The sequence below is a fragment of the Armigeres subalbatus genome, chromosome 2, assembly GCF_024139115.2.
Source record: "Armigeres subalbatus isolate Guangzhou_Male chromosome 2, GZ_Asu_2, whole genome shotgun sequence".
NCBI classification, from domain to species: Eukaryota; Metazoa; Arthropoda; class Insecta; order Diptera; family Culicidae; genus Armigeres; species Armigeres subalbatus.
In genome coordinates this window covers 56,099,932-56,244,110 of record NC_085140.1, presented here as the reverse complement: position 1 = coordinate 56,244,110, position 144,179 = coordinate 56,099,932, and the positions used below count along the sequence as shown (strand labels likewise).

Here is a 144,179-nt window from a genome sequence, read left to right as displayed (position 1 = left end):
AACGATGTACAACTTGGGTACACAACAGGAATGTTCAGCACAACCACACTGCTGGACAAAGAAAGCTGGAATAGGATACTTAACAGCAAAAATGGAAGATCAGCTCCTGGTGAAGACAACCTGACGTACGAGATGCTTCGGTATTTACGACCCGAGGTAACAGCAAGCATTATAGAGGATTTAAACAACATGTGGCAGCGAGGTTGCTTGAATGATAACCTGAAAACCATCAAAGTCGTCGCAATCCCCAAGCCAGGGCGTGACCAAAATACACCGTCTGGGAAAAGGCCGATTTCATTAGTCCCAACGCTTACTAAAGTAGCCAACACAGCTGTTTTGGAGCGACTTAAAGAAATACTTGACAACGCAAATGCACTTCCGGAAAACTCGTTTGGATTCAGAAAGGATTGTCAACCAACACCTGCATTTCCTTCGTAACGAACTGGATCAAAGAAAGTAAACGAAGCAACATGGTAACGGCACTGATTTGCATAGATCTCTCTAACGCGTTCAATGCGGTTCGCACAGACAGGTTAGAGGAGATCCTATCCAGAGTAGAGTGTACCACACGACATTCTTATGTGGATCTCAAGTTTCTTAAGGAATAGAACCATCTTTCTACAAACTCGTAACAAGAAGATCAGTAGGACCATCAGCAATGGGCTTTCGCAAGGTGATGTGTTGTCCCCACACTCTTCAACGTTTATACTCTAGAACTGCACAAAATCGAGAAGGATGGAGTCGTACTTGTACAATACGCAGACGATTTTGGCATTTTGGTCAAGGCGAAGACGTTGGACAAGCTAAAAGATACTGCACAGGGATATCTGAACGAGTTCTCCGAAAAAGCAGCCCACCTGAATCTGGAAATAAACGCTGCCAAAACCAAAGCCATACTTTTCCAAAATAATGACAAGGAATTAAACATTGGTATTAATGGGACGAAAATTGAAACGGTGAAAACCATCGCTACTTGGGAATCACGATTGACCGCTACCTAAGTTTTGGAGTACATATTAGAGAGGTTCGAGAAAAAAGTTCAACACAGGCTCAATATGGTGAAAATCTTGAGCGGTACTAAAAAGCGGAGCACACCCGGAAACACTAGGACGAATATACGTAGCATTGTGCAGAAGCGTTTTAGAATACGGTTGCTCGGTGTACAACAATGCGAAACCCACAAATCGGCGCATAATATCAGTCATCAACAACCAATGTTTACGAAAAATTGTAGGAGCAACTAAATCCACACCGCTTAATGCGCTATCAGCGTTAAGTGGACAGGAGCCGTTGGAGTTCAGACAGGAGTACATTGGCATTCAGGAGGTCGCTCGACACTTCTCAAGAAATGATGTGATCGCGAAACAGTTAAAAAATACAACGCTGCCCGACGACCATGACAAATGGGACGCATTTACCTACCAAGAAAGGCTGTACTGGATAAACAAGGAACTCTTTGGATCTATCAGCCCGCTAACGACAGCGACAGATGACATTGACGAAGTGGTAATCGAACCGCACTTGGAGAACTTGCTGTCAGCAAAAAAAGACAACGACACGAGGAAGCTTAAACAAATGGCACTATTTGTAATGAACGGTCGCAATAAAGGAAGAGGGAGAATCTTTACAGACGCCTCGAAAGAAGGATCAGTCTGTGGAATAGGTGTTTTTGTAGAAAATACGATGAAAAGAATGAGCTACAAACTTGCAAAGGAAACAAGCGTTACATCTGCGGAAATAATTGCCATTCAGATGGCAACACACATAATAGAGCAGGATCAGCTTCGAAATTATGTAATATATACGGACTCCCGATCAGCTTGCCTCATGCTAGCAAATGCCAAGGACTCAAAGGCAGACGAAGGAATTTTGATCGAAATTTTGGTCAAGTGTCAACGATGGAATATCGCCATACAGTGGATTCCTAGCCATGTGTCGATTAGCGGAAACGAAACTGCAGATGTGCTCGCCAAAGCCGGCGTCACTTCAGTGAACGTCATAAACCACACAATTCAACTTAAAGATGCCTACTTAAACGCAAAAGCTCACTCGAAAGACGAACGAACCAATGGTATGCAGCATATTCGGAGGAAAAAGGGACGAAATTCTTTGCGGCGCAACCTGAGTTCTACAAGGCCGCTTGGTACGAAAAAGGCGAGATGGAAGGCAGTAACGTGAAACTGATTAACCGTCTGATGACAAGCCACGATTATTCGAAATATTGGTTACATCGCATGAAAATATCTGATGATGCAGAGTGTGAACTATGTGGAGAACCGGAAACGTCGGAACATTTGATACTTCATTGCCCCCGTTTCGGCAGAATAAGAATGCAGTTTTCGTTCGATAATAAATACAACAACCTCATCGAATTGTTTAAGACCGGCAAAAGTGACCTTTTTAAGGAAGTAGCAGATTTTGTCAGAAAGGCTAAATTGGACCTCTAAACTCCCAAACTGGCTTATAAAAGAGAATCGTCCAAGCAGACGTTAAAAAACACGGAGGGCATATAGTCTTAGTCACTCGCCCTGTACTAGAGCTGTCAACACGAGATTGCGGCTCACACGAGAAAGAAGAAGAAGAATATTTAATTACTGTAGTTTTGCTAGTTTTCATCGCCTCAATTTTCCAGGAATGTCATAGTTACTATAACTTTATCGAATTCAATAATTACAAATTAACTAACAAAATTAGTTTAGTAAAATTGCTACAATAGATCATGTTGTACTTTGGGTGCTGCTTTGACAGCTTGCTAACGTTTCTCACTTTCTTCTCTATAATTCTTTGTTCCATGATCGACCATTTTTCCATCACTAAAATCACCTCCTGTCAACAAAATTTGAACAATTTATGAAACCTTTTGTTCCACCACTGAACACACAAACCATCATCCAACTTTTTCCAACCCTTGCGTGTGAATCTCTAGAGGTTGCGTGTCATACGGTAAGTTCTTCCACAGCAGGATTCATGGTTTGACTTCTTGTTTGCCTTTCCTCTAAGGGAATATTTCATTCGATGAGATAGATGTTGCTTTATTGATATTAGAATGCTTAACTACTAGAATCAACGTGTAAGAAATAACAGAACACTCCGCCTTCGAATTAAGGACGAATAAAACATGATCTACTGCACATTTACAGTTCTATATGAGGTCGTCAAAGGTATACGAATTTTAAACACGAGCTACACGTATAAGCAATTCTTATTATTTAGGGGAAAAGACGGCTTTGGCAGGTTTTGTTCTATTATTGTCAGGGGGGGTTTGTCGACCAAATTTTATGAAATTTGGCCACAATGTTCTTTGAAATGCAAAGATTGTTTAGGCCAAATCTGTGCATAATCAGTCATAAAAAAAACCCAAACAATAATAGAACAAAACCTGCCAAAGCCGTCATTCGCCCTAGTATACACCTGAAAAATTCCTATTCTCTGGAGCTGGATATATAAAGAATTCAAAAACAATTTTAAAGCCTTACAGATAGTTTATTCTGTTCAATCAAATAAACAAAGCTATGAGAAATAATACTGAAGACCTCTCAAGCAGCATCACTTCGAATTGAAGTATTCCTTTGCGACGGATTGTCCCGCAACTTCCTATTTCCGAGTGGTAGCAACAAACTGTAGTCCTCGATTTCTAGTCACTAGCGAGCATGTTGGTTGATAGCTGATAAAGTACGGATAGACAACTCAATACTATAGAAATATAGTTCTAGAACTTTCATCCTACAAATTTTCGTTTGCAGTGAGCATGATCCTGAGTGATTTCTTCACTAAGGCCCGAATATGAACTAAAACCTTTCATTTGACAATTTCTTTGCAGGACGTAATCTATCACAACGAAGCGTATACCAACAGTAGTAGTGGCGACGGTAGTCCCGAAACCGAACAACCCGGTGGAAGCTCTCAACAGCAGCAACATCAGGATTCGCCTCAGAAATCGTGTAAGAATACTACCCCGTTGTCTCCGCAGCGAGGTCAATCGTTCATAGCAGCTGTGATCAGTGCGATCAAGAATGCAACTAGCAAGTCGACAACGCTGAAATCAAATGCGTCCGTTACTGTTTCTCGCGACAAAAGGGATATTTGCGGTCACGGTAAGTTCTGTAATGTATGAATGAATCGACTTTCATTATTCACTCGTATTTCCGCACCACCAGAATCCGATTCGACGGAGATGCTCGATTCTGAAACCGAACCCTGTTTGATGATGGACAATGTACTGGAGGACGTCACGATGCCCGATTCCCACTCGCACAACATGATGTCGTCTTCGACGCGTATTTCCCAGATCGAGATGCCATCTTCGCTGGAAAGCGGGGCCAACATGATGATCTCCCACGACGAATCGTTGGACAATCTGTCGCAGGCGATCGCCAACCGGCAGCAAATCGAGCTGCAGTCCAGTATTATAGCCAGTGGGCGGTCGCCACGGTTCCGGCGTTCGTGCAGCGGATCGGAGCAGCGAGCCGACCACACCACAGCTAGTCATAGCTCGTCGCTGGAGGATGATGAGAACAGCTGCTGTGCGGAGGGGGTCTCAATGGGCGAGATGCCATCGATCTGCGAGTACTGCAACGCCCAATCGCTGGTCGACCAGGTGATCGATGTGGACAATCTGATAACCAAGCTGCTGAAGGTGCTGCGAATCGTGCAGATGGATAACGATCACTGCATTCAGGAGCTGGTGTGCCACAAGTAAGTGGAACTTGTTGTCGCTTTGTTTGGCCATGACAGGAATATAATGGTGTGTCTTTCAGGAACAAGCTGGCGTTAACTAACGAAGAGATTCAGGATCGCGTGAAAGAGTACGAAGAGCTTAACGAGCAACTGCAAGACAATCTCAAAGATGCCTCGCAACAGTTAGTGGCACGTGGAAACGAGCTAGTCAAGAGCAAAGCTGAACTACAATCCCATCGGATGGAGATTGATGTAAGTAGTAAATTATCATTAGTTTTGGGTTCTATACTATTTTCCATAAAATTATATCCCAGAATGCAATTCCCCAGAATGGCTCAGAAACTTATTCCTCAGAACATAAGCCCCTAAGAAAATAGTCTATTAAATTCATTTCATTTACTTTTTCTTATGAAATATATAGCCCCAGAACATGGGTATTGTATATAATAACGTATGGGGAAGCCCACTTTGCATAAGGCAGTTTGGCATAATATCATTTGTCTTAATGAGTTGGGGCCATTTGGGTTGGTGTCAGGCGATTTGGGCGAATGTCGTTTGGCCGAACGGTTAGACAAATCTATATAATAAAAATGAGTTGAGATTGCCTTCCTGACGATTTAACTCATGAACAGGTTGACCGATTTGCAAGATTTTTACCCTAATCGATTCGTTCTGAGATTCGCAAGGTTTGTATATACAAAAAGTTGGTGAATTTAACGGGAAATGTAAAAATCATCTGAATACAATTTTGGGTCAGCTGTTGAGAAAAGCAAAACAATCACACGGAAATTGATCTAGAGTGCGGTGCTGTATGTGACATTTGCAACATAAACACCCGGGCAAAGCTGGGTATTTACGCTAGTAGTTAAAAAAAATTACCTTAGATAACAAATAATGAAGGGATGAGAAGTGAGTAGTGATAATTGCGAAGTGTAAAGTGAGAAGTTAGGAATAAGACTTCACATAAGAAATGAGAAGCGAAAAGTCGGTAGTGATTACTGAGGAAAGAGAAGTAAAAAGCTATATATGAGAGGTGGGTTGTGAAAATTTAAAAGAGAATAGTGAAAAGTGAGAGGCGAGAATTGAGAAGTAAGAAATGCGAAATGTGAGTGAGAAGTGAGAACTAAGAACAAAAAACTAAAATTTTAGAACTGAAAGCAAAGAACTGAGCACCCAGAGCTCAGAACTTAGAACTGAAATCTGAAAACTAGGAACTGAGAACTTAATACTCTACAACCCCAGAGTTGTTAAATTCTCATTCAATGCTGACTTGTTGCAATTTTTAATTTTAAAGTCTATTTTTTATGGTTCGTGTGAGAAGTTGAATAAATATTTTAAAGTGTATCATTCACCACTATAGCCTTCTATTGAATAAGGTTAGTTTTGGCAAAAAAAATTCAAATATTTCACTTTTCAAAGCTATTATACGAGCGAATACACGGAGGAACAGAAAATTACTCAAATATAAATAATCCTTTAAAAAGTGTAGAATTTTGAAAATTAACTTTAAACCATATTTAAACATCCATTGAAGCTTATATTATTGATCGACATTAAAAATTTATCGATATCTGAATATATTGAAAATAAAAAAGCGGTCTTGGGCGTTAGAGGGTTAAAACTGAAAACTGAGAACTGAGAATTGAGAACTGAAATAAGGGGACTCTAACAAAAGGCGGAAACGCGGAAGGCGGAATCACAAAAGGCAGACGTTCTTATACTTGTAACAAAAGGCGCAATATATCATAAGGCGTAATTACAAAAGGCGGAATTTCAAAAGGCAGAATTCAGTAATGTCTTTGTTTTACACAGGCGCCTGCTTGAGGTAAAGGAGGACATATTTTATTCTTTGAAGGCTCGCATTTGCCGGTCTAAGTTGAAGGAGGATATGATTCCTTCTTTAAAAGCACGCCGCTCCATATATTTGTCTACTTTCTATCGGGGTACGCCGTTTGGCTTACAATAATTTGGCATAATTGATTATAAATAATATATAATCAGAAAAATTACAATTCTTTCAGAATAGTTATTATTGGCATTTATATAAATTATAATTACAATATGGGAAGATCCATTAATTACGTTACGCTTAAAACGATTATTTTCAACCCCCCTCTCCCCGTTGTCACTTTTTTGAATGAAACATCTGAAAATTTTGTATGGATCGTCACACTACGCTCAACCCCCTCTCCCTTTAAGCGTTAGGGAGCGTCCACAAATTACGTAACGCTTAGAGGGGGAAGGGGGGTTGAGCGAAGTGTGACGGCACATACAAAATTTTCAGATGGATACAAAATGTGTGACATAGGGGGAGGGGGGTTGAAAATGCCAAATTTTTGTGTTACGTAATTAATGGATCTTCCCTTACGTAATTTATGAATGCTTCCTATGTTTTTTTCCTTTATCTGCACATAGGCTGTTCTTTCAGTTTAGATGGCTACACTTTAGTAATTGATATTCGTATCAACGATTTAGGTTGTTCTTTCCCATTTCCCAGATGTGGGCTTACTTTTAAAGCACGCGTTTGCTCGGTACGATGCGAAAGGGGATGGGAGACTATTCTTTCTTTCAAATTGCGCAATAGCTCGCAATAATGTAATAGTGTTGATGATGCCTTCTTTTTAAGCACGGAGCAATGCAAAAGGGGAGATCATTCCTTCTTTTAAATTACGCGATTGCTCAAAATAATGCAACAGAGTTGATGATGCCTCATTTTATACTACGTTTATGCCTTCTTTTAACGCACACATTTGCTCGGTGCAATGCAGAAAGGAAGAAGCTCATTCCCTTTTAAATATACGCGATTGCTCTGTATAATGGAAAAGAGTTGATGATGCCTTCTTTGAAAGCATGCATCTTGCCTTCTTCATTGTAAATATCAAGAAGTCTATAATCTTGACCGGGGACGACAGTTCGGTGTTTTAAAAAAGCACTAACACTAAGTTTAACAGAAACTACGTTTATTCACTAATTAAAACGCGAACAGAAGTAATCACGGTCGTCGATAAAGAAAAACTGAACGAGCATGCCGGGGTTGATGGCAGTATTTATTATATTGATATGCTGATGCGGCACATTGATGCACCTCGTCGATGATTGGCTGATGGGTCGATCGTCCGATATGCAGAAATGATGACTGCTGTCCTTTATTGCTGATCTGGCTCTAACAGGAGGTCAGTCATAGCGTAATTCACCGGGGGTGAAAAGTGGCGTCCTCGGCGCTTTGCGTGGTTTCCTCAGAATTTGTTGATTTCTTGTGGTTGATTTTCCTCGATGTCCTTTTATGGATGGTTCTTAAATGAAGGAAGATTAGGTATAACGTGAAGGTTAATAGGATAAACGTCATGGAGGTTCCTCCTAGTAGGCTCCATCTCCAGATGTGGTCGGTTTGGTGCTGAAGAAGTACTTGATCCAATTTGTTTCTATTCAGAAGTGTAACTTTTTCTATCTTTGCAACGTCATGTTGTTTAAATGTTTCGCTGGTAATCCTTATATTGTGAAGCGCTCCTTGGATGGTTTCGCTTTCGCTAATTTGTTCCTTTGATGTAAAGTTGTGACCTTTGAACGAAATAGTGCAGTTGGAAAACGATATTACAAAGTTTCCTGTTAGGTGTCTGTTGATTGGTCCACAGTCAGATTGTAGTTCATCACTTTTCGCATTTGTAATGAGTAGTTTGTTGGGGTTTATTAGCTTAAATGTGTTCTTTTCATTGATTTCCATGATGCATTGTGATTCTGTTCCCATAATCAATGGGTAAATGCATGAATCTTCAAACTCTTTGATGTAGCTGTGCAGCTGAACGTAGTCTTCAGGTTTAGATGTTGTAAAAAGTTGTTTCAATTGCTTGATTAAAAATTGAGGGTAGGTTTTGATAACAGTGTTGTTTTGGCTCAATGGGTAGATTCGAATAATTGTGGATTCCTCTTTCTCTAACTCTGGAACATGTAGAATGTAGAGTAAGGTGTTTTCGCTAGTCGCCATTTTGGTGTAACAAAATTTAATGCTTCTTCTGGTATGTCTAACTGGACTCCTTGGTTGCTTAAGATGTTTTTGATAAGAAAAATTTCCTTGCTGGATAACATCTTGCTATTTGCGACGTGCATCTTAGAAAAAGTATAGCTTCTTGAATACTTATCAGGATTTTGTTGAGTGTGTCTATTTTCAGGATGGTGGTGACAATGTCGAGCTCATCGAGGATTATTTTGTTAATTTGTTGTTTTCAATAATTTGGTTGATAGTGGTCGTTAATTCTGAGATTCTTTTGCCGATTTGATGGTTAACTTTGACTTGATGGTTATTCTCGTTGGTTAGTTGGTGAAGACTTTTTGTCGATGATTCTAAGATCTTGGGCGTCAGGACTGCCCGCTATCCATTTCCAGGTGGTGCCTATGATGTCCCACCGTTTAGTTCGTTTATTGCGATGACGGTTTAATTTGTAAGAAGTTGGAATATAAATCTCGTATTTTGTATTTGCTAATTTCGATAAGAGCATTGTTATTCATTCGTTTATGGTATACTAAATTAGTAAGCTGGTTAATAGTGAACTCTATCTCTGTTAGATTAATCGGATGTAGTATGCGAATATTTCCAGTTTGAATACGACAAGGGGTCCTTTTCTGCATCAGTAGTAGATCTTTATGAAGGTTCCTAATGGTTAGTTCATGGCATGAGATTTCCAAAAGTAGAAAGATGGTTCCAAAATAACGGAAAAGCATCTGTAATCAGAATTTAAAAAGGTATAGTTCATTACAATTTTTTCAATCTTTTGATTTTGTTTTTGTGACGCTTAATGTTTCGATTGTTCTTGAATGTCTTCTCTCTTACTTCATTCGCGTTCGTTTTAGTTGCCCTGGCTTGTGTTTTTGTGCGTATATTAGGGATGACAAAAACTTCTTTCCCTTCTTCTATAACGGGGGGATCTTCTTTCTTTGAATTTTGTGTAAGAGTTTGTTTTTGCGCTTTTTCCATATTAAGCCTAGCTTTGAGAAAAAGTTCTTGAGCATCTCGAACTATTACTTCCGGATCTACAATATTATTTTGGTTGAATATAATTTCATTCGGTGTATACTGTGTGGAAGAGTGTACAGAGTCGTTGTATAATGCAACTGATAATTGAATGATTGATTTTGTGCCCATTGTTCTAAATTTGTGTTTATTTGTATTAAAGATTTCTATAATTGTAGAATGTGTGCGTTCAATTTGACCATTAGATTCAGAGGAAGCGGCATATCGGATTTGTGTTCCTAATTGAGCGAGAAAGTCTCTTAATTGGATTGACTGGAATGTGGTTTCATGATCAGTAACAATTTCCTTTAGGGATTCCTTGAGTAGTGAAGTATTTTGCTAGCGCTTTTTGCACGTGTACTAAATTTTTAGATTTCAGAAAAATCATTTGAAGGTGTTTGGAAAATGAGTCGATAAGTGATAGAAAACTGCATTTGTCAATTATGAATATATCCATATGAACTCTTTCCTTCGGTTTGTCAGTAATTGGCCTAGGCGATATTTTAATATTAAACGGTTTTCTTTCATATTTATGGGTGTTACAAATTTCGCAAGAATTTACATATTTTCTGATTTTCGCGTAAATATTTGGGAAAAAGTATGCTCTTCTGATTTTTGCTTCCGTTTCTGCGATGCCGCGGTGCGCTCTATTGTGTTCGTTTATTATAATCTGATTCTGTCTATTCTCATTTTGAACGTCCTCAACCATAACTGTTGTAAACACAAAGTGACCATTTTGACTGAAATTTTCTTTGAATGATTCTTGAATTATTTGTATAAGGTTTTCCGGCGCCATAAGGGCTGTCTGTTTACCGTTATGGAAAGTTTTCAGGAAGTGTGTAACTTCTGCTTTTGGGAAATTATGGTTATGTGGAAATGTTGGAAGAGAGATTCTTGAATAATAGTGTCGAGACGAGAGGTTTTGAATATTAGTTGATTTCGGTAATAGTTCAAGGGTCTATCGGAAAAGTGGATGAAATAATCAGCCGAGTCTTCAGCGGAGTGAATTGTTTGGGAGTCAAATGATTGGGGTGGATTGCTAGCAGTGGATTCTGCTTCATCTTCCTCATCTTCGGAACCTGAAAAATAGGGATTCATATTATTATCCGCTTCATTTGTGTTTGTTTCAATCGGCATCCTGCTTAGTGCGTCCGCCACATTTGATTTTCCTTCTCTGTATTTGACGTCATAATCGCAGTTTTCTAAGTCTAGATGCCAGCGAAAAATCTTGTTATTCTTATCGGAAGTTTTAATAAATGTTAACGGTTCATGATCTGTAATGAGTGTAAATTTTTGCCCATGCAGGTATGGTTTGAATTTATTGAGTGCCCACACTATTGCTAAAGCTTCTTTTTCGTTAGTTGCATATCGAGATTCCGTTTCAGACAAAGTACGAGAAGCAAATGCAATTGGCCTTTCGATACCTTCTTGCATTTGTGACAAAACGGCCCCTAAGGCATAGCCAGATGCATCCGTTGTTAAAATAAAAGGTAACTCAAATTGTGGGTATGCTAGTATTTGGTCTGTAGAAATGATCTTCTTAAGAGTGTTGAATGCATTTATGTATGTAATATCTTTGACATCTACTGTTGAATCTTTTTTTAGATACTTAGATATTGGTCGAGTAATTTTAGAAAAATCTTGGATGAAGCGTCTGTAATATCCAACCAACCCTAGAAATTGTTTTATTTCTTTTTGATTTTTCGGCATCGGCCATTGGATAATCTTTTCAATCTTATCGGGGTTAGGTTTTACCCCTTCGCTAGTGACAATGTGACCCAAAAATTCAGTTTCTCTTTTTAAGAACTCGCACTTGTCGAGTTGTATTTTCAAATTAAATTCGGATAAGCGTTTCAAAACTAGATTGAGGTTTTCTAAGTGATTTTCCAAATTGTATCCGACAATGATTATATCATCTAAATACACGTAACATTTTCTCCCCACATAGTCTCCCAGAATATCGTTCATTGTTCTTTGAAATGTCGCAGGGGCATTTTTTAAACCGAAGGGCATTCTGGTGAATTCAAAATGTCCTTTGTCTGTTGAAAAGGCGGTTTTTTCAACATGCTTCGGGTCCATAGCTATCTGGTGAAATCCAGATTTCAGATCTATGGTCGTAAAATAGACTGATTTTCCTAGGGAGTCAAGGATTTCCTCGATTTGGGGCATAGGATACCGGTCGTCCACAGTTTGTTCGTTAAGCTTCCTATAATCGATTACTACTCGGACCTTCCTTTTGCCTGATGCGTCTAATTTTTTTGGAACTACCCATATCGGTGAGGAATATGGGCTTTTCGATGGTCTAATGATACCATTGCCAAGCATCTCTTGGATTTGTTCCTCTATGTCTTTTTGAAGTGGTGGGGGTAACGATAATTTTTAGTATAAATGGGCGAGTCGTTCGTTGTTAAAATTTTATGCTTTGTTGCTGAAGTACAGGTTAATTTTTCCCCGTTTTCTGAATTACTTCTTGATTTTTACAAAGCAGACGGATCAATTCAGATTTTTACAATTTTGATAATTGCTTCGTTATGATTAGAGACTCTAAGTCGTACTCGGGTGTTTTCTGTGGATTTTTCATAGGGCATGTAGAAATTGTTTTAAAGTTGTTCATCGTTAGGGAGATTGTTGGCAAATTTTGAGAACTCTTTTAAGTTGGTAAAAATATTGATATTGGATTTTTTTTTGTGGCGTTGTACAATCCAGGTTGAATATAGGTGTGTTTTCCTTATTTTTAGAGAGAGGGAGCAAGTCATTCACCATTATTTAATACTTTGATTGTAACAATATGACCCTGGTAGACGTTCAATGGGTAGAATTTTGAAAATGAAAACTGTTTGTTGTCAAGCGTGATCTATTTGTGTTCTTAGTTTTCCTAAAGACTCCGACCCTAATAGTCAATCAAATAAGAATGAATGTTGAGCACGTAAAATGTAAGAGGTTTGCACAATCGATCAACATTTTGATTCGTTGTTTCGTTTTCGGGTGCCATAATTTCAAGTATGGTAGGAAATTCAGGTTGTTATGTTGTGTCTTGCAATTATTTGAAAATTTAGATCGAGTTCTTCAGATGATTCTTCTTGTTCTTGTTCGTCAGCCGACTCTTCTTCAATTGGTTCTGTTTCATGATTGTTAATCACACGCCTATTTAATGTTAATTTTGACTTAACCGAATTTGTTTCCATTGGTTCATCCTGTTGGTTTGGTTTTTGGAAGGTGTATGATGTTTCCTTATTTTTGTTGTTCTGATTTTGGTTTGTGTTTCCGTGAGTTGAAAATTTTTGTTCAAAATTTCTGTTTCTAATTTTCTTTTCATTTCTGTCCTTATTTAGGTTTTCTGCTGATATTTCCTTAGATCTGAATTTACAGAGAAACGCATATGCGTCCTCCATGTCTTTTGGTCTCGCCGCTTGTGCGTAACCAAAGTACGGTTCTGATAGTCCTGAAATGAACGCTGCTAATCCATCTTCTTCTATAAAGTCATTTATGGTATCCCAATGTTCCCTATATTTTTGTTTTGCCAAAGTTTTAATGTTTTGAACAATTTCTTTCGATTTTGGTAATATCGAAAAATTGTCATACCTTCTGTCATCTTACAGTGCCATAATTGGCTTTTATAAGTAGACAGTTCTTGGCGGTCGCCAAGGGCGTTGGTGAGGATTTCCTTGATATCCTCAAAACTGTCAGGGTTTCCTGCCAAGCAGAGGATATCCTTAGCCTTTCCGATAATTTTGTTTGACACCGCTGGAAAGAATTATCTTGAATTGAATGGTAAAAACATGTGGCTGAAGGGCGCTTAAGATTTCCTCAGTGCTAGATAACCAAGAACTTAATTGTTTTCTATTTCCATTGAACGTTGGGATCATTTTGATCGGATCCGGGATTTTTAAAATGTGATCAACGTTAAAGTGCTGTTGCTGTTGAATCGTTGGCTACCTGAATTACTAGCAGTTTGAGAATTTAGCTGAGTTTGCATCTGAGTGAAGAATGTATCGTGTTCGTTTTGTTTAGTGGCTAGACTTTCCATCATTTTCATGAGTGATTCTAATTTACAACTAAATTCCTCCATATTCGTACTTTCTCCCAAAGAGAGGTCTTCCAGTAAAGGCGGGTTTTCTACGGGAATGTGTGCTAGATCTCCTGATTCTATGGAGTCTAGACTTTCTTCTGAGTCAGAAGAAATACACTCGTTTGACTTTGTCAAAAGATAACGAGCTCTTTTCAGACTATTTTTCACTTTTTGCCCTTTTGGCATTACATGCGTTTCCGTTGGGAAGAGCAACTAATTTAGAATTTGGTTAGGTAAGCAGACACGTTCTCTTAGAACTCGTGATGCTTCTGGAATGTGCTTCTCTTAGAACTGTACTTTCCAGTTGAAGTGGAATTTCTCTTGGAACGATTCCTACTCCGAATGGTTAGCAATTTATACTTTGCAGTTTGTATGCGCCTTCTCTTAGAACGGGCACAATACGTATCGTAAAAGTAAACTTGCCCACCGAGCGGCAATGCTTTAACTCGTATTTCGATTTAAGAATAGAGGAGAAAAAAGACACTTACCTTGCAATCGTGTGCGGGGTTCTTGGGTGCTTATTCTTTTAGTCGTCGTATAAAGTGTACGGCGGAGGCTCAACTCTGGGTATCCTCTCAGGTTACGTCAGATGCTTACACTTGTCGGTGAATCGCGGCCTCACTCTGGTTGGATTTATCAATCCTAACCTTTGCACTGTTATTCACACTTAGTCCTTACTAAACGCACTAAAACCGCACGGCTGCGCCAATCTTGACCGGGGACGACAGTTCGGTGTTTTAAAAAGCACTAACACTAAGTTTAACAGAAACTACGTTTATTCACTAATTAAAACGCGAACAGAAGTAATCACGGTCGTCGATAAAGAAAACTGAACGAGCATGCCGGGGTTGATGGCAGTATTTATTATATTGATATGCTGATGCGGCACATTGATGCACCTCGTCGATGATTGGCTGATGGGTCGATCGTCCGATATGCAGAAATGATGACTGCTGTCCTTTATTGCTGATCTGGCTCTAACAGGAGGTCAGTCATAGCGTAATTCACTTGAAGTCCAGTTTTAAGTTGCGTAAAGAATACGATTATTGAAACAAGATCATTTTCATTGCGTTATGCCAAACGAACATTACGGCTTAATATCTAATGACTTTATGCCAAACGGAGTAGCCCCTATCTATTGAAATCTCATATCACAACTAAAACAATAACAGTCTCTTAGCTTAGTATCTATTAAGCACATCCAGAGTTAAGTGTACGATTTCCATATTTCGGAAAGGTGAGAAAATTTGCAACCTAAAAACAGACCGTATAGAGATTCGCATGGTATGCTTCGTACAAAGCCATATGCCTTATCGCTGAGCTACGGAAGGTCTCCATACTAAACAGCAAGAAAACATGCATCAACCGATCAACGACCAAAGTATATTTTTTTTATAGCGAAAGGAGAATCACACCATTTGATCTATTGGTTCAAAATGTCCGCATAAGTTTAAACAGCCTAATCTAATGCAATTCTGCCTTTCATGATTATGCCTTTTGTGATTCCGCCTTTCGTCTTTCTGCCTTTTGTATCGTTCCGCCTTTCGTTCATTCTGCCTTTCGCATTCCGCCTTATGTGCTTTCCGCCTTTCGTAGGACACCCGAAATAAGCGATAAATGAGTATTGGGAAAAGAAAAATTAATCCTTATTCCTTCTATCTTTACGTTCTTTATTCCTTCGTTCCTTTTATCCATTTCTTCTTCTTCATGTTCCTTCTTCTTTATTCCATCCTAGACCGAACCGAGGATCAAATTCATCATCTCCGGATTGGCAATCCTACGCCTTTTCTCGCAAGGCTACTGGACCCCTCTTTATTCCTTCGTTCCTTTTAATTCTTCCTTCTTCTTGCTTTTGTCTTCTTTCTTCTTTTTTCGTCTTCCTTCTTTCTTTTTTCGTCTTCCTTTTTCTTTCTTTCCTTTTGTAATTTTTCCTTCTTCCTTTTTGCCTTTCTCGTATACTAAGTATGTGTAAAGGCTATATGATCATTCCAAAACCAAACTTTTGATGAGCCTTTGTGCCTTTGAGACCCATAGTGTTATGTACCAATCGACTCAGCTCAACGAATTGAGGTGATGTCTGTTTGTCTGTATGAATGTATGTGTGTGTGTATGTGTGTATGTGTATAAAATTTTGTAGACACACTTTTTGGAACTTAGCATTGGCCGAATCACTCGCAACGAGTTCCATTCGACTGAGAATCCTGTCCCATTGTTTGCCACTGGCGGAGACAGAGGTGGGGCACCACGCGATGCAATCACACCATTGTTCTCGAAGGCTATTGTTCTTACGCTTAGTGGTGCCCCACCAAAAAACAATAGTTGGCTCCGCCAGTGTTGTTTGCTATTGAAATTCGGCCAGATTGGACTATGAGATCAGAAGTTATGGAAAAAATACTCTTTTCTATGCGCAAAACACGCTAAAAACCCTCACTTATATTTTTTAGTTTTTTTTTTGCACGAGAAAGGCACCAACACTGCTAGGTGGATTAATCAGGGTTTTTATTATTCTTTCTTTTCTCTTCCCCTTCTTTTTTCCTCCTGTTTCCTGTTTCTTAGTGCTTTCTTCTCCCTTCTTCTTGTTTCTTGTTCCTTGATCCTTCTTCCTTCCTATTTATTTTTTCATTCTTTCTCCTTTTGTTCCGTTCTTCCTTCTTCCATATTTCTTCTTCCTACTTCGTTCTTCCTTTTTCCTTCTTCTTTCTTCCATCTTTCTTTTTCTTTTTTCCTCCTTCCTTTTTCCTTCTTTCGCGCCCTACTTTCTTTTTCTTTCTTCATACTTTCTTCTTTCTTCCTTCTCCATTCTTATGTCTGCATTCTTCCTTATTCCTTCATCCTTCTTCATGCTTTTTTCTTCTTCCTCCTTTTTTATCTCTTTCTCCTTCTTTCTCCTTCTTCCTCCTTTTTTCCTCTTCTTTTCTTTATTTTTCCTTCTTTATACCTTTTTCCTTATTTTTTCTTCTTTCTTCCTCCTTCCCCTTTTCTCCTTTCTTCTGGCTTCTTTCAACTTCTGTCTTCTTGCTTCCTTCTTCTCCTTTCTTCATTTTTACATCTTCCTTCTTATTCCTTTCTCTTCATCCTTTCTCCTTTTTTCTTCATACTCGCTTCTCACTTATCAGTTCTCACCTATCACATCTCACTTCTCACCAATCACTTCACACTACTTATTTCTCCTTACTCATTTTTTCCTTTACTTCCCACTTCACACATTATGTGCTACTTACTTCGAACATTCCATTTCTAAAATCTTACTACCCACTTCTCACTTCTGTTTATCACCGCTCACTAATCATTTCTCACTTTTCAGTAAGGTAGTTATTTATCGCTTGACAACAATCTAAAAACAGTTAAAATGGCTCTATCAAAAATGTTGTTCAGATTTGTCCCACTTACCCCATGTATGTTAAAACACAAGGGCAAGTGAAAATGGCAGATTTTGGCTTTAATTTAAACTTTTAAATCGTTTTCGATGCCACACAATTATTAAGTCGCTTAAAATATTCACTTTCCACAGCAATGATAAATTTTGAAACGGCTATATTGTTTGAAATCCATTGAATTAAAATAAAAGTAATAGCTTTTCCCGATGATTTAAAGTCATGATCGGACGAACGAAATTTTCGAACGAATGCAGTTCGTCCGCATATGATCGGCTCTCTAATGCGGTGGTCAGCGCGTCGATAACTTTCGGAAAGTTCCGCAGAATCATTGACACCTGCATATATTCAAACAACCTTTCTCCTGAATTTTACAAACGGAAATACAATTCCTCCATACCGTAAATAAATTTCTCCATATTCTGGTTTTCCCGTTTTGCAAATCTCTTTCAGCAACGAGACTTTTTCCTGTAAGAGTCGCCTTGTGATGATGCGTCTTCATCGCATTCCTTGTGGTTTTTGCTGTCGTCGTTGCCATGATGAGACTGTGTTGACCGTGTGAAAGATACCTTCGGTCCAATCGGTAGTGACTGGATCAGGAGATGTACCAGGGGACAATTACTTCCACGTGCCCTCTTGCATTATCAGCATTTGAAATTTAAACACCCACGATTGATAGTTCCGATTCTTCAATCGGACGACGCTAACCTTCGAGAAGTCCGTTTGGTTTTCGCCTCCGCGCAATGGCTTCCAGAAAACATACTTCGCCGCTCTCAAAAACAAAAAAAAACGAATTGCGCCGCGCAGTTGAAAACTTTCTTGCTTATCGATGCAACAGCGAGCAGTCTTATCGAGCTTATCGATGCAACAGTCGAGCGAATCTGGTTGAAGCAACTTAATTGTGACTGAATCTGATCTTATATAAATAACTGTGATCTGTGTGTTACATGTGTGCTGCTCGGGCGGTCTTAATTCTAGGTCCATAACTTGTTGAGTGGGTAATTTGAGGAAACTATAATAAGAAGCTTCATAATTGTCGGTTTAGGGTTCCCAGGTCTGATTCCACAGGATGCTGCAATGGCTGTTGGCTTTCACGAATATACCAGTTTCTTTGTTGAATATTATTATTATTATTATTTTTTACTATTCTTTTCTTCGACATTGGCACTAAGTGACCAGCCTACTGAAGTATGTATTGAATACGTTTCACGTTTCATATTTTCTTCTTTGTATACTTACAGCTCATGAATTCATGATTTATGCATCTGCGCATAAAAAAAAAGCTATTTTCTAGTTTTTCTCCGGGTCTGCCTTTGTCTTTACACGTAGCCATGTACTATGTCTTGGTAGAGTTAATGGATGAGTGTATCCTTGCCGTCTCCTTCTTCAGTGGACAAAACTATCTAACGTCACAAACGGTTTATACTTGCGAGGGCTACGTTGCACGTATCAGTTTCGCTGAAATCCATGTTTGGAGATTATCTGCAACTGCTCATTTATTTTCAGTGAATCTTGCGTTGTTTTGAAATTAATAAAATTTAGTTTACAAGTTGTACTCCCAGAATTTGTCAAAGATCATCCGCAGGCTAAACATATGTTTATAGATCAATATTGATCGGTCGTTGATCGGCCATCATGAAAACCTGCTGGGTATTCGCCGTGGGGGGGCTTCCTTAGCCGGCCGGTAAGATGCGCGGCTACAAAGCAAGACCATGCTGAAGGTGTCTGGGTTCGATTCCCGGTCCTGTCTAGGAAATTTTCGGGTTGGAACATAAAAGTATCATCGTGTTACCCTCATGATATACGAATGCAAAAATGGTAACATTGCTTAGAAACCTCGCAGTTCATAAATGTGGACGTGCTTAATGAATAGCTGTCCGGCAATGTCCCAGTGGGAAGAAGAAGAATTCGCCGAAGAAGGACTCCTCTAGCGGTCTAAGTCGGTTAAACAGAAAATGCAACAGGATTTTGTACGCCGAGTTTAGAAGTGTGGTTTATGCTACTCCGGCGGTCCGTATTCGGCTGGTCACTAGTATCGTAACACATTGTTGGATGGGAAGGTGCGTAGGCTCATCCTGATGGTCGTGCTGGAAAAGAGGGAGTTCCACGGCATGCTGTACCTAGATGAAACCGTTGTTGAGGCGAATGTTGCCTTGCGGTGGCTTGCTTAATGGGTGGATGTTGTGCTACTGAACACCCTCGTTTACGTCGTTCAACAAATCCTTCTTTCACCTGGCTGCTATCATAATCTTGTCTTATAAGGTTCGCGGGACCAAATAGATATCTGCTTTTTTTCCTGTATAAATAAGTTTTTTTTAATACCAAACTAAACTGATTTTATCAACACTTCCCGGGTAGAAAAAAATAGCAAAAGAATAACAAGTTTTACCATTAATATATGAATAACAGAATAGCAAAATCTGATGTTAGTTTGTTTGATATAGTTGCTAAAATAACTAAAATAATAGCAAAAATTGTTCGAGCGAATAGCTAAAAAATAACTCATTTTGCTATTATAAGAGCAAACCAATAGCAAAATATTCATAGAAAGGAAAATCTCAAAAACAGATATTATTGATATGTTGAAAATGCAAATGATAAATGAATAACAAACTTTGTTATGATTGCAAAATGTGTTCTTCATTTGTTGTTCTGTTCTTCCATACAATAACATAATAATAACAAATTTTACTATTATAACAAAATTTACTGTTAGGATGCTATTTTATGTTATTCATGAATAACATAGGAATAACAAAATCTGATATCACAGCAAAATTTGTTATTATTATGTTATTTGTTTGTTATTCACCTCTACCCGGGTTACCTACTTGTACAATTATATTTCGTGTTCCAGAAACTCAACGAGGATATCTGTCAGCTGAGCACCTTGTGCAGTAACAGCCAGAATAGCAATACGATCTCATCTGGCGGTTTGTTGATCAACCGCGAGGACATCATCAGCGCTCTCAAGCTGTGGAACAACGCTGAAACGATTCCAGAATCGGACCTAATACAGCACGTTGTACAGGCGTGCAACGAGGTTTGTGCTACTTACCTTGTTGTTAGTTGATATAGTTTTAATTTAAACAAAATGGATGTCTCCTTGAAACAGATTCCTAAGCTGAAAGCTCACCTACGAGAAAAGGAACAGCAGGTTACCTCGCTGATGAACGGTGGTGGTGCCAATTTGATGATGACGACCAGCTGGCACCAGGCGCTAACGGAGGCCAAACGTCAGTACGATGCGATCGATCGAGCGTTAGAAGTAAGTCCGATATTTTATAAAGCTGTAGAGAAGTTGCTAGTGCACAAGATGTTACAATGCGTTCCTACAATTAGGTGCTTTGCCTATTACTTTCCTAATGTTTTCCCGTACAGTATTTGTTCGAAATTTTTCCCCAAAGGGTAACTTGTTTATTATTCAGATATTTAATATAACATTGTGTACGTTTAGGGATTTAAAGTGGAACATACTCAGAGAAGACGTACTGTAATTTGGCAACTTATTTTATTACCTACACTGATATTTATTGTAACTGACATTGTTGATTGGCTGTGGGTGCTTATTTGTATAATGCAAAGATCCTAATTTTATATGAATTGTTTTTGTTTTGTTGAGAGATTATTTATTTTGTTGGTTATAAAGATGAAAAATAAACAGATATTAATATATTCTAATACCCCAAAGTATTCTTTCCTGCATGACTGCACGCGCTACCTTGAAGGAAAAAGCACAAAACTAAGAAAGCGACTTCTTGAGAAGGGGTCTCGGGTACAGGGAACTACTTGAATCTAATTTATCACCTCGTTTGGCGAGGCATTGTTTAATGTACCACTTTGTGATCAACCGTTTTGTGACATTCTAGTTTTTTCTTATTTAGTTTTGCGCCATACTTCAATTAAAATTTCTTTTTTATTAATTACTAGCTGTATGTACCCGGCCTTGCTCGGAGTTGCCAGTTTAATTCGCAGTTTTTTCACCATCGGAATTGGAATAGGTCAAAAGGATAATTGTGTTTTCTTATTGATATTTCATCATTTGATTAAAAAGAAGGTAGATTACATTTGAAAACATTGACTGATTTTGAAAATGGGATCAAACCCAAAATCGCTTTATTCCGGGCAAACGTCTATTTCTAAAGAAGGAAAAACATACACCGATGCCTTATTCCGGAAAAACGTCTATTTTAAAGAAATGATCACATTTACCGTCCAGAAGGAAACACTTTAATCATTGCTTTTCTCTGGGCAAACCATGATTTCGATGAAGTGTTGAGTTGATCGATCCCTGTCATCTTCGCCTTCTTAAGAAAAAGAATGTTTGTTCCAAATTTGGTTGAAATCGGGCAAGGGTACAGAAGTTATGCTGGAACATTGGATCATTGCATACCTTGCTTTTATTTATTAATCTTGAATCATTATCATATAATTATCATACCTTTTAAAATTTGGAATAAAGGTTACTCGATTATGGATCACTATGCAATTTGATCATTCATAATCATCAATCATTAATCATATCGATCGTTAATCATTAACCATACACATAGTGTGTCAACATTTAATCACGATCGGTAATCGTTAATCATAATCCAACGGTTTTTTTCATTATTCATAATCGTTAATTATTGTCAAAATGAATTTAATCATTAATCATTATCAGTCATCATTTTCAAAAATTATAATTCATTAATCATAATCTTTAATCATAGAGTTGAATGATTTAATCATTTAATCTGCTTAGAATTGGTCCTGGGGGTCAGGAGTTACACTGAATTGCCCGTTTTCTAAAGACAACCGCTTGCCCTTTACCCTCCCTCTTCTCTCAAAGGCCATTTCACCCCTTTGTTATCTTCTCCTAGGGATAGAAAATGTGTGTACCAAATTTGGTTGAAATCGGTACAGGGTTCAGAAGTTACACTAAATTGCCCGTTTTCTGAACAATACCCCTCCTTCAGACCCCTACCCCCTTATCCAAATTTCCTCCCGTACGATCGGCTCCTCATAGTGAATATGTGTACAAAATTTGATTGAAATCGGTCCTGGGGGTTGGGAGTTACACTGAGTTGCTCGTTTTCCAAAGACAACACCTCCCCCTATACCCTCCCCTTTTTTTCCAATGACCATCCCATCCCCTTGTTATCTTTTTCCTTAGGATAAAGAATGTGTGTACCAAATTTGGTTGAAATCGGTACAGGGGTTCATGATTTACTTTGAATTGCCCGTTTTCTAAACAAAACCCTCCTCCAGACCCCTCCCCTTTCCCAAATCCCTCCCATATGATTACCTCCTCGTAGTGAATATGTGTACAAAATTTGGTTGAAATCGGTCCTGGGAGTTGAAAGTTACACAGAATTGTTCGTTTTCTGAACAAAACCCTCCCACCACCCTCCCCTTTTCTACATGACCATCCCACCCCTTTGTTAACTTCCTCTGAGGATAGAGAATGTCTGTACCAAATTTGGTTGAAATCGGCCAAGTGGTTCAGAAGTAGTTAGCGAACATACATACATAGATTGGTTTTTATATATATAGATTTCATACTAGAAATTTCCTAATTTCATCCACTGGCAATAAATCTTTTCTTCATTATCTGCTCTCTGTACTCTATTTATACCTAATAATTTATTTTTTATTTAATTAATGTCCTTCAGATTTCCTCTTTTTTTTAACATTACAGCTTTTAATTTCTTCTTATTACATTTTGTCTTTCATACAGCACCGGAGTATGATTGATATTTTTGCTATAATTGACACCAGATTTTCAACACAAAAAAATCTGACAGCTATGTAAAAATAAAATGGGACTACGGACTACGTGATGCTTTCAAATTTAACCAGGGAAAGCGTAAAAACTATTTTATCTGTGGCTCTGCAAAATTGTTTGCTGAGTTTCAGCAATGAAAATCCCTTTTTGTGATCTTAACATCTTTTATTTTGCCCTTGAGATATTTGTTACTTACTGTATAATTTCTTAATTTTACCGGACTATTTTTTTTATTTTCAATTGATTTCTTCCATTTATTATTTAATTGTCTTCTTATGTTTTGTACAATCATTTTTCCTAAACTCCCTTAACCTTTCAATTTATAAGTCTTCCAAAGCGGAACTGTGTTCAACTCCGACATGCAACTGAAAGCAAAATATGTAGCATATCGTGTAATGTCGCACCCAGAATGGTATCCAATAAAATAGTATCCAACCACTACTATTCCTTGCATGTTGCATGAGTAAAATGTTTTATAAAATTATTGGAATTAGAATTCACAGCAAACAAACCCAAAAAAAATCTACCCTACCGCAACACTTTTATCCACAGACGCTCCACAGCGTACAGTCGGTGGTGGAGCAATCGCCCGCCCTGATGCAGCTGCAACGGGATCTGGAGGAAACTAACTTCCAGGCGATATCGCTGGTGTCGTTGCCGGCACAACTGATGGCCTCGCCGCTTCATCATCATCATCTCCACCAGAACGGAAACATCGGTTCCGCCACCGCGACCAATGGCTCTGGGAGCGCCGGTATGGATTTGAACGCGAATCAAACCAATGGTAATAGCAACGGTTCGGTGGCGGTAGTAGGGCTGCAGCTCAATCAGCCTGATTTCATAGATTCGACGGCATGACGGTAGGATGGCGGTGCATGGAGCCGAATTAAGTGAGAGTCCCTGTCGAAGGTTTTCATTTTGTTTACGTTTTGAGCATTAGATAGTGAGATTTAGTTTTCCATTGTGAGTACGTTCGTGAAGTGTGTTTCAAAGTGAACGAGATATTGTGATCATATTTAGCAAACTAAACTAATAGGTTAGCGCAGTTAGGATAGTACTGTTTAGTAGGCCAACTCAATAGAAGAAATCGAAAAACCCGAAACTAACAAAAATGTAGTATTCCCATGTTTCCTTGTTAAACGATAGTGTCCAAGTTAAGAAGGGTAGATGTTTTCAACTTCAACGTTTATGTAGGAATATAAGGCGCGCACAGGTTGGCGCGTTAGAATAAATTTTAATGTTTCTAATCAAGACAAAAAATATTAAAACTCGTTGCATTTTTAAGCGCTTCACCGAAGCAGTTTATTTCTAGGCGTCGTCAATTAGTTGTGAGAATTTATTAGACTAGGACATGCCGCACTTGTCAGTAGAGGGAAATAATATTATGTTCCAAGTAATTGTTTGAGGGGACATAATCTTAATCGACCATTTTTGTCCCTGCTCAATTTGCGTAAGAACTGGATAACAGTGTATTAACAACGGCTATACAATAACTTATGACACAAAGGAACTATGAATTGATTGGATACTTCATTGATTTTTTTTTATCAAAGAAGTCAGAACAACAAAAATTTGAAAAGTCTGCGTAATTTGCGTAAATTCATCATTGCCATTGTCGTTCACTCTTTATTTCTGAAGTATATTCTGAAGCAACATAGCGTTGGATAATGGGTGGTGAATCCTTTTTTGCTGTAGAATTTTCTTTCAGTCATTAAGTTCCGGCTTCAATGACGAAGTATTTGATACACCATTTAAAACGCATAATATGGTTTGACACAACTTACAATAAAGTCAAGAAACATGCTTATAATTTCACCAGTTCCAGTTATTTAAATTTATTTTGATTTATGCTTTCATAAATTGGGATCAATGCTTCTACTTGACTGATGAAATTTTTATGTTTTAAGCACACTTTAATTTCAAGTCTCACGAACTGCACGCACACTCTGATAGGACCTTTTCTCGGGTGTGAGAAAAGTATCTCTACTACATACTAATGGACAAAACAATTGCAGTTTAGCAACAAACAACACTGCTGACAAAAGGTAATAACTAACTAAATGAAACATTTAACAATCAACTACGTTCTGAAAATTGCATTAGTTCTAGCTTTCACATGGTTTGCACAAAAGATCAAACTTTACGAAGACTAGATATTTTGAAGCACTCTTTTATTTTAAACAGTTAAGTACAACAAAGATTCCGCCCGGTCGAGGAATGTCCCCTCTACAAAAGTAATAACACATATTTTCATAGTTTGCAAATAATTAGAAGTGATTTACCAACTTGATGGCCTAATCCTCTGACTCATTCATATAGATTGTTCATAATATTGAAGACGTCCAGGTTCATTTTCATTTTCATTTTTGTTTTCATTGAATATGAATCCACGAACTGACGATACGGCCTTTTGCACTAAATATTGCATTCACTTGATCGAGTTTCCGTGTACAAAAATGTACAAATCCACCCTTCCATTTACTACCAGATTTATCTCTTGTACATTTTTTCTTATTGTAAAAATCTTGTATACTTTTTGAAAAAATAACATATTAGATCTAGCTTTAAGTAATAAGTGATAGCAACTAAAATACAAGTCCAACTTCATCCAAAGGAAGTGTGAAACAGTTGAAACTGATAGATGGATGCCATTGTGGATATTTGATAAAACTACAACAAGCTTGTAGAGCAACGGAATTGTCCTACTACATAGCAGTAAGGTCCTTTAGATATGCATAACTTATTCAAAAATTGTTTCAGAGAAAAAACAAAATGCGCTGTGGCGCATTTATCTGTGGCATCAACTATTAAATAAATAAATAAATCATCGGAATAAATAAATATTCTATGTCTCAAAGCTTTTGTTTTTTTATCACACTACCAGAAGTTCCACCATCTGACTTCACTGTGCACTCGTTATCAGGATGTTCGCGATCACAATCATCTGTGTAATTCAGTCACAAAACTGTGGTTTTTATCTTCCTCCAGTTCAATGTTGGACAATAAATTTGCATCACCCTGCTTCAATCCATCTAAGGTCACAAACGAGGTTGACACTTTGTCTGCAATCCGAATACTTGATTTTGTTGGATATAAGGGAACCCCAAAGAACAACAAATACCAAATCAAGCTCCTTTTCATTGCTTTGTTTTCGGTGGGATGGACATGGGAGCTATAAGATCAAATGCTGAACAGTTCCTTTATACACAATATTACAATTACCTTACCTTAATTAATACCATTAATCTATACCATAGAGCAGCAACTACAACTAACCGGCGCCTGCTTGCTACCTATCTTCCATCCGGTGTCCCAAACTATCTGATTTTAGGCGTCATGCATTGCATGTATCAGCCTAATCAGTTTCGCCGGATAACCATATTGTTCAAACTGTGCGGTTATATTTTCTAAAATAGAAGAAAGCTGAAGGGTCCAGATATTCTTTGTCACTCTAACATTGACAATAATTTTTCTCCTATCGAATTGAGCAATCTGTTCGATTTGTTTCATGACGACATTGAGCAAAGTACGACAAAACTGAGCAATTGTACAAATTGAGTCTGCTGATTTTGACTTTGATAACCTTTCTGAGATGCTTGAAATCTCACTAGAAGTAATTCATAATTATCTGTTTAGCTTACATATATGATGTAACAAAAAGGCTCCGTTCGGTTCGACTCAATTTTCCATCACTTTTAAATTGCAGGTTGTCTTTACTATGGAGCTTGTATTCAATATTGCGCACAAGAAAAATTTGGATGTAAATTTAGAGGCTGTTGAACACAAAAGTAGATATGGGTTCAAATATTTCCGTAGCGTGTAATTGTCAGAATTTTTAACTGTGTGGTATTAATATGCATTGAAAATCAACATATTAGAGAAATTCAGAATGAAACGAATCTACGATATCTCCGAATTCTTCAATATTTTGTAGAATCGTCCCCTTCCAAAAATTATTAGACTTGTATTTTTTGTTCCGTCACTAGAAGGGTGATCTAAAATATTGATGAATTTAAAAAATCGTTTCTTTTAGTATTTTTCGAAATCGAATCAAGTCAAGAAATTTATTCTCTCAATTTTACACATTGTTTTGAAATAAAAAATAGAAATGTTGAGCAATCTGTTTTGGAAATACAATTTTTGAGAGATACATTTTTTTTTTTTTTCTTTATTTGAGTGATTTTTAAGTAAAGTACAAAGTTTGAGAGATACATTTTTTGAGTCATTGATAACAAACACCGGTACATAATTCATATATCACACGAATATGGAGACGAATGGTTGCCCATCATGTTGGCGAATCAATTACTTTATATTGTGAAAATACTCTCCAGAATTACTCGCCCGATATCTCTATTTCTATATAATATGTGAAGTTGGGAGATTTAATTTTATGACTTTTGATTGAAAATCGGACCAGTATTTCAAAAGTTAGGCTAAACAACTGTTTTTTTTTTGAAAAAAAAAGTTGATTTTTTTAAATCACCCCATCCGAAATTAGTCACCCTAGTGAAGGAACAAAAAAGACAAGTGTAATAATTTTCGGAAAAGGACGATTCTACCATATATTGCAGAGTTTGGAGATTTCGTACATCCGTTTCATTCGGAATTTCTGTAATATGCTGATTTTCAATGCATATTAATAGGACCAAATTTGGAAAAATCACAGGCAAAAAGCTCCACATGTCTCCTCTTTTTTTCTTCCCGATATCAAAGATATAAGTTTGAATTATGTTTAGACAAAATTTCAGCTGCAGCCATCTCCCCACTCGTAAGTTATTCATATTTTTCTAAAGTGTATTTTTATACCTAATTCCAATAAAACCACTAATAAAACTTTTAAAAACCTTGGTAACACCTCACGAATCATTCTCCTTTGAAAGCATACACGTAGGAAAAATAAATTAGGATTTTCATAAGTTACAATTTATCAATGAGCAACTATCAACAAATGAGTTGCAACTATCAGGAGAGCTATTTAAACACGGTGGTGAGACACTGGCTAGAGCGCTGCACTGGGTAATTACCAAGGCTTAGGAGAATGAGGTTCTGCCGGAAGGTGCCGTGTGTCCCATCTACAAAAAGGGCGATAAGCTGGATTGTAGCAACTACCCAACAATCACATTGCTGAACGCCGCCTACAAGGTACTCTCCCAAATTTTATGCCACCGACTACACAAATTGCAAGAAAGTTCGTGGGGCAGTATCAGGCAGGATTTTTTTTTATTTAGTTCGTTTATTTGAAGGCTCACTCGCCGTACCGTATTCAGCTTTACAGAGCCAATAACATTTTCACTATTATACTAGTGATTATTAAAAACTATTTACAATTTGATTTTCCTACGAAAACATTTTTGCGCAGACGGTTTTTCAACAATCATTGCAGAATCTGTTTTCCGGGAACACTGGTCAGAGCACACTTTCGTTTTCTATGGTGATGAAAGTCGGTATGTGGCGGAGCAAATTTATCCGTAGCACGCGCACACCGTTCGAGATACCGGGAAAATAATGTTTCCAAGTCTCACTCCGAATAGAAATAACTTCACCAAACTTTAACATGTAATCTTGAATAGTCGAATCATCCATTGACGAAGGCAGATCATGTATCCACACACTCACTGCTTCGCAATCGACATATACTGGAATGCGAAACTCTTTATCCGCGCAAACCATTGTTCTCTTCCAGTTGTGCTCCAACTGGTAGCGCGATGCAATATCTTTACTGACCATTTCGATAAGCACACAGTTACGGGAGTTATGCAACTGTATGCTTTTGACATCGGAATATTGCAATTTAATTTCATTGTCCAAAAACCGAGACGAGAAGGAAGGACACTAAAATCAATTATTAAAGTGTCAGACCGCATCGTGCTTTCGTGCTGTGCGGTTCTTTCTCTCTTTGCGGAAGGAAGTTTTTAATACTACCCGAAGCTATTTTAATTTCAACGGTGCTTCTTAGCGCTATTTATACCCACTGATCCCGTTACGATCTTTGCAAGGACCCGTGCCTTCGTTTTACGTTGGACCCGTTTGCGGAAGTAAAATTCCGACAAGCGGTGGTAATCCTGCAGGGACACCGTTCTAGGGAAAAACCTCTCAGAAGGTCACGTCTCCACGCTCAGAAAAGAGCATTAATATAAGCAAGAGGAAGGTGAGTCCCTGAACTCTTCACTTCCTTTTAAGAAACAAGGTTTCAAGACCCTCCTGCCGAAGCGCGGAAAAATAGAAGGAAGCTGGAGAATTCAGATATTCCTTCTAACTCTAATATCGGAAACAATTCTTCTCCAATCGAACTGAGCAATCAGTTCGAGTTGATTAATGATGAAATTGAGCAAATCGAATATACCTCTAGCCCAGGTGATTCGATTCATGCGAAAAAGCAAAGGATTCCGCCAATTGTGGTATCTGTTGCCGAGTTTTCTGGCTTCCGGAATGAGATTTTGAGTAACCTTCAGGGGATCAAGGTTTCATTTCAGATTGCTAGGAAGGGTGACTGCCGCGTTTTGCCGGGATCCTTTGACGATCGCAAACGTCTTCTTCAGTATTTAACTGAGAAGCGCCATAAATTCTTCACATACGACGACAAAACTGAGCGATTGTTCAAAGTCGTCTTGAAAGGTCTCCCCAGTGATGATAAATCACTGGATGAGATAAAAATTGAAATTTCTCAATTACTTGGATTTTCACCAGTCCAAGTAATTAAGATGAAAAAGAAATCCCACTCTGGTACTTCCCAGAGGGGCATTTCTCAAGAATTTTATTTAGTTCATTTTAACAAAAGTGAACTAAATAATATGAAAAGTTTGGAAAAGGCCTGTATTATGTCTCATGTCCGTGTTACATGGGAACATTTCCGCAGGCCTGGGGGAAATTTCCAAAACCCCACCCAGTGCCGTAAGTGCCAAAAGTGGGGTCATGGAACCAAACATTGTCACATGGATGCTAAATGCATGATTTGTGGTGGAACCTCTCACGCCAAGGACGCATGTCCTGTGAGAGAAGATTCCAATAAATTTAAATGTGCAAATTGTGGGAGCAATCATAAATCCAATTTCTGGGAATGCCCTTCACGCAAAAAAGTTTTGAATTCCCGTGCAAAATTGATGACGGGAAATTCCAATCGGATCCCAGATTCGACGGGTAGAAATTTTTCAAACGCTCAAATTTCGAAACCAGTTACCGGTCGAGCAATTCATACCCACCACAATTCACAAACAAATTTTGCCACTCGTCAACGGGTAGCAAGCACTTCAGTAAATTCCAATTTTCGAATGTACCTACGTATGCAAACATCGCTGCTGGTAGACAAAATTTCTCTTCTCAAAATGAGGTTTATACCCATGTCCCAACGGAAAATAACGATCATGTTGCCGATTCAGGTAGCATGACTGCTTCCGATTTTGATTTTTAACTGAACAATTGCATCACATGATTGATGCAATGTTCAAAGCAAATACCATACCAGAAGCTGTTCAGGTTGGTATAAAGTACACACAAAAATTGTTATCGGACTCCGTTTTAATGGATCTAAATAATTGTGTGAAAGTTCTAAATTGGAATGCCCGCTCTCTAAAGGGTAAGGAAGATGAATTATTCAACTTCCTAACAGTTCATAATGTGCATATTGCCATTATAACTGAAACGTATTTAAAACCAGGACTCTCCATTAAAAGAGATCCAAATTATTTTATGTACAGAAATGATCGTCTTGACAGCGCCTGTGGTGGGGTCGCCATCGTCATTAATAGACGTATCAAACATAAATTATTTTCTTCGTTTGAAACCAAAGTTTTTGAAACCTTGGGAGTTTCTGTTGAAACAAATTTTGGTCAATTTTCCTTCATTGCAGCCTATTTGCCTTTTCAATGCAATGGGCAGCAAAAGAATTTGTTGAAAGCTGATCTTCAAATTCTGACTCGCAACAAATCAAAATTCTTCGTAATTGGTGACTTCAATGCCAAACACCGTTCATGGAATAATGCTCAAAGCAATTCCAACGGCAAAATTTTATTTGAAGATTGTTCTGCGGGATATTATACTATTCAATATCCCAATGGCCCTACTTGTTTTTCTTCCAGTCGAAATCCTTCTACAATTGATTTAGTTTTAACGGATTCAAGTCAGCTGTGTGGCCAATTGGTAACTCATGCTGACTTTGACTCTGATCACCTTCCTGTGACATTTGAAATCTCACAAGAAGCCATTTATAATCCAATCAGCTCTACTTTTAATTATCATAGAGCTGATTGGGATTTATATAAAACATATATCGATAGGAATTTTGATGTTAATATTCCTTTGGATACAAAAAGTGATATTGACAATGCGCTCGTATCTTTGACAAATGTAATTGTCGAAGCCAGAGGCATTGCAATTCCTAAATGTGAAATTAAATTCAACTCCATTATTATTGACGACGATCTTCAGCTACTGATCCGTCTTAAAAATGTGAGGCGAAGGCAATACCAAAGAACTCGCGATCCCGCATTGAAAGTTATTTGGCGAGATTTGCAAAATGAAATTAAAAAACGTTTCGCTATTCTGAGAAATACCAACTTTGAGAATAATGTCTCTAAGTTGGATCCCAGTTCGAAACCCTTTTGGAAATTAACGGAATTTAAAAAAAAAACCCAAAAGCCAATTCCAGCGCTTTAAGAGGGAAATAAAATTTTATTAACAAATGGCGAAAAGGCTCAAAAACTTGCTCAGCAGTTTGAGAGTGCCCATAATTTTAGTCTAGGTCTCACTAGTCCAATTGAGGATCAGGTTACACGAAGCTTCGAAGACATTCTCAACCAAGATAATGTTTTCGACCATTCGTTGGGAACTAATTTGGATGAAGTGAGATCTATTACTAGAAAATTTAAAAATATGAAAGCCCTGGTGATGATGGAATTTTCTACATACTTATCAAAAACTTCCTGAGAGCTCTTTATCCTTTTTGGTTAATTTTTTTAACAAATGTTTTCAATTGGCATACTTCCCAGATAAATGGAAAAACGCCAAATGGATGGAAAACGTCCAGCTGAGGCTTCTAGTTATCGCCAATCAGTTTGCTTTCTTCAATAAGCAAACTGTTTGAAAAGATTATTTTAAATAGAATGATGGTTCATATTAATGACAATTCTATTTTTGCTGATGAGCAATTTGGTTTTCGCCATGGGCATTCAACCACTCATCAGTTATTAAGAGTTACGAACTTAATTCGGCTCAACAAATCTGAAGGATATTCGACTGGAGTTGCTCTTCTTGATATAGAGAAAGCATTTGACAGTGTTTGGCATGAAGGTTTGATTGTAAAATTGATGAATTTTAATTTTCCTCTGTACATTATTAAACTGATCCAAAATTATTTATCAGATCGCTCACTGCAGGTAAACTATCAGAATTCTAAATCTGATAGATTACCTGTAAGAGCTGGTGTTCCCCAAGGCAGCATATCATACTGGGGCCCATTTTGTATAACATTTTACTTCTGACTTACCTGATTTACCACCAGGGTGTCAAAATCTTTGTTTGCAGATGACACAGGTCTCTCAGCCAAAGGGCGAAGCCTTCGTGTCATTTGTAGTAGATTGCAAAAAGTTTGGATATTTTCTCCACTTACTTGCAAAAATGGAAAATTTCCCCGAATGCTTCCAAAACTCAGCTTATAATTTTCCCACATAAACCGAGAGCTTCTTATTTAAAACCTTCTAGCAGACATATTGTCACTATGAATGGGGTTCCAATTAATTGGTCTAGCGAAGCTAAATATTTAGGACTTCTGCTAGATCAAAAATTAACTTTTAAAAATCACATTGAGGGCCTTCAAGCCAAATGTAACAAATATATTAAGTGTCTATATCCACTTATAAACAGAAAATCAAAACTTTGTCTTAAGAACAAACTTTTGATTTACAAACAAATTTTTAGACCTGCCATGTTGTATGCTGTGCCAATATGGACTAGTTGCTGCAATACCAGAAAGAAGGCACTCCAGAGGATTCAAAATAAAATTTTGAAAATGATTCTGAAGTTGCCTCCGTGGTATAGTACCAATGAACTTCATAGAATTTCTAATATTGAGACATTGCAACAAATGTCCAACAAAATAATTTCAATTTTAGACAAAATCGTTGCAATCTTCTATTGCAACGATTAGCTCCTTGTACCCTTAGTATAAATTAGGTTAAGTTTAGTTTAAGTTGAAAACATTGTAATTCCTACACGGTTCAATTCAACCATAGGAAAATACTAACTGCCAGAGGCAATTGAAATGTATTAATAATAACTAAAAATATAACATAGCAAATAAGGATGATAGTGTTAAGAAAACACGGAACACCTAGTCTAAGAGATGAATGCATGTATTAGATAATTAGCAAATAAAATTAGTTAAAAAAAAAAAAAAAAAAAAAAAAAATTATTAAAGTGTTCTTTCGTGCACCGTACATTTTTTTCCACAGACTGAACGACAGCGAGAGAGTTGATATGAATACGTCCGACGTATGCAAGTCAGCTATGGGAAAACTCACTCACTCACACGAATCATACCGATTTAAAATCCCTATCCATCCCCGATCAAGAATGCATAACAAAATTATAACAAGGGGAGTTATTTATTTCAGAAAAATATTGTAACAAAATGTGTTATAAATTTTGCTGGTTAGTTGTTAAAATAAAAATTATATCAAAAATACCTCTAGCCATAACACAATTAAAACAGAGGTTGATACCTTTATATCAACATTATAACAAACGTTAATATAATGTTTCTGTACAAAAATCTACTTTCAAGGTAATTGCCTACATCATGGATAGAAATCCTGGTACGCTACCACGCCGGATTTCCATCCATAATGTAGGCAATTAACTTTGTTCCAGCTAGTTATGTATTAATATTGAGCGGGCTCAAGTTATACTGAAGGTGATTACCTCTGATTTTTTTTTTCGAATGTGTACAAAAAATGTAGGCAATTATTTTGTGAAAATATTCATAACTCATGTTGTTATAATTTTGATATGAAATAAAACTTGCCGAAGACACATTTTTATCGAATTATCTAATTATAACACACGTTGTTTTAAATAACAACAATTGATAGGATTGAGTTATAATTTTGTTATGCATTTCTGATCGGGTCAGCGAACACACGATTGCAAAATGAATGCTACTCAACCCAACAGCGACCAAACAAACGATTCATACCTACTGAGTGCCCCCCAGCAAGAAGAAGTGAAACCACAAATAGTGCGAAAAGAATTAGAGAGATGAGAATGAACCGATGTGTAGTGAGTGCAGCAGAAAACACTGAGTTGGACTCAGAAGATTGATTCAATTTAGACTCAATGATTCGTTTTGCGGCCTGATTCTTTCTGCCGAATCCTCACTCACCACTCAATTGCGATTCCATTCGTTTACGAACCGAATGTAAACAAATACTCGGCTATGCATCATTTGCTATCTGTGGGAAAGATTCGGTGATGAATTTTGTCTGTTTGTTTTTTGGCATGATTCGTTACTAACTGAAGCCAAACGGCAGACAATCGAAATTGAAAATTTCGGAAGGGCTCGTGTACAGTTGCCTAATTTGCGATTGTGTGTAGATGTGAGTGAAAGATTAGCGCTAAATGAATTGATTTGTCCCATATCTGATGCAAGTGAAGGCAAACAACTGAATCAGGCGGGATTTATGGGTGAACGCTCACCACAGATCAGGTGTTCGTCTTACGTCAGGTATTGCAGAAATGCCGCGAATACAACGTGCCCACACATCATCTATTTATCGACTTCAAAGCCGCATATGATACAGTCGATCGGGACCAGCTATGGCAGCTAATGCACGAAAACGGATTTCCGGATAAAATTATAAGGTTGATCAAGGCGACGATGGATTGGGTGATGTGCGTGGTTTGAGTTTCAGGGGCATTCTCGAGTCGAAACACGCAGAGGGATACGGTAAGGTGGTGGACATCGCTTTGAAAGCAGTAATACGAAGGACTAGGATTGACACGAGTGGAGTGGTACGATTTTCAGGAAGTCCGTCCAGTTATTTGGTTTCGCCGAAGACATTGATATCATGGCAAATAACTTTGAGAGGATGGAGGAAGCCTACATCAGATTGAAAATCGAAGCTAAACGGATTTGACTAGTCATCAACACGTCGAAGACGAAGTACATGATAGGAAGAGGCTTAGAAGAGGTCAATGTAAGCCACCCACCACGAGTTTCTATCGGTGGTGACGAAATCGAGGTGGTTGAAGAATTCGTGTACTTGGGCTCACTAGTGACCTCCGATAACGATACCAGCCGAGAAATTTGGAAACGCATCGTTGCAGGAAATCGTACGTACTTTGGACTCCGCAAAACGCTCCGATCGAATAGAGTTCGTAGCGCTACCAAACTGACTATCTACAAAACGCTTATTAGACCGGTAGTTCTCTACGGACACGAGACCTGGACGATGCTCGTGGAAGACCAACGCGCACTGCACTGGGATTTTTCGAAAGGAAAGTGCTGCGTACCATCTATGGTGGGGCGTGGATGGCGGACGGTACGTGGAGGAGGCGAATGAACCACGAGTTGCATCAGCTATTGGGAGAACCATCCATCGTTCACACCGCGAAAATCAGAATACTGCGGTGGGCCGGGTACGTAGCCAGAATGTCGGACAGTAATTCGGGTAAAATGGTTCTCGACAACGATCCGACGGGAACAAGAAGGCGAGGTGCACAGCGAGCAAGGTGGACCGATCAGGTGAAGGACGATTTGCGGACCCTCCACAGGCTGCGTGGGTGGCGACGTGTAGCCATGGACCAAGTTGAATGGAGAAGACTCCTATGCACTTCTATGAAAGGTGGAAGCAGCACTACGAGGAACCTTTAATGGTGCTGAGAGTACGTGAGGCAACAAAAGTTAGACTGGTGGTGAATGCAACGAAGACAAAGTACATGGTAGTGGGCCGAATCGAGCGCGTTAGACGGGGAAACTTTCGAGATGGTATATGAGGTGGTCTATCTTGAATCCTTGCTAACGGCTGATAACAATGTTAGTCGGGCTTACTATGGAGTCCAGAAGAAACTACGGTCAAAAAAGAATCACACCCGCACCAAATATGTCATGTACAAAACACTCAAAAGACCGATAATCCTCTACAACCATGAAACTTGGACCATGCTCAAATAGGATTTGCAAGACTCGGAACATCTGAGAAACGAGTGCGCTTAGGAACATCTTTGGCGGTGTGCAACCCAACAAACATTGGAAGGTGAAGAAGAGCTTGTTCCGTGGCAAATAAGCTTCTTCAGAAAAAAAAACTAGCTTGTTCAGCTTAAATTGTTTGTTGGGAAGTAAACGGCGTGTGGCGGCAAAGGTTGAGCCACGAGCTCTACGGCGACCCCAGTAGGTATACAGAAGGTAGCTAAAGCGTGACGACTTGGCGAGAGTGGGGCCCAATCGAGGATGAAAAATGTGGCCTCGTGTATTGTGGTCAAATTGTTGATTCAGTGTTATGCTGTAACATTTTTATACTGTACAAATTTGGAATGGTAGACAAAAAGCTCCATATGTCTCCACTTTTTTTTCTTCCCGACATCAAAGATATAAGTTTGAACTATGTTTAGACAAAATTTCAGCTGCCGCCATCTGTCCATTCGTAAGTTATTCATATTCTTCTAAACAGTGTTTTTTACTTAATTTCAAGAAATCCACTACTAAAGCTTTAAAATTCTTGGTAACACCTCGTGATCAGCTTTATTATGATTCTCCTTGTATTCTTGGGCTAGTCTATCGTCTTGTACTCGCCCCATGTTAAGCCGCGGCGTTCGACTTCGACGCGTGTTGTACACCGTCGAGAGTTTTTGAGCGCAGACATACTGCAACGAGGTAGTGTTCGGATTAAATATTCGCACTGCGGTAAGTACGTTCGCGATGTCGGAGAAGCATTTACCGTCGATTAGAACGTAGTCAATTTGGTCGGCTGGTATTCATCAACGATTTTTGATTTTACCACATCGATCGTAATGTCATTCCTGGTGCGACTGTCAAGATCGATAATCAATCCATCGAACGACGGCGGAAGACTGTGGTACAGTCGACTCTCTACATCTCGATGTTCTGTATCTCGATATCTCTCCCTATGTCGATGTTTTCCTCGGTCCTTTCAATCTACATATATTTGGGCATTCCATGTCTCGATAACCTTCCTTTCTCAATATCTCTCTATCTCGAAGTGCAACAAAGCAACGAGCTTTTTTGGATCTAGTACCCATTTCAGTTTTCTTTCCATTCCTCGATCTCTCCCTATCTCGATGGTCCCTCCAATATCGAGATGTGGAGAGGCGACTGTATTACGTATTACCTTTCATATTACGTGGATGAATGATCAAAAATTCGTTTGGAAATTGTTGGAATGCACTTTTGAAAATGTATTGTTGTGATTGCTCGATTGAGCTCAGAATTGCAAAAAAGGCAGTTGATATGTTACAGCACAATTTCACAGAAGATAGTATGATTTTCTCACCAAAACATACAATCCTGGAGGTGCCCCGTTGAATTCGACAACTTTTTTTTCACCCCATACTAGCTGGGCCAGTCTAATGAGCCGCCATTTGGGGCAGTATGGGCCACTCATCTAAAATGTTTTTTTCTGGGAGAGAAAAGTGTTGTAATATGGATGAATATGATATTCCAACAACAGTTTAGTCCTAGATGATAATATTCTTGTATTCGCCAACTGAAATTTGAACTTGTTCGCATATTAAGGCCTAATATCTTGCTCTGTGCAGGTATGCCCATATTGCCCCATAGACTGGTTTTGGAAAAAAAAATTATGATAAATTCAGATTTGTATCAATACAAACATTTGTGCAAAATATTCATTTATAATAGATCTTTTGAAGGAGATACATTTTTGACCTGAATTTCAATCAATTTTGTGTAAAACATTATTTATAAACTTCAAATCTTATAATAATTCTGTCTATGCAACGAAAATTTACATTTTCAAGTGTTTTTTTATGTTTGAATTAAGTTAAATTAAATTAAATTTTAATGCGGTTTTCATTTTGAGGCATATGTGGATCATTCTCTTAAAGATCATATAACGTTTACATGATAAAACTGGTCAATAAGCTCAAATTGAAGGTGGCTAATTTTGCCCCTACTGCCCCTAAATATGATTTTTTACGGCAAGTTTGAAAAATAAAGAGTCACGAATCAAGTAACAATAGCAGTTTCAAGATAGTTACGAATATTTTTAATATTCATGAATGGTAATTCTGGTTTACTAGATATCGTTTTTTCAATATCCCAGAATACAATCAGGAACCAATGTGAAATTGAAAAATGGCAATGGTGACATCTGATGCCAATCCAGAAATCATGAATATAAATGAGTTGCAGTGAGTTTATCAAAGGAACTTTGGCCTAGGAAACGAAGTGCTAGAAAAACGATTAATAATTCTAATGGTTCGAACTGTATTAATACTCAATAGTTCGAACTACCAAATTGTGTTTTAAAAAGATATAAATGTTTTATGATTATGATTAAAGATTAATTAATAAATACGACGAATGTTTGATTCAGATTGTTAAATAGTGATTAAATTTAATTTATTGAACGGCTACTCAGTCTTGCACTTATTACAACGAGTTTTTTATTTATCCGACGTTTCGACACGGGGATTGTGTCTTTTTCAAGGGGAAAAGTGATTAAACTCAGAACAATTCTGAACATGATTAATGATTAATGATTTTATGCGAAATTCTATGATTAACGATAAGTGTTCATTGATTAAATCATGTTTTTGTATGATTATAATTAATGAATAATTTTTAAATAATCCATTATTCATTAATCATGATTAAATCTATGATTGATTGATCACTAATGTTCTGTTAGCCACCGTTTTTCAATACTACGAAACATATAAAACGAGAATCGAAAGCATAGAGGAAGAAAATGGGCGCTTCGCGCTCTGAAATATTGAATCATTGCCTTATGGCGGGATTTTGAATCTGTATTCTGAATATTTATTTAAGATTACGATTATTATTTTTCAACTATTAGTGCAGCAGTTTAATGCAAATTTCTTTTAAGGCTTGACTCCAGGCGATCCCAATCACCCAAGTAGGCTTCAGATGGTTTGCTTCTGAGCAATGTAATGTCACATATGGCAGGGAACTTGTCCCAACGTTTTCCGCGCCACGTGAACTACGTGTTCAAAGAAATCCCGGTACGATTCAATATTGAATGGCGACTATATCTGGGAATGATCTATAAATTATAATTCATTACAGGGTGATTGCAGCGCTATTAATGAACTGCCAGCTTCGGAGAAGTGCCAGTTCATCAAGTCAACTGAGTCCTGTCACAGCAATGTATACTACTTCGATTATGCTTATTTTCTATTCTGCACCATCGGTGAAGAGAATTCCAGGATGTTCCACATGGGAGTGGCGTTGGTGATATTCATATTGATAGTTTGCTTTACGATGTTGGGTACGACGGCCGACCGGTTGTAAGTGACATTTATCTGCTCTTATTTTTTCAATTTTTAAATCGATATGTAACAGTTTTATCACAAATTCAGCTTCTGTCCAGTGCTTGCCGTCATAGCCAAGACCATAGGAATAAGTGAAAGCGTTGCCGGCGTCACGATCCTGGCTTTCGGGAACGGATCTCCGGACCTTTTTACGGCAGTCTCCAATACCAGTGAGGACACGGAATTAATGTTCGGAGAGCTTTTAGGGGCGGGTTTGTTCGTGGTGGGCATTGTGGCCGGAACCATCCTAATGATTAAACCTTTCCCCGTCAACCCAGCGGCCATTGTAAGGGATACCGTTTTCTTTATTTTTGCTGTCTGCTGGATTACGGTTTGCGCGTATGATGGACGATTCACCTTGTCGGATGCTATCGTGGTTGTGGCGGTTTACGTGCTCTATCTGGTCGTCGTGATGATCGATTTCTTTGTGTTGAAGCATGAGCTGCATGAAGTGGAATCAAATAGTATTCTAATTCTAATTTGAAGTAATTTATTGATTTATTTACGAAGAATTCTTAAATTGCAGTCTCTTTAACGGGTGAATTGCCTGAGAATGATTCTTACTATCGAAAACTTCGAACGGAAACGGAAATGATAATTCGTGAACCAATCCATGGTATGGAGATGGATATAGCAAAGACCCGGATAAGCATATTTATGGATGTACATCAACGGCAGCCGCCGCGTAATCACCACATTTTTCTGGATTTTTTTGAACATATTAATCCGATACACGGTGACGACTGGAACGAAAGTGGCTGGTTCGGTAAAATTTTAGCGATACTGAAGGCTCCTTTGGAGTTCGTATTACTATTGTTCATACCCGTAGTAGACTATAGTGCTCAACGCTACGGTTGGACTAAGCTGCTGAACGTTTTGCACTGTCTGACTTTTCCGTTGATGACATTGTTTGTAACTGGATGTAAGTATCTCATCAACAGATCAACTAGTCTGGGGTAGTAATAGTGGAATGTTTCTGACGTATGTAAACTTTTTCTAGTTTTGTTTTCAACATTATTGAACTTTCCCGTCTGGGGTTGGTGGCTCATCTGCTCCTGTACGCTGATGGTTGTACTATTCATTACCTCCAGAACGGATCGACCCCCATCATATCACCTGGTGTATGCACTGATAGCCTTCGCCGGGTCGATCCAGGTGATCTACGCCGTGGCCCATGAGGTGGTTAGCTTGCTGATAACGTTGGGTCTGGTGCTGAAACTCTCGAAATCAATGCTCGGGCTATCAGTGCTAGCCTGGGGCAACAGTATTGGCGATCTATTTTCCAATATAACATTGGCGAAAAGGGGCTACGGAAAGATGGCATTTGCCGCTTGCTTTGGCGGACCGTTATTTAGTAAGACTACAGTTTTAATCATAGTTATTGAATTATGATTCAGCATCTTGAAATTATTTTTGAATTTTTCCAGATCTTTGTTTGGGCCTTGGAATAACAATGATCGTAAAGGCATTAAAAAAGAAAGACAACGTGGCATTTGTAGGTTAAATAATATATTGAATCTTTCGAGTTTAAAACTTATTATTATTATTTCTTTCAATAGTCTCGCGAAGGAGCAATGGGTGAAAATTGCGAGTGGTTTCTCGTTCAACTGCTGGCCACCGTTCTGTTCGTACTGCTGTTGACCGGATTCAAGGGCCGCAAAAGTCTCGGAGTGATCATGATTGTCATTTACTTGGTGTTTCTACTGTTTTGCGTTCTGGGGGAGCTCGAAGTAATCCACCCGTTTGGAACGGATCACCACAATGAAGGCGAGTTCGTGTGGTGAAAATCCGCTGCGCATGTGCGTGCTTATCATTTACGGCGCGCGTTTTGTTACTTTGCGCCTCCAGTTAGTTCAATTCAGAATGCACGTAAAAGCTTGCTTTAAGTTGATTTGGTAGATTCAGAGTTTTGTCGACAAGCGTACAGTCGTGGCTGCTCAAGTACACTCGTAGTATCAAAGGTCACAATTTGCAGCTTATCATCGCGAATATCATTATTTTGATTAAGCAGCTAGGTCTGCAAGCTCGATCGTTGCTTTAGTTGCACTTAAAAGATTGTCGTGAAAGGAGGTACGCTTGGATAACCAGGTGTTCTGCATTGATTTTTTTTCTGTGAAGAAAGACAAGTGATCTAAGTTCATTGGACTTTTTGTGCTTCAAGTTGGTTGTTAAATAGATCCTGTTTTGACTTGTTTCGATAGAAGTTTGTATTGCACCACTATGCCGGCGCAAGTTGTAAATAAAGATCTACAGAATGAACGCAATAAGTGTACTTTCAATCAGGAAGAGTTCACTCTCTGGTGGGTGGGTGGAGAGGAACTACTTAAAGAGAAGCGATCGAGAGGTGAGCGAGTTTTAATAGTCCTAATGTTTATGTATTTTAAAAATCTCAATGCATTTTGACCGATGTAAATGCACTCTAACTAGCATAGACGGTTGATTTCAGCAGTATCGCATAATATCATTATCTTTACAGTTGCACCTAAATAATGAACAAACGAGATAAGCATTGGCTTTGCGGGAGCGATGTTATTGAAAGAATGGAATGAGCACCACTTATCTAAGATGGTTGTATGATGCCTAGATTTTGCATGTCATTTGTTATTTTTAAATACAAAAACAATATTATCAACGATTAAACAATATTCAATGGTTGCAATAATCTTTTATATGTTCTTTGAATATTATTTTATCCTAAATTGCACTTATGTTAAATAATATAGTGCAGCCGCTAAAAATACATACATCCTTTCAAATCGTCGAAATCTTTTTCTAGCATATAGCTTGATAACGATACGGAATTATATTCTGATCTGAACTTCATCACTTGCTTTCACATACTAACGTTTGATTCCAAGATTTAAATAATAACGAACAATCCTGAAAATACATCTGATTAGATCATGGCAAAATGTTGAAAGTTACTCCATATTATTACATATTTCAAACTAAGAATATCCGCAAAAACACCAGTTGTGAGGTGCCTCAAGAGCTCGAACATTGACTTGGATCGTTACCGTATAGTTGTTAATCCTCTGGTACAACTATTCAGCGTCATGAGCTCCCGAAATAACAGAACAACGCGTTTCAATATCCAACGCTTAGCAGTTGAAGAGGTTTTTGAACATTACCGCCTAAAACTAGACTAGAGTTGTCAACGAATCTGGCGAAGTTAATAGATTGTGGGAGAATATCCATGACACTGAAACTACAACAGCATAGGAAGTGTTAAGATCTGCACAGCAACGCCAGTTCAGCAAAATCGCTAAAGCATATTTAGAAAACAGGGTATTTCAATACATTAACCACGGATACATCATTATATGCTTCCGTTGTTGAAGTGTAGACGTGTTGTAAGCCATTTATTCAGTTACAAAAATATTGGTAGTGACATAAATAAATTTACCTGCGGGACCCACTTACCCCTTCAAACGGGGCAAGTGGGACCTATTCTGCTCTAACTGCCCTAACTTAGTCGAACGAAACTAATTTGAAAAATGTAGATATAATGCTCATGTAGTTTCTGAGTTGTAGTATTTCAGATCATGGATGGAGGTTCATTGCTTGTCAGACTTTTGTTTTTGGCAAAAGAAAGGGATTACAATGTTAGTAGATATAAAATCAAGACAACAGCCGGTTTACCGTTTAATTGTCTGTTGTCTGGCTTTACATTAGCTTACTTTCTTACCGAATGTGTTAGATGGAAGAGATAAGCAAATCTTTGTTCACTTTTCGAATGAATGTTTCTCTGTTTAACACAAATTATTACATAACTTAGAACCTCAAAAGGAACGTTTTTATTCAGGCGGTGTTGTAAATTTGTAATAGAACGAAATGGCCAATTTATGTCTTAAGCACCTAATTTATCTTAAAATCTGTTAATCTGATGCGAAGTTTAAAAATAAACAAAACACAAGACAAAACCTGTTGATCTATTGTAGAATAAGTAGATTGTTTGCACTGTAAACGGAAAATTTTGCATAGTTATTACCATTGCTCTTTTCCATGAGGGAGATAATTTTCAGAAAGTATAATACACATTTGGCAAATCAACTGTACACTACTTCTTAACAACTAAACCAACGATATTAACTGCATTTGATTCAGATCCATATGATATATGAGTGTCGAAGTTATTTTTTACTAGACAACAATCTAAAAACAGGTAAAATGGCTCTATCAAAAATGTTGTTCAAATATGTCCCACTTGCCCCATGTATGTTAAAAATCAAGGGAAAGTGAAAATTGCAGATTTTGGCTTTAATCAAAACTTTTAAATCGTTTTTGATGTCACGCAATTATTTAATTGCTCAAAATATTCACTTTCCACATAAATGATGAATTCAGGAACGACTATTTTGTTGGAAATCAATTGAATTAAAATAAAAGTGATGGATTTTGCCGGTAGTTTAAAGTCATGATTAAACAATAACATTAGTATGGTGCCGCAAATGGTTTTGATTCCAAATTTTTTTGTGTCAGGCGAATTCGTTGATAATTTTGCTTCATCTTTCTAGAACATTGTTACCATTAAAAATGTTCACCGATTAATTGGCAGCCATAGTACCCACCTACCCCGTATTTTCACTTGCCCCGGGGTACCTTAAATGATTGCCGGTTGGTTTGATGGTTTGATGGTATCCCATACAACAGACAATGCTACAGTGTAGTAATGGACGAACAGAAACGAATTCACCGCAAGAAATAAAAAGGCAGTACGAAGAGAATGTGATAGCAGAAGTGCAGGAAAACACGGATCGATATGCGGAAGTTTGATGCGACTTTCATGGTTTTAGTAAGGGCCGATCATCGACGGATAAGATGTTTAGCCTGCGAATGATCCTTCAAAGCAGCGTACGATTCGTTAAAATGAAATAAGGTGTGACAGGTATTTTGGTTAAAGACGGAAGTAGATCTAGTAATATTGGAGCTGAGATAGTGCTTGAGAGGGTTGTGTTTGAAGTTGTTGAACAATTTGATCACCTAGGAACGCTCGTGACATACAACAATGACGTTTGCCGTGAAGTAGAAGTACGTATTGTTGCTGTGAATAGGGCCTCTTATGGATTACGTAATCGGTTTAGGTAACGCAACATTCAGACGGAACCGAAATTTTATCTGTATAAAACCAGTGACCCTTTACAGACAATAAATGTGGACGTTAGAAGAGGCAGGCCGGGAAGTTTTGCGAGTTTTAAGATGGTTCGAGACCCCTCTCCTCGCTGGAAAGGAGGGCTCCCATACAAATGAAACAAAAATTTCTGCGTAACTCGAGAACTAATCAGAGAATGAATCAATTTTAGGCGAAACGAAGTTCGTCGGTTCTGCAAGTTTGAAATAAAAAAGAAAGAATCGAAAAACTGTTTTCTGTGGGACCGCCCTAAGTTGGTATGAGAAAAATCAGTACCAAATTTTCAAAACAACTTATCTGCTTTTGTACACAAAGATTGAAAAAAGTCTCCCTAAAACGAAATAAAAAAAAAAGGATTGAAAAATCGATTGGACAAATCTGATGGCACTCCCACGCAAACCAACATTATCTACAGGTAGCCGAAGGCTTCCCCTACTTATTGATGGTGTTGGTTTGCGTGGGAGTGCTATCAGATTCGGTAAATCGACGTTTGAATCTTTGTTTACAAAAGCAGATAAGTCGTTTCGAAAATTTGGTATTTACTTACTTATGCATCCTGTACACCTCCGGTGGTGCAAAGGTCCGACTTGAAAGATATCCATCCTGAGCGTTGCCCGGCTATCTCTTTAACCTGTTGCCAGGTTAGATTTCGGTCGACTTCTTTTATTTCTTTATTGAGGCTTCGCCGCCATGAGCCTCTGGGTCTGCCTCTGCTGCGATGTCCCGCTGGGTTCCAGTCTAATGCTTGTTTAAAGATTTCGTTCCGCCCCTACGTAGAGTGTGGCCGACCCCGCCCCACTTCCGATCCCGAATTTCTGTTGCTATCGGCCTCTGGTGACAACGACGATGGAGCTCGTTGTTAGAGATCCAGTTGTGAGGCCACCAGGCCTGAATTATATACCGCAGGCATCTGTTGATGAACACCTGCAGCCGTTGAGTGTTCTCCACTGATACACACCATGTTTCGCTAGCGTATAACAGCACAGATTTCACGTTAGAGTTGAAAATTCATATTTTGGTGCGTTCACTTATCTGCCTGTTTTTCCAGATATTTCTTAAACTCGCAAAGGCAGCCCAGCGCCTATGTCGATCTTGGTACCGCCGTCTGACGCCATTTGGCTACCAAGATATTGGAAGCTTTCAACATTCTCCACTGGTTGCCCAGCTACTGTGAAACTGGAAGGAGTCACCGTGTTTACATCCAACGATTTGGTTTTGTTGACGATGATGACTAAACCTGCCGAGGAGGAGCGCTCGGCAAGGTCGTTGAGCTTACTCTGCATATCAGAGCGCCGTTGCGCGAAGAGTGCAACGTCATCAGCCAATTCGAAGTCGTTTAGGTGCTCCTTGACTATAGGCTGCCATAACAGCCCGCGGTTTGGTTCACGGTCAATCGTATCTACCAGAATCTCATCGATTACACGCTATGTTTAAAGGCAACTATTATGCAAAGTGAATGCACCTCGGATGTTAATCCGTTAGATCATAGTTTTTGACCTCTAGTTCAAGGACCTGTGTTGATTGAAATATTTCATCGGTGAAAATTTGATTTTTTTACCATTTAAGTGAATATTTTTAACCTAAAAATCCATTCTGATTTTTTTTAAATTTTTTGAAGCAAGTTCACTGACAATTCAAAGAAAATTTTCATATAAAAACAATTTTCATATGATGAAAGTAGCAGAAGTTATATTAAAAATACTGTTGACACCGAACACACATTTCATTTTTCGATAGCAAATTCTTGTAAAACTGCATATCTCATACGTGTCTAATAAAAAACCAGCAACCCTGCACCGTCCACTTGTTACCATAGAAACAGAATTTATCACTGGACAGGTCAAGAAAGATGCTCGATATTTCAATTGTGTTCATAATCATCTTCTGGAAGGAGGAGACTATGACACAATTTTAGAGAAACCCCCTCCTCCAGCGCTACATTAGCTGGCGGGATTGGTCTACCGAATTTTCGGCCCTGTAGCAAAAAAGCATCAAGGCAAATCTGAAGTCTGGATATCAGTGGCCAACGCAACCCATCACGCTCAACTTGGTTCCACTGGGCGTAACTGCCGAAGTCTTTTAATTAAACGAGGTGTTTTGAAAGGAAAATAATGCAATGGTTATTACAAGGTATTGGAGAGTCTACCACAGGTAGTTGATTGCTGTTCTAGTGTAACATTGTTGGACTTCTATTCAGACGCCATACGAGGTTTTTGTAACAGTTATGTGGATAGTTGGATAGCAGCAATTTCTTATTTTGAAATTCCATGTTCTTGAATTGAGCGCATCACAGGGAGGCCTTACAAAGTATACGAAGCAAACAACGGAAGCCATCCACAGAAACTTCTATACTATCTAGCAAAACTACAAAATGCCAGATAACCACGAACAGTATGCAAGTAAACTGTTATCCACGGTGGTAGCATATAACAGTGGTCACATAATACAGACGTCCATTGAGGTTTAATCAAGTTTGAAATACAGAACATAAATACTACTTTGATCTAGTTCGTAGTTTTAATTTTTTGTTGATTTGAAATGTTAAAGAGTGATATTATGTTCTTAAATTTAATAATACTTCTTCTTATTGACATTATATCAACCACTCTGACATATGCCGCCTCGGAGCTTAGTATTCATTTAGCACTTCCATAGTTATTAACTGCGAGGTTTCTAGTCCAAGTTACCATTTTCGCATTCGTATATCATTAGGCTACGATGATAATTTATGCCAGGGAAGGCGAGAATATATCCTAGATAAGACCGGGAATCGAACGCAGCCACTTTTAGCATGGTCTTGCAGTGTAGCAGTGCATCTTACCGCACGAATAAGGAAGGCTCCAGATCTGTTTATAATAAACCTTAAGAACATTTAAAACTGGCAGTAATTTTAATATAACTTCTACTATTTTCATCATATGAAAAATGTTTTTATATGAAAATGTTTCATAAAGCATCAGGAAAAAAAGTTGTGGTTTAATTTCACATAACTTGTTTCAAAAAAATTTAAAAAAATCAGAAAAGGTTTTTAGGTTAAAAATATTACCTTAAATAGTAAAAAAGTCAAAATTTCACCGGTGAAATATTTTAATCGACGCAGATCCTGAAACTAGAGGTCAAAAACTATGATCTAACGGCTTAACATCCGAGGTGCATTCACTTTGCATAATAGTTGCCTTTAAACATAGCGTGCGATTACGATGAGGAACAGTAACGGTGATAGAATACATCCTTGCTTCACACCAGCTGCGACCCGGATATGGTCGGACAGGACCCCATTGTGCAGCACTCTGCACGAAAAGGCCTCGTACTGTGCTTCGATGAGGCCGATGATTTTCTCAGGAACCCCCTTGCGTCTCAGAGCGCCCCACATATTCTCGTAATTGAGACGGTCGAAAGCTTTTTCGTAGTCAATGAATACCGTAGTAAAGGGACTCTTGGAATTCGTTGACCTGCTCCAGAATGATGCGGAGCGTGACAATATGGTCCACACAGGATCTTCCGGCACGGAATCCGGCTTGCTGCCGACGGAGAGTCGCATCGATCTTCTCCTGAATCTGGGCTAGGATAATTTTGCACAGAACTTTGAGAACGGTACACAGCAACATAATGCCTCGCCAGTTATCGCATACAGTCAGGTCACCCTTTTTGGGCACCTTCACTAAGATACCTTGCATCCAGTCGACCGGGAAAGTTGCGGTGTCCCAGATGTTACGAAATAAACGATGCAGGGATCAGCTTTGAGCATCTCGGCTGATATGTGGTCGACCCCTGGGGCTTTATTCGATTTCATGCTTTGGATGGCTGTTTGAATCTCTAGCAGTGATGGAGCTTCGGTATTGACGCGTGTTATACGTCGGATCCTAGGCATATCATGCCGAGGTGGTGATGGCCTGGCTGGCACTTGAAAAAGTTGTTCGATGTGCTCGAACCAGCGTTTCAGCTGGTCAGTTGGGTCGGTCAATAACTGATCATTCGCGTCTTTCACAGGCATCGTTGCATTCATCTTCGCCCCGCTTAAGCGTCGTGAGATATCGTAGAGGAGGCGAATGTCCCCGGTTGCGGCGGCTCTCTCTCCTTCGTCGGCCAGAGAGTTCATCCACGCTCGCTTGTCCCGTCGACATGAGCGTTTTACTTCCTGCTCAAGAACCGCGTATCGTTGACGGGCTAAGACTTTGGCTCCTCTGGTTTTCGATCGCTCTATCGCGGCTTTGACTTCTCTTCGCTCCTCTATCTTCCTCCAGGTCTCATCGGTGATCCATTGTTTTCTCTGGGTGCGTAGTTCGCCCAGATTGTTCTCGCTGGTGGCGAAGAAGGCATTCTTGATGGCGGTCCATTGGTCTTCCACGCTGCCACCTTCCGGAATATCTGCAGCACGCGTCTCCAGTTCTTCAACGAAGGACCGTTTCACCGTGGCATCTTCCAGTCGGCGTGTGTTGAATCGTCGTCCAATTCTTTCCTCCTGCCGACGAATCCGCGCAATGCGCAGGCGTATTTCGCCGATATTGGCACTACGTTTATTGCGTACATCAAGAAGGCTCCGTTTCCATTTTCGACTGATGCAGATGTGGTCGATTTGATTTTCTGTAAAGCCGTCACGGGAGACCCATGTAACCTTGTGAACCGGTCGATGAGGGAAGAGCGATCCCCCGATCACCATGTCGTTATTACCACAAAATTCTGCGAACAGCTCTCCGTTTTCGCTTATTTCTTCGGGACCATGGCGTCCCATAATGCGCTGATGGTTCGAGTTGTCGCATTCGATCATCGCAATGAAGTCGCCCATACAGATCTTGATATCACCGTTCGGAATTATATCTATGATGGTTGGTTGTAGAAGTTTTATTTGTCTTGCAGATCGGCAGCATCGGTTAGCACAAAGCATTAGATCATGGAAAGGCTTCGGATCCGTGTTATAAATCTGGCAACGATTATCCTTTCACTTATAGGTTCCCACTTCATAAGCGCAGAGTGTGCCTGAGCGCTTAGTAGGAAGCCAACTCCGCGATGCCGGGAAGCGTGTTCAGTCACCTCGTAAACCAGAGTATAGCAGAACTTGTCCCGACGTTGTTCTGTGTTCTCCAAAGTTTGGCCAACGGACTTCACTCAGTCCCAGGATCGCAAGCTTCATGCGACGTGCCTCATTGGCAAGTTGTGCCAATTTACCCTGCTGGGCTAGGGTTAAAACGTTCCTATTCGTGTCCGTTGTTTCGCGCTAAGAGTCGTCGCCGTAAAATCAGTCCGTATTTTTTCATTATCGGATTCTCGAACAAATTGATGTTTCGGGAACAGTAGGTTGTTGGCCCATGGTTCCCTATCCACCGGGATGGGGCTGCCATCTTAGGTATAGCTTCCGGGGAATAGCATTTCATACTCAGCCGCTGGATGCTAGAACAGACGATGTTGGAGCCGCACCTCCTTGGTGAACAGACGCTCGGTCAGTCGGGTCAAATTTGTTTAAAGTCCCACCCAACACCAGGACTAGGCTAGTGCGCTTTGAGCGGCACACGGTCGCTTTGATAGGGCCTGCTTGGGGACACATGCAGCTTTTATAGAAGTTCAACAGAGCCCACTGTCGAACCCCATCACATCCTAGGCCGACCCCACAGGACGCACCCTCTCACTCTAGCTGATGCCAGAAGGACAACAGTGCAGGCTGCACTACCAGCTAAGTACGCAACCCTTAGCTGGCGGTCAATTGTCATCTGAAGACCCGTGGAAGCGTGAGTATTGGAACTTGTGAGGACCAGAGCTATGTTAGGCGCCCCTTCCCAGATGTCAACGCACCATTTCGCAGTCCAAAATTTGGGCCGAAATTTAGTATTAAAATGCTCTAAATCCGTCAATTTAAGAGCTACAGAAAACAGTTTTTAGTAAAATGATTGGAATTAGCTAGGCTAAAACTTAATAGAATAATGTTTACCCTTATTTCTGCAATTTGAAAAGTTGATTTTAGTTTTTCGTGGAAATTAACATTATTATGCTTAAAAGTAACCTTAAAATGATTAAATCAGCAATGGAAAAAATGTTATGAATACGAACTATGTTCTTCAGTATGCGCTGACCCATCTTGCCCCATTTGCAATTTTATGTTAGAATGTCTAATTTCCGATTAAATTTATTTATTTTAACGCAGTTAGTACAACATCTCCTACATTACTTATGATACTTTCACTATATTACTAAAAATGTTTAAATTGTAGATTGCTCGACGAGATTACACGCTTTATATACAGTGTGTTTCGCTTAAGAAACATTGCTCAAAGTCATAATCTTCACATTAAAATGTATACAATGCTCAAAAACGGCCCTGACCCATCTTGCCTCGTCTCACCCTAAATATATTGACTGTGCATATGCACAGCACATGTTTCGAAATGGACAGCCAAGATATTTAACCTTTTGTCTGTGCTCTGGGGTCAATATGACCCCAGGCCACTTTGAGTGGCTGCCATTTTTTTAATTTTCAATCGATTCTCCTAATTTTTGGTAGTTTGGTAAAACTCGCCGAGATCTGTCTCCTATGTGGAAATTCGTTTGAAAAATCTTGAAAATATGCGCTACGATGTGCTTTTTTCAAAAAACTTACGTTGTCTGTGCTCTGGGGTCAAATAGACCTCAAATTGAAATTGCTATAACTTTTTTAATGGTTGGTCAATTTTGGATTTTTGGGGCTGTTTCGAAAGATAATTTAATCATCTTTCAGGTCGTTACCAAAGATTGATAGGTGGGCGGGTACATCGCGGGGAGGGGTTTTCGTAAAAAAGGGTACAAAAACAGTGATTTTTCATGCTTATTTTACTCATATCTAAACTCATATCATGCAAATCTAAACTGATCAGGCTACAAGTGTTACAAAATAGATGCCTTAAAATTATTTTTAAATTGCCATACTTACACTCAACTTCTCCCCTTTATACCAACACTTCTCATAACATTTTACCACTTCTTGGTTTATGCAAGTTACAAACAATAATTATGGTTCATGGTATATTGCACAACACTACTCATTGTAATATAATCCTCAGCAATGTCACTCAACTTCATGCTACGCGACAAGCTGGTAATTTGGCATTTGCAAGAGCTTCATCCACCCAAGGCCAACGTCGTTTTTCATAAATAGCACCTCTTAAATATAATGCTTTACCTAATGAATTGAAACATGTCTCAAATCCACACCTGTTTAAAATTAAAGCAAAGGAGTATCTTAAAGGAAAAATCAATGAATTCTTACTTTAAATGTTAAAGCCATTACGAACAAGTTATTTTCTATGTAGATGTATTCATTTTGACTTACGATTTAGTTTTTCGTTTGCTATTTTCATTCATCTGGATCCCTTAAAAGGAGAATATCTCCACTGGGATTCTGTTATGAAACTTTGATTAGTAATTTTCACTCTCGTATTTAGATTCATAGTTGTTTATCTTCTCAGCTTTTAAATTTAAATTATTCTAATATTTTTTGCTTTTTTTGTTGCCAGTTACCAGGAAGTTCAAATTAGAGCTTCTTGGTGTGGGGGAGAGTGGCGCGCCATTATAAAAAAAAATATCTGAAAATCCTACCCATTTTGAACTGCACCATTTCAAAAAAGTTATGCAGGAAGGCGTGTGATTTGACATGTATCATTGATTAGTTTAGAGCTTGGTCGCTAGGTGGCGGTATATTTGAATTCATTATTTTAGACTACTCAAGTAATTCCGATATATGGAATTTTCCTCATTGTAAATATTCTTATCGCACATATTTGAAATTTGTAAAGATGACGTCTTTAACAAAGTTCGTCTGGTGGGAATGGACTGTCATGTGACGGAATAAATAATTAGGAAACTTACAAATAGGCGGCGCTAGTGTACTTGCAATATTCTTGCATGTTTGAAATATTGCTTTAGCCTGAGATCCCTCATACCTACACCCAAGTTGTATTCAGCAACATTGTTCAGGATGTCCAGGATTACAAAGCGGTGCTCAATATAATGAGCACTTCTTCCAAGATGCGGCGCTAGTGAGCTGTTATATTTGAGTATATGGTTCCATGTGAGATATGATGTATTTTGGTTTGTAGCATTTTTGGCAAACATGAATATTGTGGTAGAGTTCATCAAAAGCTTTCTTTGTATTCAACCTGCTCCAGCGATGCTGCAAATAATAGAATGAACAGAATATGTTTTAAGTCATCCAAGAAAACCCTGGAATTAAGGCCTTTGGGTCTACATGCATAACCAAAGATCAACCAATTTGCCGCCTATTAGTAAAATTCCCAATTATTACTTCCGTCACAAGACAGTCCATTCCCACTAGACGATCTTTGATCAAGACGCCATTTTAACAAATTTTAAATTTGTGCGATAAGAATATTTACACTGAGGAGAATTCTATATATCGGAATATCTTGTGTAGTCAAAATAATGAATTCAAATATAGCACCACCTGGCGGCCAAGTTCTAAACTTATCAACGCCTCTTGCCAAAGAAGACGCCTTCCTGCATAACCTTTTTGAAAAGGTGCAGTTCAAAATGGGTAGGATTTGCGGATATAAGTAAATTAATCATGAAAAATCACTGTTTTAGTACCCTTGTTCACTACAACCCCTCCCCACGATGTGTATGGTTACGACCTGAAAGATGATTAAATTATCTTTCAAAACAGCCCCAAAAATCCAAAATCGGCTAAACATTAAAAAAGTTATAGCAATTTTAATTTGGGGTCAATTTGACCCCAGAGCACAGACAACGTAAGTTTTTTTTAGCACAGACAGAATGTTAACAAAAAAATGATTTTCGTACGGTCGAGCTGCTGAACAATATGCAATTAATTCAAGCTTTTTCTATTGGGGACAACTTTGTGGAACAAAGAGTTTTCTAACTCTGCTATTTAAGGCTCAAAACAGCCATTTCCACTTAATTTAGCTCTGTGGACTGGTGGGATGTAAAATATGTCTAGTGAAATCTAATACTTTCTCGGTTGTTTTAGTTGGGAAGGCCGTTGACGAAGTGGAAAAAGATTATCTTTACAATACAAATAGGGCAGCCTGGCTGTGACCGGATTTTTCCGGGTTATCCGCTTGCTCCAGAAAACGTTTAGTCTGAATGCCTTTTTGGCTCTTGGCAATAATCTTATCAGGTTTTCGTAGTACAGCATAAGTATTATCCCTGTGGGCCTGTGAGCCTCCGATGTGCTGATCTCCGAGGAAGACTCAAATATATCAACTGTGAATAAGGTTTCGTTCTCTTGTGAGACTTGGTAATTCTGGCCAGTCGTCATGTTTCGCTTAGCTTAATTTTGACAGACTACACATAAATATTTATGATTGGTCCGTTCCAGTAACTAATTATTGATTAATATGGTTATGTACTTGTATTAAGTTAGGAAGAAGAAATTAATATTAGTAGTTGTTTTTTGCTATTTGAAAACCGAGTTTACCTCTTTACCACTGGAAGGAATATAAGATTGTGTGAATAGTAAGTCAGTAAGAGAGGTATGGTTGAATCTGGATTTACTCTGAGAGTTATGCGATCCTGATAGTTTTTTTTTTCTTCACAAAGATTGGCAGCACCTACACATTTTGTTTGTTTAGTTTCGTGAGAAAAAGGTTTCGCCTAGGGCGCTGGAAGACAGAGTGTTACGGATATGTGAAAATCGTTAGTAAAATAGAAGAGTATGGAAAGCTGTATATAGTGTCACGAGCCTCCAGTAGCCTTTCGAGCAAAAGCGTAGGATTGCCAATCCGGAGATGGCGATTTCGATTCTCGGTCCGATGTAGGATGTTTTCGGGTTGGAAGCATTCTCCACTCCCTGGGCATATTTGGCCACACAAGATACATCATACTTATGCAATGGCAAGCATAGAAAGGCTTTCAATCAATACCTGAGGAAATGCTAATAGAGAATACTAAGTTGAAAAGCAGGCCAAATTTCAGTTGGAATGTAGAGCCATTGAAGAAGAATAGTGTCAAGACGAATGTTAGAGGATTATAATATAGAAAAAACCGATGATATTAAATGATACTGAAATATTTCGCCTACACAATTCTCCTTTTCAATTAAAGAAAACTACTTCGAAAGTCAACCGGAGTTCCAGGACAAGGTCCCATTACACTTTGCCTCCCATCAGGAGCTTTACGAAGAAACTGTTCGTAAAGCTACCGTCATCTTTACGAAAGTGAAGAAGCTTTTAACAGAACAAGGAAAATATGATGCTAAAAAATATGTGTGAGTAAATAATTTCATTGTAATAAAAATCGAATCCACAACTAATGAAAAATGGCCTGATTTCACAGTTACTTCATGGATGCCCTTCTCGGTACCGGTTTTATCAAAGAAAGCAATCCTCTGGGGGTTCACTTTTCGATGTTCATTCCGTCAATTGTGGGACACGGAAGCCCGGAACAACAGGAGCAGTACTTATCGAAGGCATTGAACTGTGAAATCGTTGGAACATATGCGCAAACCGAGCTGGGTCATGGAACATTCCTGAGAGGTTTGGAAACGACTGCTACCTTTGACCCGCAAACGGATGAGTTCATCCTCAATAGCCCAACGTTGACTTCATACAAATGGTGGCCTGGCGGTTGTAAGTTTTACGATTGAAAGTTTTACGATTGATTGAACATAGTTTTTTTTATTGAATAATTGAATCATTTGGTTTCAGTGGCACAAACGGTAAATTACTGTATTGTGATGGCACAGCTTTACTCCAATGGAAAATGCTACGGTATTCATCCATTCATGGTACAGGTGAGAGACTCGGAAACTCACATGCCGTTGCCGGGAATTGATATCGGTGATATCGGAGATAAAATGGGTTACAAGGGTGTGAACAATGGTTATTTGGGTTTGAAGAATGTACGTATTCCAAGAAACAGTATGATGATGAAGAACGCTAAGCTTTTGAAGGATGGAACCTACGTAAAACCAACTTCGTCTGTGTTGGCTTACGGAACAATGGTATTTGTTAGGGTGATCATTGTTAGGAATATGGCACAGTCGTTGGCCAAGGCGGCCACTATCGCTGTACGGTACTCCAGTGTTAGACGACAGAGCCATATTAATCCAGAGTAAGTATGATAAATTCATCTGTACCTACAATACAGTAAATAACAATTTACTCACATAATAGATTACCTGAAGTACAAGTCATCGACCACGTTACTCAACAGGCGAAACTGTTTCCATTGGTAGCGAAGGCCATTGCCTTGAAATTGACATCGGACAACTTATGGCAAATATATGAACGCACGATATCGGAGTTGAACACCGGAAGCCTGGATCGTTTACCGGAGTTGCATGCTATTGCATGTTGCTTAAAGGTCGTGTCTACGTCCGATACCGCCACCGGCGTGGAAGTGTGTCGTTTGGCATGCGGTGGGCATGGATATCTAACGTGTGCAAACTTCTTGAACTATTATAGCTTGGCTTCGGCTGCGTCTACTTACGAAGGTGAGAACACGGTGTTACTATTGCAGACTTCCAGGTGAGACGTCGACAGTTTCAGAACGGACCTGTTTCTTCTAACATCGCGCTTTTTAGGTTCCTCGTAAAAATGTGGAATCAAGCTGTTCAAGGCAAACAGCTGATGCCAACTGTTAGCTATTTGCAGAATTACGTGGGAAAACAGGTCCAACAGTTCCCGTGGAGTGATTCGCTTCCTGTGATAATTTCGGCCTTCCAAGCCGTCGTCGCGAATAAGCTTCGACTTGCATGCCAGCGCATAGAGCAACGGAAAGCACAGGGATTGACTCCGGAGGAGGCTACAAATGGAACCGGCTTGGAGTTGATCCGGTTGGCTGAAATCCACGGACGTTGGTTTGTGCTACAGTCGGCCTATGAGATGTTTGAGAAGGCTTACGAAAAAGTATCCGAATCGGTGGTTGTGATTATGCAGATTTTGTGCAAACTGGTGGTATACGATGAAGCGCTGAAAATCAGTGGTGATTTGCTTAGAGTAAGTTGATTGTTTTCTGTATATGATTGATTAAGACTTCTTGTGGAATTTCTAACTAGGATACTTCGAATATCAATGTGTTCTAATGTTTTAGAATCTCAACATATTTAAATTCTTCTTGGAAATGGTTTTATCTTCAGTTCTGCACTGAACTCGAGTGGCGATCTCTTTTCGCATAAGTGGTCGGGTTGGGATCTGACGACCATTAACTAGCACAACTTTACATAACCCGATCGCAGTTGCTGATGAAACGAGTGTGTAGGAGCCAGACAATACTAAATACTCATCCTACTTGGTTGGCATTATACAAACAATACATGAGAGAGAGAGAGAGTAAGTTCTTCTGCGGAGGAAGACGGAGATCCTTCGTATCTTAGTAGGGAAAGCACCTGTCTAGCGTACTAGAGTTATGGGATCAAACCGCACCGAAGGAAGTGGTTGCCTTTCAATACATTTTACGAACTAAATCTGTCACATGTTGTAAATATGCATGAATCGAGTTTCAGACGTTCGTTTTGTCTTGTGTGTGTGTGTGTGTGTGTGTCATCCTCTACCCCTCACCCAGCTGGGGGTGTTGATCAAGTAGTACTACGAATAATTTGATCATATCTCATGCTACGTAATGGTGCCCTTATTGTTATGAAGACTAGTACTACAAAAAGGATTTACTTCTGAAGAAAGAAAATTTCTTCAGAATGTGTGGGGAATGGGATGTACTAGTTGTTCATAACAGGTACAGCAAAACTTCACAAGGACGCCCTTATTCGTACTAATTACTCAGGGAATAGAAGGTCGAGAAGAGCCACCGTTGCTAACTAAAGCGTGAACCGGATACCTGGGACTCCCACAATATCCGCGGCAATAGCAGCAAACGATCCCCTGTACGTATTTAGTGCTTAATTTCAATTTTTTTAAATTTCATATAGCAACAAAAGAAAGGAAGGGAAAAAATGGAGATTGCTCAATAGTTGAGTCAAAATAGCTTTAGTTTTGGACATGTCTCAAGTATGCTTAGCTGTTAATAGGATTAATTACAAAATATCAACAAGCAGAAAACTATAATAGAATTAGGCATATAAAAAAACAAATAAAATCTGAAAAACGGATTTGGACTAAAACGTTATTAAACATAAAGGCCTGACGTATTGAATATGAAAGCAAATAATAACAAAGATCAATAGAAAAAAATGACTGTATTATTACGAGTCGGCTTGAGTATGAGGTACCGTAGCCATTCAGTAAAAAAAATTGGAGAAAAAGGATCAATTGAGAACCAAAGATTAGATCAAGAATATGACAGTTAAATGGCATAGTTAAAAAAGATAGCAACAGAGAATTTAAAATAATATTGGATTGATCTCACCAAATGCAAACTGACTTCCGATGATTTTATGCATCCTTCGAAACAAACGGCTGATCAACCAAATCCATAGCACCAGCAACCCTGCTGGAAATATTGCTGAAGAAGGTGCGCCATCGCTTGATTTAAATGCAACAGTTTTGATGACTACGATTCAATCTTGAACACATTCCACATTGATCGTCAGTCAGCAGCTCTTCATTAGATCCGTGCTGAATTGGGATGGCAGCATCTTTCTCAATGTCCGGATTAGGTAGTAGAGATTCGACAGTAGGTAAAAGGCAAACAAATATGTACACGCTGGCCTTTAGCATGCGGTGACCTCGGGTACCACATCTTCGCCTTTTATCGAATTGTGACGTATGGTATGTTATATTATGCAGTTTTCTTTTAAGATTTCACTTTTCACAGACACGAAAAACATTTAAATTTAAATTTAGGTGGAAAGCTAGAAAATTCATCAAAAAAATGACGGATAATTTTCTTTTACATCCTTTCCGCTCAACACCTACTTAGATTCAGACGTTCGTTTTGTCTTGTGTACCTTAAAATTCATTGAAGTAATGTAGAGAGGGTCAAATCACTTGTATTAAGTCTCACCGACCATTTAATTACTTTTGGCATAAAATTCCTAAATATTTTTTTTTGGTTTCAAATTTCACGAATTACTTCATGAATATGAACTTTAAAATAATATGTTATGAAAACTATGATTGAATCTACTTTTGGTCACAAAATAGCTGGGAATTCGTCGCTTGTAAATTTTCCAATTTTTCTCGACATTTATGTCGAAATCATTTGCATGTTTTATGTTATGTCTGTTAGAATACTTTAAAATGTATTGGAGGGTAACCACTTCCTTCGGTGGGGTTTGATTCCACGACCCCAGTACGTTAGACAGGTGCTTTCCCTACTAAGCTTGGAGAGAGTTGACTTTAAAAATTGATTGCGAGAGTTCGGCTAAGGGCCTGATGTTGGGAATTTGGTTTCATCACTACCCGCTGAGCAGCGGAGGACAACGAAGGTTCTTCGTAGCTTAGTAGGGAAAGCACCTGTTTAGGGTACTGGGGTCGTGAGATCAAACCCTACCGGAGGGAATGGTTACTAGGGTGGCTCAAAAAATCGATTTTGCTCCACAGCGCTCATCTGATTCTTTATCATGTTCTGAGTGTCCTCTGGAAATTTGAGCTCATTTGGATTAAAACTGATTTAGCACAAGCCGTTTCAAGTTTGCATCCAAATTAGTATGGGGAAATTTATTCTTTCATTACACTGTTAATGACGCTTCCTTCAATATCAATACTTCAATACTTAGAATACAGCGATCAGGATATTATGGAAACAATTATTTCCTATTGAAAATTGCCCAAATCAAACTATGGGATCATTTTTTTTCTTCCTTTATTTATGTGAATTTTTAAATTTTTAGTTCTTCACTTTCTACTCTGGGATCGGACGTAAAAAATATGACATAACAAGATTTTCTTTGCTTAGATTATTTGTTTTTAATTTATTAAATTTGATACATACTTTTAGCTAATCAAAGACCCTAAGTAGATATGTTATCGCCACATGTTCCAAGTCTTGCAGGAATTTGCTGGAGTTTACGTTTTCAACCACGCGTAAACTAATATCTTTCGTCTTTTCGATATGGTACATGCTCCCATAGGTGGACCTGTCAGTATTCCTAGCAATTCAGAAACCAAATTGGGCATGCCTTCTACATGTGTTCCATTCCACTTAACCCAAGAGTATAGGTCTCAAGGTCTATATGTACGCGTATTGGAAGTTCCATTAGCTCCTTTTAGAAATGAAACATGCTCATGCTCTTACTGATCATTTGAACTAAATTGATTTTGAGTTGAATGCATACATGCATGTTCCATTTCAAGCCATCCAAGAATTCCAAGTGTTGCAGTACAGGCCGAAACGAAAGATCTGTTGTCTTCTTTCAGAAATGAACATGCACTTATAGTGATCATTTGAATCAAATAGGATTTAACTTCTTATTTGAGGCTTATCCAATTTGGTTAAATGAATCACATACAGCATGAACTATTTCTGTAAAGATATGGCTGTAAAATGTAGTAACATTATGACGTCCTTGAGAAAATTCTCGGAAGACCTGGAATAATATAATGTTAGTGGGTATATCCAAATTGGTTCCAAGGATTACAAAGCGCATCATTAATTTCAAAAAAGAGATAATAGCCGTTTGGGAACACGTGCAGCCTAAACTCCAGCTAATTCTTGGATGAACCAAAATGTAAAAAATGTTGAACGCTCATCTAATTCAATTCTATGAATCACTATTAGCATAAATGATTTATAAAAGCTAGCAGCTCTCTAGGAGCTTAAGGCCTGTACTGCAGGGAATTCTTGTATGAACTGGAATCCAATAAATGTTGATTGATCTGAAAGTAGGGACAACCTTTCCTGGGAAATTTCTTCTCCCGGAATTCTGGAAAATTCATTTCTTGGAATTCCACTTCTAAGAATTTTGTTGAAATTAATTTATTGTCTTTTTTCGGTGATAATTACACTACTTCAAAGCGAAAGGGAGTAGATGGAAGTAATGAAGATACATGTATCTGCAGATATGACCTGTGCGCCGATGCACTTTGAACCGGCGGCGGCGTGAACGCAATTTTCTAACTAATATTAGCCTGCGTCACGCCTTGACTGATCTCGGCGGCGGCGGCGGCTCGGATTGGCGCGATTCAAAATTAACATTTCGTCGTCGATTCAAAATTAACATTAAATTTTTGTCTCGTGCATTAATGGAAATAAGCATAATTTATATTGTATGCTGATAGTGATCCTTTAGGAATACAATGAGAAAATTCACCTAATCTTTAAAAACCTCTTCAGGAATTCCTTTACTATCTCATCCAGTGGTTTCTCCAGGATTTTTTCTTGAAATGTCTTCATAAATTTCTTTAACAATTCGTCCGGGAGGGTTTGTAATTCCTAGTGAAAATACTTTCAAAAATCCTGAATAATTCTATATTTAGCCCTGCCGACTACAACACAAGGTCATGCATAAGGTGATCCGCAGAAAGGATCCATTTAATGGTACAGTGTAAGTTTTTTTTGGTACTTCCCTATGCCTATGAGCATCATCGTGTTAGTGTTAACTATGACACAGGAATGGAAAAATAATGAATTTACTTAGAAACTTCGTAAATAAAAACTGTAGAAGTGCTTGATGAACACTGTGAGTCACATCTGCGACGTCAATCGCATGTGCTGTGGAATGTGAATACGATTCCCACCCCAGTAAGCAGAAAACTTTTCGTAAAGCGAAAAGATCTCCACTGGGCCACTGGGTGTTGTGTAAATGTCCTATCCGTTGTCTCATGCTAGATGTTAAGTGTTCAGTCTGTGCGACCTCTGATCGAAGACGGTGATACTGTTTTTAAACACCAAGGTGCGATACGGCAATTTTTAAATAGGTCTGTAATGCCTACAAAAAAGATCAGATGAGATAATTCCTGCAGGACATATGTTTTTACAGGAACTGATGATGAAGGATATTTTCTAGGAGTTTCCCATCCAGAAATTATGGTATACGTATGTATTATTAATTTCTCAGAACTTGTGGATAAGGGAATCCCGAAAACTCATAGATAAAGAATTTTTGGAGTGAATTGAAAAACTGGGAGTATAAACCACCTTCCCCCACAATTTCACATTAATTCTTGTAGAAGGAACTTATTAGAAGTCCTATCGAAGAAATTTCCTATAATTCATAGGAGAGGATTTCCTCATAATTCGCGAGAGAGAAATTCCCCACAGTTATTAGAGAGAGAATGATATAGAATTTCCAGGATGAGGTGAGTAATTCGCCAGGATCCTCGTATTATAAATTCCTCCAAATTTCTTAATTTTCGGGGCAGGGATTCCAGAAAATTCGTGGGGGAATTGCCCTGATTGTTTGGAGGGGCAATTCCCCAAACTTTCTGAATGAGTATTCCGGAGAATTTCTGTAAAAGGGATTCCTGTAGGAGAAATATTTATTTATTTTTATTTATTTAATAATAATCGTCATCCGACATCTGATGTCTCAATGACTATAACGATAAAAATGTCCCTTAGATCTAATTAATATACAAACATGGAAAAATATACTCATAATACAGCAATCAGAATACATAAGAAATACATCAATACAATAAAACAGGACCTAGCTACTGTAGAGCAACTGGCGATGGATTTAAATCAAAGAGATGGAGCACTGCGTTGATATTTGAATATCCCAGAGCTTCTGAAGAAGAAATTCTCCAAAAATACTAATGTAAGAATATGTATTCCACATTTTTTGTATAACGAGTTCCTATAATTCCTGAAGAAGAATTTCTCCAAAATATCAGGATGAATTTCCAAGAATTTTAGAAAAAGGAATACCTGGTTTGAGGGGGGGGATTGCTGCAGTGAAGGAATAAATGATCAGAGCTCCTTCAGAGTATTCCTGAAATATGAATTTCCCAGAATTCCTAAAGAATGAATTTCGCAGAATTTGTGGGAGGTAATTTTCTCATAATTAAAGAATCCAAAATTCCTAACGGAGCAATTTCTCAAAATTCTTAGCGTGCGAATTCTCCTGAATTCTTGGAGGAGTCTTGAATCCCCAGAATTTCTGCAATCCCAGAAATGAATTTTCCAGAATTTCGGGTGAAAAAAAACTCCCAGGAATGTTAGCTAAAAGGTATTAGGAAAATTTCCTGGTTTGATACCAGTTATGTAAAAAGGTGTTCACTCATATTTTAGTGTGAAATCGCTCAATAGTGGTTTTGTCGTTGCCAAAAATGCTATGCTAATCACTGTATCGAACCATCTGTGGCACATTACATCATGTCTATCATCAGTTATTAGAACCAAAAATCTTTTTGTATCTTCCCAACAAGTGACAATAAAAAAGGTTCAAGTGTACATGTTCTTTTCAGCGGCGCAGCCGAAATTTTTCAATTGTGTAAGGGTTTGAACGGAATTTTTCTTCAAACATGTTGGGGGAGTAGGATGAACTCTCAAAACCATCGGAACTGAAATTATTTCAACGGCGCGCCCAAAATACACCGGCGCGCCGGTCAAAAAAGGTGCCGGCGGCGGCGCATAAAAATCGTCGGCGGCCGCGGCGCACAGCTCTAAAACAGATTTGATTGACACCGCAAGCGAGCGGCAAGTGTGAAATGAATGGAAACTGAAGATTAGCAGAGCGCCATATGAGAGAACAAACATTGTTGAAATCGCTGTTATTCTGCCTAACGTCCACCTAGAACCTGTGGACGCTGTTTTAGTAGTAGTTCTCTTCCTCTTTCCAACGATATGCTGATCTCTAAGATCGGTTGAGAAATGTTGGAGTTATGACAGTTTTTGTGAGTCAAAAATTGACAAAAATCGAGGGGTCCATAAACGTGATTTCGTGTATAACTATCGAGGGGTCTATCTTTCTGAAGAATTTAACTCTGATCTTTAATACACTCGCCAAAATCTTTCAAATGAACATAAATTAAGGATTTTTTAAGGACCTTGTGCAAATAGTGGCCCGGTCTCAGCGAGAATTACTCACTTCCAGAGTGACGCACATTTTATCGCTACATGTTAGAGTACACAAGCAAGCATGCTGAGACCATAGAGCATCGTCTCGGTTCAACTTGTGCGAAGACAGTACTGCCCTTCTACGCATAGTTGTCCCATGTTAGTTTTTGTGGATTTTGACTTTTCACCATATAGCAGTCTATTTTGATGTATACTTTTAGAAAACTCTAACAGATTTCGAACTTTGTTCGGAAAATCATTGAAAACAACATCAAGTCTATTTGTCCCATTGCTTAATTTCTACGCATAATTGTCTCGCGGTTATTAAATTCATCATTATGGCGGATTCTGTTATTTTTGGAGCAACACACATTGAAATAGCATTTTCTGTTTAGATCTTGCAATCTTAGCCTGTTGCACTGGTTTAATGGGGCAATTTGTACAATACTCATTCTAAGCGACATAACCACTTCAACCACGTGGCAGGTTCACTTCCATAGATAAAGCATGTGGATACATATGTCAATCGCAGTAGTCATTCACGGAATCATGCATTGAACTGGGCTGATATGCGTAGAAACCATAAAACAAGTGCTCGATTTCTCGGCATAATTGTCCCGCCAAACTATTTTCATGATCGTTGTCGCAAATTCTATTTGTGAGTGAAAAATAAGAACGATTTCAATGAAATTAACTGCCCATGATTTCATAGTTGACGTAACAACCAACACCATCGATGTTGGGAAAACGCATTTTTATAAATTTTTCCCGAATCATCATATCAATCAACAAAATACTTGCACCTATCTGGCCAAAAGGAGAAAATTAGTAGGTATTTTAAGGCCGCGGGGAATTAATTATTATTCCTTTGAAGTGGTAAAAATATGCATAGGGTAAGACGGTATAATATGCCCCCCCTAAGACGAAACCTTGATAACTTTTTACTTTTCATCGCAACTTATGAAAACTTTGTGTTATTTGGTAGTGCAGGAAGTCGCAAATGCACTGCCCGTGAGTAGTCATAAAAAAATATTACAGATAACACGTAATAATGCTTTTTTGAAAAGTCGTGAAAAAATGGATTTCAAAAAGAGCCTGGGCAATACGCCCCACCTTAACCAAAGACGTTCCATAGCCCTTCATTAGTATTTTATCAATCCCATAATAAAAAGGCTACAAATCCTTATGCACTTGACATTTAAAAACCAACATAGGTCCATTCAAGCAGGCATGAATTACGTTTCAATATTTTCCATACAATTTTGAAGCAACTGCTGCAGGCTCGCTGCGCTTGTGTCCAGTTGGTAAGGGCATATCGTCCTGCCTACACTGGGGCGTTTTGGCCAGTGAAACATGTTTTCGAAAATCGTTACATTTTTGAAGATGGAAGCAATTTTATATCATATTAACCACTGAGAAAAGTTATTTTGTTGCCCAACTGAGTGTTCCCGTGCAAGTTTTGCGGACAGTATGCTAGCGTCGCCCAAGAATGTTGAGCAAAAAACATGAAAAGTTACATCAAAACTGTAACTTTTTGTATTTTGCTATTTTTTTAATTATGTAATACAAAAATACTTCCACATTCACAAAGTATGATGGTTTTACGAATATTTATAGGTACCCACTGATTTTGGCCCTTAGTTAGTTATAGTTTTCTAGAAATCAAAGGGGGGCGTTTTGGCCAGGTGGGGCGCATTATACCGTCTTACCCTACGACAGTTTATGCGATCAAACAAACGTTTTGTGAAATGTTTGTTCCCATAACATGGCGTAAAAACCAGGCTACTATGTGTGGTTATATAGCACTAAAGAATAATTGTAGTTAGTTCCAACGATTTATTGATTGAAGAAGGGAAATCTTTTGAAAAGTTCGAGTTTCCGGGAAAGGTTTTTCGGATAGGGCAAAAGATCCAATAGTCGTGGGTGTTCCTATAGTTGCGTTAGTGTTATTTTAACAAAATCTACGTAGTAAACGCAGCAACCCATATTGTCTATCAATTTGTTGACCTGTCATTACTCGAAATAAGAGAAAACAGATAAGAAAATCCCTCCAAATCGGTAAAGTAATAAAGTAATCAATAAATTACCTTATCTTTTTCTCAGCTTTGCACCAATAGTTGCGGTAGTGCTCCATTAGTTGCGAGTCCCATAAGAAAACAATGGGATTCGCAACTATAGGAACACAAATTAAAAAATACCGCAACTATTGGAACACTGCACCAATAATTGGAGGTATCATTTTAGGTAACAATAATGGTTTCTGCAGCGTTTGGAATACTTTTCGATTAAAATATATTTGATCAGCTGTTGAATAAATACTTAAGGTAAGCGACATGAAATATAGATGTGGTGTAAGCGAAGAAACATTGGTGTAACACGCTTAGTTCCTCCACTTTCGGGTCTTTTACCCTAGCTCTTTCCGTGAAAATTAAAATTAGTAGTCCTGAAATACAAAACCTCTGTTGTGCTTAATTAGTGGATTGTGAATGTCGAAAAAATATGAGACAGGTTTTTGCTCCATATTGCAGCAGGTAATGGAGGTACGTCAACTTATGCGATCAAATGACCATTTTTTCAAAAACAATTATTGCCGTAACTCGAATGTTTCAGAACAAAACATGAATATTTTTTCATGGAGCATATGTATTAGAGTGGGGCGCAGTTGTATGTAAAAACGCAAACTTTGTCCGATCAAGTGAGATCAAGGTTTTTCTGAATCGTTATCGGACAACCTATGGTTATCAAAGGGCAAAACCCATCTTCCTTCTTATCGGATTTTTTCTTTGTAAAATGATTTCGGATAGTTCCCATTTGCTCTAAAGTCCTATAAGATCAATTATTTCGAAATAACACTCAGTTAAATTATTGCTATACGTAGTTTGGCAGTGCTGGCAGAATAAACGATTTTTTGCATATGGTTGAACACTCAATCTTCGAAGCGTTATAACTTTTTTCGTGGACGTTCCAGCAACGTGCCTTCTTCAGCAAAGTTTTTCTGCATCCTTTGGGTTATACTTTAACGCAATGTGCCACTTGGTTTACGATGAACTGAAACCTCTAGTAGTAGAAATGCAAAAATATACATTCTCCCATACTAATTTCCATACAAACTTCAAACGCGATGCGGAAAGCGAGGAAGCAACCAATCGGTCCTAAATTCTGCACGCACAGTTGTTCAGAACCCAGAATGGCTTCGAAAAACCATTGATTTGAAAAAATGACCATGACGCCCCACTCTAATATGTATAATCGTACGAAGAATCTATATCCGCAAAAAAGTCTGTTTTGGTCATTTTGGCTCATACGTCAACTATGTGATCATGGGCAGATAAGTCTTCTGAATAGTTCTGTGATGTAATAATCTTATATTGCATTATGGTTATACGCCAGCAATGAAAATTAGTGTTCAATTTCAAATGCCATTTTCTCATTTGTCGTTTTTTGAATTTGGTACAAGCATGCGTAGAACGGCAGAGTAGTGATGTCACATGTTTCCATCAATTTGTAATCCTATCAAAATGTTTTGTTTGTAAATTGGAGACCTTTTTGGTCCTACATAAACGACGGAGCGTAACAATACAGCTGAAAATGATTAAGCCAGAAGCAGATAGGGGAAGAGGCCCCAAAACACCTAGCCCACCTACCTCCTGAGGCAAAACGACTTTAGGTTTAGGGTATTCACTTATAAGGTACCCCGGGGCAAGTGAAAATACGGGATAAGTGGGTACTATGGCTGCCGATGAATCGATGAACGTTTATAATTGTAACAATGTTCTAGAAAGATGAAGCAAGACTATCAACGAATTCACCCGACACAGAAATATTTGTAATAAAACCCATTTGAGGCACCATGCTAATGCTATTGCTTGATCATGACTTTAAACTACTGGGAAAAGCTAATAATTTTACTTTGATTCAATGGATTGCCAAAAGAATAGTCGTTTCTAAATTTTTCATTTATGTGGACGGCAAAAATTTTGAGCAATTGATTAATTGTGTGACATCGAAAACGATTTAATTTTTAAAATTTTAATTCCAAAAATTATCTTCCGAATGGAAAAGAGCAATGGTTATAACTATACGATATTTCCGTTTACAGTGCAAATAATTCATTTGTTCTACAATAGGTCAGCAGGTTTTGTTTTGTGTTTTGTTATTTTCAGATTTAGAGATTTTCAGATAAATAAAGTGCTTAACACATAAATTGGCAATTTTGTTCTATTACAAATTTAGAGCACAGCGGATCGGCTTTAGTACAGTTCGTCGAATGACATTTAGTCGAAAGTACTTTTGACCGAAAAGACATTTAGTCGAATGCACATTTAGTCAAATGGACATTTAGTCGAACGGACATTTAGTTTAGTCGAGTGCGCATTTGATCGAATGGACATTTAGTCGAAAGGACATTTAGTCGAATGGAAAATAAGTCGAAAGTGTTTAGTCGGTAAAATAAGGGTAATTAGTTAAATTTCAGTAGATTTTTGGTTAATTTTATTAAATTATCCACAAGATACATGAACAAACTGATTGGAGGAATTCAGTGGACGTGAGGAAGTTCAATCGGCAGCAGAAGAAACGAATACGGATGCCAATGAAGATTTTTCACCTGAGCTCACAGAAACTTCTGGAGACCTTGATGTATTACAGAAAAATTGAAAACCCTCAGACATAGTCTAATATTAGGTACAGATGGTGAAGTACCTTCTATTCTATTTTGCGGCACATGGTCAAAAACCAATGATATAAATATTATTTTCTCAATACTGCATCGTAGTCGGCATTGGAACACTTCGTTGATTGACATTTACCAATGACATTTGGTCAAATGACATTTCGTCGAAAGGACGTTTAGTCGAAAGGACATTTGGTCGAATAGAAATGGTTCTCTTATTCATTTCATTGATACTCTTTCTTTCAGCTGAAAGTCTCGATAATGAAGACAATCAATATTTATACAAAAATTAGCTCAGTATAAAATTGTCTTCCAACCATAATTCGTTAATTATTGGCCAAAAATTTATTTCCAACCAAATAGTCATATAACCTAAACTATTCAACATTATGTCTAATGACAAAACATCATTCGACTAAATTTCTTTTGACCAGGTGGTATAGATTCCTTGTAGTTGGTTAGAGGAGTTCACCAAAGTCAACATGCAGTCGGGAATATTCTCGGTGGAGATATATCAGCTTCCACACTGATATTCTTCCCTCCCCCTTCATACGGGAGCTTGGCAGAAGGAAGATCGTGTGATATGTGCCATCACAAATATTGCCCTCCGCTCGCTTTCAAATCGACTTCTATAAAAACATTCTTCATGCCTGCCGTATCCTAACGGAACTATTAATTCTATACTTTCGCCTCTAGTTCTATCATGAACATGTACGTCTAAGTTTGGAAGATGATATTAGCATTTCCATATCATTAGAGAAATATTAATTCGAATGGTGAATAAAGATTTGCTTATCCTTTCCACCTAAAACATTTGGTACAATGGATTTGGCTAATGGAAAGCATGACAACAGACAATTAAACAGAAAGTAGGCTGTTGTTTTGTTTCCATTATGACATTATAATCCCTTTCTTGTTGCTAAAACGCAAGTTCGACAAGCAACCAACCTCTATCAATAATCTGAAAATACTACGACTCAGAAATAATATGAACATTATATATTCCTTTAATTAGTTTCGTTCGATAGTATAAAGCAGAATAGGTCCCACTTGCCCCGTTTGAAGGGGGTGCTACAGGTGATTTTTTTTCTTTCACTACCAATATTTTTTGTAATTGAATAAATGGCTTCCAACACGTCAACACTTCAACAAAGGAAGCATATATGTAATGATGTATCCGTGGTTAATGTCCTGAAAACCCCTGTTTTCTAAGTATGCGTTAACAATTTCGCTGAACTAGCGTTTTTTTTTGTCGCACTTGCCCCGGGGTACCTTATTTACCATGTTTGAGACAGCCTTAACAAAACTAGACCTAAAATTATGTAGATTGGGCGAAAAAAGTGTTAAAATAATAGATAGGGATGTAGGAAAAACTGAAATTTTCCACATTTTGGCGAGGCAAAACGCCCTAGAGGAACTAACCTACAATGTACTACGCGTCTCCACGCACTGTCCATATTAAAATGCTGATACGCGTTGTTCTCTATGAGCTGCCGGCTTTAAGGCGTTTTGCTTTATGAGTTTTCCGGCAACGAAATAACACCACTTTTATGAAATGTAAATATTATCAATATGATTGGGATTTTATCCAATTTTAAGATGGTATCAGCTAGCTATTTAAGTTAAACATTCACGTAAGGGCCACGTGCCACAGCCTGATATGTGTAAGAACATAAACGGGAACCTTCTTACGAACGAGCGTGAGGTGATCCAAAGGTGGCGGCAGCACTACGAAGAACACCTGAATGGCGATGTGGCAGACGAAGATGGCGGTATGGTGATGGACCTGGGAGAACGCGCGCAGGACATAATTTTTCCCGGCTCCGGATCTCCAGGAAATTCAGGAGGAGATTGGCCGGCTGAAGAACAACAAAGCCCCTGGGGTTGACCAACTACCAGGAGAGCTATTTAAACACGGTGGTGAGGCACTGGCTAGAGCGCTGCACTGGGTCATTACCAAGATTTGGGAAGAGGAAGTTTTGCCGCAGGAGTGGATGGAAGGTGTCGTGTGTCCCATCTACTAAAAGGGCGATAAGCTGGATTGTAGCAACTACCGCGCAATCACATTGCTGAACACCGCCTACAAGGTATTCTCCCAAATTTTATGCCGTCGACTAGCACCAACTGCAAGGGAGTTCGTGGGGCAGTACCAGGCGGGTTTTATGGGCGAACGCTCCACCATGGACCAGGTGTTCGCCATTCGCCAAGTACTGCAGAAATGCCGCGAATACAATGTGCCCACACATCATCTATTCATCGACTTTAAAGCCGCATATGATACAATCGATCGGGACCAGCTATGGCAGCTAATGTACGAACACGGTTTTCCGGATAAACTGACACGGTTGATCAAAGCGACGATAGATCGGGTGATGTGCGTAGTTCGAGTTTCAGGGGCATTCTCGAGTCCCTTCGAAACCCGCAGAGGGTTATGGCAAGGTGATGGTCTTTCGTGTCTGCTATTCAACATCGCTTTGGAAGGGGTACTACGAAGAGATATTATGGCACGTAACTTTGAGAAGATGGAGGAAGCCTACATCAGACTGAAGAGGGAAGCTAAGCGGATCGGACTAGTCATCAACACGTCGAAGACGAAGTACATGATAGGAAGAGGTTCAAGAGAAGATAATGTGAGCCACCCACCGCGAGTTTGCATCGGTGGTGACGAAATCGAGGTGGTAGAAGAATTTGTGTACTTGGGCTCACTGGTGACTGCCGAAAATGACACCAGCAGAGAAATTCGGAGACGCATAGTGGCTGGAAATCGTACGTACTTTGGACTCCCCAAGACGCTCCGATCGAATAGAGTTCGCCGCCGTACCAAACTGACAATCTACAAAACGCTCATTAGACCGGTAGTCCTCTACGGACACGAGACCTGGACGATGCTCGTGCAGGACCAACGCGCACTTGGCGTTTTCGAAAGGAAAGTGCTGCGTACCACCTATGGTGGGGTGCAGATGGCGGACGGTAGGTGGAGGAGGCGAATGAACCACGAGCTGCTGGGAGAACCATCCATCGTTCACACCGCGAAAATCGGACGACTACGGTGGGCCGGGCACGTAGCCGGAATGTCGGACAGTAACCCGGTGAAAATGGTTCTCGACAACGATCCGACGGGCACAAGAAGGCGAGGAGCGCAGCGGGCAAGGTGGATCGATCAGGTGGAGGATGACTTGCGGACCCTCCGTAGACTGCGTGGTTGGCGACGTGTAGCCATGGACCGAGCCGAATGGAGAAGACTCTTATATACCGCACAGGCCACTTCGGCCTTAGTCTGAATAAATAAAATAAATAATAATCAGCTAGCTATATTGTTTAACTGTTGCATGAGGTAAAACACCCATGAAAATCTTTATAGCTAAGGCATAAAAGCAGTATATGCTTAGCTAGGGTATTGCCCCTCCTTCCCCTAAAAAAGTGCCAATAGTCGACGCTGATAGAGTTGAGCCCGGCAGTAGTCTGCGAGGAATTCCATCTTTCACTGGAGATGGAGCGTGCAATATCTTTAAGGCACTGTTATTTAACCTATTCACCTCCAACATGCCAGTACTCCCAGAAGGTGGCGTAATTTCTGTGATCGCGGATTACACCCCATCGTTTACAGTGGTTGATCAGATCTCTCGCGAAAAGCTCTAACGAGAGCCGAACATTTTGAAAGGTTATCTCACCAGCAGGAAGATTTGTTTCACCCGTCGCATAGACCCAGGTTATCTCACTTCCTCACTCCAAGTCATTCAAACTTGATCCTGCTGCGGATGTTAGAATCACTTTGAACGGCATAACAGAGTGAACATGGCTGACTATTTCGGATTGACTCTTGACATCAAGCTGCTTTAGATTTAGATAACAGGTGTACAAAACAGTAAGGTTAACGTGGCTGGACTGCTACCCAGGAGGATGCCAGTCCACGGTGGCTGTGATATAAATTAATCCGTATGTTTTTTCTTCCTCCATTTATGTGAGTTTTTAAATTTTAATGTCTTTACTCATCCTTATGCGTAAGACTAACTTTTATTATTAGAAAAATGACTTAAACTAAACTAATGAGTACAATTGCTTGCCCCCAAGTGGGTAGTAATCGTTCTCTTTGCTTTCTCATTTCCATGTTCATGTTGGTTGGCGTTCCAGGATCAACAGCCTGCCGTTGGTCCTGACAATGTTTATGATGAAATTAAAATTTATTACATCCTCTTAAAGCGAAACATAGAAATAATCCTCCTTCCAGTCCTTCCAGCTCACCACAACAGTAACCAAATGCAACATACATTACTGCTGAAGTCTGGAACCCGTTGATTGTTCAGGGAAATAAGCTTGCGTACAAACAAACCATCCTTCCAAGTTCCAGCCATTGGAAGAGTTGCGCCAAAACACATCATCTGAAGCTCCAAAGTCTCTTAAATAAAGATAATCACTCAATCCAACTTCTTTTATAGTCATCTCAATACCAAAGCATTTTTTTTAAATATCTGAAATTCTACAAGCATTCCCAACCGGACTATTTTTGTCATATTCTAATACAATATCTGTTCTGTTTTACAGTTTACAACTATGACCGAAACTGATCTGGTCAGACTGCAGCAGAACTATGAAGCTTGCCTGCAGGCACTTCGTCCTAATGCGGTTGGGATAGTGGACGCTTTCGATTATCCGGACTTCGTGCTCGGTTCGGCGCTAGGAGCCTACGATGGCAATGTGTACGAGCGACTTTTTGCGGAGGCCATGAAAAGCCCTTTGAATCAGGTAACCTGGCTAGTAAATGATGACTTGGTACTTTCAATCTTAGTTTGATTCTGTGTTCAATATTCCAGGAACCGGTGAACAAAACGTTCGAGCTCTATCTGAAACCGCTGATGAAGTCAAGACTGTGAAAAGTTCTAATGAATGGTATCTAATGAAATTAAGACTTTTCGATTACAGGAAAGGGTAATTGGTGCAATAAATCTACAGATAATTCATCGTTTAATTGAACGTGTTTCCTTTATTATTAAACATTAATAATGCAGAACAGTTTAAAAAATCGGTTCAATCATTCCCTACAAAAAGATGAACAATAAATGTTACAATACAGTGTGTAAGTAAATAAAACTAAAACACAATAAATTAAGTATGTAGAGGATAAAATAGGTAGTTTTTGATGCGTTGTCCAAAACTGTTCCTAAAATACTAGTTGGTTGGTGCCGTTCTTTTTCGTTGTTATTTGTTTACCACGTGACTGTTCATAAAATATCTACGACTGGTTTGTTTTTTTTTATAATTTCTTCTAATTGTGGCACTTTCTTGACTTACTCGAAAATGATAAAAGGTAAAATCGTACTTATGTCCAGCTCCACGGAGGATGGACTTCGCAAAAACTAACAATACATATCCTTAGAAACAATTTGTTTGTTTTCACCTTTATCTAAATGTAAATGTTTGCAAATGAATGATACTTCAAGTCATAAATTGAGGATAAGATGCACTGAGAGGGTTATTTTGGTTTCCTATCGCGCATGGGGAGGAGGTGGCGACGATTACATAATGGATGAGGAAAGGGGATCCGGCTCGCGCGCAATTTTCTTTCGCATTAACCAGTCATCATCTCCATGAATTCTGAAACGAGAAAAGAAGTCGAATCATTAGCGTAAAGCACGAAAAGTCTGCCAGAGAGAAGGTGCATAAGGAGCACCATGTGGTCGAGTTCTAAGTAAACATGGAATCGTTGTTTTGACATCTCGCTCTTCAGATAGTTTAGTTGATTTCTGAGAAAAATGGTTAACGTTTTTGTTTCATTTTTGCCGGCCGGCCCTGTCATGTGCGTCAGTTGTATGAGACTGAAAAGGGGCCAAGGACGGTGTACATGAAACGGATTTCGATACGTGCTTCTTAAAACTAAGTGTCAACAGCTGTCATTTTTAAGTTACCGAACGTGTGGATTACAGAGACGCGCATGGCTGCGATAAAATAGTCGAGAAGGTGTGGAAAAACTTTGAATGGAAATGTAATGTATGTGAACGAAAAAAAAAACGTGGGAGTGTGTTTCCATCGCGGATGACAGTCGGTGGCTTAAAATAGATGCCACTGATGTCATGGAAATCGGAATAAATATGGTGATTCTTTGGAGAATGGACAACTAAAATGTTATATTTCAACGATGGTTTTGGAAACGATTAGGATACGCTGACTCGATACGACTCGAAAAGTATTCAGGGCATCACAGATCAACAAAATTAGCAACATAGTTTCCTTTCAACAACTTATGTTTGTCTGTGATAGCACAAGTGACGAGTACAACTCGGACGAGGTTTGGGGCATGAAGTTCCAATATATTTTAGATAACTTGTTTTGATGTTGAGGAATCGGGGATTTCGATTACTTAGGTTGATATCATTTGGCCGTTTTAACGGTTAAAATAACAAAATCTATAGCAGAATAGGATACGGGGCAAATTCTTCAATTACAGCCTAATCAACGTTTACGCACCGACAAACGATAAATCCGACGACGTGAAGGACACGTTTTATGAATGTCTTGATAAAGCCTGTGGAGAGTGCTTAAAGCATGACGTGAAAATTGTTATCGGAGACGCTAACGCTCAGGTCGGTAGAAAGGACTTTTTCCGTCCCATAATCGGTAGGGAGAGCCTTCACTCCGCTACCAATGACAACGGCCTACGGCTAGTAAATTTTGCTGCTGCCAGAGGGATGGCCATCAGTAGCACCTACTTTGCACGAAAGATCATCCGAAAGCACACCTGGAGACACCCAAATGTTGAAACTTGCAACCAGATAGACCATGTTCTGGAGGATGGGCACCATTTCTCGGATGTTATCGATGTGCGGACATTCAGAGGTCCGAATATTGACTCTGATCACTACCTCGTTGTCAGTAAAATTCGATCACGGTTGTCAACTGTATCGAACGAAAGATCACAGCGAACGATGCGTTACAATATCCAGCGATTTTCGGCGGAAGGAGTATCGGCTGAGTACCGCCAGAAGCTCGACGAACGGATAAGTGCAATCAACGTTAGCGACAACATCAACGATCTATGGGAGTCGATCCATGGAGCGGTGAGCACAACAGCACGAGAAGTGGTAGGCACTGCACAGAGGCGACCCAGGACGGGTTGGTTCGATGTGGAGTGTCAGAGAGTGACAGACGAGAAGAACGTTGCCAGAAGCCGGATGTTGGTGTCGGGTACCCGATCGAATAGAGATCGGTACAAGGAAGCAAGAGCAGCCGAAAAACGAACCCACCGCAGGAAGAAAAAGAGTACGAAGAACAAGTTATTAGTGAGGCGCAGGAAAAAATGGAGCAGAACGATATGCGGAGGTTTTATGAGTCTGTCAATGGCGTGCGGAGAAAGACAGCGCCATCTCCCATCATGTGCAACGATCAACAAGGGAATTTGCTGACAGATAAAACTGAAGTGGCTGCCAAGTGGAAGCAACACTTCGAGACTTTGTTGAATGGAGGAAGTGACGGTGCATCGGTGAACAGAATAAATATTAGCGAAGCTGGACAAGCTGTGGAGTCACCTACACTAGATGTGGTTAAAAAAGCTGGTAAAGAGCTGAAAAACAATAAGGCTGCGGGGAAGGACCAGCTCCCGGCTGAACTTCTGAAACATGGCAGTGAGCAGCTTTATGAAGTTCTGCACCATATTATGTAGAAAATATGGGAAGACGAGGAAATGCCTGCTAACTGTTTGGACGGCCTCATTTGCCCTCTCTTTAAGAAAGGGCACAGACTGGAGTGCGCCAATTACCGAGGAATAACCCTCCTTAATTCGGCGTACAAAATTATGTCCCGTATTCTGTTCAACAGATTGAGACCGCATGAAAAGTCCTTCGTCGGCGAATACCAAGCAGGTTTTCGTGAGGGCCGATCAACGACGGATCAAATTTTTACTCTGAGACAAATCCTTGATAAGTTCCGGGAGTACAACTTGCAGACACATCATCTATTTATTGATTTAAAGGCGGCGTACGATTCAGTGAAACGGAATGAATTATGGCAAATTAAGCTTGAACATGGTTTTCCGGCGAAACTGATACGGCTGATTCGTATAACGTTGGACGGATCGAAATCAAGTGTAAGGATTGCGGATGAAATATCGACGTCATTTGTTACCTTAGATGGATTAAAGCAGGGTGATGCACTCTCGAATCTACTGTTCAATATAGCGCTCGAGGGAGCAATTAGGAGAGCTGGTGTGCAAAGAAGCGGTACCATTATCACAAAATCGCATATGCTCCTGGGATTTGCGGACGATATCGATATTATCGGAATTGATCGCCGTGCCGTGGAAGAGGCTTTTGTGCCTTTTACGAGGGAGACAGCGAGGATTGGACTCACGATCAATACCAGCAAAACGAAGTACATGGTCGCTGGCAATCAACGTGGGTTCATTAGTGGTGGTGGTAGCGAAATGGTGCTGGATGGTGAAAATTTTGAAGTGGTAGAAGAATTTATGTATCTTGGAACATTAGTGACGTGCGATAATGATGTTACCCGCGAGGTGAAAAGGCGTATTGCAGCTGCAAATAGGGCTTATTACGGACTTCGTAACCAGCTTAAGTCCCGTAGTCTGCAAACGAAAACAAAACTCGCGCTGTATACAATTTTGATTCTTCCGGTGGCTTTATATGGCCATGAGACATGGACGTTAAAGGAGGCTGATCGGAGAGCTCTCGGAGTGTTTGAGCGTAAGGTGCTGCGGACAATACTCGGCGGTAAACAGGAGAACGGTATCTGGCGGCGTCGCATGAATCACGAATTGTACCAGGTGTATAAAGGGCTGGATATTATTAAGCTTATACAACACGGCAGACTACGGTGGGCTGGTCACGTTGTTCGTATGCCGGAAGAACGTCAAGCAAAGATAATATTTAGTAGAGAACCCGGACGAGGCCGCAGGCTTCGTGGAAGGCCGCGTACACGATGGCTTTTTGCATTTGAAGAGGACCTGAGGGCGCTCAATGTTCATGGCGACTGGAAGGGATTGACCCAGGATCGAGTCCAGTGGAGAAGGATACTCCATTCGGCGAAGGTTCATCGAAGAGCTGTAGCCCATCAAGTATCAATTAAGTATAGCAGAAAAATCCTACTGTGACGTCAAATTGAAAACTATTTCTGCTGTCGATCAGAGCAAGTTGAATACTGATTTTGATGTTGGTTTTTGATAACGAAATAAATAATCAGTTCATATGGTTTAGAAATTCACAGCAAACCAAAATCAAAATAAGTAGGGGAACTAGTCTTGGACTTCATCTCATGGCTCCGATGTTCATCCAATCAAAAAAAAGGTAATGGAATAGAATTTGGTTTGTTTATTAATTTTTTTAAATTAGTTAATTTTTTTTAAATTAGTTTCGAAAAACTTAATAATTGCACATATTGAACACCCCGTACTCGAATTTACTATGGGAAGAGCTGTCCACCTGTGAGCTAACGTCATTTTTTCAAAAACTTTGAAAATGGATTTTAAACATCAAATTTAGGGTCTACGAGTGTGAAAAACTATGTCGTAGCCGTAGCTAAGAAAATTGTGTTCTATCAAATGAATAAAAAAAATCAACATGTTTTTCAAAATTGTAAAATGAATGCATATTAGCGAAGTTTTTGTTTAAAATTGCATATTGTCGATTGAATCGTTGTTCCCAAAATCAGATGAGTCGATCAAAGGTTGTCCTTGAATTGTTAATCTTGAAATTTAATTTCTATATCTCATTTTACAAATACCCATTATCGTATATCATCAATTGGGTGAATCGCTTTGACTTGAACTGAAATCGTTTGTTGACGGACGGTTTGTTGAAGTGCAATTTATTTTCTCACCAAGCGGCTCTGCCGATTCCGACCTGTTTGGGCTTTCATTTTCATTTCTCGAGAACCAATTTGAATCGGTTAGATCGTTAAAAGCCGATATGGCAGACGTCCAAATCTGCTCCTAATGCAGCATAAGTGCCCAGCAAATCGAGATTTTCCCTTATTTCAGATGGTGGCTGAATCATTCCTCCTGGCTTGGATGGTTTGGCTTTATGGAAATATATAAACACAACTCGCGATCGTTCGTTGGATGTTGCAATTCGTACCGCGGAACGGGATTTCCCATCATCAACGCAAACAGACCTATGAATGTAAAAATAAACGAATGGATTGACTTTTCCGGAACACGGTTGGGTATCCAAAATTCGAAAACAGCTGTATGGCGTGTATCGTTCCGATTCCAGAACGTCTAAATACACAAGATGCAATCGTGCAGAAAGATGAGTGTTTATCCCGCCAATGCGATCTATAATTATTGTTTAAATAGGTTTGTTGATACTTCGTCGGACATTGAATGTCGTATGTTAACATTTCGCACCACATGGTTTCAAGCTACGCAGAACATAAAATGCGGAAAGTGAAAGCTTACCATCGAAGTCAACCGTTCCCGAACCGTCGGAGTCGATTTCCTCGATCATCATGTCCAGGTCGTTCTCGGACAGCTGGTCGTCCAGCTCCCGAAGGATCTCGCGCAGGCAGGAGGTGGGGATGAAGCCGTTTCCTTCCTTGTCGTACAGACGGAAGGCCTCTCGCAGCTCCTTCTGCAACGCTTCCTCGTCCTCCTCAACGATGAACTTGGCCGCTAGCGTGATGAACTCGGCGAATTCAATCTGGCCGGATTCTGCGGATGATAGGAAGTTGTAATGGGTAATGATAGATTACTACATTGGAGGTTTCTTCAAGGATGGGAAACTCACTGTCCTCGTCAACCTCTTCAATCATCTCCTCCAGGATTTTGCTGTCGAAGGGTTGTCCCATCAGTCGGAGGATCTCGGCTACCGTGTCGGACGAGATGCTACCAGTCTTTTCGCGATCGAAGCTGCTAAAGGCCTTCTGCAAGACTATAGACAGAATGAGGAGGGATAGAAGAAAAAACAGGATATGATTAATTAGGCGGGATGGCGAAGAAAAATTAACGAGCTATATGACAAATCAGGACTTGTATGAATTGCGACTTATGATGGACATAGAGTTGCCTGTTGATGGTTAGTAACTTGCCGTTTCGATGATTAGTATGATCGTTTCTACCATATTGGACTATGGCCAGGTTTCAATTAAATTAATCAGGTTTGAGTATCATCAAGCAAAAATCACAAAACGTGGAATGAGTCAAGGAAGGTATAAAAGTTTATTTATCCACATTTTGCTGAACATCCTACGGTTTTGTGATCGTCAGCAGTAATTTGTAGTACTATGCGTCTCCACCATCTATGCACATTAGGGTGCCAATTGACTGTATGGGAAAATGTTTTCTATCGAATTTCAAAAATCGACAAACTTTGTGGAAGACATTATTTCGATAAAAATTGAAACTAAAAATTTACAATCAAAATATTGATTCCCTAACATTATTACTTGAAATCATCATAACAAATGATACAAACGACATACAACAATGCTTTTCCAGCAAAGTGCCTCAAAATAAAATAAGGAACAACCTTCTAGAACAGCGGTTCTCAACCTGGGGTACATGTACCCCTGGGGGTACCTTAGCTGGCCCAGGGGGTACCTTGAACAAAAATCCATAATGACGGATGTATTACAATTGCAATGAAAACTTATTGAGAAAAAAAAAATCAAAGCCTCTAGTTGAGAGACATGAAGGCTTTTTTTTTCGAAAAGCTCAGTAGCTTCGTTGCAAGAAGCTTGGAAGCCTCCTTTCAAAAGGCTCCTTCCGAAGCAACTCGTAGGCCTCCTTTCAAGAAGCTCGGAAGCCTCCTGCCTATAAGCTCAGAAACCTCTTGCTCGGAAGACTCATTTAAAGAATACTTCGGAATACATTTTTCCAGGGGCTTGGAAGCCTCTTTTTAAGAGGCTCGCTCGGAAACCTCCTTTCAAGAGGCTCGGAAGCCTCCTTTCAAGAGGCTCGGAAGCCTCCTTTCAAGAGGCTCGGAAGCCTCCTTTCAAGAGGCTCGGAAGCCTCCTTTCAAGAGGCTCGGAAGCCTCCTTTCAAGAGGCTCGGAAGCCTCCTTTCAAGAGGCTCGGAAGCCTCCTTTCAAGAGGCTCGGAAGCCTCCCTTCAAGAGGCTCGGAAGCCTCCTTTCAAGAGGCTCGAAGGCCTCCTTTCAAGAGGCTCAGAAGCCTCATTTCAAGAGGCTCGGAAGCCTCCTTTCAAGAGGCTCGGAAGCCTCCTTTCAAGAGGCTCGGAAGCCTCCTTTCAAGAGGCTCGGAAGCCTCCTTTCAAGAGGCTCGGAAGCCTCCTTTCAAGAGGCTCAGAAGCCTCATTTCAAGAGGCTCGGAAGCCTCCTTTCAAGAGGCTCGGAAGCCTCCTTTCAAGAGGCTCGGAAGCCTCCTTTCAAGAGGCTCGGAAGCCTCCTTTCAAGAGGCTCGGAAGCCTCCTTTCAAGAGGCTCGGAAGCCTCCTTTCAAGAGGCTGGAAGCCTCCTTTCAAGAGGCTCGGAAGCCTCCTTTCAAGAGGCTTCGGAAGCCTCCTTTCAAGAGGCTCGGAAGCCTCCTTTCAAGAGGCTCAGAAGCCTCCTTTCAAGAGGCCTGGAAGCCTCCTTTCAAGAGGCTCGGAAGCCTCCTTTCAAGAGGCTCGGAAGCCTCCTTTCAAGAGGCTCGGAAGCCTCCTTTCAAGAGGCTCGGAAGCCTCCTTTCAAGAGGCTCGGAAGCCTCCTTTCAAGAGGCTCGGAAGCATCCTTTCAAAAGGCTCGGAACCCTTCTTTCAAGACGCTCAGAAGCCTCAATGATCCATCAGAGACTCGGATACTCCCTATCAATTGGTCCGTTTGTCGAAATTCTAGTTTTAGGAGGCTTGGAAGCTCCCTTCCTAGAGGCTTAAAAGGCTTCAAAAGTCTTGTGGGAAGCTTGACGTATAAAATAAATGTGAATCAGAAAGTTTCACGGAATTATGAAAACTTCAGAAATTTTTTTTAGTTTTGTTGTTTTTTTCAATATATCTTATGAAATTTAAAGCAAAAATAAAATAGGGGGTACCTCAATGAATGTATAAGTTTGAAGGGGTACCTCCCAGGAAAAAGGTTGAGAACCGCTGTTCTACAACATCGTACAATGCTCAAATTAGAAATACAGAAACTAAAACTTTTATCTCAAAATGTAGTGGGACCAGGGACTTTGCGGAAGACACTTTGTTCCTAACATCTACAAGGTGAAAATAATTGTTTCCAGTTAAATCCCCGGCGTGCCCCATGGTGCAATGGCTGATTGAGTTAAAATTTTGGATAGGGTCATATTTTTGGCTAATGAAACTTGTGGGTAATGTAATTTTTGTCATGTAATGCGTTAATATCATATTCATTTGAAATGTAAATAAGAAATCTATAAAATAACGATTTGTATAACAATAATCAGAACAAGGAAAACATAAATTCACACCTGCCTATCTATCTAATTATTTATCGTGGTTGAGACAGATTTAGCAAAACTATGCCTAAAATAATGTAGGTTTGATCGTATGTTGGGTAATAAGGCCGAAGGTCATTATAGGTCGAGGGCCATTGAGCCGAAGTTACAGGAATCGTAATGCTCACTCACTCTCAGCACTTTTAAAAGCAAATATTGCAATTATAAAAGAAGAATTTTCCATAAAAAATAAAATGTTTCACGAAAAAAAATACAAAATTTCCATAAATAAATCAATATTAGCAATAAAAAATTACAAAATTTTCCACAAATTAAATATATTTTTCCATAAAAAATAAAATGTTTCCACAAAATGATCAATAAAGAGCAATAAAAAAAAAGAAAATTTCCATAAAGAAATATAAAAAAGCAATCAAACTGTGCTTTTTTTCCATAGATGAGCCCTTCTTTAAAAGCGTTTAAAGTTCATGTAAAATTTCATCAGCTTTATTGGTTTCTTGTATTTTTTTATGGAAAATTTCTTATTTTTCTTATTGCTCTTGCTATTGTTTATTGCTAATATTGATTTATTTATGGAAATTTTGTAATTTTTTCGTGGAACATTTTCATTTCTTCATTGTTTTATTTGAAAATTTTGTTTTATTTGTGGAAATTTTATATTTATTTATTGCTCATGTCCTGATTTCTTTATTGGCAGTTTCCTAATTGTTTATGGAAAATTTCTAATTTTTAATGGAAATTTTATTTTGTTGCCCCTGATAACTATGTTTCCCTTACTGTCACTGCCGCGAAATGTTGATATGCTCGTTTTCTTACTTCTTTTATCTTTTTCGTACCTTCACCAATGCAATCAAAAGTAGCCTTTATGGAACAAATAACCTATCCCCAATAAGCAGCCGAAGCGGTGGTGTGGCTAGAGTGAGCACAACCCAGTGCCATTTTGTTGGTGTTCTGGGTTCGAATCCAGTTATACAATTGTTATAAATGCAAATTGAAAATTTTCACGAAAAATGAGTGAGGCGTATAAGAATGACGAAACGAAAAAAGAATTTCATCAAGTCGGCACGATTTTTGCAAAAATGATTAATCGGCCGAACGGTCATTATGCCGAATGACAAGTGAGATGTGAGAACTGGGAAGTGAGAAGTAAGATGTGAGTAGTGAGAATTGAGGGAGTAAGGGAAGTAATTAATAGGAAAGAAAATGTGAGTAAAGGAAAATGAGTGAAGAAAGAATGATAAATAATGCAGAATGAAAGAAGAAGGAAAAAGGGAGAAGGTAGCAGGAAGAAGGAAGCAGGAAGAAGGAAGAAGGAAGAAGGAAGAAGGAAGAAGGAAGCAGGAAGAAGGAAGAAGGAATAAGGAAGAAGGAAGACGGAAGAAGGAAGAAGGAAGAAAGAAGAAGGAAGAAGGAAGAAGGAAGAAGGAAGAAGGAAGAAGGAAGAAGGAAGAAGGAAGAAGGAAGGAAGAAGGAAGAAGGAAGAAGGAAGAAGGAAGAAGGAAGAAGGAAGAAGGAAGAAGGAAGAAGGAAGAAGGAAGAAGGAAGAAGGAAGAAGGAAAAGGGAAAAAGGAAGAAGGAAGAAGGAAGAAGGAAGAAGGAAGAAGGAAGAAGGAAGAAGGAAGAAGGAAGAATGAAAAAGGAAGAAGGAAGATGGAAAAAGGAAGAACAAAGAAAAAAGAAGGAAGAAAGAAAAATGAAGAAAGAAGAAGGAAGTAGAAATAGGGAAGAAGAATGAAGGATAAAGGAAGAGCAAAGAAGGAAGAACAAAGGTGGAAGAACGAAGAAGGAGCTGGGAAAAGAATGAAGGAGGAAGGGAAAAGGACGAAGGAGGAAGATAGAAGGTAGAAGGAAAAAAGAAGAAACAAGGAAGAAGGAAGTAAGAATGAGTAAAGGAGCAAGAAGAAGGAAAATGAAAAAGGAAAAAAATAGTAATGAAAATTGAAGAAGGCTGAAGAAAAAAAGCAAAATGAGGAAGGAAGAAGGATGATATATCTTTCATAAGTTAGAAGGAAGAAGAATAATAAAAGAAATTCATCAAGGAATAACCAGTGAAAATCTCTGAGAATATCCATGAAGTACTTGAAGAGAAATCTTAAAGTAGTTTTCCAAAGTTTCTAAAGAATTTTCTGGGGAAATTCTCAAGGAGCATAGTAGTAATGCCTATGTTGAGCGTTTTTTCCCACAAACTGCTTCCCAATACAATGGGCATCTATCTTACAATGTGAATTGCAAGCATTCATTAACTGATGTATAAGTTTTATAATAAGGGTCTTGTGGACTTACAATTGGATCTTGAATGCTGAGCTCCATCGATGATGCTTTCAAAAAATGACATCAACAGATATTCGAGAATGTAAATGGAGGTGGGTCGGCCACACATTACGAGGCAACGGAGGCGGAATCTGCAAGCAAGCGTCTGGGCACAGGCCAAAGTTAAAGCAAATCGCCACCAGGGATGGAGATCTTTTACGTTTGCGCTATGTGCTCCTATGTCCAAGTTAATGTGCTTTGATCAAGTCGTTCGGAATGATTTTGTGATCAATATGAGTTTTGATAGCTTGATCCCTTTCTGTCAGATTACCGTGGTGTGCACACGCATACGAAATCAAGAAGTCTATGTTTTCAATCTGTGAACCAGAAAGATGAATTTTCCCCGATTTAAACTAGGATATTTCTTGACGAACTATCTCTGAATCTCTGAAGACAGCATAGATCTAAAACTAGCTGGTGTTGAAGAAAGGTCCTCCCTCGTCCAGGACATGTGAATTGAAACTTGGTGAGAGAATTCCATTATATACATATATTTACCAAATTATATTGAAACTATATGATCACATACAAAAAAATAACCATCAGGGCACCCGATTGAAGCGATTTGGATAGGAAGAGTGGAATCGCCAACTTCCTGTTGTTAACATCTCGTGGATAAAGGGTGGTCTCTTCTCCCCATCTATTGGGTCAATCTGGGAAACGAGGGCTAGATTATATTATTGTATATACGAACTTTCTTCTGGAAGGAGATTCTCTATTCATCCCGTGGATTTTGCATAAGTGTCTCGTCTCGGCTTATGGAACCACCCCACCCATTTTTGGCCCTTCATACAGGAGTTTGATGAAATGCGAACAATAATATAAACATGATCAAATCGTTTGTCAGATGCTATCGGCAGGTGCCTTGCTACAATAGATGGTAGTATCATCATCATCATCATCAATATGAGTTTCAGACCGCATCGTGCTTTCGTGCTGTGCGGTTCTTTCTCTTTGCGGAAGGAAGTTTTTAATACTACCCGAAGCTATTTTAATTTCAACGGTGCTTCTTAGCGCTATTTCTACCCACTGATCCCGTTACGATCTTTGCAAGGACCCGTGCCTTCGTTTTACGTTGGACCCGTTTGCGGAAGTAAAATTCCGACAAGCGGTGGTAATCCTGCAGGGACACCGTTCTGGGAAAAAACCTCTAAGAAGGTCACGTCTCCACGCTCAGCAATGAGTATTAATAAAAACAAGAGGAAGGGGAGTCTCTGAATTCTCCACTTCCTTCAAAGAAACAAGGTTTCAAGACCGTCCTGCCCAAGCGCGGAAAAAATAGAAGGAAGCTGGAGACTTCAGATATTCCTTCTAAATCTAACGTTGACATTATTTCTTCTCCCATCGAACTGAGCAATCAGTTCGATTTGATTAATAACGAATTTGAGGAAATCGAATCTACCTCTAGCCCAGGTGATTCGATTCATGCGAAGAAACAACGGATTCCGCCAATTGTGGTATCTGTTGCCGAGTTTTCTGGCTTTCGGAATGAAATCTTGAGTAACCTTCGGGGATCAAGGTTTCATTTCAGATTGCTAGGAAGGGTGACTGCCGCGTTTTGCCGGGATCCTTTGACGATCGCAAACGTCTTCTCCAGTATTTAACTGAGAAGCGCCATAAATTCTTCACATACGACGACAAAACTGAGCGATTGTTCAAAGTCGTCTTGAAAGGTCTGCCCAGTGATGACAAATCACTGGATGAGATTAAAATTGAAATTTCTGAATTACTTGGATTTTCACCAGTCCAAGTAATTAAGATGAAAAGAAATCCCACTCTGGTACTTCCCAAAGGGCATTTCTCAAGAATTTTATTTAGTTCATTTTAACAAAAGTGAACTAAATAATATGAAAAGTTTGGAAAAGGCCTGTATTATGTCCCATGTCCGTGTTACATGGGAACATTTCCGCAGGCCTGGGGAATTTTCCAAAACTCCACCCAGTGCCGTAAGTGCCAAAAGTGGGGTCACGGAACCAAACATTGCCACATGGATGCTAAATGCATGATTTGTGGTGGAACCTCTCACGCCAAGGACGCTTGTCCTGTGAGAGAAGATTCAATAAATTTAAGTGTGCAAATTGTGGGGTAATCATAAATCCAATTTCTGGGAATGCCCTTCACGCAAAAAGTTTTGAATTCCGTGCAAAATTGATGACGGGAAATTCAATCGGATCCCAGATTCGACGGGTAGAAATTTTCAAACGCTCAAATTTCGAAACCAGTTACCGGTCGAGCAATTCATACCCACCACAATTCACAAACAAATTTTGCCGCTCGTCAACGGGTAGCAAGCACTTCAGTAAATTCCAATTTTCGAATGTACCTACGTATGCAAACATCGCTGCTGGTAGACAAAATTTCTCTTCTCAAAATGAGGTTTATACCCATGTCCCAACGGGAAATAATGGTCATGTTGCCGATTCAGGTAGCATGACTGCTTCCGATTTTGATTTTTTAACTGAACAATTGCATCACATGATTGATGCAATGTTCAAAGCAAATACCATTCCAGAAGCTGTTCAGGTTGGTATGAAGTACACACAAAAAATTGTTATCGGACTCCGTTTCAATGGATCCAAATAATTGTGTGAAAGTTCTAAATTGGAATGCCCGCTCTCTAAAGGGTAAGGAAGATGAATTATTCAACTTCCTAACAGTTCATAATGTGCATATTGCCATTATAACAGAAACCTATTTAAAACCAGGACTCTCCATTAAAAGAGATCCAAATTATTTTATCTACAGAAATGATCGTCTTGACAGCGCCTGTGGTGGGGTCGCCATTGTCATCAATAGACGTATCAAACATAAATTATTTTCTTCATTCAAAACCAAAGTTTTTGAAACCTTGGGAGTTTCTGTTGACACAAATTTTGGAAAATTTTCCTTCATTGCAGCTTACTTGCCTTTTCAATGCAATGGGCAGCAAAAGAATTTGTTGAAAGCTGATCTTCAAATTCTAACTCGCAACAAATCTAAATTCTTCGTAATTGGTGACTTCAATGCCAAACACCGTTCATGGAATAATGCTCAAAGCAATTCCAATGGTAAAATTTTATTTGAAGATTGTTCTGCGGGATATTATACTATTCAATATCCCAATGGACCAACTTGTTTTTCTTCCAGTCGAAATCCTTCTACAATTGATTTAGTTTTAACGGATTCAAGTCAGCTGTGTGGCCAATTGGTAACTCATGCTGACTTTGACTCTGATCACCTTCCTGTGACATTTGAAATCTCACAAGAAGCCATTTATAATCCAATCAGCTCTACTTTTAATTATCATAGAGCTGATTGGGATTCTCTCAAAACGTATATCGATAGGAATTTTGATGTTGATATTCCTCTCGATACCAAAAGTGATATTGATAATGCTCTCGTATCTTTGACAAATTTAATTGTCGAAGCCAGAGGCATTGCAATTCCTAAATGTGAAATTAAATTCAACTCCATTATTATTGACGACGATCTTCAGCTACTGATCCGTCTTAAAAATGTGAGGCGAAGGCAATACCAAAGAACTCGCGATCCTACTTTAAAAGTTATTTGGCGAGATTTGCAAAATGAAATTAAAAAACGTTTCGCTATTCTGAGAAATACCAACTTTGAGAATAATGTCTCGAAGTTGGATCCCAGTTCGAAACCCTTTTGGAAATTAACGAAAATTCTTAAAAACCTCAAAAGCCAATTCCAGCGCTTAAAGAGGGAAATAAAATTTTATTAACAAATGGCGAAAAGGCTCAAAAACTTGCTCAGCAGTTCGAGAGTGCCCATAATTTTAGTCTAGGTCTCACTAGTCCAATTGAGGATCAGGTTACACGAAGCTTCGAAGACATTCTCAACCAAGATAATGTTTTTGACCCTTCGTTGGGAACTAATTTGGATGAAGTGAGATCTATTACTAGAAAATTTAAAAATATGAAAGCACCGGGCGATGATAGTATTTTCTACATACTTATCAAAAACTTCCTGAGAGCTCTTTATCCTTTTTGGTTAATTTATTTAACAAATGTTTTCAATTGGCATACTTCCCAGATAAATGGAAAAACGCCAAAGTTGTTCCAATTTTGAAGCCGGACAAAAATCCAGCTGAGGCTTCTAGTTATCGCCCAATCAGTTTGCTTTCTTCAATAAGCAAACTGTTTGAAAAGATTATTTTAAATAGAATGATGGTTCATATTAACGACTGATGAGCAATTTGGTTTTCGCCATGGGCATTCAACCACTCATCAGTTATTAAGAGTTACGAACTTAATTCGGCTCAACAAATCTGAAGGATATTCGACTGGAGTTGCTCTTCTTGATATAGAGAAAGCATTTGATAGTGTTTGGCATGAAGGTTTGATTGTAAAATTGATGAATTTTAATTTTCCTCTGTACATTATTAAACTGATCCAAAATTATTTATCAGATCGCTCACTGCAGGTAAACTATCAGAATTCTAAATCTGATAGATTACCTGTTAGAGCTAGTGTTCCCAAGGCAGCATACTGGGGCCCATATTGTATATCATTTTTACTTCTGACTTACCTGATTTACCACCAGGGTGTCAAAAATCTTTGTTTGCAGATGACACGGGTCTCTCAGCCAAGCATTCGGCGAAGCATTCGTGTCATTTGTAGTAGATTGCAAAAAGTTTGGATATTTTCTCCACTTACTTGCAAAATGGAAAATTTCCCCGAATGCTTCCGAAACTCAGCTTATAATTTTCCCACATAAGCCGAGAGCTTCTTATTTGAAACCTTCTAGCAGACATATTGTCACTATGAATGGGGTTCCAATTAATTGGTCTAGCGAAGCTAAATATTTAGGGCTTCTGCTAGATCAAAAATTAACTTTAAAAATCACATTGAAGGCCTTCGAGCCAAACATAACAAGTATATTAAGCGCCTATAACCACTAATAAACAGACAAACAAAACTTTATCATAAGAACGAACTTGTGAGTTACAAACAAATTTTAGACCAGCCATGTTGTATGCTGTGCCAATATGGACTAGTTGCTGCAATACCAGAAAGAAGGCACTTCAGAGGATTCAAAATAAAATTTTGAAAATGATTCTGAAGTTACCTCCGTGGTATAGTACCAATGAACTTCATAGAATTTCTAATATTGAGACATTGCAACAAATGTCCAACAAAATAATTTCAATTTTAGACAAAAATCGTTGCAATCTTCTATTGCAACGATTAGCTCCTTGTACCCTTAGTATAAATTAGGTTAAGTTTAGTTTAAGTAGAAAACATTGTAATTCCTACATGGTTTAATTCAACCAGAGGAAATATCGTAACTGCCAGAGGCAATTGAAATGTATTAATAATATCTAAAAGCGTAACATAGCAAATAAGGATGATAGTGTTAAGAAAACACGGAACACCTAGTCTAAGAGATAAATGCATGTATTAGATAATTAGCAAATAAAATTAGTTAAAAAAAAAAAAAAAAAAAAAAAAAAAAAAAAAATCAATATGAGTTTTGATAGCTTTAGCTAGTATATATATGTCAAAGCTTTCGTCCAAAACGCCCTTCGTATTCCTGGTAGAAATTTCTTATGTAATTCCTAGAGTAATTCTAAAAGAACTACAATAGAAATTTTTGCAAAAAGAATGCTGCTTAAGGCCTTATTCGCTAAGTTATGTATTGCCAAAATTCATGCAATAGGTACCGCAAAATTTTTGAGAAACTTGCCGGAAATACGTAGTTTGCAACTTAGGCTTTAATAAAATAACAATGTCGAAGTTCACCATTTCCAAATTATTTGAGGGGATTGTTAAATTAAATTTCTGAAACGAGAGCTAAAATAAAACATACGCTGCCAAATCTCTAACGAACACTAAAATATGCTACAAACTGCTGTAAAATCCCATTTCATTACCATCCTTCTGATGACATCTTACAAACTGCGTTGCATGTAGCGTGATGTTCTCCCAGATTAATTGCTCTTTATTCGCTACGCATGTCCCAAACCGTGCTTGCATCTTTGTTCTTGGCAAAGATCGCCGGCGAACAGGCTGTGGATGCATCATACCTCACCCAAATGTAAATGGCTGTATCATGTGTACGAATCATTAACCGACTAAATGACGGTGACGCATATTAGTCTGTCTACGATTTTGCAGCGATGTTTGAGAAATGAGACTCAGACGCTATAGTGCGTTCCCCATAGCCCAACAGGAACACTGTTGGTTACATGTTCAGAGTCCTATGTTCCTAACCGACCGAAATTGGATCACTTCATGTCGCTATCTGGTTGTTTCGGGCAGGTTGTTGAACTCGTTTCTACCCAACGTGTTTAATTTTACATAGTAGATAGGGGGACGAACGGCTTCGGCAGGTGGTTTGGAGCTTCTTCCTTCAATTTGACTTGAATGTTCTTGATGTAGCTTGGGGCCGTGTTGAAAATATTTTATTGACCTCCGACCGAAAATAAACTCTCGCGCAATAATGTAAACAAAACTTGCCAAAGCCGTCGCTGACCCTAATATGAATTTGTTTACAATGGGATTTTGCCAGACGATGAAAAGTATTATTTTTACGGAAATCACAGCCGGTGCATCACACTCGCTTACACACCTGCTGAAGATTGATTGATGATAATTACAGTGTTTGTGATTTCCTAGTTCACATAACGACACCAGTTGGGGAAAGACTGGGACTCGATAACAGATTTGGGAATTTGACTGAATTGACCATTTGTACAACATTTCGCATTTATATTGACAATCGCATATATATATGTACCTATACTGATCTTTACAGCAAGAATATCAGATCAGATAAAAGATATGCCTCAATTTAATACGGAAGGATTGAAGATTTAATGCATATGGAATTATAGAAGGTCACAGTCTGTTCATAGTCAGGTCAGTCTTCTAAGTTTAGACAAGGGAAGTGAATTGAACAAGTCGCTTGGATTGAACGCGAATTGAACGTGTAAACACCTTAATTCAACTCATTTGAACGAAAAGAAAGTAAAACAAGTTCAACTTTTGGCAAGTCAGTTGAATTCAAATGATTCGTTCAACTCACTTGCGCTATTAAAACGTAGCATAAGAGTTTTATCACTTGTTATCATATTAAATGAAAATAAGATGTGTGAACTTTGACATTAAGATACCCCCCTTTATCAAGTGATAAAGTGTGTGATCTAAATAGTGTTGTCTAAATTAGTCACAAGTACTAACGTGTAAGATAAAACAACCATGCGTTCTCCATTATTTGTCATGCAATTGAGTCATTTTACACCATCATTGGGGCGTTTTGCCCCAGGCTACTTTTTTTAAACTGCGTTAGAAAGTCACAAAAACCTTGTTGTTTGGGATAGAAGCCTACCTATATAGTGAAAGAGAGATGGAAATCAAAAAGGAACGGCAACATAGGTTTTATAAATGATTTGATTTGAAATCACTCACTGCCCACTGCGCCTGTAATAAATTGTAGAAAACTCTGAAATAAGTGGACCATGGAAATCATTTTATATCTTTCGAAGTTAGGCCAAATCAACTCGGGCATTAGTGTTTTCACCACGTTTTCAAACAGTGAGATTTAGGAACGCCCATCCGCACGAATCGTTTTTGACACATGCTCAGCGGCAGGAGGCCCGACACTGATTGGAATAACGTGCGAGGAAATTTCTGTTTTCTGTCCATTGCTAACCGTTTTATTTTCGCTGCCTGCCACCAGGAAAACCAAATGGCCACCTCCGTGAAGAGAATGAATCATTTGCTGTGTTATGGCAACGCAGTCAGTGATTTACCGAAACGATGGATCAATTTTCATTTGTTGTGGCAGGTGGCCGGTGGGATTGCCAATGTCCGTCATCTTCGTCCAATTGGCAAGTGCGCCATCGTCTGTTCGCTCAAACTGTAGCCGAGAAGGGTGATCAACAAGTGGGTCACACACGACTGCTTGCCGCCATATCCACCCACGCGGTCCGGATGTAAACAGTTTGTTGGATGGGTGAAGTTTGATCTACCTTTGTTGTTCAGCGCGACGCGTCGTCGTTTTTGGCTTCACTCGCGGTGAGGGTAAATCTGAATGACGACTTGTGCCGGGACATAAAGAGGCTAATCTACTCCCACTCGAGGTGCTACTGACGGGACGTTCTAACGTCCTGGATGAGCGAATTTTGAAACCGACTTATGGATATACATAGTATAAATGTTTATGGAGTAGAAACATAGTATTTTTAGATGGCACCAAAGCCAATGCCACAAGATGTGGACGATGACCAGTAGCCAACGGTCAGTGAGAAGTACGATTATTATTAATGGGTGCACATCAGACTTATAGCGGTTTTTCGTAATGTCTTTTGGAAGAGTTCTGCCTGAGGGTTTCGACTTAATGCAGAACAGACATCGAAAATTGTGTCAAGTTGCGGTATTAAATTTCCATCGTCAGGCAGATATCGGTTTTAGTGAAGATGACAGAGGGGGTCTTCGAGTTTTGTTGCTCTGCTGACTAAAACTGCGTCTTTAACTTACTTGCAATTTGCTCTTGGGTAAGATCATCCTGGAAAATAGAAATGATGAATCAGTTAATTTACAATTTTTTTTCTAGTACAACTAAGTAAAACTAAAAGAATATCATTCAACTCATAAGTAATTGCGTAATTACGCACATTAAATGTTATGAAAATTACCCACGACGGAATTCATCATTAAATGTATAATTCGGCAACAGAATAGGCGCCAGATCATAATTGTAAGTTTCTGTGATGTACCTAAATGAAAAAAAAAATCAATCCAACTGTCTAAGACGAGTTTTGTACTTCCCATTTAATTCCACTACGTTTTGTTATCTTTACAGATACGTATTTCGACCTCAACTGTGAGGCCGTCTTCGGTGTCCCGTACTTGACTCGACTTACAAGTCGAAAACGCGCTCACAGTTGAGGTCGAAATACGTATCTGTATAGATACCAAAACGTATTGGAATTAAATGGAAAATACTAAACTCGTCTTAGACTCGTCTTAGATTGATTTTTTTTCATTTACATAGTTTGCATTAGCAACCCTATAACCAGAGACCGGCGGAGTGAAAAACTGACGAAATAGCAACGTATGAAAATGCATGAAATCGTTTAAAATATACTGGCAGCTCTTGAACTTTTTGCTTGCTTCTTATGGAAGCAAAAAGTAAACAAGTCGGATTGGAACCGCTTTTGACGGTTCGATTGGAAACAAGATGGCGTCTTCGCCGATCTCTTATTCTAGTATTTCTAGTTTGCATAGAGGTCTTGTTTGATACGAGAAACGGATAGAAAATGTAGCTCTGCCAACACTGCAGTCAATCTTTTCATAAAAGACAAACACATGAAAAGAATGAAATGGTTTACTTAGATAAAATATCATACATCGCTATTTACTGTGTTTACATCACATAACATTAGAATCCGTTAAACAAAGCAATCTCATTTCATAATATAACATATCATTGATAACATTGATCTCAAAAAATATGCAAAAAAGAAGTAAGATGCATTCAAATTTTTATTTTTGCAAATGGCAGTAAATAGAATTTTGCCGCTTTCATTATTTGAGCATAAATTTTGGCTGCTTGACAGGTCGCTTGCTCGATTGGCTGCTGTTTTTTGACGGTTAGATTGGGCGCACACATCTATCCGCGTTTCTGCGATGATGGGTCATTAGGCCGAATGGTCATTAGGCCGAATCAGAACTGGGGAGTGCGAAGTGACACGAAGTGAGGAAGAAGTAGAAAGAAAGGAAAAAGGAGGAAGAAGTAAGAAGAAAGCAGAGAGAAGAAGGAAGAAGGAAGAAGCAGAGAGAAGAAGGAAGAAGGAAGAAGGAAGAAGGAAGAAGGAAGAAGGAAGAAGGAAGAAGGAAGAAGGAAGAAGGAAGAAGGAAGAAGGAAGAAGGAAGAAGGAAGAAGGAAGAAGGAAGAAGGAAGAAGGAAGAAGGAAGAAGGAAGAAAGAAGGAAAAAGGAAGAAAGAAGAAGGAAGAAAGAAGAAGGAAGAAAGAAGACGGAATAAGGAAGAAGGAAGAACGAAAAGAAAGAAGGAAGAAAAAAGAAGGAAGAAAAAAGAAGGAAGCATGAAGAAGGAAGTATGAAAAAGGAAGAAGGGAGAAGAAGGAAGGAAGAAGAAAGAAGGAAGATAGTAGAAGGAAGAAGGAAAAATTAAAAAGGAAAGAATGAAGAAGGAAGAATAATGAGGGAAGGAGATAGAAGAAATAAGGAAAAAAAGAAGAAGAAAGAAGGCGGAGGGAGGAGCAAGAAAGAAGAAAGAAGATGGATGAAAGAAAAAGGAACAAGGAAGGGGGAATGAATAAAGAAGAAGGAAGATGGAAGAAGAAAAAAAGAAGAAAGAAAAAGGAAGAAAGAAGAATAAAGGAGAAAGAAGGAATAAGGAAAAAGGTAGAAGGCTGAAAAAAGCGAAGAAGGAAAAATTAAGAAGAAAGAAGGAATAGAAGAGAAGGAAGAAGAAAAAAGGAAGAAACAAGAAGAAAGAAAGAAGCAACAGGAAAAAAGCAACAAGCAAGAAAGAAAAAGGAAGAAGGAAAAAAAGAAGTAAGTAGAAAGAAGAAGGGTGGGAAAAAGAAGAAAAAGGAAAGGAGGAAGAACAAAGAAAGAAGTAGAATGAAGGAAAAAAGAAGGAAGAAGAATGCAAAAAGAAGAAGGAAGAAGGGAGAAGAAATAAGTAACAAAGAAGAAAGAAGGAAGAGCGAAAAAGAAATAAAGGAAGAAAAAGAAGTAAAAAGAAGACAGATAGCAGAAGGAACATGCAAGAAAGGGTAAGGTCAAGATAGAACTTCTCATTTTTCACTTTTTGCTAAGCTAAAGCTAAGCTAAAGCTAAGCTAAAGCTAAGCTAAAGCTAAGCTAAAGCTAAGCTAAAGCTAAGCTAAAGCTAAGCTAAAGCTAAGCTAAAGCTAAAAGCTAAAGCTAAGCTAAAGCTAAAAGCTAAAGCTAAGCTAAAGCTAAAAGCTAAAGCTAAGCTAAAGCTAAGCTAAAGCTAAAAGCTAAAGCTAAGCTAAAGCTAAGCTAAAGCTAAAAGCTAAAGCTAAAAGCTAAAGCTAAGCTGGGCTAAGCTAAAGCTAAGCTAAAGCTAAGCTAAGCTAGTAGTGGGCTGAGGTGAGTGGGCTGAGCTGGGAGCTGGGTAGTGAGCTGGCTGGGCTGGGTGGGAGTGGAGCAGTGGCTGGGAAGCTGGAGTGGGGTGGGAACAGGGGAACAGGTGGTGGGGTGAGCGAACAGGGAGCTGGGGTGGGTGGGCTGAGGAACAGGAACAGAACAGGGTGGCAGGCTGAACAGGACAGGTGGAACAGCTGGAACAGGGTGGGAGCTGGGAGTGAGGCTGGAACAGCTGGAGTGGGTGAACTGGGAACAGCTGAGGCTCAGGAACAGGAACAGTGTCAGGAACAGGGCTGGGAACAGCCTGGGGTGGAGCCTGGGCAGCTGGGTGGGGCTCAGGGGCTGGGTGGGCTGAACAGGAACAGGGTGCAGGTGGCTCAGGAGACAGCCTGGGCTGGAACAGCCTGGGGCTGGGCTGGGCAGCCTGGCTGGAACAGCAGGCTGCAGGGTGGAACAGGAACAGGTGGGCTCAGTGGGCTGGTGGGGTGGAACAGGGGCTGGGAACAGGTGGAACAGCTGGGAGCTGGGGTGGGGCTGGAACAGGGGCTGGAACAGACAGGTGGAACAGGGGTGGGCTGGGGAGACAGGGTGGGTGGCAAACTGGGCTGGAACAGCTGAGCCTAGCTAAAGAAAGCTAAGCTAAAGCTAAGCTAAAGCTAAGCTAAAGCTAAGCTAAAGCTAAGCTAAAGCTAAGCTAAAGCTAAGCTAAAGCTAAGCTAAAGCTAAGCTAAAGCTAAGCTAAAGCTAAGCTAAAGCTAAAGCTAAGCTAAAGCTAAGCTAAAGCTAAGCTAAAGCTAAGCTAAAGCTAAGCTAAAGCTAAGCTAAAGCTAAGCTAAAGCTAAGCTAAAGCTAAGCTAAAGCTAAGCTAAAGCTAAGCTAAAGCTAAGCTAAAGCTAAGCTAAATCTAAGCTAAAGCTAAGCTAAAGCTAAGCCAAATGCTAATGTTTCGGTATATTCGAGGTAATAAAATTAGAGGATTAATTATTCTCAGACAGTTAAAATCACAACAATGTTGCTGTTACAGCATATTTTCATCACTAGTTTGAATACTAATCATTTTTTATCCCTTCATTATTTCGGTAACAATAAGCAAAAGCAAGTTTTATTTTCGATATGAGGATGTTTTGAACAAACAGTATGCAAATAGTTGTCAAAAGACATCTAATGGAAAATATGTGAACTAATATTTTTCTTCACAAGAAATTTTAGTATTTTCTTTCTTTTCCGTCTATCGGAATGCGGTATGAAGAGAAGCAATTTTTAGAAAGAGAAAGAGAATTTATAAATCTCAATTTATAAAGAAATTTTTCAATTTTTTCTTGAGCCTTCGGAGTTCGGCTGCAGGCCCCTAATTTGGATACCGATTTTTTATTTTCTATAACTAGTTCAATCAGTGAGTAGTATAAGCGGTTGATTAATATTCTGTATTGTGCAAGACAGCTGGAAGAATTTTTGAAAATTATCAATCATAATCCTAAGGCCTCAGAATAGAATAAGTTTCCGTTATTAAAACATGTACCAGAGCTGAAATATGCACTTGAATTGCAAATGGAAAAAATGTGCATTTCAGCAATGATCCCGCGTTACAAAATGCAACGTGTTTTATTTATTATATTCAAAGCAAACAATCTTAAAATGAATATTCTATCAGGAAGGAAATTCATTGAGGATAATTTTAGACCTGTTTAATCAAATGTTTCCGAAGCCAACTTTCGAATGCAGACCTATTTTTTTTGGTTAAAAGTCGGCTCCTCATGGTGTCGCGTTACGCCGGAATGTGCCATCTGAGAACGCTAAGGATTAAGCAAATTGAACTACCATGGGGCATCGAAATCCGTACACTTAAGCACATCAGTATATTAAAAAGTCTCTAGAAAATAGGAATCAAATGCAAATGAAACCTTTATCGTTTATACAAGAGCACAAAGGCCTTTACTTTTGAAGTGTTGGACATTTACACAATAGAAACTACGAAAAATATGATAAAATAAAGAATTAAATCAACACCTCCAGAACAGAAATTCGAATCAAAGGATCAAAATCCGTACAGCTATTTTTAACTAAATATTAAAATTGAAGCAGACTGATTGACTAAACTACCACTGTAAATAGTTAAATACACACCTTGAAAAGCGATCCCCTCGATTTGTATTCCACTTAGCTTAATTTATTATTCGGAATTTGCAATTGAAACAGAGTTACTTTTTGTGTAATTGTGTTCTACATGCAAACAAATGGCGCCAGAAACTCCACGTTTGGTGGGTGTGATTTGATTTTGATTTGTAATGTTTTAATTTCAAAGCCTACTTTCTCCTTCAATGGCCTAGAAGCTTACTGACAAGTATATGAACAGGATAAGATAAATTAATTATAAGCTAATTAGGTATCTCAAATCCTCTTCAATGTATTGATTTTTCGCGAGGTAGGCGAATTTCGGTCCTTCACAGTAGGCGTCGGCAATTACATTAAAAATGATGTGAACACTCGGGCTTGATTTAGAGTTGTAGATCATTGGATCAAAGTTTTAGTTTTTGAACAATAATAATAAAATTTAAAAAAAATTAATTACATTTTGAGAAGTTATGAAAGTTGTGGGAAGTAGGTACCAGATGTTCGCATCCATTCTGCCGTTCTACGCATAATTGTGCCATGTTACCTTAATGAAAAAATATCAAACTCGAATCAATTTTCCCCACCGAAAAAATGAAGTTGTCGTTCGATTATGGAGACTGAAAAACGTTTACATAAGTAGTGATCCGTAGTATGTATAGAGACACATTCTAGACAGTTCAAGACATTCCACTAAAAGAGCCTAAATATTTTTTCTCAACATGAGACAGTTATATATAGAACGGCAGTATTGCACTAACATTAAAATATTCCGAACAATGGAAGATTCATGGTTCAGATTGAAAAAAAAAAACAGTCAGGAATTAATACATATTATCACTTATTTTATCACGGAATGTAACATGTCATCATGTTATAATGAACCTAACGATCATTTTCTTCGTTCCATAAATAACCATGCTTCTCCACAGTGTTTCACATTCACAAAGTTCACATCCCCGTCATCCCAGTATACTAACCATGATTTCCTGGTGGTGAGTAAGACTTCACAGAAGCACAAAACAATTGATTCCTGTGTTATGTAGATCACAGTCAACTAAATGCACCGGGTTGCGTTATTCAAACTTCACTTTTGTAACAACTACCACAGCACCGTATAATCCGACCGCGGCTGATCCCGATCTCTCGCAATGGTTTGGATACGACCCCAAAATACCGACTGAAGCGGTGATCTCGTTTCGAGCTGGTCCGCGATCCCAAACTCACAACGGCCAAGCCACTATAATGCACTATACGATGTCGGACGTTTTCCTGCTGGTTGGATTTTTCTCCAAATGGGGGACTATAATCCGAAAGCGACGTCGATGATGATTGCGGATGACGATTTTCCTCTAACTGAGCGGTTTCCTCTTTGGGTTAACCTGATGCCTTTGCGCAATGATGGTTTTCCACGTTTGGGTTGTTCACTTGTAGGCACCGATCGACGCACGTCTGCCTTTTTATTAAAATCCGTTATTCCGTCTTAGTAGTGTTGCTTCTCCTGATTGTTTTCGCTACTTGACATGCGTGGTAGTGATTTGTCAGCGCGCAGTTGTTTGAGGGTGATAATAACAATTGTAAAAGAAGTCCCGAAATATTGTGAAATTCTGTAACTACATTTTTATGTAGGTAGGTATAAGGCGGCTTTTACTGAGAGCATTGAAATGATTGCAACTAAATAATCATAGAAAATACAAAAATAAGATTGAGAAAAAATATTTTGAAGTTTTTATTAGTAAAATGCATTTACTTTACATAAGACGAGTTAGTAGTGTTACTGTAGCATATAACTCCATCTTGTAACTTTACAGATATGTATTCCGACCTCAACAATAATACCGTATTCATTGTCTCGTACTTACAATCTGTAAAGTGACACTCAAACGGTGAAATTAAATGTAACAGTACTATAATTATAGATAGTGGAATCTATAGATGAGCGAAAGCATGATAGGGTTCTTTTTTTTTACCATGACATCATACCCCTTAATATTTTTATTGAAATCCTGATGTCATGTTCGTTTGGAGAGACGTTTGACAGTTTTTTTAGCGTATATTACAATCATATTAAAAAAATAATGTTTCATCACAAACAAAAATCCTCATTCAGTTTTGACCATCATTCAATTTTCAAGATCCGCAGTGAAACACAGACACGGGCGGTAGTTCAGTCATGTTATGATTTTGTTAGTGCAAACGATTGTAGAACCGATGTGCAGAGAACGGGGAACCAAATATACTAGGGAAAAGGAGTTGGAAAAGCTGATCTGCAGATCAGATGCGTTTGGGCGGATCATGCACGTGCCTAGACGGCCAATGTTCGTGCATGTGTATAGGTCTGGGTGGGTGCGTGTGCGAGGAAAGCAATATGAATGTTTACAGAGCGCAATCAGTGATGATCGTCGCCGTCGTCAAGAGATGGGTATAGTGGCTGCCGTATTAACGTGGTCGTTAGAATGGATACCAGTTTCATATCTTATAGCTGCTTGCTAACTGTTTTTTCTAGGGGAGTGGCGGATTTCGGTGGAAAATGATGGATTCAATTTTCTATGCTACTTGTTGCTTATTATTTATGGGCCAGGTTGCAGCTGGTTGGAACTTCACTCAGTAGAAAGCTGGAAACTTACACACCCAAGAGATCTCACACTGAATTACTTGATTAGCTTTGATAGCTAAGGGATTTAATTGAGAGTATGTGACAAGGTTAAAAGACTATTATTCTTCCATTTACTTCCACTATTAACTTTTTTTATGTATCAACAAGCAGATACGTATTTCGTTTCCTACTTGGAAACTTCTTCAGTGTTTGTTATCGTCGATAACAAACACTGAAGAAGTTTCCAAGTAGGAAACGAAATACGCATCTGCTTGTTGATACATAAAAAAAGTTAATAGTGGAAGTAAATGGAAGAATAATAGTCTTTTAACCTTGTAGCATTTCCCCTAAGACGCTCTAAAATAATTAATCAGTATGTGACATTTTTTTTCCTAAACGGGTGTGTCACTGCGACCAGTTATCAGATTAGATCTATTGTAGCGTAACCCGTATTTTTAGTGTATAAGTGCAGGTCGAATTAGTCCATTCCCGATCAAGAATGCATAACAAAATTATAACAGGGGGAGTTATTTATTTCAGAAAAATAATGTAACAACATGTGTTATAAAATTGGCTGGTTAGTTGTTAAAATAACAAAAATTATATCAAAATTCCCTCTAGCCGTAACATAATTATATCAGAGGTTGTTACCTTCATTTCAACATTATAACAACCGTTGATATATGATTATGAGGTACGAAAATCTACTTTCATGGTAATTGCCTACATCACGTATAAAAATGTGGTACGATACAACGCTGGATTTCCATCCATAATGTAGGCAATTAACTTTGTACTAGCTATTAACGTCGAACATTGATTCAAGTTATACTGGAGGTGATTACCTCCGCTTTTTCCAATATCAAAAAATGTAGGCAATTATTTTGTGTAAATATACATAACTAATGTTGTTATAATTTTGATATGAAATAAAACTGGCCGAAGACACATTTTTATCGAATTATCTAATTATAACACACGTTGTTTTAAATAACAACCATTGATAGAATTGAGTTATAATCTTGTTATGCATTCCTGATCGGGTTACTATTGAGAAGCAATGCAGTATCGGTTTTGATACAGCTCTTGTTTTGTTTTCTCAAGAGCATCATGACAAGGTCCCGCTATTGACACCCTTCAAAGAGAGCAATTTCATTGTAGGCGCGCCCCTTATCAATGGGAAATCAATCCTTTCTTGAGAAAACAGAACAGTAATACTGTTATTTGGCCATGCATCGGAGCCCTAGCCACATCCTTGTCTTTATTACCATTATCTCTCCATTATTTATTACTCTATCTCTATCTACCAAACCATCTCTAGCTAAAGAATTTGTTTAGTTACTAGAATTTCCGTGTGTTAATCTCACTACCATGTAGACCTGTGCGCCGAAGTATTTGAGAACGGCGGCGGCGTAAGGCCATTTTTACACCGGCGGCGGCGGCGTCACGACGTAAGCAATGTTCGGCGGCGGCGTGAATCGGCGTGAAGAATTTTGGGCCCTGAAAAAAAATTTTACGGGCAAGGCATATCATGCTTTTTATGAATTTTAAGGTTTTTTGAATAATTGGGTGCTACAGTCAAACATCCTAATAGCTATAGCTTGTATCTGTACAGCAAAAGTTTACATAACATCCTCCACTAGGACATTGCCGCATCACAGCACATAAACTCATTGGAAAGTACTTCGGATACAAATCCAAAAACTCGTTTGGAAAATCCTCAAAACATTCCGCAGAAAATTTAAAAAAAAAAGAAATTATAAGAATTATAATTTTGAATTTCCCTAATGAATTTTTTCAGAACTTCCTTCAAGAATTCCCTTGAAAAATTATTTGGATATTTTTCGGAAATTCTTACCGAAATGTCTCCAGAAGTTTCTTCAGGAATTTCCTTGGAAATTACTTAATACTCACAATACGGACAATACTTAATACTCATCCTACTTGGTTGGCATGTGTACAAAAATACATATGAGATAGTTAGTTCTGGAAATGTATTGCGAGAGTTCGGCTGGTGCCTGGTGCTGGAAATTTGGTTTCATCAGTACCCGCTAAGGTGCGGAGGACGACGGAGGTCCTTCGCAGCTTAGTAGGGAAGCACCTGTCTAGCGTACTAGGGTGGTGGGATCAAAGCCCACCGAAGGGGCGGTTACCCTCCAATACATTTTCCGAACTAAATCTATTACATGTGGAACATATGCATAATCGAGTTTCAGACATAGCAGAAACTCCTGTAGACCTTAGAAAATTTCTTCAAAAATTCCTTTAAGAATTATTTCGGGAATCTCTTCAGAAATTCGTTTGTAAATTACTTTTTTTTCAAACCGTTGTTCAAGTGTATTTTAAGTTAAATAGGTTTAACACTTAAATACCTTTGGAAATTTCTTCGAAAATTCCTTTAGAAATTCCTCCAAATTGGAATTCTTCCCGGAATTATTCCTTCCAAGAATTTTGTATGGTTTACTGAAGGAATTTCTTCCTGGACTTCCTGGAGGAAATTCCAAAGCAATTTCTGAAAAAATACAAAAGCCTTTCCGGATGGTTTTCTGAAGGAATCTCTGAATGATTGTCCAAATTAATTCCTGGTGGCTTTCCTAAAAAGATCTTTGAAGAAATTCCTGGAGGAATTTCCGACTCAATTCTTGAAGGAATAACCGAAAAAGAACCTGAAAAGATTTTCGAACAGAATTTTAAATGAATTTCTGAAGGAATTCTGAAAGGAATTTACGAAAGAATTTTTAATGGATTTTCCGAACAAATAGCTATTGGAATTTACATAGAAATTTCTATATTTCTACAGGAATTTCTTCGAAAATCCGGACAACTCAACTTAAAACTCAACTTAAAACTCTAGAATCAAGACTACATTCCAAGAAAAACTCCCAAAATATCGAGATTCGGATATTCTCAAGAATTATTTGGGAATTACTGAAGGAGAATTTCTACAGTTTTTTTTGTAGAAACCTTAAATAATTCCCTAGGACATCCATTCAGAAATTAATTCGGTAAATCATCAAGAAACTCATTCAAAAATTCCGTCAGGAATTCGATCGGTAATATCTCCAGGAATTCCTTTAAATGAAACCAGGTTTTTCTTTGGAATTTCTCCTCAGGAATAGCTTCGGTACTTCTTAGGACCTTAGAAAATTTCTTAAGGAATTGTTCTGGAAATTCCTTCAAAAACTCTTCTAAGATTGATTTTGACAATTCTATCAGGAATTCCTTCCGAAATTATTTTTGGAATACTTTTAAAAATGTCTATCCATGTAGATGGGTACACTTCCCCACAGTTGTAATGGATTTGAGTTGTAATGATTTGATTGATTCCTCAAAGAAACCAGCTCGGAAAGCTCAAAAAGGAAATCTATTCATTAGTCTGTTGGATTACACTGTTGAAAGCAGATTCTCTCTATCCCTCGGCCTATCGTAACTGCCTCTGCTTACGGGTCCGCCACCTACGTTTTTTGCCCTCCATACACTGCCGTAATCTGAAAAAGTGACGTATACGCTATTTTCCAAAAATGGTGTTCACGAGTACTACTCATCGAGCTCTTTAACAGAAAAATGGAAAACATGCATGTTGTAAAATGGCTGTTACGTCACTTTTCCAGATTACGGCAGTACAGCAGTGCATTGAAAGCAGAATGGTAATTAAATTCGACTGTACTATTGTGTGGATCCGTATACAGAGCAAGACTCAAGCGAGAATGGTCGATAACTACATACATTCATACTTTTATTTTTTTTTACAAAATTCCTTCGGAAATTATTTTAATTTCTGGAATGTTTTCTGGTATTCCATAAGACATTCCATTCTCTCGGAAATTCATCTAGTAGTTCCTTCGGAATTTCCTTCACCATTTCCTTCCAAAATTGTTGGACGAATTTTCAGATATCTCCGTACGAATTCCTAGATCAATTTTCAAAGGAACTCCTCAACATTCTTAAATTTCCTAAACAATTTTACTGGACATACCTCCAAGAATTCCTTCTGAAATTTCTCCAGGGATTCATTCAGAGAATTCTCCAGAAATTACTAAGGAGATAAATCCAGAAATTCCTTAAGGTCAAGACTCTAAGAATTTTCTTCAGGTATTCCTTCAGAACTTCCTTCGTAAATTATTTCAAGAAAAACAAGAAATTTTTTTATCAAAATAAATCGAAAACAGTTTTGCCTTTCTCGTACAAGTTGTACCGAAAGGCTATATGACCACTCCAAAACGAACTATTAATAGGAGGCCCGGATACCCATAGTATTATATACCGATTGACTCAGCTTGACGAACTGAGGTGATGTCTGTGTGTTTGTATGAGAGTGTGTGTATTTGTGTGTATGTGTACAAATTTTGTAGACACACTTTTCGGAACTGATTATTGTACGAATTGCTGGCAACAAGTTCCATTTAATGGGGAATCCTATCCCATTATTTGCTATCCAAAATTGGCCAAATCGTACAATAGGATCAGAAGTTATGGCCAAAATACTATCTTTATGCGCAAAACACGCTAAAAAACACTCATTCATATTTTATAGTATTTTTTTTTGCACGACAAAGGCACCAACACTACTAGGTGGATTAATCAGGGTTTTTTTTTCAGTACAATTCTGGGAATTCAAGTACAAGGAGGAGTGAAGGAAATGTTCAATTTGGTGGGTCACGTGCCCCATCGTGCTCCAGCTCCAGAAGCCAAATTACCATTTTTGCATTACCATATCACGAGGCTAACACAATGATACTCCATGCCCAAGAAAGTTAGAAAAATCCTACTAGACTGAGAATCCAAATCCAACATTCATTGTAGTGCTGACTTGTAGTCGCGTATATAAGCACTAGACCAATTAAGATATGATATGGAAATGCTAATATCATCTTCCAAACTTAGACGTACATGTTCATGATAGAATTAGAGGCGAAAGTATAGAATTGATAGTTCCGTTAGGATACGGCAGGCATGAAGAATGTTTTTATAGAAGTCGATTCGAAAGCGAGCGAAAGGCAATATTTGTGATGGCACATATCGCACGACCTTCCTTCTGCCAAACTCCCGTATGAACGGGAAGGGAAGAGTATCAGTGTGGAAGCTGATATATCTCCACTGGCAAAAGGAAGGTGGTTTGACTTGCTCATATGCCATCGCGTGCGGAAGGATTTGCTATCGACGAGTACTGTCTCCAAATTTCTAATATGACATCAGCATTTAGTCGAATAGGATTTTTATTGCACAGTTCTGTTTTCTCATTGCGTCCGTCTCCCTCCCCCTTCATACGGGAGCTTGGCAGAAGGAAGGTCGTGCGATATGTGCCATCACAAATATTGCCCTCCGCTCGCTTTCAAATCGACTTCTATAAAAACATTCTTCATGCCTGCCGTATCCTAACGGAACTATCAATTCTATACTTTCGCCTCTAATGCTATCATGAACATGTACGTCCAAGTTTGGAAGATGATATTAGCATTTCCATATCATTGTAAATCGTTTAACTTCACGTAGAAGTAACACACACGAAATCATTAATTTAGCAATTAAGATATGTGTAATTCAAACCTTTAAAAAGATGATGAATCACCCAAGCCGACCAGAATGAGGTTATTCTAGTTACATATGAGATTAGAGCTTCATCGCTACGCTCGTTAATATTAGGTCTGTAGCCAAGAAGTTCTTGGATAACCCAACATTTAACACGCCGATGCGGTGAGAAGTCACAGAGATTAAAGCAAACAAATCTGCTAAAGGTATAATAGCTATTTGATTAATGCCTGATAGGTTGCCTTGGTTCGGCAGATGCAAACGCACTGCTTACTGTGATTTTTCTGTTGTCCAATCATCGGCGTGAAATACGAAATTCGGCGGCGTGGGTCCAACCGGCGTATGGCGCGCCGCCGACACCTTGACCGGCGTCGGCGTACGTCAATAAGTGCCGGCGGTGGCGGCGCACAGGTCTACTACCATGCTACTATTGTTCACCAGTTCACGAAGAGTTAGTACACGTATTCAAACCCCTAACTTGATTTTTTATTCCAGTGCTTTCGCTGCATACAGTCAGTTTCAAACGGAGTTCGAAATTCGAGTCATTCAACCACCTGCAGGGTAACATTAATTATTTTATTTCTGAGACTGCAGTTGGTAGCGAGGACTAAATACGATGAATTCTTAATTACCACAACCAGCGCCGTAGCGTGCGGTTAAACAAGTTAGTTAGGGGCCATGTAATAACTAAAAATTGGTCGTTGGTCTGAATTGGTCCAAAGGTCCATGGATATATGGTATTAAACAAACAATGAATATTTCTTTATTTTCAAATCAACATTTTAAATAAAGTGATTTTAGTTTTGACTGCTATTCCGAAATATTCAAGGTCCATCAGGATAGGCCATAAATCTGAGAGTATCTTATTCAAAAAGCTATTTGACAATCATGAAGTTTGGTACCCACATTGTAATTAAATAATTTTTGGTCACTGAAGCCCTTAGTTCGGAATCGTTATGTTTAACAGCAGTTAAGATTGAATAGTAAAAAAATGATTAAGCATTTCCATGAAGTTTCCTTCAATGACTACAACACCCATTACCAATCGATTGACCAAATTCCAAAGCGCCCTTTTGCTCTTATGACTCATACCAGAAATAAGGGTTAGTGTTTTGTGTAGAATTGAGATAAATTTGCTCGTGTAAAATAAGTTCTCGAAGCCGGAGAAAAGCGATCCATTCCAGCACAATATGCAATGAAAGGCTCGAAAAACCAGCATGCATAAAACATGGCTGCTCAAGGGGCAAGCCAGATTAAACGCGACGAGCGACGCGACTCACGTAAAAGAATAACAATCATTATCAACAGGCTATCAAATTGCACTGTCGCGTCGCGTCGCATCGCACGTCGCGTTTAGGCTCTGGCTTGCGCCCAAGAAAGTCAAGCAGAGCAATCCAGAAGTCCGAGTGTCTGCAGCAATCACACAAAAAAGGACATTCACTCAAGAATTTATACTAAAGCGTATGACTTAGTGATCAAACCGGTCGATCAACTTTTCGATTACACGAATTGAAAGCAAGGATGTTAACGATCATTCAGTATAATTTGCGTTCGATCATTTAGTAGTTTGTCAATAACACATTCCAGAAGCTGAATTTCAAAATATGTTGTATGGTGTACTTCTACAACTTTGCCTTATGGTTCGTTATTAGAATTCAAATAATAACGGAGTTAGAGCGCTAGTTGCAGTAACTTAAACTAAATGATTGGAATTATGTTATCAATTAGTCTAAGTTATTGAAACTATAGCTATAACTCCGTTACTAGTGGACAACGAACCATTTGGCAGAGTTGTAGAAAAACCTTTGCACAAGAAGTCCACCATACAACATATTTTGAAATTCAGATTCTGGAACGTGTTATTGACAAACTACTAAATGATCGAACACAAATTACTTAATGATCGTCAACATCCTTGACAAACACCCGTTAACATCCTTGATCCCAAAACAACGAATCCAGGAAAGCCAACTTCAATCGCGCGCAACTACTGCAATGCAACATAGACCGAGTTCAGCGATACTGTGGCGTCGACGATCGGAAATTGCGATGACCAATGTATGGGACACATCTGCTGGGAGTTCTTCGATTCAGTATGGATGATGGACAGGAGTGCAATGGAATATTCGCATATCACTGTAATGGACCTGAATCATTATTTGCGGCAGGCACAGCAGCAGCCTGGACACTAACTGCTACCAGAACTTTCACAGCTACGAACCCCACAAGAACCTTGTAGCTGCCAAATCGGCCACAGTTTCAAATGAAGCAAAGGGGGATTAGCAGCGCATTGAAATGATGTCGTCCCTCGAATATTCCTGATGTGTCTTGTCCAGAACTGGAGGAATTTTGACAGTGGCTGAACTGGTGAGCACGTTCCAAATCCTTTCTTCCTTCAATTACTTTATAAATTAAAAAAATAAAAATTGAACACTAAATACGTACAGGGTATCGTTTGCTTCTATTGCCGCGGATATTGTGGGAGTCCCAGGTATCCTGTTCACGCTTTAGTTAGCAACGGTGGCTCTTCTCGACCTTCTATTTCCCGAGTAGTTAGTACGAATAAGGGCGTCCTTGTGAAGCTTTGCTGTACCTGTTATGAACAACTAGTACATCCCATTCCTTGCACATTCTGAAGTAACCTTTCTTGCTTCGGATGTGAATTCTTTTTGAAGTACTAGTCTTCTTAACAATAAGGGCACCATTACGGAGCATGAGATATGATCAAATTATTCGTAGTACTACTTGACCAACACCCCCAGCTCAACATAAAATTAAGATAAATTTGCTCGTTTAATTAAGAAATGTAGTCCGAATAATATAGAGTTTCATCGACATCTGCATCGACAGACTGCATTGTGCTCTTGTACTGTGCGGATGTCTGTTCTCTTTGCTGGAGGAAGTTTTTAATACTACCCGAAGCTATTTTAATTTCCACAGTGCTTCTCCGCGCTATTTGTACCTACTGATACCGTTACGAGCTTTGCTTGTTGCAACGTGCCTTCGTTTTACGTTGGGCCCGTTTGCGGAAGTAAAATTCCGACAAGCGGTGGTAATCCTGCAAGGACACCGTTATGGAAAAAAAAACTCTCAGAAGGTCAAGTCTCCACGCTCAGCAATGAGCATTAATAAAAACAAGAGGAAGGGGGAGTCTCTGAATTCTCCACTTCCTTCTAAGAAACCAAAACGCGGAAAAATAGAAGGAAGCTGAAGACTTCAGATGTTCCTTCTAACTCTAAATAATTCTTCTCCTATCGAACTGAACAATCAGTTCGATTTGATTCATGACGAAATCGAGCAAATCGAATCCTACCTCTAGCCCAGGTAATTCGATTCATGCGAAGAAGCAAAGGATTCCGCCAATTGTGATATTTGTTGCCGAGTTTTTTGGCTTTCGGAATGAGATTTTGAGTAACCTTCAGGGGATCAAGGTTTCATTTCAGATTGCTGAAAGGGTGACTGACATGTTTTGCCGGGATCATTTGGCGATCGCAAACGTCTTCTTCAGTATTTTACTGAGAAGCGGCATAAATTTTTCACGTACGCCGTACGAAAAAACTGAGCGACTAGTCAAAGTCGTCTTGAAAGGTCTCCCCAATGATGAACAACCACTGGATGAGATTAAAATTGAAATTTCTTAATTACTTGGATATCCACCAGTACAGGTAATTAAGATGAAAAAGAAATCTCGCTCTGGCACTTCCTAGAGGGGTATTTCTCAAGAATTTTATTTTGTTCGCACTAACAAAAGTGAACTAAATAATATAAAAAGTGTACTTGTCATAAGACGAGTTTGTACAATTCCATTCAATTCCACTACTTTATTGCACCTTTGACAGATACGTGTTTCGACCTCAACGGTAAGGTCGTCTTCAGTATCTCGCACTTGACTCGACTTTCGGAATTAAATGGAATTGTACAAACTCGTCTTATGACAAGTAAATACATTCCACTAAAAGCTTAAAATATTTTTCGTTTGAAAAGTTTGGAAAAGGCCTGCGTTATGTCCCATGTCCATGTTACATGGGAACATTTCCGCAGGCCTGGGGGAAATTTCCAAAACCCCACTCAGTGCCGTAAGTGCCAAAAGTGGGGTTATGGAACTAAACATTGCCATATGGATGCTAAATGCATGATTTGTGGCGGAATCTCTCACGCCAAGGACGCCTGCCCTGTGAGAGAAGATTCCAATAAATTTGAATGTGCCAATTGTGGGGCAAAAACGCAAAAAAGTTTTGAATTCCCATGCAAAATTGATGACGGGATATTCTAATAGAATCCCAGATTCGCTGGCTAAAAAGTCGAGTCAAGTACGAGACACTGAAGACGACCACACAGTTGTGGTCGAAATACGTATCTGAAAAGATATCGAAAATTAAATAGTGGAATTAAATGGAGAGTACTTAATTCGTCTTAGACGGTTGAATACATTCCACTAAAAGAGATTTATATATTTTTCTACAAATTATAATTCGCAACAAATCCAAATTTTTCATAATTGGTGACTTCAATGCCAAACACCGTTCATGGAATAATACACAAAGCAATTCAAATGGTAAAATTTTATTTGAAGATGGTTCTGCAGGATATTATACTATTCAATATCCTAATGGACCAACTTGTTTGTCTTCCAGTCGAAATCCTTTTACAATTGATTTAGTTTTAACGGATTCAAGTAAGCTGGGTGGCCAATTGGTAACTCATGCTGACTTTGACTCTGATCACCTTCCTGTGACATTTGAAATCTCACAAGAAGTCATTTATAATCCAATCAGCTCTACTTTTAATTATCATAGAGCTGATTGGGATTTATATAAAACGTATATCGATAGGAATTTTGATGTTGATATTCCTCTCGATTCCAAAAGTGATATTGATAATGCTCTCGTATCTTTGACAAATTTAATTGTCGAAGCCAGAGGCATTGCAATTCCTAAATGTGAAATTAAATTCAACTCCATTATTATTGGCGACGATCTTCAGCTACTGATCCGTCTTAAAAATGTGAGGCGAAGGCAATACCAAAGAACTCGCGATCCCGCGTTGAAAGTTATTTGGCGAGATTTGCAAAATGAAATTAAAAAATGTTTCGCTATTCTGAGAAATACCAACTTTGAAAATAATGTCTCGAAGTTTATAATGTCTTTGAAAATAATGTCTCGAAACCCTTTTGGAAATTAACGAAAATTCTTTAAAAAAACCTCAAAAGCCAATTCCAGCGCTTAAAGAGGGAAATGAAATTTTATTAAAAAATGGCAAAAAGGCCCAAAAACTTGCTCAGCAGTTCGAAAGTGCCCATAATTTTAGTCTTGGTCTCACTATTCCCATTGAGGATCAGGTTACACGGAGCATCGAAGATATTCTTGATTGAGAATGTTTTTGACCCTTCGTTGGGAACTAATTTGGATGAAGTGAGATCTATTACTAGAAAATTTAAAAATATGAAAGCACCGGGCGATGATGGTATTTCCTACATACTTATCAAAAAACTTCCTGAGAGCTTTTTATCCTTTTTGGTTAATTTATTTAACAAATGTTTCAATTGGTAAACTTTCCAGATAAATGGAAAAACGCCAAAGTTGTTCCAGTTTTGAAGCCGGACAAAAATCCAGCTGAGGCTTCTAGTTATCGCCCAATCAGTTTGCTTTCTTCAATAAGCAAACTGTTTGAAAAAAATATTTTAAATAGAATGATGGTTCATATTAATGTCAATTCTATTTTTGCTGATGAGCAATTTGGTTTTCGCCATGGGCATTCAACCACTCATCAGTTATTAAGAGTTACGAATTTAATTCGACTCAACAAATCTGAAAGATATTCGACTGGAGTTGCTCTTCTTGATATAGAGAAAGCATTTGACAGTGTTTGGCATGAAGGTTTGATTGTAAAGTTGATGAATTTCAATTTTCCTCTGTATATTATTAAACTGATCTAAAATTATTTATCAGATCGCTCACTGCAGGTAAACTATCAGAATTCTAAATATGATAGATTACCTGTAAGAGCTGGTGTTTCCCAAGGCAGCATACTGGGGCCTATATTGTATAACATTTTTACTTCTGACTTACCTGATTTACCACAAGGGTGTTATGGAATTCGGCTGGCCACGCCAGCCGAACTGACCAGCGGAATGCGTTTGCTTCCATGCGGAGTAACCTACCTGTGCGTGCGGCTTCTACGACGGTCGGCGTTGGAAAGAGACGAGTCCGCATATCGTCGAGCCTACGAGCCTATCCGCTGTAGCTCTTCGGGTGCCGAAGTGTGTTGGCGTCGTGTGATGGCTTACATCCCTTTCATAGGGTAACCAGTATCCCACATCTCCCTTCTCTTCCCCTCTAAGAAAAGAAAGTAGATTTTTGTTTTTATTAATCACATCCGATTTGATGCCAAGTTTAAGGGTACTGCATTCTATTTTACAATTGAATTTGATATACACTACTAAAAATCCACACATATTTATTGGCAAAAATCCATAGATTTAACTTATGATGTATATCAGCGCACACATAACCATTCTCCACGCGAACTACTAATAATAAATATATCCAAATAAACTTTATGTGTGGTCTCGAATTAGCAATTATGTAATTTATGTGTGGTTCTATATCGATTATATTAGGGTGAAGCTATTGCAAAAATTTATAACGGCGACACATATATCTTATATAGATATTTTTGGCAGTGTAAGGTCATCCTCTAGATTTTGTTATCCGTTACAAAGTTAGAACGCTTTTTTATTTATACCGAAGATTTTCCTCCAGATACATGCAACTTTCCAACTTCGGAAGTAGTGCGCTGGATTCGCCTAAAGATGCACTAAACAACGCATCAATTAGTTTGACAGATGAAACTTCGGAAGAAAGTTCGATTCGAAAGTCCTGACTTTCGAATTCTAAGTTGGTACTACGCCGACAATATTTAGACGTTTAATCTATGTGATTTTCTTTATTCATTAACAAAAAGTTTTATTTTACAGTGTTTTTAATTCATTTTGATTTTTTTGTATAAGCTATACAAGAATTCATATAATGGGTAAGAGGTTTAAGAAAATTACTCATTTTTATGTTTGGTTTACTTCTGCTTTCCGTGTAATACACTAACTCCATTATTTTCCCACTGGACCATGTTGTGTGTATAATTTGATTTTATCGTGCATTCATTTTCATTTCAAACGTCATTCGTATTCGCTTTGAAGGTAAATCGTAAACAAACTTTACTTGATGAGTTCAATTAATTAATAGATTCTTATGTTTCTACCGATCGAACATAGTTTTTTAAGTATTCAGGTGTTCTTTTCTCTCGCGACGGTCTTTTGATGATTTCGTTGTTTTGCTGATCAGCTACAGGATCTTCTTGACGCCAATCGTATACTTTTTTCGTCTGAGTAACGTGCCGCTTTAAGATCCGCCCGTCGTTGCTAAGTACAAGATTCCCATTATGTTCTTCCAATACAGTGTATTTTGTTGGAGCAAATCTTGTGTCTCCTTTGCAACGATTTGGACGTTCAACGATTACAGTGTCTCCAGGTTTAACATTACATATTCGGGCGCCTCTTCGAGCATCCTCACGATGCTTGCCGCGCAGTTTTGCTTCTTCATCTCTTCTGTTAAGTGTATTATCGTCGAAATCAGCTTTCATGTGGATCAGTAGCGGTAATCGGCGTTTAATTTTCCTACCCAAGAAAACTTCCTCTGGTGGGACACCGGTAACCGCGTGGGCGGCAGCATTATGAGCATTTATAGCGGCACGCAATTCGTCGGTGAAGTTTTTGTTACAACTTACTGCTGTCGACATCGCTCGGTTAATAAGTTTCATATAATTTTCCACCAACCCGTTTTGTTGGGGAAATAACGGCGTGGAGTAAGTTGTCTGAATCCCCCTTTGTGCACAATATGTTGCATATTCCTCCCCATTGAAAGGAGGTCCATTATCGGATCGTATGCATTTGGGGAATCCTTCTCTCAAAGATTTCTTCTAATACCCTCTTCGTGTGATCAAAACCAGTTGATTTTACAGGACGTGCCATGACGAACCTGAAGCAAACAAAAATATTAGTATTTTTATATTCAGGAAAGTTATTGGTGAACCATAATACCTGGATCTATAATCTACAAGCACTAATACAGAAATTCCGCCAAATTTCGTATATGGCCCGTTAAAATCTAGGGCTATGGTTTCCCATACCGCTTGAGGTGCGAATATTCTTCTCATGGGTGTAGGCTTTTCGGGTCTACCGTTTGTAGCACAGGTTTGGCAACTCTTTACCCACTTTTCTGCGGCTGCAGTTATTCCGGGCCACCAGACACGTTCCCTAAGTATGCTTTTCTGCTTGGCAACCATAGGGTGACCATCATGAGCCAATTCAAGGGTCTTTCTTCGAAGTATAGTCGGTATTACTGCACATCCGCTTTTGATGAGAATTCCATTGCTTACGGAAAGGTCGCTAGCGACAGTTTGATACTTTTTTAACGTAGCATTCCACTCGTTACTTTCCAAAGAGCTGATTACTTGTTGCAGCTCTTCATCATTTTCTGTAGCTTCCCTTATTTCAATTTCAGTTAAGAATCCAGAATTAGTATTCACCTCCAAGCTGGCTATCTCCCACGGACTCCGTTGTTCATCGAACGGAACATCTTCGCCTACGTAGAGCCTGGAAGATGGATCCGCGATATTGTCGCGCCCACGGACGAATTCGACATCATAATCATAAGGACTCAAACGAAGAGCCCAACCGTCCGCTCTAGTGAGTACTCGTTTTGAGCTTTCGCGTGTACGATTTAGAATAAATGTGACGCCTTCTGCATCTGTTCGCAGTGTGAAGTGTCTACCGAGGAGAAAAAATGCGAAATGCTCCACAGCCCAGACCGCCCCGAGGGCTTCTCGCTGGTTCTGGGCATACCTTCGCTCCGTTGGAGTTAGCGCTTTAGAAGCAAAACTAATTATTCGCGGTGGATGATTGTCATTTTGCTGTACAAGAACTGCACCGAGTGCGTTTGGTGATGCATCCGTGTATAGTATAGTCCTGTCGTGTTCCGAGAAATAGCCCAACGTAGTAGTACAGGTTGTAATTCTCTCTTTCAACGCTTGAAATGCTCTTTCCTGCTCTGGACCCCAGATCCAGGATTTTGCCGTTGATACGGCCCACAAAGGGCTCGAAATGTCGGCGAAGTTCTTTATATAAGCACTAAGAAATGAAGCCAGGCCCAAAAAGCTTCGAAGTTCAGATACCGTAGTGGGTTGGCGAAATTTCCGGATATCTTTGATTTTTTCCTCATCCACATGGAACCCATCCTCGTCCAGTTCATGTCCAAGGATTCTGACATGAGTCTTTTCGTACTCGCACTTGGCAACGTTCAATGTTAAGCAGTTATTCCGTAGTATTTTCAAAACTTCCGCTGTAGTCAAGCGGAGCGCTTCCAATGTTTCGGCGAAAATAAGCACATCGTCTATGAAGACTATTACATTTTCCATTCCACCCAGCAACTTGCACATTTCCCGTTGGAAAATTTCGGGTGCGCAATTCACGCCGAACATTAATCGAGTAAATCGATACATGCCGGTCTCCGTGAGAAAAGTGGTCAAGTCCCTAGATTCCTTAGCAAGTTCAACGTGGTAGAACGCGTTACTTAAATCGAGTTTTGTGAAAAACTTCGATCCATGCAACTTTATCTTTATTTCATCGAGAAGGGGGAGGCGAAAGTATTCGCGTTTAATAGCCTTATTTGGTGAACGCATATTCACCACCAAGCGGAAGTCATTTTTACCTTTCGGTACGGCTGACATTCCGCTAATCCATCCTGGTGCACCATAGACTCGCTCTATGATGCCGCGTGCTTCCATCTCCTCTAAACGGATTCTCGCCCCTTCACGATAGGCGGCTGGTACATTATAATATGCGTTCTTTTCCGGGGGGACTGTCTTGTCCACGCTAAATTTCACTCTAACCCCTGGCATTTTCGGGAACACCTCTCGGTCGCTAGAATCTTCGCAACTATTAACAGCTAGCCCTACTTCCAGCAATCTCATTTCATTTGCTGTTGTCCTTCCGAGTAAGTCTGCTACTACTGTTGGTTTTGTGGTGCCCACTACTTCCACATGTGCTCTGAAAGCGTGAAGGATGGACATAGGCTTTTTGACTGCATATGCGCGAAGCTCTTGATTTCGCGGGATGCTGATTGGTACTAAATCTATCATATCCATCTGTTCGTTCAGCTGTGCCCAGTCAGCACCACCAATTATATTTACGTCAGATCCCGAATCAATCATAAAAGTTATGGGCCGTGATGAACCTAAGCGGCAGTCTACAAGGACATCGTCTACGGAAATTGCGTTAACGTCCTAGAATGAATACGTGGTTGGTTTATGAGAGTTTCTTTATTGGTATTATTTCAACTTGTGTAACATATTTAGGGACAATTTAATTCAAGATTCGAGCAATTCATCGTACCTGTTTGAGGTTATCGTCCTCTGTCCAATCAGATGAATCTGCACGTTTGCGTTTTCCCCTCGGACTCTCCTGAATGAAATTGACTCGTTTCTTACGGCAAGCTGCCGCGAAGTGGCCAACTTTAGAGCAATTATTACACCTCTTGTTAATAGCCGGACACGGTTTACCACCGTGCGTCAAACGATTACATTTGGAACACCTTGACCGTCTTCCCTGGCCATATCTTTCTGATCCTTGATGTGGTTCCACCAGGGGCGGCCGTAGTTGATCTTGTCGGATTATTGTGCTTATTGTGCCTTCTATCGATCTTACCCCGTTGAGTGACCGCGTGGATGGTCTGGGCATGGTTATCGTTATTTTGTTTTCGGACTCGTATGCTTCGTCTCTTGTAGCTGATTGAACAATGAAATTGGTCTCATAACCAAATGTTCGAGCGGTTTTAGCAAGTTCCTTGTTCAGCATGCCCTTGAGTAGCTGGGTGCGCACAAATCGCTCCTGGTCTCCTGGGCTGTATCCACATAGTGTCATATACATTGTATTAACGATTGACAAAACTCATAACTTAGCAATTTCACCCCAAGCGTTCGGATCAAATTACTTATTTCAATGCTTGTGCAGAGCAAGCACATCGACTCTCCATGCTCAATAAATTATATTTGTCACACGGATCAATACCCTCACGTTTAACCAGTGTAAGCAAAATTAAACCACTTTGTATATGCGCAATGACGCGAAAATGTAGCAACACATAGCTTGTAATATAAAACACATTTGGACTCTGTAATAAACGTTCTGTTCGTAGTTAGCGTTCTTCGGAACCACATCGTTTTGTGATTAGTGATCCTATCTGCCCAGATTATGGGTTAGGACACTGTTTTAAAAGAAACTCCATTTAGGGTCAAGCGCAACGGATTGCGCAGTGTAAAAATCGTGCCACGAACCTGCCAAATTAAGAAGAGGCATGATATGGCGACCGGCCAGAGTTAGTGCAGTGCAACAGTTTACCGAGAATGAAGAAAAAACAGCCATTAAGAAATTGAAGAGATGGTTTGCGTGGAATTGAGTCGCAATCGTTGCAGCCAGTATTTAAGTGCTAGCACAGAGGTTTAAAACCATCGGCACGGTGCACAACAAAAGAGAGGACAATCCGTACAATGCTAGTGAAATGTGCAAAACAATACAAAATAATTGTATAGTGCTAGTAAAATGCGTGAACGATCATTACGATGCACGAGAAAAATAGTGAAGTGAAAATCAAACTGTTCGATACACGAGAAAGGATATGAAGAGAATGCAGATGCGAAGATCTGCAAGACAATCTGTACAGCAGGCGAGAGGGGTGATGAAGAGAATGCAGATACCAAGATTCGGAAGATAATCTGTACAGCAGACGAGCAAGGCGATGAAGAGAATGCAGATGCCAAAAACACCAGCCCGAGACCAGTGGGTGAAAATACAGCAGCTGGCGTTCTGCAAAATTCAGTAAGGTGAAGTACTCAAACTACTCCATCGGGTTATAACTGTTATTATTATAATTATTGTGTTATTGTACATTTATATTACGATGAGGAAACCAAATTCAAAAGTAGATCAAAAGGCGAAAATAATATTAACATAGTTGAACACCTAGAACAAAATGAAAATTACCATGATAGTCACGAAATTAAACTTTGGCTAATCCTTGCAATTGTACTTATTCAACTCATTTTAGTCTTGAGAAAAACGTTGAAGAAACGCTGGCAGCGTAAAGGGTATGCCATGGGAAAAGCAGCATCTATCGCAAATATAGCTGATGTATAATATTTAATCTAGCTGAAATATTTATCAATGTCGACTTTACAAGACGACATTGGTTTACTGAACACACTCCTAAATAATTTAAAAAAATCCATTAATAAAAATTTCACAGTTACCACTCTTCAGGCTAAATTAAACTACGCAAACGAGTTATATAACCAAATTGAAAGGGGGTTACTAGAAGAAGAAGATACTATACCGGATACGGAATTAACTTTTTTAATTAAAGCATCTCGAAATTCAATATCTGAAATTCGAAATATTCTTAAACTCAAATTTGAACAATTAAACACTAAACCACAAGTCACAATGCCGTTTGATTATAAAGTAGCTACATCTATCGTACAGCCATACGATGGAACGGCTGACGGTATCGATGCTTTTTTGGATTCCGCAAATCTTTGGAAGGATCTAACGGAGGCGAACCAACAAGCAACAGCAGCAAGATTTTTGAAGACACGTCTTACGGGGAAAGCCAGATTGGGTCTACCCGAAAGATTGGCAACGATTGACGATATTATTGCTGACGTTAAAACAAGATGTGAGGATAAAACCACACCGGAGAATATTTTGGCCAAGCTGAAGGCAGTGAAGCAAAAGACACTGCAGAAAAATTCTGCGACGAGGTGGAAAGACTTACCATAAAATTGAAGGCTGTCTACCTTAATAGTGGAATTCCTGATACAGTATCAACAGCAATGTCAACAAAAGCTGGAGTAGATACCTTAATTAATGGTATTGGTTCGGCTGAGACAAAGCTCATTCTTAAAGCAGGTACATTTAAGGACATGAAGGAAGCCACGCAAAAGGTTTTGGAAAATACTGCAAACACTTTATGTCAATCTGCTCAATTGTTAACATTCAAAAGCAGACAAACGCAACATAACTACAAAGGCCGCTTCAATAGCAACCGAAACGACACAACTCGTTTCTTTAAAAGAGGTCAGTATAACGCTCAACCAAACTACCATGGAAATAATTTGCAATTCAGGAATAGTTTTCCTCATAATACGAATAACTATTATCAAAATAGAGGACGTGGCGGAAGGTACCATACAAATTCTCGAAGGCAAATCTTTACAACTGATGCAATACGTGTTCATAACACCTCAATTCCAAATTCCATATCCCAAGATGCAGGACCACAATCTCATACACCTCCTGTACCAACCAATTTTCATCAACTGGATCTTTCACGTAATATACAAAGTATTAATAACGATAATTTTTTAGATCAACATATGATGCAGGTAAACCCGCATCGTCTAACGTAATTTACTTAACAAATGTAAACGCTGTAAATTTTATTACTTTAGATGTACATATGACCAATTCAAAATGTACATTAATAATTGATAGTGGAGCCGACGTTTCACTTTTAAAAGTGGGAAAATATCTGTTAACCAACCTATTGATAGAAATATTAAATATAAACTCTCAGGTATAACCAATGGAATATCTGAAACCATTGCCGAAACTACTACTAACTTACGATTAAATGACTGTCTTCAAATAAGTCATAATTTTCAGATAGTTGGTAATGATTTCCCAATACCAACAGACGGTATTTTGGGACGGGATTTTCTTATCAAACACAGATGTACTATAGACTATGAATATTGGCTATTAAATTTCAATTACCAAAATCATGTTGTTTCAATACCAATCGAGGATAGTTTCCAAAACACCATTATTCTCCCACCGAGGTGTGAAGTAGTACGCAGAATACCAAACTTCAAAGTTACTTCTGATTCTATAGTATTTTCCCAGGAAATTTTACCTGGAATATTTTGTGGAAATACAATAGTATCTCCAACGAATGCTATGATAAAATTTATCAACACAACTGACAAACAAGCACAAATACAGAACTTCCAACCCGTTGTCGACGAACTTTGTAATTATGAACAAATCGCGACGAAACCCAATTTAAATAATGAACGAAACCAAAAATTGCTTTCTAAAATAGATTTTTCAAACGTTCCCCACTTTGTACAGAAACCTTTGAAAAAATTAATCGAACAAAAGTCAGACATCTTCTGTATGTCAGATGAGAAATTGAGCACAAACAATTTTTATACTCAAAATGATCACTTAACGGACCCCGTTCAGTTTATATCCCGAATTATAAGAATATTTATTCACAAAATGATGAAATAAAAAACAAGTTCAAACGATGCCGAAGGACGATATTATAGAACCATCAGTATCGCCGTATAACAGTCCAATTTTACTTGTTCCAAAAAAATCGGACAACAATAGCAAAAAATGGAGACTGGTCGTTGATTTTCGCCAGTTGAATAAAAAATCTTGGCAGATAAATTTCCATTGCCAAGAATTGATACAATTCTTGATCAATTAGGAAATGCTGAATATTTTCAACACTGGATCTAATGTCTGGATTTCACCAGATTCCATTGGATCCGGAAGCAAAAAAATACACAGCTTTTTCCACTTCATCTGGACACTTCAATTTTAAGCGATTACCTTTCGGGTTGAACATTAGCCCTAACAGCTTCCAGCGAATGATGAACATCGCTATGACAGGATTATATCCTGATTGTGCCTTTATATATATTGACGATATAATTATTATAGGTTGTTCAGTAAATCATCATCTGAACAATTTACAAAAGGTTTTCAAGCGCTTGAGGTACTATAATCTCAAGCTCAACCCTGAAAAATGCAACTTTTTTCGAAGAGAAGTTCTTTATCTAGGACATCGTATTACAGATAAAGGGATTTTACCAGACAATAGCAAATTCCAAGTCATCAAAGATTTCCCAGTACCTACAAATGCGGATGAAATACGACGATTCGTCGCTTTCTGTAATTATTACAGAAAGTTTGTGCCAAATTTTGCGAATATAGCAAAGCCCTTGAACAATTTATTGTAAAAAGGGTGTAAAATTTGCTTGGACACATTTACATCAAAACAGTTTTGAGAAATTAAAACGATTACTGATATCTCCGACAATTTTGCGTTACCCAGACTTTACGAAAGAATTTATCCTTACTACGGATGCTTCTAACGTAGCGTGTGGAGCCATTCTTTCACAACAACATGACAACCATGATTTACCAATCGCCTACGCAAGCAAAAGCTTCACAAAAGGTGAAAGTAACAAACCGACAATTGAAAAGAGCTAACGGCCATACATTGGGCCATCAATCATTTTAAAAGTTATTTACACGTCATTTACATTATTAGTTCGTACGGATCATAAGCCACTAGTATATCTATTCGGCATGAAGAATCCTACTAGCAAATTAACACGAATGCGCTTAGATTTAGCAGAGTTCGATTTTGAAATTGAATATGTTTCAGGCAAAAGTAATGTAGGAGCAGACGCACTTTCGCGCATTCCTTCAAATTCAGATGAACTGAAAAAATTATCAGTTTTAACAGTCAACACTAGGGCAATGGCAAGAAAACAACACAGTTCACAATCAAATAGTAAACTAAAATCAGAAGAACCAAGTAATAAGATTGATCACCTTAATGCTTGGCAAACTGAAAATCCCTCTGAGACCAGAAAATCCTTAAGCTTGGTTGCGAAGTGCACCGAAACCAAGTAAGATTTAATGTATACAGCCATAATTATACAAAATATTGGGAAGTATTGAAATTACTCTGAATAACGGAAGTCATGCGCTAGAGTATGCTCTTCTGAAAATTGAAGAGATTTTAATAAAATATAGAAGAGATAAATTGGCCATTTCACTCGAAGATAAACTTTTCAAAGAAATCAGCGCTAGTACATTCAAGGAAATCGCTAACAGAGCCATTTCCAAATGCGAAATAATATTATTCAATCCTCAAAAACTACTGACAACACAGGAAAAAATCAAAGAAGTTCTTCAGAATTTCCATATGACCCCGACGTCAGGTCATATTGGACAGCACAGAATGTATTTGAAAATAAGAGAAGTATACAAATGGAGAAACATGAAAGCAGATGTTGCAAATTTTGTCAAGTCTTGCAATATGTGCAAAATCAATAAAGTTCACCGACATACTAAAGAAAATCAAGTTATTACTACCACACCATCAAAACCTTTCGAAGTTCTTTCCAGCGGATACAGTAGGACCGTTCATAAGAACGAGAAACGGTACCCGGTATATTCTAACACTACAATGCAATCTAACCAAATACGTAGTTTGTATTCCAATACCTACAAAAGAAGCAGCAATAATAGCAAAGGCGCTTGTCGAACATTTTATTCTGATTTACGGAAATATTTTGGAATTTAGAACAGATCAAGGCACAGAGTATAACAACGAAGTCCTTGATCAAATTTATAACTTTTATCTATAAAACAAAAATTTTCAACAGCGTATCACCCACAGACAATTGGAGCATTGGAAAGAAATCATAGATGCTTGAACGAGTATCTGCGATGTTTTACCACTGATCACAAAGATGACTGGGATGCTTGGATTCAATTTTATACATTCCGCTACCACACCAGACCCACTATCGAGCACAGTTTTACACCGTTTGAATTAGTATTTGGACATAAAGCAAATTTACCAATTGATTTTCGAAAAACGTCAAACCATGAGCCGATTTATAACCTTGAGGAATATTACAACGAATTAAAATTTAAACTGAATATAACAAACAAATTAGCTAGAGACAATTTGCTAGAGCGAAAAGAAAGTAGACAAAAAGTAGTAAACGAGAAAATTAATCCAATAGATCTGAGAATCGGTGACCACATTTATATTACAAACGAAAAAAAATTAGACCCATTCTATCTAGGCCCATATATTGTAAAAGAAATCAACAGCCCAAATTGTACTATTGTTAATGAAAACACAAACAAACAAACAGTAATTCATAAAAATAGAATTGTAAAAGCATAAAGAATAAACTCGCAAAAACAAAAAAAAAAGAGAAGAGAAAAAAATCGAAGAATTGCAAAATTTTGTCAAAAATAAAATAATTTCATTTCACTTCAATTATTTTTTTTGTAAAAAGGGGAGGTGTCATATACATTGTATTAACGATTGACAAAACTCATAACTTAGCAATTTCACCCCAAGCGTTCGGATCAAATTACTTATTTCAATGCTTGTGCAGAGCAAGCACATCGACTCTCCCATGCTCAATAAATTATATTTGTCACACGGATCAATACCCTCACGTTTAACCAGTGTAAGCAAAATTAAACCACTTTGTATATGCGCAATGACGCGAAAATGTAGCAACACATAGCTTGTAATATAAAACACATTTGGACTCTGTAATAAACGTTCTGTTCGTAGTTAGCGTTCTTCGGAACCACATCGTTTTGTGATTAGTGATCCTATCTGCCCAGATTATGGGTTAGGACACTGTTTTAAAAGAAACTCCCTTTAGGGTCAAGCGCAACGGATTGCGCAGTGTAAAAATCGTGCCACGAACCTGCCAAATTAAGAAGAGGCATGATAATAGCCTAACTTTCTCCGTGAGCCTGGAGTGAAAAGCAACAACGGATTCGGCCTTTTCTTGCTGCATTCCCATGAATGCCTCATGCTCCGATGATATATCAGTCATGGATTTTAAGTGCGCATCCACATTGAACACAAAGGTAGAGTAGCAACCTGGGTTGTCCAAGCTTGGTCGAAGCCTTGAAGCCCGGACGATTCCCTGCATTTCTTCACCCATCGACAAGTATAGTAGCTTGATACGATGGACAGGGTCGTAGACATTGGACAGCGATATCGCGATCTCAAAATTCTCCAGAAACCTTTGCCATGCCTCCCATAATTTATTGGCAGGAATGTTTTTCGGGAAGGGTGGTATTTGATCCCATCGAATGGTTGTCGTGCTACGGTTTACTGTGCTGATTTCTCCTGGATAACACCAACCTTTCTCCACTAGTTGGGAAGGTTCGGGAGATTTTTCTGCCTCGTTGATCGGTTGGCTGGCCTGTGCAGTTGGTTCCAGCGATTTGGTAAGCTGCTTTAGCGCTTTTTCGAGTTGTGACATTCTTTCATGGAGACTTGCATCAGACGGCGGTGGTCCATCCCCTGCTCCATTTGTAATCGGAAGTTCTTCTTCGACCGGAGTGCCGGTGGGCATCGTTTCAATAAGATGCAGATCGTCACTTTCGATGACCTCGACCGCACCAAGGTCGGGAGAAAGTAATTCGTCGGAATAAAATGAATCGTCGAGATTCGCTCCGAAAAGAAGGCTTCCAGTGGGAGCACGAACGTACTTGCCGTGTGTGGACATCTTGATGCGCGTGATCTATGAATGCATGAAAAAAAAAATATATGCATCTGTTAGTCCGACATAACCAAATATTAGTGGACGTTCCATCACACGTAGATATTCCGTAATCAACAACGGAGGTCTCGTCACGCTGTTCGGAGCGGATGTCTCGTCGCGCTGTACCAAAATTTGCATTTTCAAATATGTGAATGTCCCATTTCACGAGCATTTGCTATTTATTCTAGCAACTATATACTCTATACATACACTTTTTCGACGTTTGTCCCAACACGTTTTCCTGTGATAATCTCAAATCATAATGTGGCCGCAATTTCAAATTTTTGAACGGTTGTCCCAAACCGTTTATGAAATCATTTTTAAACGGTTGTCCCAAACCGTACCTAACATTTTTCGGCGAGTGGATGTCCCATTCCACTCCAACCAAACATCTCATCATCCTGATGACCGCGGTCGTCTCGATCCGCAAGAGAAAGTGGAAGATTGATTCCGGTTCTGCTTACTTGCCACAAAACAAGTGAGCAAACCTGGCCGGATCGCCATTATGGAATTCGGCTGGCCACGCCAGCCGAACTGACCAGCGGAATGCGTTTGCTTCCATGCGGAGTAACCTACCTGTGCGTGCGGCTTCTACGACGGTCGGCGTTGGAAAGAGACGAGTCCGCATATCGTCGAGCCTACGAGCCTATCCGCTGTAGCTCTTCGGGTGCCGAAGTGTGTTGGCGTCGTGTGATGGCTTACATCCCTTTCATAGGGTAACCAGTATCCCACAGGTGTCAAAAATCTTTGTTTGCAGATGACACGGGCCTCTCAGCCAAAGGGCGAAGCCTTCGTGTCATTTGTAGTAGATTGCAAAAAAGTTAGGATATTTTCTCCACTTACTTGCAAAAATGGAAAATTTCCCCAAATGCTTCCAAAACTCTGCTTACAATTTTTCCACATAAGCCGAGAGCTTCTTATTTGAAACCTTCTAGCAGACATATTGTCACTATGAATGGGGTTCCAATTAATTAGTCTAGCGAAGCTAAATATTTAGGACTTCTGCTAGATCAAAAAATAACTTTTAAAAGTCACATAGAAGGCATTTAGGCCAAATGTAACAAATATATTAAGTGTCTATATCCACTTATAAACAGAAAATCAAAACTTTTGATTTACAAACAAATTTTTAGACCAGCCATGTTGTATGCTGTGCCAATATGGAATAGTTGTTGCAATACCAGAAAGCAGGCACTTCAGAAGATTCAAAATAAAATTTTGAAAATGATTCTAAAGTTGCCTCCGTGGTGAACTTCATAGAATTTCTAATATTGAGACATTGCAACAAATGTCCAACAAAATAATTTCCAATTTTAGACAAAAATGGTTGCAATCTTCTATTGTAACGATTAGCTCCTTGTACCCTTAGTATAAATTAGGTTAAGTTTAGTTTAAGTTAAAAACATTGTAATTCCTACATGGTTCAAATTCAACCAGAAGAAAAATCCTAACTGCCAGAGGCAATTGAAATGTATTAAAAGTAACTAAAGGGTAACATAGCAAATAAGGATGATTGGTAGTGTTAAGAAAACACGGAACACCTAGCCTAAGAGATGAATGCATGTATTAGACAATTAGTAAAAAATTGCAACAATTTGTTTTTCCAGATTTCACCACATTTTTAGTTTGTAGCAAGACAGACTTATTCGTTATAGTATTTAAAGTAGTGGTAACAGTGCTGGGTGGGTGTAGTCGTGGGTGCAATTGTTTTTCAATACAAGTGAACCTAATTTTGTCTATAAAATATAGTTGAAAGCCCAAGTAACATCGAGAATTCATTGTGTTTTTTTAGCATACTTGAAGAGTAAATCGATGTCACAAAGAGCGTTATAAAACCATAATTATTGTTATCTGGCAGGATCGTTACAGTTTGTCTTCATGGACTTTTCTGCTCAGCCGACATCTATAAAAAGATTGAGAATGGGTTGAACATTGGTGCAGTGGCTTATTATTCTTAATGGTATACGAAGCTGTGATTTCGGTTTCCGTATAAATGCGGGGAAATGGGATTGTTACAATTTTGAGCTATAAAACTTACCAAAATTAAGACATTGTGTATTACGCAAACATCATATCGGTATATTTATTCATGTCAGTCCTGGTTATGGATTGGCTTGAAGCTGAGATCTCAGGGAATAAAGGGTAAGCCAAAAAAAGCGTATAAACACTGCCTACGTTGTATTCAGTTGTTTATTTCTCGAATTCATTTATTTACGCTCGCTATATCGTTGTTGCTTCTGTTTCGAAAAAAATTATCAAAACAAACGATTCTGCATTTTGCAGTGAACTTGGTGGCAAGGGTACCAGGAACCCAAGACAAGGTACAACATTGTGTGAATAAATTCTGATTTTGATTGACAATCAACCAACTTGTGATATTAACTTATTTGAGTTTCGGTAATAGAAAAAATGCGACTTCCTCGCTTCCTCTAACCGCAAACAGGTCGTTTGCGTTGTGTTTGTCAGATTCACCATGGGAGAACGTGCTGTGTGTGCCGGCCTTAACATCACCACATGTGCACCTATAAAGATCGAACGATGCGCCTTAATGTTTGGGTTGAGGCGGTGTCAAATTGTTTCATAATTTCGGTTATTTAGTGTTGATGTGGGACGTCAGCACAGTACACGATTCGTTGGGTGGCTAATTAGTTTAATTTCTACATAATAACGCCAGTGCAGTAGCTGTGAATGCACCATTAACAATTTTGCGCTGTTTGTGAAGAGTCTGAGGTGTGGAGAATGTGAGAATAACCCACTGACAGAATAACCGTTCCGTGCAGAATAATGAACGAGTAGAAAATGTGGCCAAGTTTAATCTAGGGGTTGAAGCTAACAGTAGAATTTCATAATAAAATAAACATTACATTACGATTCCAATGCAAATTACTGGATTGAGATGTGGTGTCCCTTGAATGAAAGGTCACTATGCGTTTGATAGCGCTTAATGGAAAAGCGCTAATATCAACTTATTGAAAAATGTTAGATCCCTATATTATTTCTTATACAAACTAAAAAAGCTTATATTCAGTATTTTTGTTGTTGAAATTTAATAACTTTAAGTAGGTCGATGCGCGGCTACAAAACAAGACCATACTGAAGGTGGCTGGGTTCGATTATTGGTCCGGTCTTAGAAATTTTCGGGTTCCAAATTTCCTCGATTTTTTGGACATAAAAGTATCATCGTTAGCCTCATGATATACAAATGCAAAAATGGTAACTTGGCTTTGAAACTTCACAGTTAATAACTGTGGAAGTGCTGAAAAAACACTAATCTGCGAGGCGGCAACGCCCAAGGGGGATGTAATGCCAGTAAGAACAAGAAGAAAAAGAAGAAATAAAGAGGTCGCCCAGAACAAGAGCCGAATTGAATGAGCGATGTGGAGCAAATTTTATATTTTGAGCCAACTTTTATAGACATCCTAAGTAATCATTGTGTCATGTTCACATGGAAAACGTTGTAGGGTAAACTGGGGTAAAATGCACTTCGGGGCAAAACGACCTTTTGGCATTTTTGGCGGTGTTTCAGACATACTTTCATGAACATTCACAACTGGATTCGTAGTTCGATATCCGGACTACATGTACTGTAGTGAATACTCTTGAAAAACTGCCGAAAATGTCCTCAAAATTGATTTATATACATTTTCCAATTAATTTGCAGTACACCCCAATTCAGTGATCCAAAAAGTGCGGCCCTTAAGCCTTTTCCTGCGGCTCGCGAAGAGTGTCTAAGAATACACCACATGTGCCCAATTTATAAGCATTATATTACAAAAAAAGCTGTTTATCATTCCCTATATTTCGGTGTACTCGGTAACCTGTCAAGTTCACATCATTATGATGTTGAAGCATGATTCATTTCGGTAATAGTTTTATCATTCATAAATATCACTTAAAAAAAAGATTTAAAAAAATATGGTTCATGAAATTCATAACTTTATACAAAGATGTTATGAAGATCGACTGCAAACATACTTCAATGTTATCACCCTGTGTTATGCTAATAGCAAATATGTATTTAATCGCAGATTTAAAAGAACTAAAGTTTGAACCACAGGTAAAATTAACCCGTAATAGAAATGCTTTTATTTTTCAAAAAAGTTTGGGTTTCAGCGAAATTGAACTGAAATTTTGCTGGATTTTTACTTCCAGAAAATACGTTGACTATCAACGATGGGTTTTGTTCTGAATACCATTCGAATTCTTTTCAGAATCACAAACAGATTCTGTTCAGAAACTTCAAACGGATTCTGTTCAGAATCTCAAACGGATTATCATCATAACCTCAAACTGAAACCTAATCGGACTCTATTCAAAATTTCAAACGAATTCCGAAAGAATACTGCTCCGTCCGAATCTCGATCGGAATTCTGTTCACGAACGGCTACTCTTTAGAATTCCAAACAGACGAATATTTTGCTATCACTTCTCTGCGTGCACCGAAAGAAAGTTTTCAGGTTGAGAAACGAAGGCAACAGGTGAGTTTTTCCCAGCAAGTTGTGCCGACCTTGAGAAATAGAAGAGGTAAGGTGTCTCGGGACGTAAGGATGTTCATGCCACTTTTGCATTGGCTTATTGGTAGTTGCAAGTTTAGCAGATTATGAAAACCAACCAGCCCCTATTTTGAGAGAAGTTAAAGATGCCATCCAACAGCTAAAGACCAATAAAGCAGTTGTTGCGGATGGTGTCGGAGTTGAATTCATCAAGATGAGCCCGAAAAGCTGGCCAATTGTCTGCACAGGCTGATAGTCAGAATCTGCGAAATACCATGAATATCAGATCCCAACTTGGCGTATTCGAGAGACGCGTGCAAGCGATCGGTGTGACGCGACGAAAGATGAATCACGAGCTTGCCTAACTCTACGGCTAGCCTAGTATCCAGAAAGTAGCTAAAGCTGGTAGGGTATGATAGGCAGGGCATGTTGCAAGAATGTCGGAAAGCAAATTGTTGATTCAGTGTTGTCTGGTTAGCTGTAAGCTAAATAAATGGAAACCCAACTATTACAAGCTATTTGAGAATACTAAGGTTGAGATCTCTGAGGATAACAATTTCTGTTCTAATAGCCTGAACTTGTGTATAAAAAATCGCACACCGCACAGTGGTTAAATCGTGTTTTAGCGCGTTAATAATACCTTTATTATGCGATTTAGCGTACTAACAATTATTATATATTAAATACTACTTACTTACTACTAACTTTGGTACTAATGTCTTCTAGTAAGTATTATAAGTATTTCCCTGGAAAACTTTGTTGAAGACGCCAAGTTCGTAATTTCATTATTTTTGGAGGTAGGGAGACTAATATATGTTCAGTGAGATGGAAAAACAGTTCCCCTATATAACGTTTATGCCGAGAACCCCTTAAAAATGGGGTTTTCATCGAATCTTTTTTATTTTCATTTCTTCAATTTTTGCATGTTCTATGAAGTTCTAGATAATATTAAAATACGCCATTTGGTGACTCTGGCGTCTGGCGACTTAAACACTTAAACAAGGGGCAAATTGCGGCAAACAATCTCATACGCATTTCAGAGTAAAAGTAGTTGACCATGATAACTGAACTGGCGAGCTGTAGCGGATGAAAGGTACCTATGTTTAATCATAAACAATTTCCTACTTGTTCGTAATAAACGAAATATTTCATCAACATGCGCCATCTGCTTGTGAGTCGTCTTCGCTAAAATCGATGAGATTCCTCGTTCGACGAACATCGATGGCCGGAGGAAAGAGAAAACGCAAAGTTTTGTGGAGAGCTTTTTGTTTCCGTTTGATCAACTATAAAAGCTCAACTTACGGTACAATAGGCCTCTTTTTATCTCGATCTACGAATAAGACTCCAACCAAGTGCTCAGTGAATTTCGTTAAATTTTAAGTTTGTAGCAGTAAGAAAATTTCAAATATACCGTTGAACTAATAAAGTGAAGTTATATCAAGCAATATAATTTGCGAATTAGAGATTTAAGTAAATTACATCAATGGACTAAATAAAGTGATTAGTTACTTAACCTGTACAACTACGAACAGTATTTTCAAGAAGAAAGGGGAAGCAATACCGTGATAAGTGAACCAAAAGAGATCCGGCGCCAATTAGTAATAATCCGCCGCTCTCCGCTACTATCACCATTGGTCCTTCGAACCGGATGTACGTCGAACTCCGTATATCCGGCTACACGTTCATCTGTAGAACGCCATCTTTCCTGGTTCACGTGTTTTAGTGGGTCAATCGATTACAACGATCTCTCAGCATCCCTTTGTTCCTGTAACCAGATTAGATCAAGGCACACAATTGCCTGTAAAAGGTAATTGATATTCCAATATCTTCATATATCGTGTTTTGTGCTTCCTGGTCTTTCGCTTCTAGGACCAGACCGTCATCCTGTCAGACTTGATGCTCTTGTCGGTATTGCAATAATTTCCCACGACGCACCGTTGGAGTCATCGTTGTTCCTGAATCGTGACTGCGAGTAAATTCGGTCATCAAGACAACGGTCCAACCCTCCATATATCTTGCTCGAGATTTATGAGACCAGAAGGAATCAACCTGCCGCGATAATTCTTCAGAGAATCCGTCGTTCCGGTGTCGCTATCGGAATCCAACAAAATCAACTTCTCTTCCGTTCTTGCCGCAGATTGCATTCATCAAAGGCAAATAATTGCCTCTCAAAGGTGATTATCATTCCAATCTTATTATCTCTCCCGTCTTGTGCTTCCTGGTCTGTCGTTTTTAGAACCCAACATGTCAACGGAACGTCGCCTAAAATCTTTGAAGACCCGTCAAAAGAGCCTTCTAGCATCGTTCAGCCAAATTAAGGAGTTTATGGACGGATATCAGGAAGAGACCGATGCTTGTCAAGTACCTGTTCGACTGGAACATCTAGTGTCTTTGTGGAATGACTTTAATGCAGTGCAAGCAGAACTAGAATCGCTGGATGAGAACAACGTAGACAGTCAACTTAAGAAACGCATTGAATTTGAATCCTGCTACTTCAAGGTAAAGGGTTTTCTACTATCCGTGAGTAAGACTCCTACACCGCCGTTATCACCTCCTTTCAATAATCCAACTGGTCATGTTGGTACACACTCTTCCCACGTGAGATTACCCGATGTTAAACTGCCAGTGTTCAGCGGTCACCTGGACAATTGGATGAACTTCCACGACTTATTTGTCTCGTTAGTACACACGTCTCATGAACTTTCTAATATACAGAAGTTCTATTACCTTCGGTCTTCTCTTGCTGGAGACGCTTTAAAACTAATACAAACTATTACTATTAATGCAAACAACTACCTCGTTGCATGGACTCTCTTGGAAAATCATTACCAAAATCCTGCAAGGTTGAAGAAGTCTTATGTAGACTCTTTGTTCGAATTTCCATCGCTGAGACGCGAATCTGCAACAGATTTGCGAACCCTAGTCGAAAGATTTGAAGCAAATGTTAAAGTTTTAAAGCAACTTGGAGAAAAAACCGAGTTCTGGGACGTGATTCTCATAAGAATGCTCAGCATCAGGTTGGATTCAACTACAAGACGGGACTGGGAGGAGTTTTCATCAACACAAGCAGCTATATCCTTCCAGGACCTAACTACGTTTATTCAGAGACGTGTTACTGTCCTCGAAACCATCGGGAAACCCGTTGAAAGCAATGCGTCAATCAACGTAAAAAAACCGACGCAGCGGTCGATCGTTAGTCATGGGGCCTTCCCTTCCAATCTTCGGAAATGTGTCATGTGCAACGAGCATCATCCGTTGTATCAATGCGCTACATTCTCCAAACTCGTTCCGGAGGACAAAGAGAAGGAAATTCGAAAGCACCAATTATGCCGCAATTGTTTGAGGAAGGGTCATCAAGTTCGCGAATGTTCTTCTAGTAGCACCTGTAGACACTGCCGAGGTCGTCATCACTCTCAACTCTGCCCCAATGGATGTTCCAACACCAACAGCTTCAAGCCAACTGAGAATACGCAACCAAAACAACCGTCGTCGAAACCCCTAATCGAACACCCCTCCGTGTCACTATCAGCTACTGTCAACGGTACTCTATTGGAACACCGACGTAAAACCGTTCTCCTCGCAACTGCAATCATCATACTTGTCGATGATAATGGCACCGAGCACCCGGCTCGTGCACTTTTAGACTCCGGTAGCGAATGTTGCTTCATGACGCACTCTTTCTCTCAGCTAATCAAAGCTCATCGTCAGAAATTGTGGTGCCCGATCGTCGGAATTGGTAAATCAACAACACAAGCTCGCTTCCAACTCCGCTCAACAATCCGCTCTAGGGTGTGTCAATACTCTACTTCGTTGAACTTCCTTATCCTGCCAAATGTAACAATAGATCTTCCGTCAGCTTCCATTCAAGCTGATTCGTTTGAAGTTCCACCTGGGATAGAACTCGCTGACCCATCGTTCCATCAAACCAGCAAAATCGATATCGTCCTTGGTGCGGAAATATTTTTTGATATTTTCAAGTTTGCAGGAAGGATTCACCTTGGAGATGACCAACCAAAATTGATAAATTCCGTATTTGGTTGGGTTGTATCGGGCAAAAGTGACCCTGTTCATTCCGCACAACCAGTGGTAGCGAATTTAGCCACTATCAGTGATCTTCATCATCTGATGGAAAGGTTCTGGACACTTGAAAGCGACAACTCTTCCACTTGCTATTCCGTTGAAGAAGCGGCTTGTGAATCTCACTTCCAACAGAATGTCCGCCGCACAACAGAAGGTAGATACTGCGTTCGTTTACCCACCAAGGAAGATGTTCTTGTTAAACTGACCGATAATCGACGTACCGCACTTAGACGTTTCCATATGCTAGAGAACAAGCTCAGTCGAGATGATGCTCTTAAAGAACAGTACCAAACCTTTATGACTGAATACGAAACACTTGGTCATATGCAGCTAGTGACTGACCATGAGCATTCACTCACACTGGGTTATCATTTACCACACCATGCTGTTGTTCGTGACGACAGCACCACAACAAAGGTGCGCGTAGTATATGATGCGTCATGTAAAACACCTGGCGGGCCGTCCTTGAATGATGCTCTTATGGTTGGTCCTATTGTACAGCAAGATCTGCGCTCGATAATGATGAGAACAAGAACTCGGCCCATCATGATGATTGCCGATATTAAACAAATGTATAGGCAAATCCTCGTGGATGAACGAGACACTCCACTGCAGCGCATAGTATGGAGAACGACTCGTGATGCACCCATGCAAACCTTCGAGCTGAAAACGGTAACGTATGGCACAGCCAGTGCCCCATACTTGGCTACAAGAGTTCTGAAGGAGTTGGCCAACGACGAATGTGAACATTTTCCCCAAGCAGCTGCGGTACTAAGAACTGACTTTTACGTGGACGATCTGTTTTCTGGAACGACAACTGTGGAAGAAGCCATCCAGCTCCGCACCCAATTGGACGCACTGCTACGAAAGGGAGGCTTCGAACTTCGTAAATGGGCGTCTAACGAACCGCAGGTACTTGAAGACGTTGGGGAAGAAAATCGAGCACTGTTATCAACTGTTGATCTCAACCGAGATCAATGCATCAAAGCCCTCGGCCTGCACTGGGAGCCGGCAACGGACTCTATGCGCTATCAAATAAGTCTTTTCGAGGATATCGACCAGTCAATAACTAAGCGAATTGCACTTTCACACATCGCTCGTCTTTTCGATCCACTTGGCCTAGTGGGTCCGGTGGTAACTAAAGCGAAACTTTTCATGCAATCGTTATGGACGTTAAAAGCCGAGGATGGAAAGAGCTGGCACTGGGACAAGGAGCTCCCACTATCAATTCAGACACTCTGGCGCGCATACTACTCACAACTTAATCTTCTAAGCAACCTTCGCATCGAGCGTTGTACTTTGATTCAGAATCCAACATCCATCCAATTGCATCTGTTTTCTGATGCCTCGGAAGTAGCATATGGGGCCTGTGCCTACATTCGTTCTACCAACGCTTTTGGGAAGACAAAGGTGGCACTTCTTACGGCTAAATCAAAGGTAGCCCCATTAAAACGACAAAGCATCCCACGTCTTGAGCTGTGTGGTGCATTGATGGCAGCTCAACTTTATGAAAAAATCGCTTCTTCGCTTGATATTCACTATGAGACCTTCTTCTGGGTCGATTCCACAACGGTGATTAGTTGGCTCAAATCACCACCGTCGACTTGGACCACTTTTGTGGCTAATCGAGTCTCAAAGATTCAATTAGCTACCGAAAACTGCACTTGGAATCACGTACCAGGGCCACAGAACCCAGCTGATCTACTTTCTCGAGGTACATCGGTGGAGTCTCTCCTCGACAGTCACATTTGGTGGTACGGACCTAATTGGTTACAAGACGATATTTCCTATTGGCCGCATCAACAGAATACTGCTATCGACGACTCTAAAGACTTGCTCGAGGTTCGGAAATCTGCAGTTATGATCCTTACAGCGGTTGAGAAGTCTTCCTTCATTGACGAACTTGTTGACAGAATTTCCTCTTTCCGTCACTTAACGCATTCCATCGCCTACTGTTTACGATTTGCTAATAACTGCAGAAATAGGTCAGCCGAAACATCTAGCACCAAACCACTAACCTATGAGGAAGTGGAGACGGCAGAAAATGCGTTGATTTCGTTGGTGCAACAACAGGAATTCAGTAACGAATGGCATTTACTGCGGAAAGGAAAACCGGTTACAGAAAAGTCGCGGCTTCGATGGTTTCATCCCTTTTTGGCTGATAATCAATTAATTCGCATTGGAGGGCGACTCGATCATGCAAATATTTCCTATGATACAAGACATCAGATTCTACTCCCTGGAAAACATCGTTTCTCGATGCTTTTAGTCAAATACTTTCACGAAAAGCATCTTCATGCTGCACCACAACTCCTAATAAGTATTCTCCGAACTCGATATTGGCTCACAGGGGCCAGAGCTTTAGTCAAAAAGGTTGTTCATGCGTGCATCATCTGCTTCAAAGCGCAACCAAAATCACTGGAACAATTTATGGGACAGTTACCAGGTTCCCGCGTAAACATGGCCCGCCCGTTTGCAATAACTGGCATTGATTATTGGGGGCCAATTCTAATTCAACCTGCTCATCGTCGCGCTGCACCCAGAAAAGCATACGTGGCGGTCTTTGTGTGCTTCTGTACCAAAGCCGTACACATAGAACTAGTCTGTGACCTTACAACAGCAAAGTTCATCCAAGCTCTCCGTCGATTTGTATCTCGCCGGGGTCTCTGCCACGAAATATACAGCGATAATGGGAGAAACTTCGTGGGGGCGGCCAATGAGTTAAAACTTCTAGTACGAAGTGACGAGCATAAACGAGCATTGGCTAAAGAATGCACAGAAACCGGAATTCGATGGCACTTTAATCCCCCCAAAGCCTCTCACTTTGGAGGACTTTGGGAGGCAGCAATATTTTCTGCCCAGAAGCACTTCATACGCATTGTAGGACCACATAAGCTTGCATATGACGATATGGAAACGCTCCTTTCTCAAATAGAAAGCTGCCTAAATTCAAGGCCAATCGCTCCACTAAGTGATGATCCCTCTGATTATGATCCGTTAACTCCGGGGCACTTCCTCGTTGGCACCGCGCTGAAAACTGTTCCACAGGTGGATTTCTCATCGATTCCGTATAATCGGCTGCGATACTGGCAGCACACACAAAAACTGCTACAGGAGGTATGGAAGCGATGGCAATTAGAATATGTTTCAACTCTTCAACAACGTTCAAAATGGTATAAGCCGCCAGTCATCATTGAAAAGGGACGCTTGGTATTAATTAAGGACGAGGATACACCACCGATGAGTTGGAAAACTGCTCGAATTACTGATCTGCACTCCGGCGCTGATGGAATTACGAGGGTGGTAACGCTTAGAACAGCTAACGGGATATACACTCGACCAGTGTCGAAAATATCTCTACTTCCCATCGAAACAACTCTATCTGATTCCACTTCATGCAGCAGCAAACCAAACTCCGACGAATGAATTCTTCAGCATCAACAACCATTCCAGTAAATGACCTAAAATGAAATTGAAAGGCATTTTTTGGAATGGACTAGGTGAGAACCTGTCCAACTAAACAATTTTCTTCAAACTGGTCTACCGGGTCTTCTCTTTTTGTTTATTTCAAGCACCACAGCAACAACAGTTCGATGACGTCTACAGGATTGACAGCCTTGCGGTTGCGGTTCATCGACTTCGAAGCGAGAGTGACATCTGATGATCGACAACTTTCAGAAACAGATATTTCTGAAGGGCCAGCATGTTCGTAATAAACGAAATATTTCATCAACATGCGCCATCTGCTTGTGAGTCGTCTTCGCTAAAATCGATGAGATTCCTCGTTCGACGAACATCGATGGCCGGAGGAAAGAGAAAACGCAAAGTTTTGTGGAGAGCTTTTTGTTTCCGTTTGATCAACTATAAAAGCTCAACTTACGGTACAATAGGCCTCTTTTTATCTCGATCTACGAATAAGACTCCAACCAAGTGCTCAGTGAATTTCGTTAAATTTTAAGTTTGTAGCAGTAAGAAAATTTCAAATATACCGTTGAACTAATAAAGTGAAGTTATATCAAGCAATATAATTTGCGAATTAGAGATTTAAGTAAATTACATCAATGGACTAAATAAAGTGATTAGTTACTTAACCTGTACAACTACGAACAGTATTTTCAAGAAGAAAGGGGAAGCAATACCGTGATAAGTGAACCAAAAAGAAATCCGGCGCCAATTAGTAATAATCCGCCGCTCTCCGCTACTATCACCACTACTTAATAATTAGTTTTGAGCGTCTTAGGGGAAAATGTTACAGGGTTTGAAAAAAATATCTTTCCTTTACTTCCACTATTTTGTTTTTACGTGTCTTCACAAATACGTATTTCGTCCACTACTTGTGGACATCTTCAACAGTCGATAAACAACACACTGAAGATGTCCACAAGTAGTGAACGAAATACGTATTTGTGAAGACACGTAAAAACAAAATAGTGGAAGTAAAAGGAAGATAAATTCTTTCAAACCCTTGTAGCCTACGCTCCATCGTCCTAAATAAATATTATAGATTTGAATAATATGTTATTGAATGGGTAGTTAGTGAATGATTAATTCATAAGCATTGGTCAAAGTTCGCCGTTGAGTAGAACCTTATCAACTGGTACGACACGAAAACCAATGAGGTAGTAGATTCTGCGCCATAAATTAGACGAAAAACTCATTAGGTAAAGCTCGCGAGAACGGCCATAATACAGGAGAGCATTCGCGAAGGTCAGGGTCATTTGTTATCTTTGAGAAAGATGGGAAAAGATTCACGATCAAAACCGAAACTGAGCGAGCATCCAACTTTAAACTTTTGCACTACCGAACTATTTCGAAGATGATCGCGGGAAAATCGAACTTCCGTTTAGTTCGGCCGAAGTCACCTTCCCTAATCTGAGGGTCAAGGTTGCACTTCACTCTCGTTCGAGATGCAGATTAGTGTAGAAGTGTCGCGAACTTGTCCGAGTCGAATAACCGTTGAATGTGAGCTCAGTGACGTGGCTATATTTCTTAATTTTAATCTGTTCATTGTTTCTTTGTTAGTCTTCAGAACAAAAGTTACCTTTAGAATAGGGCTGTACAAAGTGTGTGCGTTCAAGAAGAAGCGACAGGTAAAGTGCTTAATCTACTTGTTAAGAAAATATGTGAATGTGCTAAATGCTTGTGAATAGCCTACGGCTATATCTACTTTGCTAGCGACGCTTCCTGCTTTTCGACGCGAAGAGTGCGGCTTCTTGCAACCATCAGAAGCCAGCGGCCCGCCAACACGCCGCTATCCCATTGCAGTGGTCATCAATAGCCACAACGTGGCCAGACTCAGCCGACGGCCCCCCCGCGAAAGTCTTCATCCACGTGGAAGCGCGACTAAACCGGCATCTAGTCCCACCCTACCGCGCAACATACCAGGAGCGCAGACACCACAGCAGGACATCATCAAATTACTGCAGCTAATCGGTGAGTCGCCTATCCAACCAATCTTTTTTGTGGAGTGGGGCGTCCGGTGAGGACGCCTCGGAGGAAATTTTTTTTGCCGACCATAGGTCGAGGAATCATGACAAATGGACAATCGTCCCGACGTCCAATAACCATTTCGGTTGAGCGGGATTAAAATTAAAACGTGTACACGTAGTTTGCGGAATACCCGCAACCCTATTGTGTAAGCCACCCGGGTACATGGCTAGCTAGATCGGTCGCCGTATCGTCGATTGAAGAATGTGAATGTAGCACAAGCAGAGAAGAAACACGAATAGAAACGCACAGAAAAGCACTAGAGTAGGTTACAGGTAGAAAGGTTGTACGTACACCACGAAATACAAGCATGCTTAGATAATAAATCTCCTTGGTTTCGGCCATGATTTTGCCTAAATAAATGTTGTTATTTATTACCAGCAATACATGGAGTATCTACGTAGTTTGTTCAGTCAGATGTTAGAAATATGGTTTAGTCACTGTGTCGATCAATTAGTGTTGCGTGGCGCAAATGAATGTGGCGTCTTGCGTATTTGCGTTGTCTCTTCCATACTAGTCGCGCCTCTTGCGGAAACGGGTGGAATCTCCGATGATGAGAAAATAACGTACAGCATAAGTTGTATCGCTTGTTGGGCATGGGTGACGTCTTACCGGGATCTTTGGAAGAACAGTTCGTAGCGTGACAGTTTTGGTTGGTTGCATAAGGTAAAATACCCAGTTCAGGTGTAGGAAGTAGATGCGCTGGCTCGATCACTTTTTCGGAAATAATCAATGGACTCGCCCTAAGCGGAGTCTCACCGGGCAAATTAAAAAGGAATGTGCGGTCTCCCTTAACGGAGTGGCGCTTAAGCCGCACATTTTTCCGAGATCAACCACCCTGTGAATTTTACACCCTGTGAATTTCCTACTTGTTAAGAAAATTATTTTGAGCTTTTTAGTGAAATGTCTTCACTATGACAAGACGAGTTTGTACCCTCTCACTGAAGACGACCTTACTGTTGAGGTCGAAATACGTATCTATCAAGGTACAATCAAGTGGAGGAATTAAATGGGATGGTACAAACTCGTCTTAAGTATGACAAGTGAATTTCCTACTGTTCAAAGCAGAAATCAATCTTCGGTATTTTGCCATAATATCTTCACGCAAATATGCTCTCACTGGTACTATGCAAAATATTATAAACCATTCATTTTTGTTCTAAAAAATTGATCCCAAATAGTTAATGAAACCATGCACCATGCGTCTTCATATGCCCGTATGCTTATATGATGAACATGTTTGAAACTTGTGTCTATGAAGCAATGAGATGACCCCACGAAAAAAATCACAAAAAAATCAAAGAAAAATCAGGGGGCATTTAAAAAGCTGTGAAAGTTCTGGTTTACCGAGAAATTAATGAATTCCAACCGCGTAAAAAAAAAACCTGGGTGTAATATATCTCCAAAAGTATGGCTACAACTTTTAAGAAGACACAGACCTCATATGTTTTAAGTTAACTTATTCATAAAGGGTAAGACGGTTTAATATACCCCTTCTAAGCAATACCTAGGATGTCTTTTGACTTTTCAACGCAATTTATGCAAACTTTGTGTTATTTGGTAGTCCAAAAAGTCGCAAATGCATTGTCTGTAAGTAGTCATATAAAAATATTACTGAGACACGTTCATTCATTCATTAAGTTTACATCGAAACAGATAACACTGAATCAACAATTTGATGAAAACGACGCTCGTCGAGCTGGGCAAGCTCGTGGTTCATTCTTCGCCGCCACCCACCGTCTTCTTGCACACCGCCAAAGATGGTTCTAAGCGCCCGTCTCTCGAATACTCCGAGTGTTTGCAAGTCCTCCTTGTTTCATGTTGTCCATGTTTCATGTCCGTAGAGGACTACCTGTCTTATCAGCGTCTTGTACATGACACCCTATTAATGAGGTGGTGAATCTTTTTTGACCGCAGTTTCTTCTGGAGCCCGTAGAAGGCACAACTTCCACAGTTGATGCGCCTTCGTATTTCACGACTAACATTGTTATCAGCCGTTAGCAAGGATCCAAGACGAATCCCTCGACCACTTCGAAGGTATCCCCGTCTATCGTAACACTGCTTCTCAGGCGGGCCCTGTCGCGCTCGGTTCCGTCCACAAGCATATACTTTGTCTTCGACGCATTCATCACCAGTCCAACTTTTGTTGCATCACGTTTCAGGCGGCTGTACAGTTATGCCACATTTGCAAATGTTCAGCCGACAATGTCCATGTCATCCGCGAAACAAATAAATTGACTGGTTCTCCGCATGACACCTTCTAGCGCAATGTTGAACAACAGGAACGAAAGTCCATCACCTTGTCTTAGTCCACGGCACGATTGGAACGAACTGGAGTGTTCGCCCGAAATCTTCACACCGTTGCTTTGTCTGGTAAGCTTCCCAGGGAAGCTGTTCTCGTCCATAATTTTCCATTGTTCTATACGGTCTATACTGGCGTATGCCGCCTTGAAATCAATGAACAGATGGTGCGTTGGGACCTAGTATTCACGACATTTTTGAAGGATTTGCCATACAGTAAAGATCTGGTCTATTGTCGAGTGGCCGTCAAGGAAGCCAGCTTGATAACTTCCCACGAACTCATTTACTAATGATGACAGATGACAGTAGATAATCTGGGATATCACATTGTAGCTGGCATTAAGGATGGTGATCGCTCAACAGTTCTCACACTCCAGCTTGCCACCTTCCTTGTAGATAGGGCGTGTAATCCCTTCATTCCACTCCTCCGGTAGCTTTTCAGTTTACCAGATTCTGACTATCAGTTTGTGCAGGCAAGTGGTCATCTTGATCAGCTCGCCTCCGATACCATCCTTACCAGCTGCTTTATTCGTCTTTAGCTGTTGGATGGCATACTTAACTTCCCTCAAGCTGGTGGCTGGCTGGCTTCCATCGTCCGCTGAACTGACGTAGTCATCTTTTCCGCTGCCTTGACTTTCACTGCCTGTACTTTCAGCGCCATTTAAGGCCACTCCTCACGGAATCCAAATTTCAAAGTACGATGCGGAAGTAAAACACAACTTGCACAACTATCATTTTTATTGCTTGCTTTTAATAATTTCACGAATGCTGCGACTCTGCAAAGCTGAAACAATAAATATGATAGTGGTGCGTTGCTTTCGTATCGAATGGTGTGCCCTTGAAAACGCGATTCGAATACTTTGAAAATTGGATTCCGTGAGGAGTGTCCTCAAATGCTCCTCGTAGTGCTGCTTCCACCTTTCGATAGCCACACGTTCATCCGTCAAGATGCTCCCATCCTTATCCCTGCACATTTCGGCTCGCAGCACGAAGACTTCGCGGGATGCGTTGAGCTTCTGATAGAACTTGCGTGTTTCTTGAGAACGGCACAGCTGTTCCATCTCCTCGCACTTCGCTTCTTCCAGGCGGCGTTTCTTCTCCTAAAAAGGTCTGCTGTCTCCGCTTCTGTCTGTAACGTTCCACGTTCTGCCGGGCACCTTACTGCAGCGCGACCGTCCGCGCTGCGTCCTCTCCTCCAATATCTGTCTGCACTCTTCGTTGAACCAATCGTTCCGTCGACTTCGTCCCACATACCCGACGTTGTTCACCGCTGCGTCGTTAATGGCTGCTTTAACTATATTCCAGCAGTCCTCAAGAGGGGCCTCTTCCGGCAACATCATCATCATCCGGAGTGTGGGCTATGGACGTTGATTATGCTGATGTTGAAGAACCGCTCTCTGATCCACATGCTCTCATTGATCGGCCACCACCCGATCACACGCCTTTGCATATCGCCCATCACTATGAAAGCTGTTCCCAGCTCGTGTGTGTTGCCGTAGCTCTGGTAGATGGTATGATTACCTCTAAGCGTTCGCAACGCTACGATGCCGAATCCACGGTCCTTGAGCGCACCGGCGAGTATGCGTGTGCTCCCGATGAAGTTGAGAGATTTGCAGTTCCTCGAACCGAATTTCGTCCCAGTGGTCTTCGCCAATTGTTCCGGTCCGTACTCTCTTGTTGATTATTCGTTGCGTAAGTTTTTTTTTTAAAAGGCTGGGTTGGAGGGCCTGACACTAAACCTTCTAAATTTCCGGAGGACCATTCATCCTTATTTCCGGTGGACCATGGTGCACAGTTTCACTTAGAATCTCTCGCTGGCACTCGGACTATGATCACCCGCCCCTAACATGGAGAACAGACGCTGCTCAGTAAGATTTGTACCTCCTGAGAGGAACAAACCCCACCCCTCCCTTTCCTGTCAGTATACGACCATAGTTCCCACCGGGGTTGGTTACCCGATCTTCCCTAAGGTTGCTCGTATCCCGGCCAGCGCCACGAGGAGGTAGGGATAGGAGTTGCTGGGTAAGAGGATAAGGACCGCGAGATGGGGTCTATTTTATTCCTTCAGGTACGCGAAGAACCAATGGTACGCTTTTCCCAGTATTTGCCGCCATGCAGAATATGATAAACCTTACATTTTTGCCCAAAAATTTTAATTCTAAGGAGTTGATGAAACAATTCACCATGCTTCTCCATATGACTGTATGCTTATATGATAAACTGAACATGTTTAAAACTTGTAGGGATAAACAGTAATATATCTCCATAAGTAATGAAATTACGAACTTGGTGTCTTGGACAAAGTTTTTCAGAAGAAGTTTTGCTACAGCTTTTGTAAAGACACAAACCTCATATGTTGAAAAGTGAAAAACTTATATATCATTAGGCTGAATACCTCCTAAGGAGCGCATTAACTTACTGATTAAATATTTAGAAGACACCACTAGGCTTAATCGTATAACAAAAGTACTATATTTAAACGCGCCGTGGTAATTGTCTTTATTCAAATGTGATAAAACATCTGGTTCTCATCATTTGAAAAACCAAGTCAATATGTAAACGATTTGGGTTAAAGAGGGGGTTCGGTCCCTTATAACATCTTCATATATTATTCTTTCCTTATTTTCAATGGTTATACAAACAGTATTTAGTATTTTATTCCAATTCTACAGATGAAATTGCCTGCCACCACGTGAATATGTACCTTGTATGGCAAGTACAATCGGCACACTCTCGACTGTACCTAGAATCCAACTTGCTATCTTCGGATTGGCAATCCTATGTCTTTGCTCGCAAACCCAAACTGAAAACCCCACTCCGTTTTTCATACCATGTTTGTTTACTTCCATCTTCACTAATTGTTTCCTTCTTGATTTCTTAAATGGCAATCTACCAAATTTCTATGGTCAATTTTCATGAAGCATTTCTATTTTTGGACTTTTCTGAGCATAGTGCATTTTTGTTTTTCTCGACTTCCGTGAGCTAGACTTTCGAGATCGCCGCTATTAGATTGAAAAATCTACCCCCGTACCAGTTGCCATCAAAATGAATGGTTTTACTAATATGTAATTGTTGAAACAGTTGTTCGCATTTGAACACCGCTCGAAAATATAGGAAGTTTTTATGGGCGAGCAAAATCCTCCTACACCCCGCGCCACTGCCGGTCTAGGCTAAATGATCAAATTGCTTTCATCCCGAACGAAAAGACCAGCAACGCTCGCTGTCACGAAACCAACGCTTATTGTTTATGGCATGTCTGTTTTATTGCGGAACACCGACCAGGATTTCGCGCACTGTTACTATTACCTTTACCGTTGTACTTGGGGTTGACCCCACAATCGACTACAATATTCCCGTTTGCTCTCCCACGCGGCCGCCCAATGGCGGATGGAATAATACAATCCGCGATGATTATTGTCTTTTTCCTCGTTTCAAGTTGCAGTTTTTTTTGGAAAACAATATTTATGATACCACCACATGGCTCAAGTAAACTGTGCTCGGAGCTCGGATATAGAACAAGGTTAGTGAGCAAAATGTTTTGGATTTACAAGATTTACCATAATTTGCTGCAATACTTTGTCAATTTCTATACATACAACGAATAAACAATGCTTTGAATTTGTGTTGTGTTAGAAATTTACACCAGAATAATACTCACACTTTTTTTGCATGGGTAAATTACTCAGCATTGCTTCCTATAGCATCTCAAAAGATCTCACTCGCCGTTTTGTTCAAAATGCTTCTTGTGTATATTATTGAATAGATAGTATTTTATGTGGCAAGCACCACAATGAAACACTGTGTTAGAGGATCAAGGATCTTTGCTGCCTGAAGAGATCCTGACGCGTCCGACTATTGGCCCTACGCCTTTGTTAGTAATGGTTGTTGGGCATAGTACAATTTGATTACATATTTACAAACCATACCGTTTTCTTATCTTACTCGGTCCAAAAAATATTCGAATGAAAAGTTTTCTCACCTTCTTTCATAATGAGTTCTATCGCTAGCCACTTGCTATACAAATGCAAAGAAAGTACCTACTTAGCTTAGAAACCTTGCATTTAACGACTGTGAAAATGTTTAAAATCTACGAACTGAACTCACGCCTAACTTCTAACTTTTGGTTCAATCGAATTCATAATATATTTAGATTAAAGTTCATCTGTGAAAATTCAATAAAAATAAACATCAGGGTGACGTTTCCAGAATCGCTAATGGAACTTTTAGCTCGCTTCATCTGAGTCATAAATATTTATTTCGACT

At 39.3% G+C, this 144,179-nt stretch overlaps 6 protein-coding genes across 9 annotated transcripts in view; 5 read left to right on the top strand and 1 right to left on the bottom strand.

Annotated features, from left to right (window-relative positions):
• The window catches only part of LOC134208680 (uncharacterized), a 257,868-nt gene extending 232,544 nt beyond the window's left edge, over window positions 1-25,324 (top strand). For all 3 annotated transcript variants that reach the window (XM_062684472.1, XM_062684473.1, XM_062684474.1), the window contains 6 exons: window positions 3,821-4,094; window positions 4,158-4,695; window positions 4,758-4,929; window positions 19,983-20,168; window positions 20,241-20,393; window positions 23,448-25,324. In XM_062684472.1, the coding sequence (XP_062540456.1) occupies window positions 3,821-4,094; window positions 4,158-4,695; window positions 4,758-4,929; window positions 19,983-20,168; window positions 20,241-20,393; window positions 23,448-23,753 (1,629 nt within the window). In that variant the 3' untranslated portion in view covers window positions 23,754-25,324. The remainder of the gene's footprint in view (window positions 1-3,820; window positions 4,095-4,157; window positions 4,696-4,757; window positions 4,930-19,982; window positions 20,169-20,240; window positions 20,394-23,447) is intronic.
• Window positions 25,325-38,982: 13,658 nt separating this feature from the next.
• Window positions 38,983-41,259, top strand: LOC134208676 (mitochondrial sodium/calcium exchanger protein-like). The gene is made up of 7 exons (XM_062684467.1): window positions 38,983-39,113; window positions 39,178-39,398; window positions 39,471-39,886; window positions 39,949-40,344; window positions 40,423-40,776; window positions 40,850-40,917; window positions 40,982-41,259. Exons 1-7 carry the CDS (start codon window positions 39,042-39,044, stop codon window positions 41,204-41,206), a joined length of 1,752 nt encoding a protein of 583 aa, XP_062540451.1. The 5' UTR covers window positions 38,983-39,041; the 3' UTR covers window positions 41,207-41,259.
• A 190-nt stretch (window positions 41,260-41,449) lies between these two features.
• Window positions 41,450-73,013, top strand: LOC134208675 (probable peroxisomal acyl-coenzyme A oxidase 1). The gene is made up of 8 exons (XM_062684465.1): window positions 41,450-41,766; window positions 54,601-54,763; window positions 54,832-55,124; window positions 55,203-55,608; window positions 55,671-56,024; window positions 56,081-56,495; window positions 72,608-72,808; window positions 72,877-73,013. Exons 1-8 carry the CDS (start codon window positions 41,643-41,645, stop codon window positions 72,934-72,936), a joined length of 2,016 nt encoding a protein of 671 aa, XP_062540449.1. The 5' UTR covers window positions 41,450-41,642; the 3' UTR covers window positions 72,937-73,013.
• A 6-nt stretch (window positions 73,014-73,019) lies between these two features.
• LOC134208677 (troponin C) lies at window positions 73,020-98,372 on the bottom strand. Its single transcript, XM_062684468.1, has 5 exons — window positions 97,907-98,372; window positions 92,213-92,240; window positions 78,796-78,939; window positions 78,468-78,719; window positions 73,020-73,657 (listed from the first exon to the last, which is right to left on the bottom strand). The coding sequence occupies exons 1-5, from the start codon at window positions 97,907-97,909 to the stop codon at window positions 73,632-73,634; spliced, it is 453 nt and encodes a 150-aa protein (XP_062540452.1). The 5' UTR covers window positions 97,910-98,372; the 3' UTR covers window positions 73,020-73,631.
• Window positions 98,373-129,180: 30,808 nt separating this feature from the next.
• Window positions 129,181-136,203, top strand: LOC134214408 (uncharacterized). 2 transcript variants are annotated; one of them, XM_062693788.1, is made up of 3 exons: window positions 129,181-129,518; window positions 129,581-135,176; window positions 135,701-136,203. In XM_062693788.1, exons 2-3 carry the CDS (start codon window positions 130,293-130,295, stop codon window positions 135,839-135,841), a joined length of 5,025 nt encoding a protein of 1,674 aa, XP_062549772.1. In that variant the 5' UTR covers window positions 129,181-129,518; window positions 129,581-130,292; the 3' UTR covers window positions 135,842-136,203. The 2 variants fall into 2 exon arrangements, with proteins under 2 accessions (XP_062549772.1, XP_062549771.1); XM_062693787.1 differs by having other exon boundaries at window positions 129,581-135,832.
• A 750-nt stretch (window positions 136,204-136,953) lies between these two features.
• Window positions 136,954-137,792, top strand: LOC134208983 (uncharacterized). The gene is made up of 4 exons (XM_062684959.1): window positions 136,954-137,090; window positions 137,151-137,218; window positions 137,279-137,561; window positions 137,737-137,792. The coding sequence occupies exons 1-4, from the start codon at window positions 137,036-137,038 to the stop codon at window positions 137,790-137,792; spliced, it is 462 nt and encodes a 153-aa protein (XP_062540943.1). The 5' UTR covers window positions 136,954-137,035.
• The last annotated feature ends 6,387 nt before the right edge of the window (window positions 137,793-144,179 follow it).

Excerpts from the sequence above, each read along its gene's own strand:
- LOC134208983 (XM_062684959.1), top strand. The coding sequence starts at position 137,036 with ATGCAGATTAGTGTAGAAGTGTCGCGAACTTGTCCGAGTCGAATAACC. Across the intron at positions 137,091-137,150 it reads GAGTCGAATAACCGTTGAAT|TCTTCAGAACAAAAGTTACC; the intron begins GTGAGCTCAGTG and ends TTTCTTTGTTAG. Across the intron at positions 137,562-137,736 it reads CAAATTACTGCAGCTAATCG|TTTGCGGAATACCCGCAACC; the intron begins GTGAGTCGCCTA and ends GTGTACACGTAG.
- LOC134208675 (XM_062684465.1), top strand. The coding sequence starts at position 41,643 with ATGCCGGCGCAAGTTGTAAATAAAGATCTACAGAATGAACGCAATAAG. Across the intron at positions 41,767-54,600 it reads TAAAGAGAAGCGATCGAGAG|AAAACTACTTCGAAAGTCAA; the intron begins GTGAGCGAGTTT and ends TTTCAATTAAAG. Across the intron at positions 56,025-56,080 it reads TTACTATTGCAGACTTCCAG|GTTCCTCGTAAAAATGTGGA; the intron begins GTGAGACGTCGA and ends CGCGCTTTTTAG.
- LOC134214408 (XM_062693787.1), top strand. The coding sequence starts at position 130,293 with ATGTCAACGGAACGTCGCCTAAAATCTTTGAAGACCCGTCAAAAGAGC.
- LOC134208676 (XM_062684467.1), top strand. The coding sequence starts at position 39,042 with ATGTCACATATGGCAGGGAACTTGTCCCAACGTTTTCCGCGCCACGTG. Across the intron at positions 39,399-39,470 it reads GGTACGACGGCCGACCGGTT|CTTCTGTCCAGTGCTTGCCG; the intron begins GTAAGTGACATT and ends TCACAAATTCAG. Across the intron at positions 40,777-40,849 it reads CTTTGGCGGACCGTTATTTA|ATCTTTGTTTGGGCCTTGGA; the intron begins GTAAGACTACAG and ends GAATTTTTCCAG.
- LOC134208677 (XM_062684468.1), bottom strand. Across the intron at positions 78,720-78,795 it reads TGAAGAGGTTGACGAGGACA|AATCCGGCCAGATTGAATTC; the intron begins GTGAGTTTCCCA and ends TATCATCCGCAG. Across the intron at positions 73,658-78,467 it reads GGGAACGGTTGACTTCGATG|AATTCATGGAGATGATGACT; the intron begins GTAAGCTTTCAC and ends TTCTCGTTTCAG.